The 142,728-nt window shown below is 44.3% G+C and overlaps 5 protein-coding genes and 3 long non-coding RNA genes across 13 annotated transcripts in view; 4 read left to right on the top strand and 4 right to left on the bottom strand.

The window, feature by feature from the left end:
- The first annotated feature begins 2,466 nt into the window (after positions 1–2,466).
- Positions 2,467–5,905, top strand: LOC306938833. Its single transcript, XR_013791778.1, has 4 exons — positions 2,467–2,602; positions 3,150–3,409; positions 4,117–4,234; positions 5,818–5,905. It is a non-coding gene; the product is annotated as an uncharacterized lncRNA (long non-coding RNA).
- Positions 5,906–37,657: 31,752 nt separating this feature from the next.
- LOC306938834 lies at positions 37,658–46,225 on the bottom strand. The gene is made up of 4 exons (XR_013791779.1): positions 46,145–46,225; positions 41,801–41,880; positions 38,320–38,379; positions 37,658–37,753 (listed from the first exon to the last, which is right to left on the bottom strand). It is a non-coding gene; the product is annotated as an uncharacterized lncRNA (long non-coding RNA).
- Positions 46,226–47,420: 1,195 nt separating this feature from the next.
- On the bottom strand, positions 47,421–115,209 carry pex1 (peroxisomal biogenesis factor 1). Of its 3 annotated transcripts, none has more exons than XM_079523147.1 (26): positions 115,000–115,209; positions 111,872–112,042; positions 109,454–109,537; positions 108,891–109,005; positions 108,139–108,409; positions 106,445–106,919; positions 104,272–104,400; positions 100,873–100,992; positions 99,524–99,650; positions 96,281–96,387; positions 93,246–93,346; positions 89,365–89,497; positions 87,807–87,903; positions 86,023–86,193; positions 84,905–85,059; positions 82,362–82,557; positions 80,515–80,684; positions 74,197–74,331; positions 72,390–72,454; positions 70,869–71,011; positions 63,960–64,063; positions 59,832–60,014; positions 54,420–54,662; positions 51,777–51,965; positions 50,983–51,122; positions 47,421–47,688 (listed from the first exon to the last, which is right to left on the bottom strand). In XM_079523147.1, exons 1-26 carry the CDS (start codon positions 115,120–115,122, stop codon positions 47,607–47,609), a joined length of 4,029 nt encoding a protein of 1,342 aa, XP_079379273.1. In that variant the 5' UTR covers positions 115,123–115,209; the 3' UTR covers positions 47,421–47,606. The 3 variants fall into 3 exon arrangements, with proteins under 3 accessions (XP_079379273.1, XP_079379271.1, XP_079379272.1); XM_079523145.1 differs by having other exon boundaries at positions 104,272–104,426; positions 106,459–106,919; XM_079523146.1 differs by having other exon boundaries at positions 104,272–104,426; positions 106,459–106,919; positions 111,872–112,039.
- LOC306938832 lies at positions 90,218–90,841 on the top strand. Its single transcript, XR_013791777.1, has 3 exons — positions 90,218–90,250; positions 90,560–90,604; positions 90,707–90,841. It is a non-coding gene; the product is annotated as an uncharacterized lncRNA (long non-coding RNA).
- A 414-nt stretch (positions 115,210–115,623) lies between the features above and the next one.
- Positions 115,624–122,437, top strand: rbm48 (RNA binding motif protein 48). Its single transcript, XM_079523152.1, has 5 exons — positions 115,624–115,766; positions 117,719–117,909; positions 118,314–118,459; positions 119,932–120,683; positions 121,506–122,437. Exons 1-5 carry the CDS (start codon positions 115,635–115,637, stop codon positions 121,566–121,568), a joined length of 1,284 nt encoding a protein of 427 aa, XP_079379278.1. The 5' UTR covers positions 115,624–115,634; the 3' UTR covers positions 121,569–122,437.
- On the bottom strand, positions 122,225–128,266 carry clxn (calaxin; the record flags this gene model as incomplete). Its single annotated transcript, XM_079523154.1, has 6 exons — positions 122,225–122,362; positions 122,486–122,590; positions 122,894–123,045; positions 123,966–124,070; positions 125,855–126,016; positions 128,191–128,266. 6 exons carry the CDS (start codon positions 128,264–128,266, stop codon positions 122,324–122,326), a joined length of 639 nt encoding a protein of 212 aa, XP_079379280.1. The 3' UTR covers positions 122,225–122,323.
- A 3,771-nt stretch (positions 128,267–132,037) lies between these two features.
- LOC306938692 (UDP-galactose translocator-like) lies at positions 132,038–133,066 on the top strand (the record flags this gene model as incomplete). The annotated part of the gene is made up of 1 exon (XM_079522958.1): positions 132,038–133,066. One exon carries the CDS (start codon positions 132,038–132,040, stop codon positions 133,064–133,066), a length of 1,029 nt encoding a protein of 342 aa, XP_079379084.1.
- Positions 133,067–142,216: 9,150 nt separating this feature from the next.
- The window catches only part of LOC306938828 (synaptotagmin-like protein 1), a 53,493-nt gene continuing 52,981 nt past the window's right edge, over positions 142,217–142,728 (bottom strand). For all 4 annotated transcript variants that reach the window (XR_013791776.1, XM_079523149.1, XM_079523150.1 and 1 more), the window contains one exon: positions 142,217–142,728. This exon is cut by the window's right edge. The gene's annotated coding sequence lies outside the window, so the exon portion shown is untranslated.

The raw sequence follows: 142,728 nt of genomic DNA, 5'->3' as shown, positions 1-142,728 counted from the left end.
CCCCCCATAATAATCATATTTGAATTGAGGACCCCCAAAATAATCATATTTGAACTGAGGACACACACACACACACACACGTGCATGCGCACGTGCACACGCACGTGCACGTGCACACGCACACGCACACACAAAACTCTGTTTAGCATTATGTCACTCAAAGTTAACGTTGGAATCTATTATTGATTGTGTGTGTGTGTGTTGTGTGTGTGTGTGTGTGTGTGTGTGTGTGTGTGTGTGTGTGTGTGTGTCTCTCTAGACTCCACTCTGATGAGCTCCATCATTCCAACATGGACATAGTGAGTACAGAACCCTCTAGACTCCATCATTCCAACATGGACATAGTGAGTACAGAACCCTCTAGACTCCATCATTCCAACATGGACATAGTGAGTACAGAACCCTCTAGACTCCATCATTCCAACATGGACATAGTGAGTACAGAACCCTCTAGACTCCATCATTCCAACATGGACATAGTGAGTACAGAACCCTCTAGACTCCATCATTCCAACATGGACATAGTGAGTACAGAACCCTCTAGTGGACATAGTGAGTACAGAACCCTCTAGACTCCATCATTCCAACCTGGACATAGTGAGTACAGAACCCTCTAGACTCCATCATTCCAACATGGACATAGTGAGTACAGAACCCTCTAGACTCTATCATTCCAACATGGACATAGTGAGTACAGAACCCTCTAGACTCCATCATTCCAACATGGACATAGTGAGTACAGAACCCTCTAGACTCCATCATTCCAACATGGACATAGTGAGTACAGAACCCTCTAGACTCCATCATTCCAACATGGACATAGTGAGTACAGAACCCTCTAGACTCTATCATTCCAACATGGACATAGTGAGTACAGAACCCTCTAGACTCCATCATTCCAACATGGACATAGTGAGTACAGAACCCTCTAGACTCCATCATTCCAACATGGACATAGTGAGTACAGAACCCTCTAGACTCCATCATCCCAACATGGACATAGTGAGTACAGAACCCTCTAGACTCCATCATTCCAACATGGACATAGTGAGTACAGAACCCTCTAGACTCCATCATTCCAACATGGACATAGTGAGTACAGAACCCTCTAGACTCCATCATTCCAACATGGACATAGTGAGTACAGAACCCTCTAGACTCCATCATTCCAACATGGACATAGTGAGTACAGAACCCTCTAGACTCCATCATTCCAACATGGACATAGTGAGTACAGAACCCTCTAGACTCCATCATTCCAACATGGACATAGTGAGTACAGAACCCTCTAGACTCCATCATTCCAACATGGACATAGTGAGTACAGAACCCTCTAGACTCCATCATCCCAACATGGACATAGTGAGTACAGAACCCTCTAGACTCCATCATTCCAACATGGACATAGTGAGTACAGAACCCTCTAGACTCTATCATTCCAACATGGACATAGTGAGTACAGAACCCTCTAGACTCCATCATTCCAACATGGACATAGTGAGTACAGAACCCTCTAGACTCCATCATTCCAACATGGACATAGTGAGTACAGAACCCTCTAGTGGACATAGTGAGTACAGAACCCTCTGCTCTGCACAATAATCACACTGACTGAACACCAGGAAAGACACTGATTGTTTCCTGTCTGCTTTGTTGTGTCTTTCAGAGCCATTTTGAACCCAGTGTGCACACAGAGCAGTCGACCAATCAGTACAGGTGAGTTATCCTAGTCAACCAATCACTACAAGTGAGTTATCCTAGTCAACCAATCACTACAGGTGAGTTATCCTAGTCAACCAATCACTACAGGTGAGTTATCCTAGTCAACCAATCACTACAAGTGAGTTATCCTAGTCAACCAATCACTACAGGTGAGTTATCCTAGTCAACCAATCAGTACAGGTCAGTTATCCTAGTCAACCAATCAGTACAGGTGAGTTATCCTAGTCAACCAATCAGTACAGGTGAGTTATCCTAAACACAGGACAGTCAACTAGTTTTAGTCGACTAAATGTCATAAGATTTCAGTCGACTAAAGTGTATTTTGGCGGGCCTTCATGCTGTCGTAATGACAGTTTTTACACTTGCTGAAAATAGCCGATCTACAAGCTCACAATGCGTTGCGATGCGACGCATTGTGAGCTTGTAGATCGGCTATTTTCACAAGATTTTGTACACATTTTGAACTTGTGAAATGTGACATTCTGCCATACGAGTACTTTTACTTTTAGTACTTTAAGTACATTTGTATGCCAATACTTTTGTACTTTCACTCGAGTACATTTTGAATACAGGACTTTACTTCTAACGGAGTATGTCTACGTTGCAGTATTGATACTTTTACTTAGGTAAAACATTTGAGTACTTTTTTCCACCACTGGTCACAGGTTCAAGTTCACCAGGTCCGGACTGTTCCAGTGCAGCGAGACAGCGTTGGTGTTTAAAACGACAGGTGAAGGAGAGGTCCTCTACAGGACTGTTCAGTGGGAGGAGAGATGGTTCCAGCCAACAGGAAGGACTCCTGCAGGTCCTCTGTTTGACATCCAGTGTCCTCAGAAGTCTGTCTGCCAGCTACACCTGCCACACTGTGACGTCACACCTGGTGAGTCACTGTTGAGACTTGGATGGTTAGAGCGGCGTGATTACATACAAAGTCAATGCAAAGACGAGAAGTTGCGCGGACGGGCATGGCGCGAACAAAGCTAACAGCCACCTGGTGTCTATATCTATACATAGATTTAAATGTTCCAGTTCATAGCCTACTGCAGTCCTGGTTGACTATATACTTAAATGTTCCAGTTCATAGCCTACTGCAGGCCTGGTTGACTATAGATTTAAATGTTCCAGTTCATAGCCTACTGCAGGCCTGGTTGACTATAGATTTAAATGTTCCAGTTCATAGCCTACTGCAGGCCTTGTTGACTAGATTTAGAAGACATTTTGAAGCTCTTAATTGCTACTAAAATGATATATTGTTCATTTGGAGAAATCCATCATATAACAAGTAAGTCAATGAGTGAGAAGCAGTGGAGTGGGTGGGGCTTAGCGATACTGTAAGATAGATAAGATACTGTACAATCTATTGTGTTTCTCTTAAGATGTTGTTTACATGGAATGGAATCTATAACGTTATGTTCTTTTCCCCACAGGTGATGATCTGTCCGTGGCCCACATCACAGAGGAGGGTCTGGAACTCTTACAACCACAGAGAGTGACCCAGACTCATGTGGTTGTAAATGTGAACCATCTGTCTCTCTTTGGGATCCTGGAAAGAATCTTGAGCTACTTTCAACAACCCAAACCAAAACGTGCTCAGGTGTTGCTGTTCCGTCAAGAGTCACGGATACGGAGGACGCTGAGTGTGTTACTGCTGCCCAGTAATGTGACTTACAGAGAGGTAAATATATCTGTTAAGTAATGTGTCTTACAGAGAGGTAAATATATCTGTTAAGTAATGTGTCTTACGGAGAGGTAAATATATCTGTTAAGTAATGTGTCTTACGGAGAGGTAAATATATCTGTTAAGTAATGTGCCTTACAGAGAGGTAAATATATCTGTTAAGTAATGTGACTTACAGAGAGGTAAATATATCTGTTAAGTAATGTGTCTTACAGAGAGGTAAATATATCTGTTAAGTCATGTGTCTTACAGAGAGGTAAATATATCTGTTAAGTCATGTGCCTTACGGAGAGGTAAATATATCTGTTAGGTAATGGAATGGTAATGGAACCATTAGTTCCATTAGTGCACTCTCAGAGTTACAGAGCCATGAGGGTCCATTTGGTTCCTAACTATCATATAGCTGGGGGGCCCCTGGAACTCCCTCAAGGACCCCTTGGGGTCCCCGGACCCCACTTTGGGAACCACTGGCCTAGGGGGGTCATTTAATTTGGCTCCTGAGAAATGTCAGCTCTGCCTACATACCAGCTCTGCCTACATACCAGCTCTGCCTACATACCAGCTCTGCCTACATACCAGCTCTGCCTACATACCAGCTCTGCCTACATACCAGCCACTATGAATGAACCATCTGATCAAACTGTGTTGGTGTGATTATAGGTGAAGGTATGAATGAACCATCTGATCAAACTGTGTTGGTGTCATTATAGGTGAAGGAAGCTCATGAAGACAATCAAAGCATCAAGGTCACCTCCGACTGTGTTCTCATCCCAGACCAACGCTACAGTCTGTCAGTGCTGCAGTGTCCTTCACAGGATGTACAACCTGAGGTACGTTTTAAACCTACAATATCTGTTTATTGTATGGTAAAGCAGTGTGAGTCAAGGAAACTGTTATTTTCACTCCTCCGCCACTACTACTGCTACTACTGCTGCTGCTACTACTACTGCTACTGCTACTACTACTGCTGCTGCTACTACTACTACTGCTGCTGCTACTGCTACTGCTACTACTACTACTGCTGCTGCTACTACTGCTGCTGCTGCTACTGCTACTGCTACTACTACTACTGCTGCTGCTGCTGCTGCTGCTGCTGCTGCTGCTGCTACTACTACTACTACTGCTACTACTACTACTACTACAGGTGGCTGCGTTACTACTTGCCTATCGGGCCATGGCTCTTTAGCCGAATGGTAACATACGCGGCTTACTGATACGAGGTTCCGGGTTCGCCTCCCGGCCGGCGCTACACTACTACTAACTAACTAACATTATTACTAGTATAACCACTACACCTCTACTACCAATACTAATGTTATTACTGCTGCTACAATCACTACTGTAGCACTACTACCATTAGTATACAACTGTAATCACTACTGTATCACTACTACCATTAGTATACAACTATAATCACTACTGTAGCACTACTACCATTAGTATACAACTGTAATCACTACTGTATCACTACTACCATTAGTATACAACTATAATCACTACTGTAGCACTACTACCATTAGTATACAACTATAATCACTACTGTATCACTACTACCATTAGTATACAACTATAATCACTACTGTAGCACTACTACCATTAGTATACAACTATAATCACTACTGTATCACTACTACCATTAGTATACAACTATAATCACTACTGTAGCACTACTACCATTAGTATACAACTGTAATCACTACTGTATCAATACTACCATTAGTATACAACTATAATCACTACTGTATCACTACTACCATTAGTATACAACTATAATCACTACTGTAGCACTACTACCATTAGTATACAACTATAATCACTACTGTATCACTACTACCATTAGTATACAACTATAATCACTACTGTAGCACTACTACCATTAGTATACAACTATAATCACTACTGTATCACTACTACCATTAGTATACAACTATAATCACTACTGTATCACTACTACCATTAGTATACAACTATAATCACTACTGTATCACTACTACCATTAGTATACAACTATAATCACTACTGTAGCACTACTACCATTAGTATACAACTGTAATCACTACTGTATCAATACTACCATTAGTATACAACTATAATCACTACTGTATCACTACTACCATTAGTATACAACTATAATCACTACTGTAGCACTACTACCATTAGTATACAACTATAATCACTACTGTATCACTACTACCATTAGTATACAACTATAATCACTACTGTAGCACTACTACCATTAGTATACAACTATAATCACTACTGTATCACTACTACCATTAGTATACAACTATAATCACTACTGTAGCACTACTACCATTAGTATACAACTGTAATCACTACTGTAGCACTACTACCATTAGTATACAACTATAATCACTACTGTAGCACTAAAAAAGTCTCTGTTTTTCAGGCTGCAGTCCCTTATTTTGAAGACTATGGACCAAATTACCATGCAAAGTTCCTGGTGACTATGGATGTCAATGCAGGACGCTTCTCAATGGAATTGAGAAGGGAACTGAGCCCCGACTCTGGACCGGTCTGGCAGCAAGGCATTACCCTGGAAGGTAAAGTTATGGGCTTTCATTCAACCTTGGGATGCAGCAAGGCATTACCCTGGAAGGTAAAGTTATGGGCTTTCATTCAACCTTGGGATGTAGCAAGGCATTACCCTGGAAGGTAAAGTTATGGACTTTCATTCAACCTTGGGATGTAGCAAGGCATTACCCTGGAAGGTAAAGTTATGGACTTTCATTCAACCTTGGGATGTAGCAAGGCATTACCCTGGAAGGTAAAGTTATGGACTTTCATTCAACCTTGGGATGCAGCAAGGCATTACCCTGGAAGGTAAAGTTATGGGCTTTCATTCAACCTTGGGATGTAGCAAGACATTACCCTGGAAGGTAAAGTTATGGGCTTTCATTCAACCTTGGGATGTAGCAAGCCGGTCTCACCCAAATACGGTGAAATAGCACAGATTGGCAATTCAAATACACACCTAGAAAACCCCCAAATCCGTACATATTACACTGAAACTGAAATGCTCCACATAGGGGCCCCTATCTCCACATAGGGGCCCCTATCTCCTGAACGTCACGTCCACTTCCATGGAACGTGCTGCAGTTCCACTTTTCGCCAGTAGGTAGTGGCAGCGTCAATGTTGGATTAGCCTTACTGGGGGCTTGGGGACACCACCGAGCACGCTGAAGCGCGCCAGTTGTAGCGTTGAACCTTGTGAAGTTCGGTAGAGCCGACTCAGCCCCGGTCGAGTTGCAACCGAATCGTAAATCATGTCAAACACGATCTCACTCCCCTCACGCGGTGCAATAGCAATACGTTCACGGTCAAAACAGTAGTAGTGTAATATGTAGGGATTGTGGGGGTTTATGTAGGGACTTGCCAGTCCGTGCTATTTCACCATGCTTGGGTGAGATGGGCCTCGATGTAGAGACTCTCTGGTTAGTTTCTGTTCATAATTTGTACACTTTTATTTCTTGCAGCACAATCTACAGGACCAGCTGCTTCTGCACCAGGTGAGTTTCTAGCTTGTAGATCTGTTAAAATACATAATTTAAATAAAAACTAAAACTATTTTTGTCATCTCCCACTTGAATTAAAGTGACTTCACTTGATTAATTTGATTAATAGACGAAAAGGGAAGCTCAAACCCAAAATGCAATAGCCTACTTTGTTTTCAAGAGAGTTTCGCACAAACGTCAGTATTACAAAGTTATTTACACACAAAAAAATCAATGCTCTTTGGCCACTCAGAATAGCCAAATTAGTACAGTCACTGGAAGGGGGTATCATGCACCCCCCGGAATTATACTTCTAATCAGTGTTTTCTTATTGGAAAAAATGTGCTGAAAATGATGAGCTATGATAAAAAGTTGTCAAAATGTCCCACCTACCTCAAAACCCCCTTTTTGGTATATGGCTCTGGCGAAATTGTGTAAAGGCAAATATTAATTCACTAAAATTACATAAATAGACATGGTGGTCTGAAATTGGTCATGGAGTATCTTGACACATAGGGGTAAGTAGCAGAACAGGATTTGGTTGGTTGCTACCATTATATTCTTAACTCTTTGAGAGTTTCATGGATTTCTATATAGTTTTTAGACTTCTCTATGGCAGAATGGCGTTTTTGAATGATTTATTGAAAATTCTCTGTTGTGAATGTGTGACAACGAAAGACCTTCAGAGAAAGCTTGGCTTGTCTGCTTCCAGGAAAAAAATGAACTGAGTTGATAAAATGTTTAGTTGTGGTGTTGGAAGCCATTTAAAAGAGCCTGCATTTACACTGGGTAGTGTTTCTAGGACAACAAAAAAAGTTATGACCGGTTGAAGTTTTATTTTCTAAATAACTTTTTTTCTGCTGGGCGTACATAGCCATGCAATATCTCATTTTAAAGGGTGAGTTGTCTAGTTCAATTAAAATAAAATAAAAAGTTTCTCACATGTACCACTGTAGATATTTTGCCATCTATAAATAGCATGGTCAGTCATGATCAATCTGACCTATCCAGCTAAAAGTCCCCCTAGCTCTGAAATGGAACATCATATAAACTCAATTCTTTTTTGGGGTAAAATTAGACATTCTAACGCACATTTTGATATATACCATGTTTACATAGTCTTACCAGTACCGTGTCTATTCATGCATGTATCTCAAAAACCTGTTGTGAAGAAACAGTTTTGATAAAAAACTCATCCAAGGACATTGTTTTGATATGACTTTGTGCCCATGATATGTATCAAAATATAGACTTGAATGTATACTGTATTATAACAAAAAAAAATTGGTTCTTACCATCTACCGTTACAGAGTAAATCACAGTTGAAACTCGCTTAGTCAAACCATAAACCTCAGACTAGTGAACAAAATAGCCATGACAGGTCTAACTCATTGTAAAAGCTTGTCTTTTATTTTTTATGACTACTAACATAATACAATTATAATAAATATTACAGAAAATAAATAGGCCTACATACAAAACAGTTGTCCCCAAACTCCCCAGTGTCCCCAAACCACTGCATTCCAGTTGTTCTTGACGGTGTGTGTGTGTGTAGGCTAAATTTAAAAAAAAAACAACAACTGAAATGAATGAATGCATCCGGTTCAGTGTCGGAGAACTCCATCGCAGTCTTGACTCTTCGTCTTCATCATCATCATCATCATCATCATCCTCCTCCTCCGATGCCAGTTCTAAATATATAAAAATAAACATTTAGCTGTAGTCAGCCCGGCCAATAGCCAGTTGGGGGGGGGGGGGGACGTAGGCTATCTGACATCATCGTCATCATCATCATCACACGGAGACACACTAAACAATGTACAATCATGATTGTATACAATATACAATGAATGCAATTATCATGCAAGCTCAGACGTCAATGAAACGTCATACAGATCTTATATAATACGCTACTGTTAGCTTCACTCCCCGTCCCCCCTCCGATCCTTGTAGCAACGTCATCATAACCACGCGTTGCTTCAGTAAACGATGCATGTTTGTTCTCCGTCTTTGTAGACAGTAAATAAAAGGAGCGAACATTACTCTAAAGATCAGATCGCCTATAAGGCACGCTACAATATAAAATACTTGTACTGCCATGCGTGCATGCCTGCTACGATACATTTGTACTGCACCAACCAACCCCCCCCCTCCAGCCCTTAGCCAGCACCAATGCACCGACCAACACCATTAGCCAGCACCTTCGGTGCTGGCTAATGGCTGGGGGCCATCGTGGTGAGTCATTCTGGCGTCATGATCTGACTAGTAGTAGTAATTATCCAAGCATCTATTTGTAGCGATCATCTTATGATTTCTGATCACTATAGAAGGGCATTTTCTACAATAAGATTACCTCAAAACATTCCGGGTTGATCGTCTTCTTCAATGGTTTCCCGGTATAGCTCATCGGACGACGATGGGGAGACAATGAAAAAAGGAGGGAGGGAGCAGCGAGTCTCGCTGTAAGCACTGGACCAGGGCTACTCCGCCTGGAGAAGGCGACTGGGACGCGTATGGATCAATACTACTACCACAAAACTCGCTCAAATAAATAGTACTGCTTTCAACTTTTTCTGCTAGAAAATCGCTCGGGCGAGACGGCAAACAGGCAAAACAATGAAAACTATGAAGACTCCCTCTGCCCCCACTGTTTACAGGGGGTGGGACCAGCTTCCAATGGCAACACGTACACGTGTGTCACGTGACACGGGTTTTCTGGGTAATGTAGTTGGAATATAAGCTCAGGAATTTAAACAGCGCTTCGGAGCATATTAATATGTTTAGATTCATCAAAAACTGTGAAGACGCCAATTGGCGTCATTGATCATTTACGGAATTCTGATGAAGACGCCAATTGGCGTCTTTCATCTTCTAAGGGTTAAATATGACCCACATCATCCTCAGAAACACCAAAAAATATGGTGTCCGCTTGACTAATAACAACAAAGATGGTTATTTTCCAACACATTATGGTGAGTATCACTGCCTCACTTGTATATAGAAAACTTCTCATATCCCCAAGCTTCAATTTGAGCCCAAGATAACCTTTCTATCTTGTAAATTACTCTTTCTGTCGCCAAAATTATGAACTATACCTCAAATCGGTGAAAATTGTATATTCAGTCAGTATCAGCTATACATTTGGAATAAATGAATGAATGACTGAGTTTTAACTCACTCCACATCATGGAATATTTCTTACTTGAATAAGCTATGTTAAAAAGTTTGCAAAGTGTCCCATCTACCATTTTTATGCAAATGAGTGCCTCCATTATCAAATTAATCGATTTTCACTATATCTCAGCCAATATTGCACTTAAATGAACAAATAAGGTGTCTAGACCTATGTTTTGAGGGTCGAGGATCTCAGTGAAACTATTCCTAAAGTGACCACATGTGCCCGTGGCATGCTGGTGTACAAATCAGTGCCGATTAAATCAATTCCTCTATCTCGTCGGCTTCTTGTCCATGCTCTCCAGACAGTGTCAAGGAGATCAACCAGTGAGGTTGGTAGGACTGCACCGCAGGACACACTGGATTAAAAAACTCTTTAGTTTCAACCCCCCCTGCCCTTCATCATAGGGTTTTGGTTTTTCCAAAAAAGCTTCATCAGCTCGCTTGTATAAGACACAATGGTTCTCTTCAGAGCAGAGTAGCATGGAGGAAGACGAGCCAGGTCAACTTTAGATTTAGAAATTAGTTTGTCATCTGCTCCCACCACTGTTTCACTGAAGACTCACAATTCAAATAGCTCTATAGCTCAAGCCAAGCCATGTGGCCCATAGGGCAGGAGCCTAACAAGTACACTCCCTGGCATGACTAGTATGTCGCAGGGACTTACCCCAATCCAACCCTTTGGTATTACCCAGCTGGGGATCGAACCCCTGACCATCCAGTCTCAGGGCGGACGCTCTAACTACAAGGCCACTGAGCTGTTGATGATATCCAGGGCCTCTTACGGGTGTGTAACTTTACAGTGTGTACAGAATGGAACCAAATGGACCTGTAAGCCTTGCAGAGCCATGAGGCCCATAGGGCAGGAGCCTATCTCCTGTTTCTGTAGTAGGAGGCAGCTTGATGTACAAGTACACCCCCTGGACATGACGCTAGTATGTATCAGGGACTTACCCCAATCCAACCCTTGATGCTGAGTGCCAAGCAGGGACAAGCAGGGATGTACTGGGTTCCATTTTTCGGAGTCTTTGGTATGACCCGGCCGGGGATCGAACCCCGACCTCCCAGTCTCAAGGCAAACGCTCTGACCACAAGGCCACTGAGCTGTTGATATGCAGGGCCCCTTACGGGTGTGAAACTCTGAATGTACAAATGGAACCAAATGGACCTGTAAGGGTTATGGGGGTCCTTCAAATGTGCCTTGTGCTACACTATATGGAACAGATCCTTAATTAGTATAGTTGGAGCAATTCATCTGTCTGCTGTATGGACAGAGTTGCGAGTCTTCAGTATGGTAAATGGTGCATTTATAAAGCGCCTTTATCCAAGGCGCTTTACATAGACACACACATTCACACACACATTCATACACTGATGGCAGCGGAAACCATGCAAAGCACCAACCTGCACATCGGGAGCTGTTAGGGGTTCAGTGTCTTGCTCAAGGATACTTCGACACTAACTCTGGGGGAGCCCGGGTTTGAACTGGCAACCTTGCGGTTGCCATCCAGCCACTCTACCCCTGAGCCACCGCCGCCCCAGTGGACGTCACCCGTGCCAAGTTGCTGCGGACAATGGTGGGGGCAAATGACAAACTCACTTCTTAAATCTAAAGTTGACCTGGCTCGTCTTCCTCCATGCTACTCTGCTCTGAAGAGAACCATCGCCTTATACAAGCGAGCTGATGAAGCTATTGTGGTAAAACAAAACCATATGAAGGGCAGAGATGGTTGAAAATCCTTGTCATTGGAGACCATGGACAAGAAGACAAAGAAGACTGATGAGTTCTATGAACACGATGACTGATTAATGTGACGTTTGTGCATTTTGTTCTTTATGGTGCAGGCTAGGGTGGTCACTGTTTGTACACTGTTTACATTTTTGCCTTTGAGTGTGTATAGTAATAGGATGGAATACTGTTACAGGATTGTGTGACTGTTTGAATTTTGTACTGCATATTGCAGGCCATTCTATAGCGTGTATACTGCCGTATACTATTGTTCATACTAAGAATGTTTTTAGTTTTTGATGTTATGCTACAGTATATTCTAAATTATAAAGCTTGCTTAAATGCACAGCACCTGTCTAGATACCTTATTTGTAAAAGTTATATGCAATATTGGTATCTCTTACTTGGTATAAATGTGACTTTATTGTAATGGCAGCACTGATTTGTACACCAGCATGCCACGGGCACATGTGGTCACTTTAAGAATAGTTTCACTGAGATCCTTGACCGGTTGACCCTCAAAACATAGGTCTAGACACCTTATTTGTTCATTTAAGTGCAATATTGGCTGAGATATAGTGAAAATCGATTGTTTCATAACTCATTTGCATAACAATGGTAGATTGGACACTTTGCCAACTTTTTAACATGGCTTATTCAAGAAATATTCCATAATGTGGAGTCAGTTCAAACTCGGTTATTCAATCATTCATTCCAAATGTATAGCTGAAACTGACTGAATATACAATTTTCACCGATTTGAGGTATAGTTCAGAATTTTGGCGACAGAAAGAGTAATTTACAAGATAGAAAGGTTATCTTGGGCTCAAATTGAAGCTTAGGGATATGGGAAGTTTTCTATATACAAGTGAGGCAGTGATACTCACCATAATGTGTTGGAAAATAACCATCTTTGTTGTTATTAGTCAAGCGGACACCATATTTTTGTGTGTTTCTGAGGATGATGTGGGTCATATTTAAGAATATAATGGTAGCAACCAACCAAATCCTGTTCTGCTACTTACCCCTATGTGTCAAGATACTCCATGACCAATTTCAGACCACCATGTCTATTTATGTAATTTTAGTGAATTAATATTTGCCTTTACACAATTTCGCCAGAGCCATATACCTAAAAGGGGGTTTTGAGGTAGGTGGGACATTTTGACAACTTTTTATCATAACTCATCATTTTCAGCACATTTTTTCCAATAAGAAAACACTGATTAGAAGTATAATTCCGGGGGGTGCATGATACCCCCTTCCAGTGACTAGACTAAATGGCATTGATCACGCCTCCAGGTCTTAAGTTAAGTAATAAGACCTAGTATTTAAGACATGCAAAATACAGCCCCAAGTGTTTTAGTGTTTAGACACTGTAGTGAGATCAGGTGTTTTAGTGTTTAGACACTGTAGTGAGACTAAGGGCAGTATTATGCGTGTCTTAAGTACCAGGTCTTATTACTTAACTTAAGACCTGGAGGCGTGATCAATGCCATTTGGCTATTCTGAGTGGCCAAAGAGCATTGACCACGCCTCCAGGTCTTAAGTTAAGTAATAAGACTTGGTACTTAAGACACGCATAATACTGCCCCAAGTGTTTTAATGTTTAGACACTGTAGTGAGATCAAGTGTTTTAGTGTTTAGACACTGTAGTGAGATCAAGTGTTTTAGTGTTTAGACACTGTAGTGAGATCAGGTGTTTTAGTGTTTAGACACTGTAGTGAGATAGTGTTTTAGTGTTTAGACACTGTAGTGAGATCAAGGGCAGTATTATGCGTGTCTTAAGTACCAGGTCTTATTACCTAAATTAAGACCTGGAGGCGTGATCAATGCCATTTGGCTATTCTGAGTGGCCAAACAGCATTGACCACGCCTCCAGGTCTTAAGTTAAGTAATAAGACCTGGTACTTAAGACATGCATAATAGGGCCCCAAGTGTTTTAGTGTTTAGACACTGTAGTGAGATCAGGTGTTTTAGTGTTTAGACACTGTAGTGAGACCAAGTGTTTTAGTGCTTAGACACTGTAGTGAGATCAAGTGTTTTAGTGTTTAGACACTGTAGTGAGATCAAGTGTTTTAGTGCTTAGACACTGTAGTGAGATAGTGTTTAGACACTGTAGTGATATCAAGTGTTTTAGTGTTTAGACACTGTAGTGATATCAAGTGTTTTAGTGTTTAGACACTGTAGTGAGATCAAGTGTTTTAGTGTTTAGACACTGTAGTGAGATAGTGTTTAGACACTGTAGTGATATCAAGTGTTTTAGTGTTTAGACACTGTAGTGATATCAAGTGTTTTAGTGTTTAGACACTGTAGTGAGATCAAGTGTTTTAGTGTTTAGACACTGTAGTGAGATCAAGTGTTTTAGTGTTTAGACACTGTAGTGAGATCAAGTGTTTTAGTGTGACACTGTATCAAGTAGGGCAATTATTTTTAATAAGAATTGTTTTCTCCTATATGGCATTCCATTTTAAAACAATGTCAACTGAAAGTTTAAACATGTTTCACTCACACATAGTTTCACCAACAACTCAATGTTCAATCCTCCTTAACTTCAGAGAAACACTTTGTGGACCAACATCGGCGTTTCCTGATTGAAAACGTGAGGAATGTGGGTCCCATCCTAGATGTACTGTTTGAGAAGGATATCATCGACGGTGAGAGCTACAGAAATGTGAGGTCCAAGCCCACCCCTCAGGAGATGATGAGGGCACTCTATGAACTCCTGACCTCCAGCAGAGCCAGAGACACTTTCCACAAAGCTCTCCAGGAATACGAGAATTCTCTCCTTGAAGATCTGTAAGTCATTTGCATTTATTTATTTTTTACAAGTTACAAGAGAACGGAGCTTTTCAGGCAGTGCTATATGAATCATTATAATTCATCCTCTTGATTCCCAAGAGCCCCACACTTTCATTCCAATGTTAATCTACAGATTGATGTAGCCCTAGCCTACTTTTTCTTTGTGAACCTGTAAATATTTAGTAATGTAATGTAGCCACTTGATGCTAACTGGTTAGAAAACCTACCACGTTGTTTGACCAAAACGTTGTCCTGGTCCCACGACCACGACAACATAATCATGGCAACCTGAAGTCTTGACACCTGATCTGTAGTGAGTCTTTCCATGGTGTTATCCTGATCTGTAGTGAGTCTTTCCATGGTGTTATCCTGATCTGTAGTGAGTCTTTCCATGGTGTTATCCTGATATGTAGTGAGTCTTTCCATGGTGTTATCCTGATCTGTAGTGAGTCTTTCCATAGTGTTATCCTGATCTGTAGTGAGTCTTTCCATGGTGTTATCCTGATCTGTAGTGAGTCTTTCCATGGTGTTATCCTGATATGTAGTGAGTCTTTCCATGGTGTTATCCTGATCTGTAGTGAGTCCTTCCATGGTGTTATCCTGATCTGTAGTGAGTCTTTCCATGGTGTTATCCTAATCTGTAGTGAGTCTTTCCATGGTGTTATCCTGATCTGTAGTGAGTCTTTCCATGGTGTTATCCTGATCTGTAGTGAGTCCTTCCATGGTGTTATCCTGATCTGTAGTGAGTCCTTCCATGGTGTTATCCTGATCTGTAGTGAGTCTTTCCATGGTGTTATCCTGATCTGTAGTGAGTCTTTCCATGGTGTTATCCTGATCTGTAGTGAGTCTTTCCATGGTGTTATCGACTCCAAATGTAGATTAAAATGCCAGCAGTTTGGCTCAGCTGATGAACAGTTAGTAGATGGCTTTGCTTTGTATCTCTCTCAATAGATCCTCATCATCAATATTGTTCATGTGAATATTTCTTTTTCCCTGCACAGATATTGTTATTCACAGCAGCGTTGTTGTTTCTGCACAGATATTGTTATTCACAGCAGCGTTGTTGTTTCTGCACAGATATTGTTATTCACAGCAGCGTTGTTGTTTCTGCACAGATATTGTTATTCACAGCAGCGTTGTTGTTTCTGCACAGATATTGTTATTCACAGCAGCGTTGTTGTTTCTGCACAGATATTGTTATTCACAGCAGCGTTGTTGTTGTTTCTGCACAGATATTGTTATTCACAGCAGCGTTGTCGTTTCTGCACAGATATTGTTATTCACAGCAGCGTTGTTGTTTCTGCACAGATATTGTTATTCACAGCGTTGTTGTTGTTGTTGTTCTTTTCCTGTTAGGAAGTAAGTGATGCTGTTGATGGACCAGGAGTGTTGTTGTCCCGGCTGTGCTTCCCTGCTTGTCCACCAGATGTCCCCCTTCGTCGTCGTGTCCATTTGCGTGTCTCAGTCTTTGTCCCGTGCTTGTTCATGGGATTTTATTTTATTATTATTATTATTAAAAAAATGTATGTTCGTCATGACGCATATTGTGATTGGCCGGAATGAGACGGTGTACAGTATGACGACGAGGGCGCCCCTCACTTCACACAGGTGTGATTTGTATTGCTCTGTAAAGCTCTTTGAGCTGAGATGTCATGAAAGGTGCTACAAATAAAAGGTATGTAAATGTGATGTAGATTATTATTAAATGTCAGTGTCAGATGTATTCATGTATGTTTGATTTGTGACATTTCACACAAACTGGGAACACTGTATATTTATTTACCTTTGTACATAAACCTTGAATATAGACTTTTATACTTGATTCACATTTTATATACATCTTTATATTTGATGATATATTTTTAGATAAACGTATATCTAATGCATTTGATTCATATTTTCATATAAACCTTTATATTTGATGATTTGCATTAAACCATGAATTAAACTGTAAAAGTCCTTTTATATATGATTGTATTCAACTTTATCACTGTCAATACTTTGTTTCTTTTAAAAAAAACAGTTGTTCACGTTATGATCAACTTTATGTCAATAAACGTTCTGTGCAAACATTTATTTAATGAGTTGTTGGAGTTTGGAAGCATTCTTAAATCACTCAATGTCCTGTTTACACCAACACCACCCATTTAAAACATGATGTGAGCTTGTAGATCTGCTATATATACGACGCAGAGATTTAATTAAAATAAATAAACATGGACAGATCATTATAATAATAAATAGGTGATGTCACAATTTCCCATTGACGCCCATGAAAAAAAAAAAAAAAGTATATATATATATTTACCATGAATACGGTACTTTTACTTTGTAACAGAGTATGGCTACATTACAGTATTGATAAACATATGAGTAATTCTTCCATCACTGGTAAACAGGACCCGAGTTGTCTCTGTACTTGGGACTGCTTTTTTCTGTCTACACCAATGTTGCCAAAATATACTCCTACAGCTTGTAGATCTGCTATTTTGTCTACTATTCCCCCCAGAATATGGGTGCTGGGGTTCAAGTGGTTAGAGTCCACTGTCAAAGAAATTAGAGAAACGGCTGGATGGCACTTTTACACCCGACTTGTAACGCAGTGGTTCCCAAAGTGGGGTCCGGGGACCCCTAGGGGTACTTGAGGGAGTTCCAGGGGGTCCCTAGCTCAATTAGAGATAGTTGGGAACCAAATGGACCCTTATGGGTCTGTAAATCACAGAGTGTACACTCTCAGAGTTAAATTAACAGTGGTTTTACAATATAAATTGGGGTACCAGACATAGAAATGCCATTAAATCGGGGGTAGCATAATGTGTGTTAAACTGGGGGTCCATGAAATTAATATGTTTCGGAATCACTGCTAGAGCCGTAAAAATGGGGGGTCCGTGGCCTAAATAAATGTTGATTTGGGGGTCTTTGAAATGAAAAGGTTTGGGCACCACTGTTGTAATGAGAGGATGGCACTTACACCCGCCTTCTAACGAGAGCAACATCTGGCGAGAGAGCCACCCATCGACTTCTCTAATATACGGCAACCTTCCCCGTGTTTCCTCACTAGTCCACCCATCGACTTCTCTAATATACGGCAACCTTCCCCGTGTTTCCTCACTAGTCCACCCATCGACTTCTCTAATATACGGCAACCTTCCCCGTGTTTCCTCACTAGTCCACCCATCGACTTCTCTAATATACGGCAACCTTCCCCGTGTTTCCTCACTAGTCCACCCATCGACTTCTCTAATATACGGCAACCTTCCCCGTGTTTCTTCACTAGTCCACCCATCGACTTCTCTAATATACGGCAACCTTCCCCGTGTTTCCTCACTAGTCCACCCATCGACTTCTCTAATATACGGCAACCTTCCCCGTGTTTCCTCACTAGTCCACCCATCGACTTCTCTAATATACGGCAACCTTCCCCGTGTTTCCTCACTAGTCCACCCATCGACTTCTCTAATATACGGCAACCTTCCCCGTGTTTCTACACTAGTCCACCCATCGACTTCTCTAATATACGGCAACCTTCCCCGTGTTTCCTCACTAGTCCACCCATCGACTTCTCTAATATACGGCAACCTTCCCCGTGTTTCTTCACTAGTCCACCCATCGACTTCTCTAATATGCGGCAACCTTCCCCGTGTTTCTTCACTAGTCCACCCATCGACTTCTCTAATATACGGCAACCTTCCCCGTGTTTCTTCACTAGTCCACCCATCGACTTCTCTAATATACGGCAACCTTCCCCGTGTTTCCTCACTAGTCCACCCATCGACTAATCTAATATACGGCAACCTTCCCCGTGTTTCTTCACTAGTCCACCCATCGACTTCTCTAATATACGGCAACCTTCCCCGTGTTTCTTCACTAGTCCACCCATCGACTTCTCTAATATACGGCAACCTTCCCCGTGTTTCCTCACTAGTCCACCCATCGACTTCTCTAATATACGGCAACCTTCCCCTTGTTTCTTCACTAGTCCACCCATCGACTTCTCTAATATACGGCAACCTTCCCCGTGTTTCCTCACTAGTCCACCCATCGACTAATCTAATATACGGCAACCTTCCCCGTGTTTCTTCACTAGTCCGATCCAGAAGAACACAGTTTGCCGGCCACTGCTACAGAGCTGACAATGAGGTTATATCTTCCCTTCTTATCTGGAATCCTGCCTCAAAGGCAAAGCAGACCAGAGGTAGAAAACTGTCGCTCCCTGATGTCATCGCTAGGGACACATGCATCAGTAAGCAGGACGTGATGTCATCGCTAGGGACACATGCATCAGTAAGCATTAAGCAAGGACGAGACGTGAAGACCGTAGGGGCGACGTCATGTTGCTCCATGGTGCTCCATGGAAGGAAAGAAACATGCGCAGTTGAGACCAGGAAGTTGTACATGCCCAAATTTGTTCATGTACAACTTCCTGGTCTCAACCAAGGAAGCTCTGAGAAGGAAGTGAAGTGGTCACGTGACTGGGCTGCACCATGACACTTTCATGGACACTTTCATGGGAGCCAAACAACCCGGAAGTTTGGCAGAATGCACTGGAGTCAATGAGAGCTCAGTGACCAGCTCATGAACAAACACTATTTATGAACAATTGAGACCTTTTGTAAAGTAATCACTTCTGGAAAATAACAGAAGACATGTAACACATTATTGTCTGCTGTGTTGTTATTCGATGTGTACACTGTGTAATTGTTATAGAGGTAATGAGGTATGGTATCTAAAGAGCACAAAGTACCTTTCTGAACACACCAAGTATCGCAAGACTTCCCACCGTTTCCTGTCTGGCAGCCAAATCTCGCGATACTTCGGAGCCAGAAACGATACCTGCTGCTGTTTAGATCCTCAGATAAAATTATATACTGTGCACTCTGTGCACATCGAAAAGTAAGTGATTAGAAAACAACCTGTGATATGTCTTTTGTTATTTTCCAGAAGTGATTACTTTACAAAAGGTCTCAATTGTTCATGAATAATGTTTGTTATGAGCTGGTCCAGCCGGCTCCATTCACTGCCATGTATTCATTGCACTTCCGGTGTGAGTTTGGCTCCTATGAAAGTGTCCATGAAAGTGTCATGGCGCAGCCCAGTCACGTGACCACTTCCCTTCCTTCTCAGAGCTTCCTTGGGCCTGGCGTCGTCATGAAAGGGGGCGGGACTGCAACGCTCTATACAGAGATACAGGAGCACGTCTCATACGTACATCCATGTACAATGTACAATCACAGGGTTTCTCGCATACGTACGTACATCCATGGCGTCCGTCATGAACTCCAGGGGGCGTGTCCACCTCGCGGTGAGAGGACAGCGTGAGCACGATGACAGGCCCCGCCTCCTTCTCCTTCTGCTCCGCCTCCTTCACAGCTGAGGAGCCAATGAGGAGAGAGGATCAGAGCAGGTACGAGCCAATGAGGAGAGAGGATCAGAGCAGGGTATACAGCAACTCGGCGTTCATATTAAAAGGACCACTTCACCACTTTTCAACCTATCTTCATATAATTGGTCCTCACTAATGCTCATGATAAAATACCATACTGAACCTATCTTCATATAATTGGTCCTCACTAATGCTCATGATAAAATACCATACTGAACCTATCTTCATATCATTGGTCCTCACTAATGCTCATGATAAAATACCATACTCGGACTGTGTCTCATGGGAGGGCTGGGGGCTTAAGCCACCTCTGGGGACGCTTATCCCCCTCTGGCAACCTTGCGGTTACCATCCGGCCTGTGTGTGTGTGTGCGTGCGTGCGTGCGTGCGTGCGTGCGTGCGTGCGTGCGTTCATAACTCACCGTCAACAGAGTCAGTGTATGCTTCCTCCTCCACCACCACCTCCACCTTCTGCTCCACTTGATGGATGTAGTCTCTCAGGTCCTGAGAGGGGCAGAATTTACATGAGTTAATGTGCGTGCGTGCGTGCGTGCGTGAAATGGAAACTGGGGGGGGAGTTGGTTTAACCACGACGTTTGGCCTTCATCAGGTGACAGTAGTGTCACCTGATGAAGGCCGCTCACGGCCCTCATCAGGTGACAGTAGTGTCACCTGATGAAGGCCGCTCACGGCCCTCATCAGGTGACAGTAGTGTCACCTGATGAAGGCCGCTCACGGCCCACATCAGGTGACAGTAGTGTCACCTGATGGAGGCCGCTCACGGCCCTCATCAGGTGACAGTAGTGTCACCTGATGAAGGCCACTCACGGCCCAAACGTCGTGTCCTGAATAATGTCGGTGTTTTGACAGAATAAACACTGTTGGCGCAAAGACTTCTCCCTCTCTGTATGTACATTTAAGACTTCTCCCTCTCTGTATGTACATTTAAGACTTCTCCCTCTCTGTATGTACATTTAAGACTTCTCCCTCTCTGTATGTACATTTAAGACTTCTCCCTCTCTGTATGTACATTTAAGACTTCTCCCTCTCTGTATGTACATTTAAGACTTCTCCCTCTCTGTATGTACATTTAAGACTTCTCCCTCTCTGTATGTACATTTAAGACTTCTCCCTCTCTGTATGTACATTTAAGACTTCTCCCTCTCTGTATGTACATTTAAGTCTGGCAATAATGACTGCCTGGTTCTCATAATGCTAGAGGAGTCATAGTTAGTTAGTTATAATACAGTCTCTGGTTCTCATAATGCTAGAGGAGTCATAGTTAGTTAGTTATAATACAGTCTCTGGTTCTCATAATGCTAGAGGAGTCATAGTTAGTTAGTTATAATACAGTCTCTGGTTCTCATAATGCTAGAGGAGTCATAGTTACAGTTAGTTATAATACAGTCTCTGGTTCTCATAATGCTAGAGGAGTCATAGTTAGTTAGTTATAATACAGTCTCTGGTTCTCATAATGCTAGAGGAGTCATAGTTACAGTTAGTTATAATACAGTCTCTGGTTCTCATAATGCTAGAGGAGTCATAGTTAGTTAGTTATAATACAGTCTCTGGTTCTCATAATGCTAGAGGAGTCATAGTTACAGTTAGTTATAATACAGTCTCTGGTTCTCATAATGCTAGAGGAGTCATAGTTACAGTTATAACTCACCTGGTTCTCATAATGCTAGAGGAGTCATAGTTACAGTTATAACTCACCTGGTTCTCATAATGCTAGAGGAGTCATAGTTACAGTTATAACTCACCTGGTTCTCATAATGCTAGAGGAGTCATAGTTACAGTTATAACTCACCTGGTTCTCATAATGCTAGAGGAGTCATAGTTACAGTTATAACTCACCTGGTTCTCATAATGCTAGAGGAGTCATAGTTAGTTATAACTCACCTGGTTCTCATAATGCTGGGACACTGGGATTTTGGTAACAGTTTGAAGTGAACTCTGTAATCCACTTGAATTAAAACCATTTTCAAAACTATATTTTTATAGTTCAGTATACTGTGGCTTTAGGCTTAGGCGGCATAAAATCGACTAAATATGGAGTCTATAATGAATTATGCAAACAATTGAAATGTACATTCTTCATGATTGTGTCTTTGGTTCACGAGAGTCACGACTCACCTCACCACATTGTGAAATTATATAGTACAGATTAATAATATCTACTGTACTGTACAGTAGATATTATTAATGAGTACATATTTTAATCTCCATACATGGTTTTATTGATCAGTATAAACTCACCTGTGCAGGTATAAGTCTATTGATCAGTATAAACTCACCTGTGCAGGTATAAGTCTATTGATCAGTATAAACTCACCTGTGCAGGTATAAGTCTATTGATCAGTATAAACTCACCTGTGCAGGTATAAGTCTATTGATCAGTATAAACTCACCTGTGCAGGTATAAGTCTATTGATCAGTATAAACTCACCTGTGCAGGTATAAGTCTATTGAGGAGAGAAGAGATCAGTGACAACATCAGGAAGGAGCGGTTTTCTATTTCTGACCACACCCTGCCTGTCTCTCACACACACACACACACACGCACACGCACACGCACACACACACACCCTGCCTGTCTCACACACACACCCTGCCTGTCTCACACACACACACACACACACCCTGCCTGTGTCTCACACACACACACACACACACACACACACACACACACACACACACACACACACACACACACACACACACACACACACACACACACACACACACACACACACACACACACACACCCTGCCTGTGGCACGCGCACACGCACACACAGTAACTAAAGTAACTTATTACAAATAGTATTACCTTTTTCCAGTAACTAGTAGTAATATAAGTTATTACTTTACATTTTGAGTAATATTAGTAATATGTTACTATTAGTATTTTCCAAAAGTAACTCATTACTATTTTCACAAGTGTTTTATTGTAGACTGGGTTGGGATGGAGTTGCTTTGCAGGCTGCTGATCCAGTCTAGATCTAGACTCTAGAGCGGATACGGAAACGATGCAGGCTGCTGATCCAGTCTAGATCTAGACTCTAGAGCGGATACGGAAGCCATGCAGGCTGCTGATCCAGTCTAGATCTAGACTCTAGAGCGGATACGGAAACGATGCAGGCTGCTGATCCAGTCTAGATCTAGACTCTAGAGCGGATACAGAAACCATACAGGCTGCTGATCCAGTCTAGATCTAGACTCTAGAGCGGATACAGAAACCATACAGGCTGCTGATCCAGTCTAGATCTAGACTCTAGAGCGGGTACAGAAACGATGCAGGCTGCTGATCCAGTCTAGATCTAGACTCTAGAGCGGATACAGAAACCATGCAGGCTGCTGATCCAGTCTAGATCTAGACTCTAGAGCGGATACGGAAGCCATGCAGGCTGCTGATCCAGTCTAGATCTAGACTCTAGAGCGGATACGGAAGCCATGCAGGCTGCTGATCCAGTCTAGATCTAGACTCTAGAGCGGATACAGAAACGATGCAGGCTGCTGATCCAGTCTAGATCTAGACTCTAGAGCGGATACGGAAGCCATGCAGGCTGCTGATCCAGTCTAGATCTAGACTCTAGAGCGGATACAGAAACGATGCAGGCTGCTGATCCAGTCTAGATCTAGGGCTCCATCTTGCACCCAGGGCCGGCCCTAAGCAATTTGGCGCCCTAGGCCGGATTTTTCGGAAGCGGAAGGGCAGGCCTTAAACCGTCTGGAACAAACTGGGCGACAAAAGATGAAATTACTGCAGATGAGGGGAAAAAGGTAAAGTAATAACTTTACTGACAAATCCTTGTGTATTTCTGAAAGTCTGCTGGAGCAGCCATTCCCAAATGTGGTACTTTGACAGACAAACATTGACAAATATGTCAGAAGAAATGACACATATAGAGCCTACAGACTACCAAGATAATATAACCTGTTTGGTGAGGTTAGACTATAATCACCCACACAGTCAGCTGCTCAACCCTAGCTAGGTATGTTCCACAAATAAATACATAAATCACATGTGTATGTTTTATTGTGCCTGTGTGCCTGTGTTCTCTTTGACACATTTGCTACCTTTCATGATCTGAATTCACGAGATGAATGAGTATACTAAGGCACCAATACTTGTATCAGATGTTAGGTATACTGTATGTGTAGTGAGATAATAGGCATATTTATGATGTCAATTAGCCAGAAATCAAATGTAACCCCGACTCGCCAGCGAATCAAATACACATTTAATTCCTATCTACTTGCATCTCATTAACGTCCAATGAAGACGTGAGTCACTTAGCCTGTCAATATACACATAGTTTCCACTCGGAATGAAGCGATTTGAAACTATGTACATACTGTGTATCTTATCATAAAAACGTCTATCTGAAGACGTGAGTTACGAATACAGGTATGAATAAATACTGTGTTATTATTCCCCTCAATATAAAACAAATCAAATACACACAGACGGAATCAAAGAATAGTCCGGAGATTTGTTTAGATTGTACCAGCAAAATGAGATATTTATTATATCGAAATACTGGTTACAACATACTTGTTGTAACCAACATACTTGTTGTAACCAGTACCACTCAAATAAAAACATAGCAAGAACGGGCGCGTCAGGGTTAATCCAATTTGGACATTAGCCATTAAGACTTAACCATGCGCATTGAAAATATATTATTTGGTAGACTGTGGTATAGTTGCTTCTGACTAGTTCGCACATGAGTTGTGCAAAATAGCCAAGGGCAAACGTTATAAAGTCCAGTCTTACTCAAATAACAATTTCAACTATAGGTCCGTTCAGTTTACAAGCACAATGCAAACATAGAAGATAGTTTTAGAAAGAAGACAGAGGGAAAAAGAAATGATCTTCTCGCAAGGAGAGGCTCTATGGTTGGCGTCACTTTAAGATTTAAATGACAAAATTAAATCAAAAGGGTAGCTCACCCTATCATTAGTTCTGAACACTATTTGTATCAAACGAATGTCGTTCTGGGAGCTCGAATGTCTCAAAACATCTTTGACCAACCTTTTTGATGATGAGACCTCAACGGCGCTCGGAAACTGGATACCAGGGTAAAGTTGACAAATTAGTTTCCAGCGCAGCACGCGAGTGTATCTTTACTCGTCCTTCTTTAGTTAAAGTATAAAGTATAAAAGTCGATCAAATCGTTTCATATGGAAACCCACAAGTTGTTAGCAAACGGGACTCGCTCTAAGTCCTGATGTGGTTTCCCGGCGGGGCAGCCCACCGGCTGCCTGTAAGAGAGCGCACCGGCTGATGTGAGGCAGCCAGCGTCTCCACCAAAATGAGCCACGTGTCTTGTTTGACACTTCGTTATATTGTAAGGGGTCTCAAACTAAATTAGGCGTTTTCCTTTGTCTAACTCCAAATCTAGTTTGAACCAGTTTTTGTTGGGAATTTAGCAGAATTGCTTTTAACAGCTTTCATGGCCCACAGGAAGAGGGAAAAACGCTGTCCTGTGCACCTATCACTCTTTCCTTATCGCTGGCCTAATCTCTAAGCCATCTCCTCTCTCAAGCGTTAGTACACAGATGTGTGCGCACACGCGCGCGCACACACACACACACACACACACACACACACACACACACACACACACACACACACGTGCGCACCAACGCACACACATTTCCTCTCATTGTTCACTCTGGTCTCAACGCAGTGGTTAGAACATGGATAAAACAAAGAGGAGAAACAGTAATAATAACATTTGAGGACAGGTGTCCTACACATTCATTTATAGCGTTGCGTGGGTGTTTGCAGCCCAGAATCGTTTAAGGCAGGCGCATATCAGTGGTGCGTGCGTGTGTTGTAATGTAACGAGGTAGAAAACCCCATCTTGGTCCATCCTGTGAGAGTTCATCTCTCGGTCAGACCTGGATCTGACCCTGGGTCGTGTCCTGATAGCCACCTCTCTCTCTCTCTTATTCGGTCTGTGGTCTCTCAAAAAAACCCCTTTGCTGTCAGGTTAATCCAGGGGTGGTCGATTGTTAATTCAGTTTGTAGACAAACGGGCGCATCTGGCAATTTAGCAAGCCAGTGTAAGGGAGGAATGTTACTCCTTTTCACCTCACCATTGGTGCGTCTCTCTGATCTTACTTGCTCAGAGCGACACCGGTACTTGGGGGGAGGGAATCTGGTCCTCTTCCATTGTTCTGGACAAGACCGAGCTGATGTTCCTCCCGGGGAAGGGCTGTCCGCACCGAGACATGGCCATCACCATTGATAATGCTGTGGTGACCTCAACTCGGACTGCGAAGAATCTGGGTGTGACCCTGGACGATCAACTGACGTTCTCGGCAAACATCGCATCAGTGACAAGGTCCTGCAGATTCCTCCTCTACAACATCAGGAGGATTCGCCCCTTCCTCACGGAGAAGGCAGCCCAGGTGCTCATCCAGGCTCTCGTCATCTCCCGCCTGGACTACTGCAACTCCCTCCTTGCTGGTGCTCCGGCATCTGCCATCAGACCTCTGGAGCTTGTTCAGAAAGCTGCGGCTCGTCTGGTGTTCAACCGCCCCAAGTTCTCCCACACAACCATCCTTCTCCGTTCTCTACACTGGCTCCCCGTAGCGGCTCGCATCCAGTTCAAAACCCTGGTGTTAGCCTATAGGGCAGTGAAAGGAACAGCTCCTTCCTACCTCCGGGCTATGGTCGATGCCTACACCCCTGCCCGACCACTTCGGTCTGCCACCTCGGGGCGACTGATTGCCTCGTCACTCAAGGGTCCTTCTGGCCGATCCACACGGTCACGAGTCACGACTCTTTTCTGTTCTGGCCCCACAGTGGTGGAATGAACTTCCCACTGATGTTAGGACAGCAGAGTCACTGCCCATATTTCGCCGCAGGTTGAAAACCCACCTCTTCAGGAAACACTACCCTTCCTCTCTGCCTGACCTACTTGTTGTTAACTAGTTGTACGAACGCTTGTTTTCTATTGTTGTATTGTTTATTGGATCTTGTTTAGTCGATACACTTAATTGTTTTAGCTCATGCTCATTTGATTTAGCTATTTTGTCTCATCTGTTTAAGGAAATAGGTAGCTGATATATTGCACTTTTACCTTAGCGCTAGGTATACTCTTGGTTGCTTGTTTTTGCAGAAAATGCACTAAAGACTTCTGGTGATTAGTAGTTTTTGTTCCCTACCTATGTTGAATACACTTATTGTAAGTCGCTTTGGATAAAAGCGTCTGCTAAATGACTGTAATGTAATGTAATGTAATGTAATGTTCAGCCCAACTTGCATAATTGTCAATTACAAACCCTCCCAATGTCAGGCTACAGTATGTAAGGTTTGGGACAGTTAGAGACAGATTTTGCGTTACCGAGAGAGATACACAAAGATTATTGTTGCCAAAATGAATATAACTACATTTTCAAGCAAAAACAGCAACACGAGATTATTTTTTTTCCCACTTTTATATACATTTCTGGCTTGTGACAAAAAAAACCTGCAGGATTTTGTGGTGAGAACTTTAAATCCAAAGTCCAGAAGGGTATATATATTTTTTCATTTAAAAGTAGTGCCCAGACATGGGAACGATATTCATTTTCTAGGAACCACACAGCCTATAGTGATAGGAAATGTTTAATGGTGGCATGTGGCATGTAATTAAAACATTTCCTTTATAGGTCTAATTTTGATCTTTAATAAAAAAATGAATACATTTTAAAATAAATGAATACATTCACTTCAGGTCTAATTTAATCTCTGTTTCCGTTAATGATTAAACTGTAAAGTGGCAATACAAAGGCAATGGTGGCTTTTTTGTTGTTGCTATTTTAAAGGTGTGTGTGTGGGGGGGGGGGGGGGATTATACAATGTATATACAATGTATCAAAACATATCAAAGGAACAGCTGGATTATACAATGTATCAAAACATATCAAAGGAACAGCTGGATTGTAAAATGTATCAAAACATATCAAAGGAACAGCTGGATTGTAAAATGTATCAAAACATATCAAAGGAACAGCTGGATTGTAAAATGAAAGGAACAGCTGGATTGTAAAATGTATCAAAACATATCAAAGGAACAGCTGGATTGTAAAATGTATCAAAACATATCAAAGGAACAGCTGGATTGTAAAATGTATCAAAACATATCAAAGGAACAGCTGGATTGTAAAATGTATCAAAACATCAAAGGAACAGCTGGATTGTAAAATGTATCAGCTAAAAAGTAAAGAAACGTCAGAAATAAACAGCAGTCTCTGGAATAATATAGTCTTATCAAAAGATAATACATATGAGGACATTCTATTCTTAGTTCCAGAAAAACCCGAGGTGGAGTAGAGGTGGAATAGGACAGAAAAACCCGAGGTGGAGTAGATGGTGGAATAGGACAGAAAAACCCTAGGTGGAGTAGATGGTGGAATAGGACAGAAAAACCCTAGGTGGAGTAGATGGTGGAATAGGACAGAAAAACCCTAGGTGGAGTAGATGGTGGAATAGGACAGAAAAACCCTAGGTGGAGTAGATGGTGGAATAGGACAGAAAAACCCTAGGTGGAGTAGATGGTGGAATAGGACAGAAAAACCCTAGGTGGAGTAGATGGTGGAATAGGACAGAAAAACCCTAGGTGGAGTAGATGGTGGAATAGGACAGAAAAACCCTAGGTGGAGTAGATGGTGGAATAGGACAGAAAAACCCTAGGTGGAGTAGATGGTGGAATAGGACAGAAAAACCCTAGGTGGAGTAGATGGTGGAATAGGACAGAAAAACCCTAGGTGGAGTAGATGGTGGAATAGGACAGAAAAACCCTAGGTGGAGTAGATGGTGGAATAGGACAGAAAAACCCTAGGTGGAGTAGATGGTGGAATAGGACAGAAAAACCCTAGGTGGAGTAGATGGTGGAATAGGACAGAAAAACCCGAGGTGGAGTAGATGGTGGAATAGGACAGAAAAACCCGAGGTGGAGTAGATGGTGGAATAGGACAGAAAAACCTGAGGTGGAGTAGATGGTGGAATAGGACAGAAAAACCCGAGGTGGAGTAGATGGTGGAATAGGACAGAAAAACCCGAGGTGGAGTAGATGGTGGAATAGGACAGAAAAACCTGAGGTGGAGTAGATGGTGGAATAGGACAGAAAAACCCGAGGTGGAGTAGATGGTGGAATAGGACAGAAAAACCCGAGGTGGAGTAGATGGTGGAATAGGACAGAAAAACCTGAGGTGGAGTAGATGGTGGAATAGGACAGTGGTTCTCAAAACCCGAGGTGGAGTAGATGGTGGAATAGGACAGTGGTTCTCAAAACCCGAGGTAGAGTAGAGGTGGAATAGGACAGTGGTTCTCAAACTGTGGACCTGGAGCCAAATGAAAAACCCGAGGTGGAGTAGATGGTGGAATAGGACAGTGGTTCTCAAAACCTGAGGTGGAGTAGATGGTGGAATAGGACAGTGGTTCTCAAAACCCGAGGTGGAGTAGATGGTGGAATAGGACAGTGGTTCTCAAAACCCGAGGTGGAGTAGATGGTGGAATAGGACAGTGGTTCTCAAACTGTGGACCTGGAGCTAAATGATTTTAGGAGGATGAGATGCTTAACCCATTTAGGCCTGATCTCGAAATTTAAAAAAAATCTTCTAAATCCTCCAGTTTTCTGAAATAAATATTTTCACGATTTTTCAAAAATAGCAGATCTACAAGCTCATAGCTCGCCACTCGGTGGCGCGCTATGAGCTTGTAGATCTGCTATTTTTCAATAGCTACATTATAACATAATGTTTAAAACACCAATGTTTTCTCACTGAACAGAACACAAACCAACATACAGTATAAGTGGTATTAAAGGACATTTCTAAAGTGACAATTTAAGGCCCTTTAAGATCTTTTTAATACATCTAAAATGAGAATAAACCATTACTGCTTCAAAGGTAATCATCAAAATATACAATAAAACAATGGTCAAACATTGGCAGAATTGTAAAAATATTGCCAGAGAAAGAGGCACAAATTGTGCAAATTATAGCCTGCACTCTACAAGCTCACAACGCCTTGTGATCTCCCAATGAAAATACAATCAAAATGACGTATATATTATTTCGGCGTGTTGAGACCTCTGCACCGGAATAGGCATATCAAGGCACATTAACACAATCAGCACTGGGATTTCTTTCAAAATAGAAGCTCGAGGTGCCGGGCAGATATGGCAGCTTTTACTCTGAAAGCCGGGGGCTTCCGTTCCGTACAAAAACCGGGAGTCATAATGTTGCTTTCTTACCTTCCGATCATTACGATAAAGTCTCTCTAGAAGCGTTAATATTCCGGGCGAGAGGCATGTTGAAGTCAGAAATTAAGACAGAAGTTTAGCCATCTGGTCAAAACCACGGAGAGCTCCCTAGATTACGCACGGCGAGCCTTTATTTCTGAGCCGTAAACAGGGAAGTGAATGGCAGCTCATGCGCGAAAAGCAAGGAATACATTGCAGAAAGATAGGCCAACCCAAAAACAAAAGAAAAAAAAAAATCTGAATATATTTTTTCCGTTTGATATCAATGAAAAAGCGCTATAGGACGTGTGTACACATCGTCGCAATCCGTCGGTTGGATTAGCTATGACGTTTCCACACATCGTACGGACGGAATGTGTTAACAACCGATGCAATACAACCAAGTTCGTACTCTATAGCGGGGGTGCGGTGCTCGTTCAGGACTCGAGCCCAGCGTTCATGAATACAATTCTTGCTTGTTTTGTTTTACTCTTTTGTTTTGTTTTTTGTTGTTTTTTTTGTTTTGTTTTGTTTAGATGTGTATGCGCCAATCAATAAAGTAAACTAAACTTTTAAGTGAAAAGGGGGCAGGTATTTATAAGAATTTATTCTTCTTCCTGCTCCTTTTCGTCATAGGTGTATCAGATACTGTATGAAAGACAAATTAATTATGAAAGATATTAATTGTTATCTATTATGATTTGTACTGTATTGTGTTACACTATGTGCGAAATAAAATGAAAATGAAATGAAAAATGAAATGTGAAGAGGACTCAAATAGGCCACACCCATCACATTTCCAACCCGGATAAGGGGTGAAAAGGGACTATGCGCTGGGTGAGCAACTCCATGCAAGTGGATGGGAGGGGATTTCCGGTGGGGTGCCTTCTATTACCATATTGTGCCGAATTTAAGATGACTCTGATTGTAAGACGACCCCCATTTTTTCAAGACTCATTTGTGGAAAAAGAACATTGAAGACCAAATAGTCTAGTCCCCGATTATAATACGACCACGTTATTTAGGATATTTCCATTGGAGAAAAAAAACGGTCTTATTCAGCACAATAGGGTATTTGTGTCTACCCTGAGACTGGGAGGACCCACCCAATGTCTCGCTGCTTGGCACTCAGCATCAAGGGTTGGAATGGGGACATACTAGGGTCATGTCCATGTCCACTTGTACATAAAGCTGCATCCTGCTGCATGAACAGGAGATAGGCTCCCCGGCAGAGCTCATTTTATGAATGCATTGCAATAAAAGTATATACATTTATATAGATTAAAAAGGGCACTTTGAGTAATTTAGTCCTGATTCTTACACCGGTGGAATGGAACATGACTCTCAATGGCTTGTGGACTAGGCAGCACTGGTGCTGATATCTTCTACTTCAGGAAGTAAACGCACATCTGGGACAGAACTCAAACATGTCCCTCAGGGCGGGCCTGGAGTTCCAGTCTGGTTCTTGTTCTTTGGCAAACTTGTAAACGTACCCAAACAGAGCAGGAAACATCTCCATCAGGTTGATACGAGCTGCAGCCTCTGCACTGTGAACACAAAGCAGTGAGCATTCAACACCATTCACAACTATAGTGATATCACAATCAATTAAATTAAAATCATATCACGCATTGAGGTTGTGTTTGTGTTGATGTGCATGGAGGTTGCGTTGATGTAATTAACTTACTAGTGTGCATGGAGGTTGCGTTGATGTAATTAACTTACTAGTGTGCATGGAGGTTGCGTTGATGTAATTAACTTACTAGTGTGCATGGAGGTTGCGTTGATGTAATTAACTTACTGGTGTGCATGGAGGTTGCGTATGAAGCGCAGCAGTCCAAATGAGTTGTCAGAGTAGAACTTCTTCTTCTTGCCATCAGGGCCTTTCTTCATGTTATGTTCATCCATTGCCTCAAACAACTTCCTGGTCTCATCGACTTCTCTGAACTGGAATAAAACCACACTTGTTTGAAGCAATGTTTGTTTAAAGTGCTCTAAAACACATTAAAAGTCCATAGACGTGGATGCCACTTTGTTTAACCCATTTTGGGTTACAAGCTACAAGCTCATAGCGCGCCACCGAGTGGCGCGCTATGAGCTTGTAGGTCTGCTATTTTTGAAAAATCGAAGAACCACCGACATAGAAACATAGCTTTTTCAGAAAACTGTCAGGATGTAGAAGACATTTTTAGAATCTGATCTCAGGTCAAAATGGGTTAAAGAGCTCTACACAAACATTACCAGGGTAAAAGAGCTCAAAACCAACATTAAAAAGTCCATAGACTTGGGTGCCATATGATGTAATTTCCCGAAAGCCAGATGTTGGAGGGGCTAGCACCCCTCAAAAACACACAGTACAATCACATGGACTTGAGAACAAAGATGGACGTGAGCCTGGAATTATTCTGTAGTGCCTTTGTAAAGGCCTATTTGTATGTCACAAACAAATAGAGATCAAATAAAGAGAAACAAAGGTGTAGTTTTACTGCTTTTTCATATTATCAATAACTAACCTTTTGTTTCCATGCGTTGAACTGTCCCTGCTCAGCATACTGGTCTAATGCAGGGATGAGGACTCTCAATGACCTGATGAGTGCCTTCTCCTCCTCATTCTTGGCCTTGTTCTCGTCCTTTTCAGCTTTTAGGTATTTCTCAACTTCCTTTTCATTTCCAATCCTTCTCAAGTACTCCGTTCTCCTGGGAAGAAAATAGTGAAAACATGAATCTACTCCATAAGTTGATATGTTCCTCTGTGTGCAAACTTTACTTTCCCTGTGGATGTGGATAATTTTTTTCCCTGTGCAGTTTCTGACCTGTGTTATTATGTCAAAGTACCAATGAAAAAAGATGTAGCTTACACAAAATCTAATTTTGAATGAGCTACATCTTTACACATGTAAGCCCGCAATGTGACGATAAAGTAAATTCTCATTTTCTTCAAACAAATTGTATATATATAGTACTGATCATACAGATTAACAATGTGCTGAAATAGTGTTTATAGACCAATGAATGAATAGCGTGTGGAACAAACAAAAACCTTTCTATCGTACCATGTGTTTGGCCAAAAGAAAGGATGAGCCAAGCATTTATTCACGCTAGGTCTTTCCTTTGGTTCTCCCTTGATCATACACTCAACCAGATCCTCGGCAACCATATCATCATCAAGTTCAACATGTTTCAGATAGTAGTTGCATTTGGAAATGTTTTGTTGACATTCCATTTTTCCATTCCAGGTTTCTCCATTCTTGGTGTCCTTTAGAAATGGATGGTGTCCTCCAGAAAGGATGTAATATGTCAACATCCCAGCCACCTTAGGAATGAGCATGAAAATGAGTACGAACATTTTGATCTGGTTGATCTTTGTTCTCATTATATAAATTGTTCTCACTCACTCAGATTAAAAAACTAACCTGGATATCGGTGCTTCTTTTATAACCATGACGATTTGTCACTCCACTTTTATTCAAAGTCTCCTTTGCCATCCAGCATGGTGTTCCTCCAACTCCGGTGTGACAGGTTGTTTGGCCTTCGTCTATTCGTCGGCTTATTCCAAAATCTGCCAATCTTGCCTTTCCTTGAATATCTGCGGGGAAAGTCGGTATATCAATGTGATTAGATTAGGCCAAATAAATTAAACATAGTTGCTTATATTTCTGATATTCGCTTGTTTCCTTACCAATCAAGACATTTTGAGGCTTGATGTCCCGGTGGAGAATTATACTATCCTGACCATGAAGAATTCTTAAGCTATTGAGGAACTGTTTTGCAATCGGTTTCCTCCCCTGTTCTGGAAGTTCAGTGATGTATTCGGCCAGTGTGCGTTCACATAACTGAAGAGCAAGGTACCCATAGTCCTCATCCTCTACAAAGTCAACATATCGTACAATCGAAGGATCATCAAGAAGAAGACGTAGATATAGTTCATCATTCTTCAGGTCGTTGTACAGGTTCTGGGTTTTAGACATTCTCTTAACTGCAACTTCAGTGCCATCATTTCTTAACCCCAAGAAGACCTCAACTCCATGACTTCCCTCTCCTATGCGGAACTTCCCAAACACAAGACTCTCAACTTCTTTAACTTGACCGTCATCCATGTTTACAAGCTTCTCTAACTGAGGCCTCCATCTTTTACTGACTGGGAACCATTTCCGTGGTGTTGTTGATGTACTAGCACCAGGGTCATGTGGTGTTGTTGATGTACTAGCACCAGGGTCATGTGGTGTTGTTGATGTACTAGCACCAGGGTCATGTGGTGTTGTTGATGTACTAGCACCAAGGTCATCTCTCAGCCCCTCTTGTTTTATTTTCCTTTTCTTCTCTTTGGGTCCTGTTGATGGTAGTCATGGAAATTCTGAATTTGGCAGTTACACGCACGCACACACGCAGTATATTTTATATATATATATATATATATATATAGTAGTAAAGTGTGCCGCTTGGGATACTATTTACATTATGAAGAGAGGATATATACATTTTTATTTATTTTTGCACGATGGAAATAAGGGAATTAGCACAACACCCCAATGCCCCATTCTATTCAATTCAATTCATTGAGGGCTTATGGTAGGGGAAATAGCCAATAATGCGCTTCTGCACAAAATAACACCTGGACCTCTTTGGTGGGGACGTAACAACTACAAATAAAGGTAAGAAAGCCTTCTAGCATGGAATTCTCCTTTAATTTCCTGACAAATGAACATTTTGGAGTTATGAGGTTTCCTCCCGACAGCAGAGAAATATATAGTCTAGTCCCCGATTATAATATGACCGCGTTATTAATGATAAACCCCCCTCCCCCACTTCAGAAGATTTCTGTTTTGTCATGTTATGTCCCACTTGACATGTTTGAATTTCCCACAGGAGAGGTAATAGCATTATTGTTTAAATAGCATTAATTCTCCAATGTCCCCTCAAACATCACCACTCTGGATCAAGTATCCATTGAATGGGTTGATTTGTATAAATATCTTGTGATAAACTTCAATGTTTAATTTCTCACAGGTTGCTACATTGGTATGCTCTCACTTACAACGCCATTCTCGGGAATTTCCCACCTTACATTTTATCGTTTTAAAACTCCCTCAACCTCAGATCAAAAGCTTGGCGTATATATATATATATATATATATATATATATATCGTGCCCACAACTAAATCTGAGGCTGGAGGGGGGGGGGGGGGGGGGGGTGGGGTGGGGAAGCCATGCGTTTTTTGGACCCCGGTCATGGAATGATCTACAGACCAGAGTCACCAGACTCAACCTGGCTTCTGTGATTCCCCTAGTGAGTTTTAAAAGGATTGCCATGGGCACACTTTACAGACACTGCTCCTGCTTTGACATATAGCAAATGTTGTTTCTCTAGTTTGTTTTTATTAGTTTATTAGCTAATTGTGTTGCTTAGTTTTTATATTAGCCTTTTATTGGTCACTATTAGACATTCCCGTTTCTCTTTGAGCTTCTTCGGCAGAGGGTACTGTGTTTACGAATGTTATATGTCTGTCCCTGTTATTGTCTTTTCACACTTGCAATGTGGATTTTACTGGTTAAATAAAATGTAAAATAATTGCCTACCTTCGAGTTCGTCTAGACAGCCGTCCAGTGGCCAGTGGATCTGCCGACAAAGCTTCTTCATAAACTGCTCTGCTCCCTCTGCTGTGTATGCGTCTATTATCACTTCGGCAGTGCCTATCCTGATTGCTTTATCCAGCTCTCTCCATGGCAATCCAATGGTGCGACGGCAAATGTTGTTGAACTCAACAAACTTTGTGATTGTCATCTTAAGCAGGGTATTCAAGATACGTTCCTCTGATGTGTCTGTGTTTGGATTCTGGAATAAATGCATCTTAACAGCTCAGCTTCATTATCTTAAAAGGAACAATGGCTAATAAGATAAATATGCTTCAAAACATTATACTTGTCCTCTATGATTTAAAAAAATAAACACTATAAATATTTTATTTATTTCTTAAATAGAGAATCTTTCACTCAATAGGAGTTGCTCGCGTCGCAAGTTGATGATGTCATATGTCCATGTGTGGTCCAGCCCTATGGAATTTATGGAATGCACGTGCTAATAAAAAAAGGATTTAAAATATTGCTTAGATGTTCATATTAACCTCAGGAAGTATTAAGTTGTTTTTATTAGCATATGCATTCCATACATTCCATAGGGCTAGACCATATGGGCATATGACATCATCAACTTGTGACGGCAGCAGTTACTATTGAGTGAAGGATTCTCTTTTTATGAAAGAAATAAAATAATTAAGATGTTTTTATTTTAGTTGTAGAGGGCAAGTATAATGTTTTAAGGCATATTTGTCTTATTAGCCAGGGTTCCTTTTAAAGGGATTGTGACATAAAAAAAAGAGTAGTTTGTAAAAAAAAAAAAAAGGTTTTCTGAGCTCAATTGCACCCAAAAAACCTGAACTTTTAACATTCAGTAGATTTCCTGTGATCTGGGGTTTTCTGGCTCAAACAAGTGCTCTGATTTGTGATGTCACAGCCTGCAAATCCCATATATGTCAATGGGATTTGCCAGCAGATGGCACTGTTTTGCCTGTTTTCATTGCAGCTCAAAAGGCTTCCAAACCCCAGAGAAAACTCCAGACCACAGAAAATCTACTGAATGTTCAAAGTTCAGTTTTTTGGGGGTGTAATTGAGGTCATACAACTTTTTAAAAAAAGAAAAAAGAAGAAAAATTATATGAGAGTATTAATTTATACATGTATGGTTCTAAAGTATTTATATTAATTGAATGTATGTACATATAGAGTAGACCAACAGGTCAGTGAAAACAAAGCCATATAGAGCGTCGCAGTCCCATTTTTCCCATAGACGTTTCAGAAAGTATTTATTTAAAGACCTTTAAGCCTCAGACAAAGCCAACTCTGCTCCTGACAAATCATGGCAATAAACACAATTTTTTGGGCCGAACAAATACTACGACGCTCTAAACACATATTCATGTAGGCCTATGTTTATTATTTTTTAACTTGTGAATAATATGCGAATGTATTTGAAGATCTGTTGAAAGTATGTACAATAAAGGGGTATTTACTCGCGACCCATATATGGGTCCCAAGTTAACCCAGTTTGGGAAACAGTGACTTAAATCATTGTCATCAAGTGTCTGTGTATGAAACCATGTGCATGTACATCAATGTGTGTGTTTACTGAACTAGTAACAGCCATCGTGTGTCATCACATACCTGATAGATGTTGGGTATTTTTAAAAACCTCTCCAGTAGATCCTTCCTGTTCATCTTCTGCAGAACATTCACCATGATCTGATCTGCATTATCACCGTAACATTTGTTGATCATACCGCCGATCACATGCAAGTCCGTTGTCTGCAGACTGCTCCTTGGTATCGGATCGAGGCCTTCAAGAATAGGTTCGCATCGCAGAAACAACTTGAAAGTCCTGAGCTCGTCTATATCCAACTCCTTCAGAGTTTGATACACATGAGGTTTATATGCGGCCATGGTTGATTCCTGGTACAAACAGAGCAGGGTGTCAACATCTCAGCTTCATTCTCTTAAACTAAGCGTTGGGTGTGAAGAGACTGAACACAAGCTTTTTCATGGAATACACAATAACCTCTTAAATAGGCTATGACATTTAACCTCATAAACCTCTGTGAGATTGTACATCAGCTAGGTATGAGTGAGTGAGCTCACTCACACCTATACATCTAGCATACAACAATGTTGCATGGTAGATGTAAACAAGTTGTAAGTGTCATGGCCGCCCCAATGCATTTCCAATGGAAGTCACATGGTTTGACACAACATTTTTGTTTGATGCTGTTGTATGGTTTTCGGCTGTGTTTCGACTGCCCCCCCTCCCCCTCATACAACACGTTTGTCTCTTCAAACCACGTGACTCCTATTGGAAATGAATTGCGAGCTTGCAACAGTCAACAAGTCTCATGCATCAGATATATAACAACCTGTTGTGCAGGTGTGAGTGAAGCCTTAGCCAACAACAACATGCTCAACACGGGTCTTCAGTTATATTAGCTTGGTTTGATCACTGTTGTAAATAAACATAGGCCTACCTGTTGTTTTTACAGTTTGAGATTCCACAAATTGTCCACTAGATGGCGAACTTTAAACACCTAAGAGAAGAGGGGGGAGGAAGACAAAGTTGAAACTGTACTGTACAGAAATACAAAGGGCTTGACATTAACCTTTTGAGGCACTGAAGTAAATCTCCCATTCACTTGTCCGGGCAAAAAAGTAACTTGTCCGGAGCATGAGTACACACAAATACATTTTAAATCAACTTACTGTAAGTAGGTTTTGGTAAATACATTTTTGAATATTGGATGAATATCCAAGTTAATAGCCCTGTCTGTGATCTGTCGCAAGCCTGATCAATTTGTATGAGTCGGGACTATTCAAAGTATATAGGCCTCAATAGGAATTAGGCCTACAGTGTTTTGTTCTTTGTCACAATCTGTACATTTAAGGTTTACAAAAAGGACATGAGACAGTGAAAGTGATCAAGACACTATGACAACATTTAACAATAATAAGCAAGACTTTCAAATTCAAATACTGTAGACACAAAAATCAAGTCAAATCAAAAAGACGAGACAAGACAAAAAATAATGGAAACAAAAAAAATAAAATGATAGTAGGAAACAAAAAAATTATAATAAAATAATATTAAAATAAATTATTGGTAGAATATTAGTCGATCCGCCACCTGACATGCCACCACATTATAAATGACTGACTGGACAATTAGTCCTGAATATGCGGGAGTCTTAGCGCATTCAATGTTTTTTTAAAAGGGTCCCACATCTTACTGAATTCTTTCAGGGAGCCACCCAGCAAGCATCTGATTCTTTCCAATTTGACATAGTTAAGTATATCCTTTATCCTATGTAGGAGAGACAGACAGTAGGACAGCTGAGGGAGACAGTGTAGGAGAGACAGACAGTAGGACAGCTGAGGGAGACAGTGTAGGAGAGACAGACAGTAGGACAGCTGAGGGAGACAGTGTAGGAGAGACAGACAGTAGGACAGCTGAGAGACAGACAGTGTAGGAGAGACAGACAGTAGGACAGCTGAGAGGGAGACAGTGCAGGAGAGACAGACAGTAGGACAGCTGAGAGGGAGACAGTGTAGGAGAGACAGACAGTAGGACAGCTGAGAGGGAGACAGTGTAGGAGAGACAGACAGTAGGACAGCTGAGAGGGAGACAGTGTAGGAGAGACAGACAGTAGGACAGCTGAGAGGGAGACAGTGTAGGAGAGACAGACAGTAGGACAGCTGAGAGGGAGACAGTGTAGGAGAGACAGACAGTAGGACAGCTGAGAGGGAGACAGTGTAGGAGACAGACAGTAGGACAGCTGAGAGGGAGACAGTGTAGGAGAGACAGACAGTAGGACAGCTGAGATGGAGACAGTGTAGGAGAGACAGACAGCAGGACAGCTGAGAGGGAGACAGTGTAGGAGAGACAGACAGTAGGACAGCTGAGAGGGAGACAGTGTAGGAGAGACAGACAGTAGGACAGCTGAGAGGGAGACAGTGTAGGAGAGACAGACAGACAGTAGGAAAGCTGAGAGGGAGACAGTGTAGGAGAGACAGACAGGACAGCTGAGAGGGAGACAGTGTAGGAGAGACAGACAGTAGGACAGCTGAGAGGGAGACAGTGTAGGAGAGACAGACAGCAGGACAGCTGAGAGGGAGACAGTGTAGGAGAGACAGACAGTAGGACAGCTGAGAGGGAGACAGTGTAGGAGAGACAGACAGCAGGACAGCTGAGAGGGAGACAGTGTAGGAGAGACAGACAGCAGGACAGCTGAGAGGGAGACAGTGTAGGAGAGACAGACAGTAGGACAGCTGAGAGGGAGACAGTGTAGGAGAGACAGACAGCAGGACAGCTGAGAGGGAGACAGTGTAGGAGAGACAGACAGTAGGACAGCTGAGAGGGAGACAGTGTAGGAGAGACAGACAGCAGGACAGCTGAGAGGGAGACCGTGTAGGAGAGACAGACAGGACAGCTGAGAGGGAGACAGTGTAGGAGAGACAGACAGTAGGACAGCTGATAGGGAGACTGTGTAGGAGAGACAGACAGTAGGACAGCTGAGAGACAGACAGTGTAGGAGAGACACAAGTCTATCCAAATGTTGAGCCCATCATAACATTTCCAAGAACTACATTTTGAAATTGAATTGAAATATAGATAGATAGATAGATAGATAGATAGATAGATAGATAGATAGATAGATAGATAGATAGATAGATAGATAGATAGAAATAATTAACACTGAGGTTTTGATACATTTTGATTTCCACTAAACTAATGGTGCCTTAGGCTATAGAATGTGGTACAGTAGTTACTGTACTAGAATAGAACGATTTCAAATAGTACAGTAGATATTGGGCGTCTTACTGGTTATTAATGAGTAAATATTTTAAGCATAACATTAATAACGCTGGTTAACAAACTGCCCTCCCACTCTGGGCGTTTGTTGTACATCAAAGCCTTCTACAAAAACCTAGGTGTTTGTAAAGATGATTTTAAACTGGCAGTGGTAACAACTGAGGAGGTACTTAAAAGGCCGAGTGCCCTTCAACCCCACAAGGCCACTGGCCATGACAATATTCCCTCCACATTTCCCAGAGACTCAGCCATCTCTATAGCTCCAATCATCACATAAACCTCCATCAAACAGGGACAGCTCCCCCAAGATTTCAAATTGGCCAAAGTAACCCCCCTGCACAAGAAAGGGAGCAAATTAGACTCTGGCAACTACCGCCCTATTTCTATTCTTAGCTCCATCTCGAAAGTGATATAAATAATAATACAAATAGTCTATGAACAGGATGAAAAGTAATTTGTACAAAAATAATGTACAAATTCCAATCTGGCTTCAGAACATCCCACACCACTGACACATGCCTCCTCTATTTGAGTGAACATATCAAACACGAGGTGGATGCTGGCAAATACTGCGGCATGGTCATGCTGGACCTCCAAAAGGCTTTTGACACCGTGAACCACTCTATACTGGTTACCAAGCTAAAAGCAATTGGTTTTGATAGCACATCAGTGGGCTGCATGCAATCCTACCCAGTGAGCCATGGCGTTCCACAAGGAAGCATACTAGGGCCTTTACTGTTCCTAATATATGTAAACGACATGACATCAGCTTGTGACTGCAACTTGTTCCTGTTCGCAGATGACTCGGCACTGCTAGTCTCGGACAGAAACAAACTGCAGGTTGAAAAGGCCCTCAGCTCTGAACTCGGTAGTATCTGAACCTGGCTCGCTGATAAAAAACTATCTTTACACCTGGGAAAAACTGAATCCATTCTCTTTGGATTGAATAATAATCTCAGCCAGGCAGATGGCTTCTTTGTTAGAGTGGGTGACAATATTATCACACGAAAAGATGAGGTACGTATTTCCTGTAGGCGGAGACGACAAATATGCGGTGTAAACTCGCAGGTCTTCTACTACATTGAATGGTAGAGTGACTGATTAGGTAGGTAGGTTAGTCTGCTCAAACGTTACTATTTTACCTGCTTTTTTCAAGATTCCCAGAACATCGGTATGGACCTGTGTAGTTTGTGGCTGCTCCAACAGTAGTGGCAACATTCAACTTTGGAGAAAAACAGTCACATGTCAAAAAATACACCGTGGTGGCTGAGACCAGAGACATTAGTCTGGTAGGAAGGAGGGGGTCCCATGCACCCGAAAGATATATTTTTAACCTACCTTTTTATAATCCTTAAGGTGTCTATGAATTTTGATGTTATCCGAGCTAATTATTGTCCCAAATATGTTTTTTTAACCATATGTTGTGTCCGTCCTGGATTTTAGGCTGTGAAAAATAAAAACTTTAAACCAACATAGCTCCTGAACTATACATCTGACAGAAACCATTCACCCCATTTCATGTTTGTCTTTGCATGATGAAACAAAATAATAATTAACCTAAACTGGATCACAACAACTCCTCCCCCATGCACCCTATTGATATATTTTTTCTAACATTTAAATTTGTACAATCTTCAAGATGTATAGTACACAAATGCTGATGTTCCCCACTTGAAATATTTAGTTGGGTTGTTTATAGCAGTTCCTTGACCGCGGAGAGCAAAGGTCCATTTCTCAATGGATGTCATCTAGGGGGTTTATTAACCCATTTTGGGCGGGTACCCCTTTTGGTGTTTTAAACATTGTTATAATTTAGCTATTGAAAAATAGCAGATCTACAAGCTCATAGCGCACCACCGAGTGGCGCGCTACGAGCTTGTAGGTATGCTATTTTTGAACAATCGTGAACATATTTATTTCAGAAAACTGGAGGATTTAGAGCTCATACAGCTATAGATAAAGTACAGTGGTCTCATGCAGCTATAGATAAAGTACAGTGGTCTCATGCAGCTATAGATAAAGTACAGTGGTCTCATACAGCTATAGATACAGTACAGTGGTCTCATGCAGCTATAGATAAAGTACAGTGGTCTCATGCAGCTATAGATAAAGTACAGTGGTCTCATGCAGCTATAGATAAAGTACAGTGGTCTCATACAGCTATAGATACAGTACAGTGGTCTCATGCAGCTATAGATAAAGTACAGTGGTCTCATGCAGCTATAGATAAAGTACAGAGGTCTCATGCAGCTATAGATACAGTACAGTGGTCTCATGCAGCTATAGATAAAGTACAGTGGTCTCATGCAGCTATAGATAAAGTACAGTGGTCTCATACAGCTATAGATAAAGTACAGTGGTCTCATGCAGCTATAGATAAAGTACAGTGGTCTCATGCAGCTATAGATAAAGTACAGTGGTCTCATACAGCTATAGATAAAGTACAGTGGTCTCATACAGCTATAGATAAAGTACAGTGGTCTCATACAGCTATAGATAAAGTACAGTGGTCTCATGCAGCTATAGATACAGTAAAGTGGTCTCATTTTTACAATAGGCGGAAATTACACGTGTATTGCATGTATAAAACGGCATGGTTCTTGCCCCAAACTGCATGAGATTGGCATAAATTTGGCATAACTGTACATGGGAGGCTTGTAGATATCCATGTAACCTATTTCCATTCACATTATATTGAAGTGACGGCTAAAGGGACTTTTTGGAAAATGTCTATGGCCATTTTTCCCTTTGCCAAAATGTAGTCAAACCTTGAATCAATGATGTATTTACACCCCTTCCCGACAACGTGGTATGACAAGGTTGGTTCCATTGGATACATGAGGTTGTCTAGAATCTAAATTTGAGCATGCCACAGTCTCCGAAAGACAATTCCACAGGTCTCATAGCATAATAAAACATTGAAAAAACACACTTTGGACCACATTTTTGTTCTTGGGATCATCAAAATCTGTATATTAGAGGGCCTTATGGATGCCAAACGGGGAAAAAAAGAAAAAAAAGAGAAACGTAGGGTTGTGCGCGTGTTTGCGTTCCCAATTTCACCTAGCATATTGATTTGCCTACTTTTAGCATTTAATTGAGCATTAAAGGAGCATTCAGTGATTTGGGTGATTCGGAAAACCTCCCGGTCCGTCTCGGTAACACGATGTGCACATGCACGCACTACAGTGGGGACATGCGACAGGCCAACAGCACGCACACCAAGGCCCACCCCTGCTCGATCATGATTGGTGGAAGGCCCCTGTCTATCCTGATTGGATGAAGGCTGGGCCACCTAGCCAAAAACGAAACCTAAGGGTTTTTTTTACCCCCAGGGGTTAACTGGGGACAAGGAGGAACTCCTTATATGGTCAGCACACTCTATAGTAGGGAGGATTATCACAACAAAACAAAACATAAGTGATATTTGAATTAAGTGAAATCACTGAATATACCTTTAATGTTCCATAAATGTTCTTGTTATGTCACTATAGCCATCTCCCTCAATGCCTCATGAAAAAATGAAACAGAAAAACTGTACATTTGTCTCAGAATTAGGTAGTTAAGACCTTATGTAGATTTTACATTCTCTTTTTTGTATTTGTGGAAATTCACTATGGCAACCAATATGCCAGATTAAACATGTGCCAATATTTCAAGTGGGGAACATCAACATTTGTTTACTATACATCTTGAAGATTGTAAAAATGTAAATGTAAAGAAAAGATATATCAATAGGGTCCATGGGTGAGGAGGAGTTGTGATCCAGTTTAGGTGAATTTTTACATGTGTGTTTATTTGGATTTTTATGCACTACACATGATGGAACTATGGCCAATTGTCATATCAATCAATTCATCGTGCAAAGACAAACATAAAATGGGGTGAATGGTTTCTGTCGGATTTATAGTTCAGGAGCTATGTTGGTTTAAAGTTTATATACAGCCGGAAATCCAGGACGGACACAACATATGGTTAAAAAAACATATAGGCTATGGGACAATAATTAACTCGGGGAACATCAACATGCATTAACTAGAAACCTTAAGGATTATAAAAAGGTAGGTTAGAAAAATATATCTTTCGGGTGCATGGGACCCCTCCTTCCTACCAGACTAGAGTAATGGTTGAGAAGAAGCAGTGAAAGGTCCTGAAAGATACATAACAATTTAGGCATTTAGCAGACGTTCTTAAGCGATTTACATTAAGCAAGAACAAAAATCATGGCAATACATCGCATATATAAAAAGTAGTTATCATGAAACGTGCGTAAGTTAAGAACGTAACAGTGGAATATCGATATAATGAAACTATAGGATCCCGATCGTGCTTTGAGCGGTCGGGCACCCCACGAGCGTCAAAAATGCCCGATTATCGGCTAGTGTAAGGCCACCTTAAGGGGCTAGGGTAGTGCTACGGGCCATGGTGCTGGTGGAGTCTGAAAAGATGGTTTTTCAGACTACGGCGGAATATTGGGAGTGAGGCTGCAGTTCTGATTGTAATGGGAAGTGCATTCCATAGTTTTGGAGCCAGAAGGGAGAAGAGTTTGGGTGGAACATAACGTCAGTCTTACCCAATCTTTCTGTTGTATGAACACAAGGCTGCTGTACTTTATACCTCATACTAAGCATTTAAAGTATAGGCTACTATTGATCAGTATAAACTCACCTGTGCAGTAGAAGTCTCTATGGTTGAGGAGAGAAGAGAAACAATCGGGAAGGAGCTGCTTTATATTTCTCACTCACACACACACACACACACACACACACACACACACACACACAGTTGAAGAAAGGTTAAAAATGCAAATTTCAACAAGGCAGTTCAAAGTGCTTTACATAAAAATGAACACATTGTGAAACGACATTTGAAAATAATAAAACATATTTTCACAGTACAGAAGAATCTTCTTTCAGTTAATTCCTGCACCGGGGTCGCCACAGCGGTTAATCTGTTTCCATCTCTCTCCATTTTCCTTGGTCACTCCAGCTTTAGCTTAGGTTGGTTAATGGTTTTAAATGCAAGTAGCCTAAAACTAAATAAATGTTGTTCACTAGGGCTATAGGCCCACCGACTTTAGCAACATATCCATAACCTCTGCTCCATCTGGCTTGATGAGAAACTGTCTTTTAAATTTCACATTGATAACCTGTTTGGCAAGGTTAGACTACAATAGACTACATGAAGCTTCCGTGAACAAATTAATGAAGCTGATAGTGACCCCGATAAGGGAGGATTTCCTCGTTTTAAATCACTTCTGAAGACCCATTTCTACAAAGCTGCTTTTAATCCTTTATCGTTGTGATCTCTTTGTACTTTCTGATGTATTTTTTTTCCCTTCACCTTTTTGTTTTTGATGTATGATATTTTCTATATGCTCTTGTTGTTCAGCACTTTGTGACCTTGTTCTTGAAAGGTGCTATATAAATAAAGCTTTATTATTATTACTTTATACCTCATACTAAGCATTTAAAGTATAAACTCACCTGTGCAAGTAGAAGTCTCTATGGTTGAGGAGAGAAGAGAAACAATCGGGAAGGAGCTGCTTTATATTTCTGACCACACCCAGCCTGCTTGCACGCACGCACACTGAACTTTGGACGGTGGTAATAAACCTATAGGGTCCCTTCCAGGTTATATTCCACTCTCCATAGGAATGATAGGACGCAAAGCAAAGTTCTTTGTTTACCCAGGGAAGTGGACTAAGCTCGAGATGCTTGTTTACAGCCACACCCTGCTCATAGAACATTTCATGGTAGGGATTCAATGCCTTGCTCAAGGGCACTTCAGCGGTGGTAATTTTAACGTGCCGGTCTGGGGATTCGAACTGGCGACCTTCCGGTATCAAGACCGCTCCGCAAACCGTTCGGCCACCGCTGCCACATGTGGAGAGTGAGACTCGCATGGTCGCTTGAGAGTTGATGAGATGTTTCAAAGATGCATAAAGTTGCCGTAGGAGACCGCGGAAACGTGTGCGAAGCAGCGTTTCCGTTAAGTATTTGTAATCTTTTTTTTTAAAGTTTTGGCTTCTCTGACATTTTTGTCTCTTCCTTGACTTCCCATGTCCCGCCTGGCCGCCTCCCGAACCGCGACTGGCTAGCTGGCCTGCACGTCTATAGTTACTGCCGCTGATTGGCCGACCTCGTACGTGCTGGATGTTTTTAATGCTGTTGTGTCGTGGGTCTATTTAATAACTCCGGTTATGGCCCGATCTTAGCTTTGTTAATTAATTTCAAAATAAGAAAGAGGACGACATGTTTCCTCTTTAAAACTGTGTTCCTCCTAAAAATGTAGATAGACTACAGCAGATACAGAGGTGTTAGCCATTTCCACAACAAATTCATCATTAAAGGGGAATACCACTCATTTTCAACATTTTACTATGTCATTAATAATACCTTAGTGCTGTGATTCACCACATCTTGATCAAGATGTGATTCACCATGTTAATGATTGTTTTCAGAGGGTGAATTAAACTGTGGCTGGTGAACAGTTTAAATGCCAAAGCAAAAGAGGATTTCTATAAGGGACGACGTTTAAGACACGCTCCATAGCGTGTACGCATACTTACTGTAATTTACAATAGGCCCACAATGGAGCTACGCTCTCTGGCTTTGTATGTTACATGTGTAATTGTCTTCATCAATCAATCATTCAGCTCCCGATTTCAATACAGTAATACATTCAAGTCCATAGTAGTAGGTGCATTATAAAGAGAACAAATAATAAAACGGTTGAATGAATCTTGATGAATCTTCACCAAAAAGTAGATTAGATTTTATTTTACATAATTATGTACATTTTATTACAAGATACATTCAAGTGAATTCAATTCATAATCATTTAAAAAAACAATAGGAAACATTAAATTAAATATTAAGATCTTTGATTTACATTGTTAAGTTGTAATCCAACAAAGCTAACGCCAACAGACAGGCTAGCGTGTCATTAGGCTAGTGTGACGCGCTGTCCAGGTTGAAAGGCGACTGAGGTCTGCACATCTTCTCCTGTACCACCGAATGCTTCGTACCTAGAGAAAGATACACAAATAAATAAATGTAAACATGTTGGTTTCTCCTGTATCACTGAATGCTTCGTACCTAGAGAAAGATACACAAATAAATGTAAACATGTTGGTTTCTGCTGTACCACCGAATGTTTCGTACCTAGAGAAAGATACACAAATAAATGTAAACATGTTGGTTTCTCCTGTACCACCGAATGCTTCGTACCTAGAGAAAGATACACAAAAAAATAAATGTAAACATGTTGGTTTCTCCTGTACCACCGAATGCTTCGTACCTAGAGAAAGATACACAAATAAATAAATGTAAACATGTTGGTTTCTCCTGTACCACCGAATGCTTCGTACCTAGAGAAAGATACACAAATAAATGTAAACATGTTGGTTTCTCCTGTACCACCGAATGCTTCGTACCTAGAGAAAGATACACAAATAAATGTAAACATGTTGGTTTCTGCTGTACCACCGAATGCTTCGTACCTAAACTAAACAAAATACATACATACATGGATGCACCTGGGACGTATCCTCAGTGATGTATCCTAAGGTCATCGGGGTTTCGGGTCTCCCAACATCATACCCCTCACTCAGGTGACCCAGCCGGGGTGATCAAGTCCCGACTTACGTCCCAGTAGCTACCCTCGATCAGTCCCATTAGGGAAAAACCAGGGCCACACAATCCGTTCTTCCTGAACTACTCTGCCGGGACTGGGAGGTACCATTCTGGCGCGTGGAAGGACTAGGCTCTGTGGGTTGACTCCTGTCCGGGCCCCTCCTACGTCTCACCAGGTCCACTCCTGCTCTCACCAGGTCAGGCCCTGTGCGTTGCACCAGACTCCCAGCACCAGGCACTTTATTCAGGAATGGTGGATTCTCGAGCCGCAACAGTTCCGCAGGCTCCACCTTGCCCTTGGTGGTGCCGCAGGCTCCGCTTGAGGCTTGAATGGCCCTCCTAAAGGCCTCACCGTGGGTTTGTTGGGCTTCTTCCTCACGGAAGACACAGGCTGGGGCGCCAACCCATACTGCTCCCGGGTGCCGTCTAATTTCCGGCTGCCACCCGTCTCTCCGGTGGTCACCAGACTATTCCTGGTTGTCACGTAGTCTATTCCTATGAGTCACTATAAATAGAATAACTAAACAAAATACATACATACATGGATGCACCTGGGACATATCCTCAGTGATGTATCCTAAGGTCATCGGGGTTTCGGGTCACCCAACATCATACCCCTCACTCAGGTGACCCAGCCGGGGTGATCAAGTCCCGACTTACGTCCCAGTAGCTACCCTCGATCAGTCCCATTAGGGAAAAACCAGGGCCACACAATCCGTTCTTCCTGAACTACTCTGCCGGGACTGGGAGGTACCATTCTGGCGCGTGGAAGGACTAGGCTCTGTGGGTTGACTCCTGTCCGGGCCCCTCCTACGTCTCACCAGGTCCACTCCTGCTCTCACCAGGTCAGGCCCTGTGCGTTGCACCAGACTCCCAGCACCAGGCACTTTATTCAGGAATGGTGGATTCTCGAGCCGCAACAGTTCCGCAGGCTCCACCTTGCCCTTGGTGGTGCCGCAGGCTCCGCTTGAGGCTTGAATGGCCCTCCTAAAGGCCTCACCGTGGGTTTGTTGGGCTTCTTCCTCACGGAAGACACAGGCTGGGGCGCCAACCCATACTGCTCCCGGGTGCCGTCTAATTTCCGGGTGGTCACCAGACTATTCCTGGTTGTCACGTAGTCTATTCCTATGAGTCACTATAAATAGAATAACTAAACAAAATACATACATACATGGATGCACCTGGGACGTATCCTCAGTGATGTATCCTAAGGTCATCTAGAGAAAGATACACAAATAAATGTAAACATGTTGGTTTCTCCTGTACCACCGAATGCTTCGTACCTAGAGAAAGATACACAAATAAATGTAAACATGTTGGTTTCTCCTGTACCACCGAATGCTTCGTAACTAGAGAAAGATACAAATAAATGTAAACATGTTGGTTTCTCCTGTATCACCGAATGCTTCGTACCTAGAGAAAGATACACAAATAAATAAATGTAAACATGTTGGTTTCTCCTGTACCACCGAATGCTTCGTACCTAGAGAAAGATACACAAATAAATAAATGTAAACATGTTGGTTTCTCCTGTATCACCGAATGCTTCGTACCTAGAGAAAGATACACAAATAAATGTAAACATGTTGGTTTCTCCTGTACCACCGAATGCTTCGTAACTAGAGAAAGATACACAAATAAATGTAAACACGTTGGTTTCTCCTGTATCACCGAATGCTTCGTAACTAGAGAAAGATACACAAATAAATGTAAACACGTTGGTTTCTCCTGTACCACAGATTACCGAATGCTTCATATTACGATACAATATTACTTTTTTATCAGCTCCCACAGACATTTGTCTTGCGTCCCAGCAGCTATGTATGCAACACATATACTGTAATACACACATTTGACTTAACACACAGAAACAAAACTAAACTAAATACATGCATAAACACATGAAAGACGAGAGCCGTGTCCGTGGCTCGGCGTAACCCTGGCCAGACTCCCTCCTAAAGCTAGCAAAATAAACTAGACTAAAACAGTACAGTAGTGCATCCCGTGGATGCAGAGGCCGTTGTTTTATTGCGCCCCTTAAGGATGCTAATATACAGCTTCGTTACAAAATGTAAACAGCTCGTGTTCATATTTGGAAGCCTCGGTAATGTCCATAAGTCAGTCGTGAGAGGCCTGCAGATTGCAGGAATGCCCAATAAGCCAAGAGCTAAGGCATTGGCAAAAGTCTGTTCAGTGTCTGTGATAATTTTGCAGTCGCAACATATGGATTTATTTTGTATGTAAACACTGCATTTGTTAATATTGGTCGTTGTTGTCTCCGTTAAATGCAGAGCGACTTCACTGTTTCAGCTGAGAACTAGATCTTGTCCGTTTTAAATTTCAATGATCTGTTTTTATTGTATACATTTTTGTGTGGACCCCAGGAAGACTAGCGACCACTTTGTGGTCTAATAAAGAATAAAGACAGAATAAAGGCAATGCTTCCTGACTGTACCCGTGATCTGTATCCTGAAACACTTGTCGTCGAGTTTCCCAAATTTGGTGCGTCTACTACCGATTGTGTTCAAGAATGTCTTCTTAAATGTGAACACAAATAAAGATGTTAAATGTGTGCGTGTCCCGTTTATACACATGTGTTATTGTACGCAATAACTTTGCACATTCTCAGAGTTATGGAAGTCCTTGAAATACATTCAAAAAAATGTGTTTGTTTTTTGGGTACTCACAGGTTGCTGTACGAGGTCCAGTCAGCCTTGCTGAGCGAGGGTCTGGTGGTCAGCAGGGCTGAGGTCAGATGAGACTGACTGAGCAGCAGGCCTGATCCACTGGACACTGGAGTCACCTGATGACCACTGTCCTGCAGACCCTGCCACACACACACACACACACACACACACACACACACACACACACACACACACACACACACACACACACACACACACACACACACACACACACACACACACACACACACACACACACACACACACACACACACACACACACACACACACACACACACACACACTGGTTATATGGACTTCGAACAAAGTAGAACATAAAAATAGGGTTTACATTTTGCCACTTGTCTGAGCACGGCAACCACCCCTGTAGACCAGAAATCACACAGGCTGGCTATTATTTTTTAAATCGTGAAAATGTGTGCAAAATTCATTGATATATATTCTAATGTTTTGAACTCATATCTTTGCTTCTAGGGGGTCCCTGGAACAAGATATTTTCAGATGGGGGGGGGGGGGGGGGGGGGGGGGTCGGCTGCCAATTACATTAATATTTGGGGTCCTTGACTTAAAAAAGATTGAGCACCACCGATAAAGAAACATTTTTCAAAAATAGCAGACCTACACATAGCACATCTACAAGCTCATAGCACGGCACCAAGCTTTTTATGAGCTTGTAGATCTGCTATTTTTCAACAGCTAAAGTATAACATAATGCTTTAAAACATCAAAAGGGGTTCCCGCCCCAAAATGGGTTAATTAAAGTGTTAACTCACATGGTCTCTCCTGTGGCTGATCTTGATGGTTCTGATCTCCTGCTGCAGTCTCTCCATCTGCTCCGGGCTGAGCTCCTCGAAGCCCCTCTGGACCGAGGGCATGTAGGCCGGGGGGAGTCGCACCGGCAACCCTGCTGCTGTGAGCTCCTGGCTCGTGGAGTTTGGACCAGAGACGCCGCACTGAGAGTTCTGTTTTCAAAAGAAAGATGTCTCACAACCGCCATCTAGTGGCTGTCTTGTGTATGTGTGGTGCCCTCTAGTAATCATGTATTTTTAGGCCTGACGTCGAAATAAAAAAAAAGGTTCGCTCTGAAAGAATATATATTCAAAGATCTGTGCCGCATTTTCACGATTTTTCAAAAATAGCAGACCTACAAGCTCGTAGCGCGCCACCCTGAGCTTGTAGATCTGCTATTTTTCAATAGCTAAAGTATAACATAATGCTTAGTTAAAACACCAAAAGGGGTTCCCGCCCAGAATGGGTTAAAAGGAAAATACATTTTGATGATCAGTAATACTTGCAGTGGTGGAAGAAGTACTACTTTTAATGAAGTAAAAGTGTCAGTACTACAATATACTGTGAAAAGCAACATGCCTGTATTCAAAATCTCACTTGAGTAAAAGTATTAAGGCATGGTGTACTAAATGGCCTAAATTGTGGTATTGGTATCAAAATATGCTTAGTTTTATTAGAGATTCTGAACATACAGCTAATTTGACCCATTCTAATTATTTTTAATCGTACAATCTTCGTTATAGGCAGATTTCTCTTAAACAATGTTAAAAAAAAACATATTTAGATTTGTATTATCGTGAGAAGAACAATGGCTTCCATTATTGCATTGCAACTTTTCAGGAATAGAAAGCCTGCAGTTACTAGTATTAGCTTGGATTCCCCATCGATGATGTCACTGGTGGACGCGTTTCTGAACTGCCCACAGCCCTTCCATATGAGACACAGACTGAGTAGAAAACAATTGTGGCATTTTATCATGAACATTAACCCATTTTGGGCGAACATTAACCCATTTTGGGCGGGAACCCCTTTTGGTGTTTTAACTATTGAAAAATAGCAGATCTACAAGCTCATAGCGCGGCACCGAGTGCCGCACTATGAACTTGTAGGTCTGCTATTTTTGAACATTTGTGAAAATGTGCCTCAAATCTTTGAATATATATTATTACAGACTTACAGAGTGAACATTTTAACTCATATCTTTGCTTCTGTGGGGTCACTGGAAGAACATATTTTCAGATGGGGGGTCGGAGGCATATTACATATAATTTTTGGGGTTCTTGACATGAAATATTGAGCACCACTGATACAGAAACATAAGGTTTTTCAGAAAACTGTCAGGATTTTGAAGACATTTTTTAAATTTCGACGTCAGGCCTAAACGGGTTAATGAGGACCAATAAAGGGTAGCATGTATAAAGTGAATGATAAACCGAGTGGCAAAGTGAGTTTAATGTCGTTTAACGTTGTTTAATGCAATCGGATAGGACTTTTCTGTGTGGACATCCACACAGAAAAGTAAAACTACTTTTCTACTACTTTTCTGTCAAGGCCAGAAAAGTAGTTTTTTTGCCACTCAGTAGGCGTTCCTGCATAACTGGTGTGCCCGCACTTTTTTGACTCGAGAACTACTTTTAACAGTTTGACGCCATACCCCACGGAACCCGCCTTTTAATCAAATGTGACAAAATTTGACTGAGGGACTGCCATTGGATTTTTTTGAATTTTCGGTTCACTTCTGTGGTCTCTAACATTACACCTAGCTACATGTTTGGGCATTTATTTCATATTTACATGTCGATTTCAGCTCTGACACTTATTTCAGACATGCTTTAGTATCTGCCTGTGATATTAACTCATTTTGAAAAAAAAGAAGAAAAAAAAAGGTTTTTCTCCTCTGGTGAAAAGCTGTAATTTGCGCGATGGCAGGCTCTAGGTCAAATCTGGTCACAAATATCCAACGCTGCCGACATTGTTTTATTACCTTTGGAGCATACGCTGAAGTATTTGCAGCTTTCAACCACGAAAATCCGGTAAAAAATGGTCGTTCGTCTTGTTATGATCATGACAATGCGAAAGAAACCAAAGTGCAGAGCAAGTTGTAGTCCAAACAAACCCCCCGTCCACTTGCATTGGGCTCAATTTAAGCCTTAGCAGCCCAGATGATGACTTGATTTCCGGTTTCGTCATCATAACGCGACGGCCTCGTCATCAGGTCCCGGATAAATGCGCTGTTTATTTTTAATTATTTTAAAACAGAGAATTAAACGCATTAAACAAATAGCGGGAATAGCGTATTATGCAGCAGCGGAACACTGGATCAAACAATTAGCGGCACTAGGACTGTTAAACTGACCAGCTCAACAAGATCTACCCACCCACAAACATATTATCCCATTGCTGTTTAATAGTTTTAAACAGTTACCTGAGGCGTTAGATATAAGACAAACACTTAACATGGGAAATAGAAGGGCAACATGGAATTGGCATAGGTTTTTTTAACTTTGTAATGTTTGTCTGCAACACTCTTGAAAACAATGTATTGCTTTGTGGGTTTGAGCTGACGGGTCCTTTTTATGTCATGTATCAATCAAGTCACCTTAATGAGTTCCCAAACATGGTCTCACCCGTCCAGACAGCGATACAGCGGCGTTGTTGTTGTTGTTCCCCCCCGGCTCCGACTCGTAGGAGCTTCCGAAGTAGAGCCTCCACAGGTTGCTGCGCTGGAGCTCCGCCTCCGGATGCCGCTGGTCCGCCCCTGGCCCCGCCCCCGACTCCGCCTCCCCGGCAGAGTCGTCCGATCCGCTGCTGTGGTTCAGGAAGACCATGGAGCCCAGGCTCATGTCGCTGTCTGACCCCGACGTCAACTCCTGGACGCCCCAAAACGGAGAACAAAGATGACATGTGGGTACCTTGTGGGTACCATGTGTACGGAGCAGTAGTTATCGTGGATTTAACCCATTTTGACCTGAGATCAGATTCTAAAAATGTCTTCTACATCCTGACAGTTTTCTGAAAAAGCTATGTTTCTATGTCAGTCGTTCTTCGATTTTTCAAAAAATAGCAGACCTACAAGCTCGTAGCACGCCACTCGGTGGCGCGCTACGAGCTTGTAGGTCTGCTATTTTTTTATGTGAGATGTGTGTGATGCGAAATGTGATGAAAAATGATAGTCACTTTCAGTAGTAGAGCACTGTAGAGGGGAGCTGTGTGTGTCTGTGACTGTGCCCAGGTGATGATGGTCGTTGATACTCATCAAGGAAGGCAATTATGTTTCTGCACTGTCAAAAGTAATGCTACTTTTTTGCAACGTAGTAGGAAGATAAATTATATAAAATTAAAAAAACGTTTATATCGTGAAAAATCGTATCGAGAATCCTCATATCGTACTACGAATCGTATCGTGAGTTGAGTGAATCGTTACATGCCTAGTCAAGACCAAATGAGTGATTTGTGAAAGTGCGAACGAACGCCAGAGCGCACAACCAAACATAAAATGCTCTCTTCTCCACAGAGTGGGCTACTCACACCACTCATGTGGTAAAAAAGGCACAACAACGCCTGTACTGCCTACGACGCTTGAAAAAGTTCAAGGTCAGCCCCCGTATCTTGAGGTCATTCTATAACTGCACCATTGAGAGCATCCTAACGGGTGGAACCATTGTGTGGTACGGGAGCTGCACTGTCCGCCAGCAGAAGGCACTACAGAGGGTAGTGAAAGCAGCCCAGCGTATCATTGGAGGTGAGCTTCCCTCCCTCCAGGGAATATACGAAAGCCGATGCGTGGCCAAGGCGAAACGGATTGTTAAAGATGTGCATCATCCCAGCAACAGCCTGGTTGAGCCATCTAGGCGGCCACGGCCAGGCAACCGGTTCCTCAGCCTCGCCAGCCGCACACAGAGACTATGGAACAGGTTCTTCTTCTCCGCCATCAGACTCATGAACAGACACTGAACACTACAAGGCCCGGACTATATGGCAATATGCCTAAGGCCTTCTGCATTTTTGCAACTGTGATCTTGCACTTTCAGTAGTTGTGTACTTTAGAGATGTTAGTTTTAACCTGCACTTAGTTCTTTATACAGATTATTTGACACTAGACTGTAGCTGTTGTATGGTCTTTTAACGCACAATGAATTTCACGTGCCTTTTACCCTGTAACTGGTATTGTTGACAATAAAGTTGAACCTTGAACCTTGAACCTTGAGACTCCACTAGCATCTTCTCCACAGACTCCACTAGAGTCCCTCCCTAACATCTTCTCCACAGACTCCACTAGTCCCTCCCTAACATCTTCTCCACAGACTCCACTAGAGTCCCTCCCTAACATCTTCTCCACAGACTCCACTAGTCCCTCCCTAACATCTTCTCCACAGACTCCACTAGAGTCCCTCCCTAACATCTTCTCCACAGACTCCACTAGAGTCCCTCCCTAACATCTTCTCCACAGACTCCACTAGAGTCCCTCCCTAACATCTTCTCCACAGACTCCACTAGTCCCTCCCTAACATCTTCTCCACAGACTCCACTAGAGTCCCTCCCTAACATCTTCTCCACAGACTCCACTAGAGTCCCTCCCTAACATCTTCTCCACAGACTCCACTAGTCCCTCCCTAACATCTTCTCCACAGACTCCACTAGAGTCCCTCCCTAACATCTTCTCCACAGACTCCACTAGTCCCTCCCTAACATCTTCTCCACAGACTCCACTAGAGTCCCTCCCTAACATCTTCTCCACAGACTCCACTAGTCCCTCCCTAACATCTTCTCCACAGACTCCACTAGAGTCCCTCCCTAACATCTTCTCCACAGACTCCACTAGTCCCTCCCTAACATCTTCTCCACAGACTCCACTAGTCCCTCCCTAACATCTTCTCCACAGACTCCACTAGAGTCCCTCCCTAACATCTTCTCCACAGACTCCACTAGAGTCCCTCCCTAACATCTTCTCCACAGACTCCACTAGTCCCTCCCTAACATCTTCTCCACAGACTCCACTAGAGTCCCTCCCTAACATCTTCTCCACAGACTCCACTAGAGTCCCTCCCTAACATCTTCTCCACAGACTCCACTAGAGTCCCTCCCTAACATCTTCTCCACAGACTCCACTAGAGTCCCTCCCTAACATCTTCTCCACAGACTCCACTAGAGTCCCTCCCTAACATCTTCTCCACAGACTCCACTAGTCCCTCCCTAACATCTTCTCCACAGACTCCACTAGAGTCCCTCCCTAACATCTTCTCCACAGACTCCACTAGTCCCTCCCTAACATCTTCTCCACAGACTCCACTAGAGTCCCTCCCTAACATCTTCTCCACAGACTCCACTAGTCCCTCCCTAACATCTTCTCCACAGACTCCACTAGAGTCCCTCCCTAACATCTTCTCCACAGACTCCACTAGAGTCCCTCCCTAACATCTTCTCCACAGACTCCACTAGTCCCTCCCTAACATCTTCTCCACAGACTCCACTAGAGTCCCTCCCTAACATCTTCTCCACAGACTCCACTAGTCCCTCCCTAACATCTTCTCCACAGACTCCACTAGAGTCCCTCCCTAACATCTTCTCCACAGACTCCACTAGTCCCTCCCTAACATCTTCTCCACAGACTCCACTAGAGTCCCTCCCTAACATCTTCTCCACAGACTCCACTAGAGTCCCTCCCTAACATCTTCTCCACAGACTCCACTAGTCCCTCCCTAACATCTTCTCCACAGACTCCACTAGAGTCCCTCCCTAACATCTTCTCCACAGACTCCACTAGAGTCCCTCCCTAACATCTTCTCCACAGACTCCACTAGAGTCCCTCCCTAACATCTTCTCCACAGACTCCACTAGAGTCCCTCCCTAACATCTTCTCCACAGACTCCACTAGAGTCCCTCCCTAACATCTTCTCCACAGACTCCACTAGAGTCCCTCCCTAACATCTTCTCCACAGACTCCACTAGAGTCCCTCCCTAACATCTTCTCCACAGACTCCACTAGAGTCCCTCCCTAACATCTTCTCCACAGACTCCACTAGAGTCCCTCCCTAACATCTTCTCCACAGACTCCACTAGAGTCCCTCCCTAACATCTTCTCCACAGACTCCACTAGAGTCCCTCCCTAACATCTTCTCTACAGACTCCACTAGAGTCCCTCCCTAACATCTTCTCTACAGACTCCACTAGTCCCTCCCTAACATCTTCTCCACAGACTCCACTAGAGTCCCTCCCTAACATCTTCTCTACAGACTCCACTAGAGTCCCTCCCTAACATCTTCTCCACAGACTCCACTAGAGTCCCTCCCTAACATCTTCTCCACAGACTCCACTAGTCCCTCCCTAACATCTTCTCCACAGACTGCACTAGAGTCCCTCCCTAACATCTTCTCCACAGACTCCACTAGAGTCCCTCCCTAACATCTTCTCCACAGACTCCACTAGAGTCCCTCCCTAACATCTTCTCCACAGACTCCACTAGAGTCCCTCCCTAACATCTTCTCCACAGACTCCACTAGAGTCCCTCCCTAACATCTTCTCCACAGACTCCACTAGTCCCTCCCTAACATCTTCTCCACAGACTCCACTAGAGTCCCTCCCTAACATCTTCTCCACAGACTCCACTAGTCCCTCCCTAACATCTTCTCCACAGACTCCACTAGAGTCCCTCCCTAACATCTTCTCCACAGACTCCACTAGAGTCCCTCCCTAACATCTTCTCCACAGACTCCACTAGTCCCTCCCTAACATCTTCTCCACAGACTCCACTAGAGTCCCTCCCTAACATCTTCTCCACAGACTCCACTAGAGTCCCTCCCTAACATCTTCTCCACAGACTCCACTAGAGTCCCTCCCTAACATCTTCTCCACAGACTCCACTAGAGTCCCTCCCTAACATCTTCTCCACAGACTCCACTAGAGTCCCTCCCTAACATTTTAGTCTAGTTTCTATTTGTTGACGACATTGTCAGTATATTTAGTCACAGCTTTAGTCATCATGGCAAAATTTATTTTCTTCGTTTTTGTCAGTGAAAAAAGGTAGTCGACGGACATTATTCGTCATGGAATTCGTCGACGGAATCAACACTGCCGTTCTGTACTGACCTGTGTGTTGTTGCTGACCGCTGCCAGGCTGCAGTGTGCTGTACTGACCTGTGTGTTGTTGCTGACCGCTGCCAGGCTGCAGGGTGCTGTACTGACCTGTGTGTTGCTGCTGACCGCTGCCAGGCTGCAGGGTGTTGTACTGACCTGTGTGTTGCTGCTGACCGCTGCCAGGCTGCAGGGTGCTGTACTGACCTGTGTGTTGCTGCTGACCACTGCCAGGCTGCAGGGTGCTGTACTGACCTGTGTGTTGTTGCTGACCGCTGCCAGGCTGCAGGGTGCTGTACTGACCTGTGTGTTGTTGCTGACCGCTGCCAGGCTGCAGGGTGCTGTACTGACCTGTGTGTTGTTGCTGACCGCTGCCAGGCTGCCGTGTGCTGTACTGACCTGTGTGTTGCTGCTGACCGCTGCCAGCCTGCAGGGTGCTGTACTGACCTGTGTGTTGTTGCTGACCGCTGCCAGCCTGCAGTGTGTTGTACTGACCTGTGTGTTGTTGCTGACCACTGCCAGGCTGCAGGGTGCTGTACTGACCTGTGTGTTGCTGTTGACCGCTGCCAGGCTGCAGGGTGCTGTACTGACCTGTGTGTTGTTGCTGACCGCTGCCAGGCTGCAGGGTGTTGTACTGACCTGTGTGTTGCTGCTGACCGCTGCCAGGCTGCAGGGTGCTGTACTGACCTGTGTGTTGTTGCTGACCGCTGCCAGGCTGCAGGGTGTTGTACTGACCTGTGTGTTGCTGCTGACCGCTGCCAGGCTGCAGTACTGACCTGTGTGTTGCTGCTGATCGCTGCCAGGCTGCAGGGTGCTGTACTGACCTGTGTGTTGTTGCTGACCACTGCCAGGCTGCAGGGTGCTGTACTGACCTGTGTGTTGTTGCTGACCGCTGCCAGGCTGCAGGGTGCTGTACTGACCTGTGTGTTGTTGCTGACCGCTGCCAGGCTGCCGTGTGCTGTACTGACCTGTGTGTTGCTGCTGACCGCTGCCAGGCTGCAGTGTGCCGCCTCCAGCTGTGCGTTGTACAGCAGGGCTCTCAGGTCGGCTCCGGTGAACAGCTCCGTGGCGGCGGCCAGACGCCCCAGGTCCACGTCGTCGGCCAGGGGCAGACCCAAGCTCAGAGCCCTGAGGATCTCCACACGATCCTCCTGGACACGCCCGCCCCGCCAGAGGAGAGAGAGACACCCCCCAGACGGTTTTGAGGCGGTTAGATAGATCCACACCAAAAGACAGTTCGGATCGAACCCTAGCTAGCGTCCTTTTATGGAGGGGGAACATTTGCCGAAACTAAGCCGATCTGAAAGCTCACAACGTGTCGCGAACGTTGTGAGCTTATAGATGGAGATAAGGGGCCCTATCTTGAGCGCCACCCCTTATATGCCTTAAAGGAGAATTCCATGCTAGAAGGCTTTCTTACCTTTCTTACCATTCTTTGTAGTTGTTACGTCCCCACCAAAGAGGTCCAGGTGTTCTTGTGTGCAAAAACTCCTTATTGGCTATTTCCCCTACCATAAGCCCTCAATGAATTGCATTGCATTGCATGGGAATTGAATGGGGCTATGGGGTGTTATGCTAATTCGCTTATTTCCATCGAAATAAGTAGTAAAGTTTGCCGCTTTAGGATATTATTTACATTATGAAGAGAGCATATATACAAAAAAAATAATAATTTTGAGCGATGGAAATAAGCAAATTAGCACAACACCCCATTCAATTCCCATTCAATTCAATGCAATTCATTCAGGGCTTATGGTAGGGGAAATAGCCAAAAAGGAGGTTTTGCACAAAAAAACACCTGGACCTCTTTGGTGGGGACGTAACAACTACAAATACAGGTAAGAAAGCCTTCTAGCATGGAATTCTCTTTTAAATTCTTGGACATATTTTACCGTTTTTAAAATAATTTTAAAATAGTTCAAATAGCCAATCTACCACCTCACAGTGTGTTGATGTAGCTCGACTAGTTGAACTACTTGTAAATGTATTTAAAATGTTTAAATGTATTAAGAAATAGTCAAATATGGCTAATATGTTTAGGGATAAGGGGCAAATAGGGCCCACGGTGTACAGGGGACGTCCTAGGAGACAACTACTAGAAATTATATAGAGTTTGTTATGTTTTAAGTTGGCCTACTTTGTGTGTTTTACTGTATCACCTTTTTGTCTTTGTAAATCACTGCGTAAACTTAAATAGTTTCTGTTTTTCTAATGCAATACAATATTATGCGATACCATTATATCGTCTGTCAGGTGGAAACCTCATATGTCTGTTACTTTATACCATACTATGTTATTATATGGTCTGTCAGGTGGAAACCTCATATGTCTGTTACTTTATACCATACTATGTTATTATATGGTCTGTCAGGTGGAAACCTCATATGTCTGTTACTTTATACCATACTATGTTATTATATGGTCTGTCAGGTGGAAACCTCATATGTCTGTTACTTTATACCATACTATGTTATTATATGGTCTGTCAGGTGGAAACCTCATATGTCTGTTACTTTATACCATACTATGTTATTATATGGTCTGTCAGGTGGAAACCTCATATGTCTGTTACTTTATACCATACTATGTTATTATATCGTCTGTCAGGTGGAAACCTCATATGTCTGTTACTTTAATACCATACTATGTTATTATATGGTCTGTCAGGTGGAAACCTCATATGTCTGTTACTTTATACCATACTATGTTATTATATGGTCTGTCAGGTGGAAACCTCATATGTCTGTTACTTTAAACCTCATATGTCTGTTACTTTAAACCTCATATGTCTGTTACTTTAAACCTCATATGTCTGTTACTTTAAACCTCATATGTCTGTTACTTTAAACCTCATATGTCTGTTACTTTAAACCTCATATGTCTGTTACTTTAAACCTCATATGTCTGTTACTTTAAACCTCATATGTCTGTTACTTTTCGGCGTTCAAATTCAAAAGCATCAAAAGTAGCAGATCTGCTCCGTTTGATGCTTGTGTGAGACGCTGTACTATGATCAAGTACGCCAGTAGATTTAATCATTTACAAAAAAAAACAAACAAACACACAAAATGTTAAAATATATAAGATAAGAGGTTCCTGTCTGACAACAATGATATATTGTAAATATATTAAATGGTTGAAATATAGCCGGGAATGTGCTCCGTTTCTTGTGTGTGTGCTGGGCAGTCACGTCACGAGTGTGGCTTATTTATGAACGACCAGTTAAACCATGGACCAAGGTAAACGATGAAACACTTGACCGGTGATGTACTAAATGCTTGCCTTGCTAGCTTAGCTTTCGCCCCCCGGGGAGCGCTCGAGACACCGCAGTGACGCACTCACACAGGACAACCCCAGCCTCTGAGTGGGGTCGGTCAGTGACGCACTCACACAGGACAACCCCAGCCTCTGAGTGGGGTCGGTCAGTGACGCACTCACACAGGACAACCCCAGCCTCTGAGTGGGGTCGGTCAGTGACGCACTCACATAAGGACAACCCCAACCTCTGAGTGGGGTCGGTCAGTGACGCACTCACACAGGACAACCCCAGCCTCTGAGTGGGGTCGGTCAGTGACGCACTCACACAGGACAACCCCAGCCTCTGAGTGGGGTCGGTCAGTGACTCACTCACATTAGGACAACCCCAGCCTCTGAGTGGGGTCGGTCAGTGACTCACTCACATTAGGACAACCCCAACCTCTGAGTGGGGTCGGTCAGTGACGCACTCACACAGGACAACCCCAGCCTCTGAGTGGGGTCGGTCAGTGACGCACTCACACAGGACACCGCAGTGACGCACTCACACAGGACAACCCCAGCCTCTGCGTGGGGTCGGTCAGTGACTCACTCACATTAGGACAACCCCAGCCTCTGAGTGGGGTCGGTCAGTGACGCACTCACATAAGGACAACCCCAGCCTCTGAGTGGGGTCGGTCAGTGACGCACTCACATTAGGACAACCCCAGCCTCTGAGTGGGGTCGGTCAGTGACGCACTCACATTAGGACAACCCCAGCCTCTGAGTGGGGTCGGTCAGTGACTCACTCACATTAGGACAACCCCAGCCTCTGCGTGGGGTCGGTCAGTGACGCACTCACACAGGACAACCCCAGCCTCTGAGTGGGGTCGGTCAGTGACGCACTCACATAAGGACAACCCCAGCCTCTGAGTGGGGTCGGTCAGTGACGCACTCACATAAGGACAACCCCAGCCTCTGAGTGGGGTCGGTCAGTGACGCACTCACATAAGGACAACCCCAGCCTCTGAGTGGGGTCGGTCAGTGACGCACTCACATCAGGACAACCCCAGCCTCTGAGTGGGGTCGGTCAGTGACGCACTCACACAGGACAACCCCAGCCTCTGAGTGGGGTCGGTCAGTGACTCACTCACATTAGGACAACCCCAGCCTCTGCGTGGGGTCGGTCAGTGACTCACTCACATTAGGACAACCCCAGCCTCTGAGTGGGGTCGGTCAGTGACGCACTCACATAAGGACAACCCCAGCCTCTGAGTGGGGTCGGTCAGTGACGCACTCACATAAGGACAACCCCAGCCTCTGAGTGGGGTCGGTCAGTGACGCACTCACATAAGGACAACCCCAGCCTCTGAGTGGGGTCGGTCAGTGACGCACTCACATAAGGACAACCCCAGCCTCTGAGTGGGGTCGGTCAGTGACGCACTCACATCAGGACAACCCCAGCCTCTGCGTGGGGTCGGTCAGTGCGAGCAATCGTCAGCACACCCAGGACGCAGCGCACCAGATTTCCGAACGACAACGCACAGAGTTCAATGAATTAACGAATGAGAAGAGGGCACACCAGTGCGCTCTGTGCGAATTTCCGAACGCACCCATCGTGTGCTAAAACAGTGATCATTCTGAGCGAGTGTATGATGTTAGACGGACCAGGTCAGGGGGAGGGCAGTAGAATACAGTGAACGTATGATGTTAAACAGTACAGTACAGTACAGTACAGTACAGTACAGTACAGTACAGTACAGTACAGTACAGTACAGTACAGTACAGTACAGTACAGACCAGGTCAGGGGGAGGGCAGTAGAATACAGTGAATGTATGATGTTAAACAGTACAGTACAGACCAGGTCAGGGGGAGGGCAGTACAGGGACTTGTCCAGTCTGCCAGGTCTCAGCAGGGCCGGGTCTATCAGGTCCGGTCGACTGCTGGCCGCCAGCACATACACACCTGATAGCAAAACACACACACACACAAAAAACAATATGTTCACTCTTAATGCTATGTATTACTGGGGTTGCCTGGTGGCTCAGCCACTTACAGTATGTATTACTGGGGTTGCCTGGTGGCTCAGCCACTTACAGTATGTATTACTGGGGTTGCCTGGTGGCTCAGCCACTTACAGTATGTATTACTGGGGTTGCCTGGTGGCTCAGCCACTTACAGTATGTATTACTGGGGTTGCCTGGTGGCTCAGCCACTTACAGTATGTATTACTGGGGTTGCCTGGTGGCTCAGCCACTTACAGTATGTATTACTGGGGTTGCCTGGTGGCTCAGCCACTTACAGTATGTATTACTGGGGTTGCCTGGTGGCTCAGCCACTTACAGTATGTATTACTGGGGTTGCCTGGTGGCTCAGCCACTTACAGTATGTATTACTGGGGTTGCCTGGTGGCTCAGCCACTTACAGTATGTATTACTGGGATTGCCTGGTGGCTCAGCCACTTACAGTATGTATTACTGGGGTTGCCTGGTGGCTCAGCCACTTACAGTATGTATTACTGGGGTTGCCTGGTGGCTCAGCCACTTACAGTATGTATTACTGGGGTTGCCTGGTGGCTCAGCCACTTACAGTATGTATTACTGGGGTTGCCTGGTGGCTCAGCCACTTACAGTATGTATTACTGGGGTTGCCTGGTGGCTCAGCCACTTACAGTATGTATTACTGGGGTTGCCTGGTGGCTCAGCCACTTACAGTATGTATTACTGGGGTTGCCTGGTGGCTCAGCCACTTACAGTATGTATTACTGGGGTTGCCTGGTGGCTCAGCCACTTACAGTATGTATTACTGGGGTTGCCTGGTGGCTCAGCCACTTACAGTATGTATTACTGGGGTTGCCTGGTGGCTCAGCCACTTACAGTATGTATTACTGGGGTTGCCTGGTGGCTCAGCCACTTACAGTATGTATTACTGGGGTTGCCTGGTGGCTCAGCCACTTACAGTACACCGATTTACAAACCATGAGTCGGGACCCATTATTGGGTCATGGACCCACTTTTATCGTAATCTTTTTTTTTTTTTTTTTACTTTTTTTAACATTAAAATTATGTTTATCTACGTGGTCATTTCTGCCATGTTGCGCAATAAACGTATTTTTTGTGTTGTCCATTGTGTTTCTCCTATGTTTGCTTTGGGCCAATAGCTGACATGATTACTAAAACTACAACATCAGTCAACCTGTCGTGACCCCAAACAGTAACAGCAGGACGCATGCTGCAGAAACAACAAAAAGACTCGGGACACTTGAAAGGTTTCTGCGGCCGCTTCAGATGAGGGGGTACCTGGAGAAATGTCTACCACAAAAGGGGTACCTGGTCCAAAAAAGTTTGGGAACCCCTAGTGTACAGTACCTTGCAGGCTGTGGTAAACAGTACATGGTGCAGTGTGAAGTGTACAGTACCTTGCAGGCTGTGGTAAACAGTACATGGTGCAGTGTGAAGTGTACAGTACCTTGCAGGCTGTGGTAAACAGTACATGTTGCAGTGTGAAGTGTACAGTACCTTGCAGGCCGTGGTAAACAGTACATGGTGCAGTGTGAAGTGTACAGTACCTTGCAGGCTGTGGTAAACAGTACATGTTGCAGTGTGAAGTGTACAGTACCTTGCAGGCTGTGGCCAGCGGTACATGTTGCAGTGTGAAGTGTACAGTACCTTGCAGGCTGTGGTAAACAGTACATGTTGCAGTGTGAAGTGTACAGTACCTTGCAGGCCGTGGCCAGCGGTACATGTTGCAGTGTGAAGTGTACAGTACCTTGCAGGCTGTGGTAAACAGTACATGTTGCAGTGTGAAGTGTACAGTACCTTGCAGGCTGTGGTAAACAGTACATGTTGCAGTGTGAAGTGTACAGTACCTTGCAGGCTGTGGTAAACAGTACATGTTGCAGTGTGAAGTGTACAGTACCTTGCAGGCTGTGGTAAACAGTACATGTTGCAGTGTGAAGTGTACAGTACCTTGCAGGCTGTGGTAAACAGTACATGGTGCAGTGTGAAGTGTACAGTACCTTGCAGGCTGTGGTAAACAGTACATGTTGCAGTGTGAAGTGTACAGTACCTTGCAGGCTGTGGTAAACAGTACATGGTGTAGTGTGAAGTGTACAGTACCTTGCAGGCTGTGGTAAACAGTACATGGTGCAGTGTGAAGTGTACAGTACCTTGCAGGCTGTGGTAAACAGTACATGTTGCAGTGTGAAGTGTACAGTACCTTGCAGGCTGTGGTAAACAGTACATGTTGTAGTGTGAAGTGTACAGTACCTTGCAGGCTGTGGTAAACAGTACATGTTGCAGTGTGAAGTGTACAGTACCTTGCAGGCTGTGGCCAGCGGTACATGTTGCAGTGTGAAGTGTACAGTACCTTGCAGGCTGTGGTAAACAGTACATGGTTCAGTGTGAAGTGTACAGTACCTTGCAGGCTGTGGCCAGCGGTACATGTTGCAGTGTGAAGTGTACAGTACCTTGCAGGCTGTGGTAAACAGTACATGGTTCAGTGTGAAGTGTACAGTACCTTGCAGGCTGTGGTAAACAGTACATGTTGCAGTGTGAAGTGTACAGTACCTTGCAGGCTGTGGCCAGCGGTACATGTTGCAGTGTGAAGTGTACAGTACCTTGCAGGCTGTGGTAAACAGTATGTACTAAATTGCCGGCTTCTCCGGGTATTTTTGACATTAACAGGGTTAAGAACTTCTATGAGAACCAGGGGGTGACCTCTAACTCATTTTCCCTGCAGAAGGTGGAAGTGGAGGCGGTCTCAGGAATGCTTTCTGAGATAAATTGTGCAAAGGCCACAGGTCTGGATGGTATATCTCCTCTCTTTTTAAGGGATGCAGCAGCACATATAGCTCCATATATCACTCACATCTTCAACCTATCCATAGAACAGGGTGTCTTCCCACAAGATCTAAAAAAGGCTAAAATACTCCCCCTGTATAAAAAAGGAGCCAAAAATGACCCCGGTAACTACCGACCGGTGTCAATTTTGAGCTCTTTATCAAAAATCTTCGAGAAGATAATTAACGAGCAACTAAATGAATACCTAAATAGGAATAACCTAATGTATAAACTCCAATCTGGCTTTAGAAAATCGTATTCAACTGACACATGTTTATTATATTTAACGGAACAAATTAGGAAAGAAGTTGACAATGGAAAACTTTGTGGAATGGTGCTGCTGGACTTACGGCGAGCATTCGACACAGTGAACCACTGTAGGTTACTGAGCAAGCTTGAGGCCCTGGGGGCAGACAGGGCAACATGTAAATGGTTCAAATCATATCTGACGGGGCGCGAACAAAGGGTAGAGGTGAATGGCGTTTTATCTGACCCAAACACCATGGAATGTGGAGTTCCACAAGGAAGCATTCTAGGTCCAGCCCTATTTTCGGTGTATGTGAATGATATGACAGATGCTTGTAACTGTGATTTATTCCTGTACGCTGATGATTCTGCACTGCTAATGTCCCACAAGGATCAAACCACATTAGAAAGCTCCCTGGGTGAGGAAGTAGCCAATGTTAGTTCCTGGCTTATAGATAATAAGTTATCTTTACACTCAGGGAAGACAGAATCAATTCTGTTTGGTTCGAAAATCAAATTAGGAAGAAGCACAGACTTCAAGATCAAAATAAATTCGGAATACATAGCAGCAAAGTCATCAGTGAAATACCTGGGTTGTATTTTGGAGGGTAACTTAGACGGCCGAAGTATGGCCAGCAAGGTGCTAAACAAAGTCTCCGGACTGACTAAGTTTCTAGCTCGAACAGCAAGATACATGGATAGGGAGACAAAATTAGTGGTGGCCAACTCCCTTATCCTGTGCCACTTTGATTTTGCGTGTACATCGTGGTTCGAGGGCTTGATTAAGTCTTTTAAAACAAAGCTACAGTCAGCCCAAAATAGACTGATCAGGGTTATACTAGGGATGGAACCCAGAACCCATATAGGAAGGAACCAGTTCAGAGAGCTGAACTGGCTCCCAGTAGAATCCAAGGTAACAATGGCTAGACTAAACATGGTCCATAAAATTAAATACGGAGAGGTCCCAGCAGTTTTAAGAACATGTTTCAGGCAAGTAAACGAGGTACACAACCATTTCACCAGAGCCAGTATTGCAGATGTGGTGCTCCCTGCTTTTAAAAGTAAAGTGGGCAAAGGCTCATTCATTTACATAGGAGCCACACAGTGGAACAGCCTGGAAACCAGTGTTAAACTGACCTCCAATTTGAGGACATTTAAACAGAAGACTAAACAATGGCTGCTGGAAAAGGTTCCCCTATAAAGGGTCATCTTAGAGGGATGGATAGGGCCGTACTTGTTGTGTTGTGTATGTAATGTATATGTACTGTTATGTATTTGTGATGTATTTTAAAGTATTGTTCCGTTCAGTGTGAGAGGACCCCAGTGGAAATAAGTCTTTGGACTTTTCTGTGTAATCCTTGAATCGCTGATTATAATGTTGTATTATGATTGCTTTTCTAAATAAATCAAATCAAATCAAAAAAAATATGTGTTGCAGTGTGAAGTGTACAGTACCTTGCAGGCTGTGGTAAACAGTACATGTTGCAGTGTGAAGTGTACAGTACCTTGCAGGCTGTGGTAAACAGTACATGTTGCAGTGTGAAGTGTACAGTACCTTGCAGGCTGTGGTAAACAGTACATGTTGCAGTGTGAAGTGTACAGTACCTTGCAGGCTGTGGTAAACAGTATGTGTTGCAGTGTGAAGTGTACAGTACCTTGCAGGCTGTGGTAAACAGTACATGTTGCAGTGTGAAGTGTACAGTACCTTGCAGGCTGTGGTAAACAGTACATGTTGCAGTGTGAAGTGTACAGTACCTTGCAGGCTGTGGTAAACAGTATGTGTTGCAGTGTGAAGTGTACAGTACCTTGCAGGCCGTGGCCAGTGGTACATGTTGCAGTGTGAAGTGTACAGTACCTTGCAGGCTGTGGTAAACAGTACATGGTGCAGTGTGAAGTGTACAGTACCTTGCAGGCTGTGGTAAACAGTACATGTTGCAGTGTGAAGTGTACAGTACCTTGCAGGCTGTGGTAAACAGTACATGGTGCAGTGTGAAGTGTACAGTACCTTGCAGGCTGTGGTAAACAGTACATGGTGCAGTGTGAAGTGTACAGTACCTTGCAGGCTGTGGTAAACAGTACATGTTGCAGTGTGAAGTGTACAGTACCTTGCAGCCTGTGGTAAACAGTACATGTTGCAGTGTGAAGTGTACAGTACCTTGCAGGCTGTGGTAAACAGTACATGTTGCAGTGTGAAGTGTACAGTACCTTGCAGGCTGTGGTAAACAGTACATGTTGCAGTGTGAAGTGTACAGTAGAGCTGCCAACGAATATTCCATATTCGAACGAATTTTCGAATCAAAACAATAAATGAATAACTGAATATATAAAATTAAGATTCGAATAAAAAAAAAATGCTGTGCAAGTTTTCGCGAGACGGTTCCGTGGGTAAGCGTTGTGAGCTTGTAGATTAGTTATATTTGCCACGCGACACGCCGACACCGGCATACATTGAAGAATAAATCAGCTGCCTCGCACTCTTCCTAAACGCAGACTACGCAGGCTGCGTAGTTCCGATTCACAAAAGGCCCCCGCCCGCCCTGCGCAAAGTCGGCAAAGAGCGCACTACGTTATTTGCGTACGGACGGTGCGCAAATAACGGTGAGCACAGGGCGGGCGGGGCCTTTTACGTTATTTGCGCAGTGAGTGTACGCTGCTCAGAAGGGTGAAATCTTCCGTCAACAGCGTACCTAGTGATCAGAATCAGAGACAGGCCTGGCCTACACCAAAACTTATTTTGCTGTGCTGTGTTGTGTTGTGTTGTTTCGGACGGACGGGAGAGTATATTTTTAGACAACAACACACAGATCTATCACTCATCAATCTTCAATCATGAAGCGACTTTATCCTTCAGGAAATTATACAAAGATAAATAAAATGCGTAAGGATGAACTGCGGCGCCGGTCCGGCAGCAGCAGCAGCAATGCCGTGTTCTGTTCTGTGAATTAATACTGCCTCCGTGCCGTGAAGTTTTATGGGAGAAGGGAGAATGCATGCGTTGTGTTCCAACTCGGTTTTCAGCAGCGCCAATGCGCGGAGAGAGAGTTGCGCCAGCAATGCGATCTTAAATGTTATGTCTCAGGTTGTATTGGTGTAAATATAATTATTAAAAAATCCGAATGGCCCCGAATGGCTCCGAATGGCTCCGAATCGGAATCCGAATGGGTCGAATTGGTCGAATCCACGTGGGTTTTTAAAACGAATATCCAAATGTAATTTTTGGACAATTCCGGCAGCACTAGTGTACAGTACCTTGCAGGCTGTGGTAAACAGTACATGTTGCAGTGTGAAGTGTACAGTACCTTGCAGGCTGTGGTAAACAGTACATGTTGCAGTGTGAAGTGTACAGTACCTTGCAGGCTGTGGTAAACAGTACATGTTGCAGTGTGAAGTGTACAGTACCTTGCAGGCTGTGGTAAACAGTACATGTTGCAGTGTGAAGTGTACAGTACCTTGCAGGCTGTGGTAAACAGTACATGGTGCAGTGTGAAGTGTACAGTACCTTGCAGGCTGTGGTAAACAGTACATGTTGCAGTGTGAAGTGTACAGTACCTTGCAGGCCGTGGTAAACAGTACATGGTGCAGTGTGAAGTGTACAGTACCTTTCAGGCCGTGGTAAACAGTACATGGTGCAGTGTGAAGAGTACAGTACCTTGCAGGCCGTGAAGTGTACAGTTACAGTATACCTTGCAGGCCCTCCACGCCGTCCAGCTGTGTGAGCAGCTGGTTGACCACGCGGTCCGTCACCCCCGTGCTGTCGTGACCCCTCCGGGGGGCCAGCGAGTCAAACTCGTCAAAGAACAGGATGCAGGGCCTGGCTGCCTGGGCTCTGGGGGGACGAGACATGACAGAGCACAGGGGGCAGCGTCGTCACTGAGGCCCCCCAGGGCCTGGCTGCCTGGGCCCTGGGGGGACGAGACATGACAGAGCACAGGGGGCAGCGTCGTCACTGAGGCCCCGCAGGGCCTGGCTGCCTGGGCCCTCGGGGGACGATACATGACAGAGCACAGGGGGCAGCGTCGTCACTGAGGCCCCGCAGGGCCTGGCTGCCTGGGCCCTGGGGGGGACGAGACATGACAGAGCACAGGGGGCAGCGTCGTCACTGAGGCCCCCCAGGGCCTGGCTGCCTGGGCCCTGGGGGGGACGAGACATGACAGAGCACAGGGGGCAGCGTCGTCACTGAGTCCCCCCAGGGCCTGGCTGCCTGGGCCATCGGGGGACGAGACATGACAGAGCACAGGGGGCAGCGTCGTCACTGAGTCCCCCCAGGGCCTGGCTGCCTGGGCCCTGGGGGGACGAGACATGACAGAGCACAGGGGGCAGCGTCGTCACTGAGTCCCCCCAGGGCCTGGCTGCCTGGGCCCTGGGGGGACGAGACATGACAGAGCACAGGGGGCAGCGTCGTCACTGAGTCCCCCCAGGGCCTGGCTGCCTGGGCCATCGGGGGACGAGACATGACAGAGCACAGGGGGCAGCGTCGTCACTGAGGCCCCCCAGGGCCTGGCTGCCTGGGCCCTGGGGGGACGAGACATGACAGAGCACAGGGGGCAGCGTCGTCACCCCAGGGCCTGGCTGCCTGGGCCCTGGGGGGACGAGACATGACAGAGCACAGGGGGCAGCCTCGTCACTGAGGCCCCCCAGGGCCTGGCTGCCTGGGCCCTGGGGGGACGAGACATGACAGAGCACAGGGGGCAGCGTCGTCACTGAGGCCTCCAACAATAGAAGTACCACAGACGAAAAACAGTCTAAGTCCAAATGTCATTCTGACCCCTTCCCTCCACGAAAAGGCCATGTTGTCCTGACCCCTTATCTATCATTTATACATTATGGATAAATAGTGTGGACTGTTTTTCGTCTGTGGCATTCATTTATTAATACATGATAATTGCAATTATTTGAGATAATCACAATTATATTTGCAGAATGGTCATACTCGTTTCCATGTTGGAAGATGTTCGCACACAATTTAAAACATTTTCCAAAGATATGAGAAATTGCAGATCTATAAGCTTACACCACGTCACTTTGTGACAAGTTGTGAGATTGTAGATCAGCTACTTCCGCAATTTTTTAACCTTTTATTATTATTTTATTAAATGTGTCAGTAATTTGTTCCAATGGTCAATGCCAGTGTACAGTTACAGGCACTAAAATAAAGCCCTGTTGTAGCTAGAATAGCTTAATTCTGAGCGGAGCAGAGAACTGACCTCTGAAAGACGTCCCGGACTGCCTGTTCACTGGCTCCGATGTACTTACTGAGAAGCTCCGGTCCCTGGAGAGGAGAGGAGAGGAGAGGAGAGGAGAGGGGAGGGGGGTGGACAGATAAAATGAGTACCCTCCATACATCAATTCGTTTTTATTTATGGAGCATAAAAACTAAACCTCGTGTCTCACAGGTTTATCTAACAAAATTAGATGAAATCAATGCATCGACCAGAAGTTATGAAGAGATCAAGTTCCTGCCACTGTCCTTGGGTTTGAAGTATTATAATATAAATATACCTTGATAGAGATAAAGTTCATGCCACAGTCCTTGGGTTTGAAGTACTATTATAATATAAATATACCTTGATAGAGATAAAGTTCATGCCACTGTCCTTGGGTTTGAAGTACTATTATAATATAAATATACCTTGATAGAGATCAAGTTCATGCCACTGTCCTTGGGTTTGAAGTATTATAATATAAATATACCTTGATAGAGATCAAGTTCATGCCACTGTCCTTGGGTTTGAAGTATTATAATATAAATATACCTTGATAGAGATCAAGTTCATGCCACTGTCCTTGGGTTTGATGTATTATAATATAAATATACCTTGATAGAGATAAAGTTCATGCCACTGTCCTTGGGTTTGAAGTATTATAATATAAATATACCTTGATAGAGATAAAGTTCATGCCACTGTCCTTGGGTTTGAAGTACTATTATAATATAAATATACCTTGATAGAGATAAAGTTCATGCCACTGTCCTTGGGTTTGAAGTACTATTATAATATAAATATACCTTGATAGAGATAAAGTTCATGCCACTGTCCTTGGGTTTGAAGTATTATAATATAAATATACCTTGATAGAGATAAAGTTCATGCCACTGTCCTTGGGTTTGAAGTATTATAATATAAATATACCTTGATAGAGATAAAGTTCATGCCACTGTCCTTGGGTTTGAAGTATTATAATATAAATATACCTTGATAGAGATAAAGTTCATGCCCCTGTCCTTGGGTTTGAAGTATTATAATATAAATATACCTTGATAGAGATAAAGTTCATGCCCCTGTCCTTGGGTTTGAAGTATTATAATATAAATATACCTTGATAGAGATAAAGTTCATGCCACTGTCCTTGGGTTTGAAGTATTATAATATAAATATACCTTGATAGAGATAAAGTTCATGCCACTGTCCTTGGGTTTGAAGTACTATTATAATATAAATATACCTTGATAGAGATAAAGTTCATGCCACTGTCCTTGGGTTTGAAGTATTATAATATAAATATACCTTGATAGAGATAAAGTTCATGCCACTGTCCTTGGGTTTGAAGTATTATAATATAAATATACCTTGATAGAGATAAAGTTCATGCCACTGTCCTTGGGTTTGAAGTATTATAATATAAATATACCTTGATAGAGATAAAGTTCATGCCACTGTCCTTGGGTTTGAAGTACTATTATAATATAAATATACCTTGATAGAGATAAAGTTCATGCCACTGTCCTTGGGTTTGAAGTACTATTATAATATAAATATACCTTGATAGAGATAAAGTTCATGCCACTGTCCTTGGGTTTGAAGTATTATAATATAAATATACCTTGATAGAGATAAAGTTCATGCCCCTGTCCTTGGGTTTGAAGTATTATAATATAAATATACCTTGATAGAGATAAAGTTCATGCCCCTGTCCTTGGGTTTGAAGTATTATAATATAAATATACCTTGATAGAGATAAGGTTCATGCCACTGTCCTTGGGTTTGAAGTACTATTATAATATAAATATACCTTGATAGAGATAAAGTTCATGCCACTGTCCTTGGCCACGGCCCCTGCCAGCATGGTCTTGCCCGTGCCAGGCGCTCCGTACAGCAGCAGTCCGGAGCAGTGCCGGATCGGCAGCTTGGAGAACAGGACGGGGTACTGCAACGTACAGGAGACACATTGGAGAACAGGACGGGGTACTGCAACGTACAGGAGACACATTGGAGAACAGGACGGGGTACTGCAGCGTACAGGAGACACATTGGAGAACAGGACGGGGTACGGCAACGTACAGGAGACACATTGGAGAACAGGACGGGGTACTGCAACGTACAGGAGACACATTGGAGAACAGGACGGGGTACTGCAACGTACAGGAGACACATTGGAGAACAGGACGGGGTACTGCAGCGTACAGGAGACACATTGGAGAACAGGACGGGGTACGGCAACGTACAGGAGACACATTGGAGAACAGGACGGGGTACTGCAACGTACAGGAGACACATTGGAGAACAGGACGGGGTACTGCAACGTACAGGAGACACATTGGAGAACAGGACGGGGTACGGCAACGTACAGGAGACACATTGGAGAACAGGACGGGGTACTGCAACGTACAGGAGACACATTGGAGAACAGGACGGGGTACTGCAACGTACAGGAGACACATTGGAGAACAGGACGGGGTACTGCAACGTACAGGAGACACATTGGAGAACAGGACGGGGTACTGCAGCGTACAGGAGACACATTGGAGAACAGGACGGGGTACTGCAACGTACAGGAGACACATTGGAGAACAGGACGGGGTACTGCAACGTACAGGAGACACATTGGAGAACAGGACGGGGTACTGCAACGTACAGGAGACACATTGGAGAACAGGACGGGGTACTGCAACGTACAGGAGACACATTGGAGAACAGGACGGGGTACTGCAGCGTACGGGAGACACATTGGAGAACAGGACGGGGTACTGCAACGTACAGGAGACACATTGGAGAACAGGACGGGGTACTGCAGCGTACGGGAGACACATTGGAGAACAGGACGGGGTACTGCAGCGTACGGGAGACACATTGGAGAACAGGACGGGGTACTGCAACGTACAGGAGACACATTGGAGAACAGGACGGGGTACTGCAACGTACAGGAGACACATTGGAGAACAGGACGGGGTACTGCAGCGTACGGGAGACACATTGGAGAACAGGACGGGGTACTGCAGCGTACAGGAGACACATTGGAGAACAGGACGGGGTACTGCAACGTACTGGAGACACATTGGAGAACAGGACGGGGTACTGCAACGTACAGGAGACACATTGGAGAACAGGACGGGGTACTGCAACGTACAGGAGACACATTGGAGAACAGGACGGGGTACTGCAACGTACAGGAGACACATTGGAGAACAGGACGGGGTACTGCAACATACAGGAGACACATTGGAGAACAGGACGGGGTACTGCAGCGTACGGGAGACACATTGGAGAACAGGACGGGGTACTGCAGCGTACGGGAGACACATTGGAGAACAGGACGGGGTACTGCAACGTACAGGAGACACATTGGAGAACAGGACGGGGTACTGCAGCGTACGGGAGACACATTGGAGAACAGGACGGGGTACTGCAGCGTACGGGAGACACATTGGAGAACAGGACGGGGTACTGCAACGTACAGGAGACACATTGGAGAACAGGACGGGGTACTGCAACGTACAGGAGACACATTGGAGAACAGGACGGGGTACTGCAGCGTACAGGAGACACATTGGAGAACAGGACGGGGTACTGCAACGTACAGGAGACACATTGGAGAACAGGACGGGGTACTGCAACATACAGGAGACACATTGGAGAACAGGACGGGGTACTGCAGCGTACAGGAGACACATTGGAGAACAGGACGGGGTACTGCAACGTACAGGAGACACATTGGAGAACAGGACGGGGTACTGCAACGTACAGGAGACACATTGGAGAACAGGACGGGGTACTGCAGCGTACAGGAGACACATTGGAGAACAGGACGGGGTACTGCAACGTACAGGAGACACATTGGAGAACAGGACGGGGTACTGCAGCGTACAGGAGACACATTGGAGAACAGGACGGGGTACTGCAGCGTACAGGAGACACATTGGAGAACAGGACGGGGTACTGCAGCGTACGGGAGACACATTGGAGAACAGGACGGGGTACTGCAGCGTACAGGAGACACATTGGAGAACAGGACGGGGTACTGCAACGTACAGGAGACACATTGGAGAACAGGACGGGGTACTGCAACGTACAGGAGACACATTGGAGAACAGGACGGGGTACTGCAACGTACAGGAGACACATTGGAGAACAGGACGGGGTACTGCAACGTACAGGAGACACATTGGAGAACAGGACGGGGTACTGCAACGTACAGGAGACACATTGGAGAACAGGACGGGGTACTGCAACGTACAGGAGACACATTGGAGAACAGGACGGGGTACTGCAACGTACAGGAGACACATTGGAGAACAGGACGGGGTACTGCAGCGTACAGGAGACACATTGGAGAACAGGACGGGGTACTGCAACGTACAGGAGACACATTGGAGAACAGGACGGGGTACTGCAACGTACAGGAGACACATTGGAGAACAGGACGGGGTACTGCAACGTACAGGAGACACATTGGAGAACAGGACGGGGTACTGCAACGTACAGGAGACACATTGGAGAACAGGACGGGGTACTGCAACGTACAGGAGACACATTGGAGAACAGGACGGGGTACTGCAACGTACAGGAGACACATTGGAGAACAGGACGGGGTACTGCAGCGTACAGGAGACACATTTCAGCCTCGTCTGGTGTTTCATGTACAGTAGATCAGTGGTTCTTCCCAGTAACCAAACTTCTGATCTGACATTTTCATTACTTCTAAAAAGTTGTTTTAAAAAGTATTAGTTTTTGACTAATATTGCCATTGTGAACTTTTCTGGAAATGCCTTTAACCCATTTTGACCTGAGATCAGATTCTAAAAATGTCTTCTACATCCTGACAGTTTTCCGTCAGGATGTTGTTTCTATGTCAGTCGTACAAGTCAGTCGTACAAGCTCGTAGCGTGCCACTCGGTGCCGCGCTATGAGCTTGTAGATCTGCTATTTTTCAATAGCTAAAGCATAACATAATGCTAACACCAAAAGGGGTTCTCGCCCAAAATGGGTTAAGAAAGAATTACAACATTGTTTTGGAAGAAATGAAGCAAGAAGAAACAAATCACACCCGTGTGAACTGAGTGGTGTAAGGTCTTATATAGCCTGTCTGACGTAATGAAATCATGTCTGACGTAATGAAATCACACCCGGGTGAACTGGGTGAACATAGCAACCATGCTCATTTTTGAGCACAGACTAACAAAGCCAGTTGTAGGAGTGGTTTACACCACTCAAAAACGGGCGAATTACTCGCGAGTCGCGACCCATAAAAGTCCACAAATGGGTCTCCCTCCCGACCCAGTGTTTTGGAAACAGTGATATAGATAGAACAGACCGACAGACAGACCGACAGACAGACAGACAGACAGACACTTTTCATTGTTACAATGAAAAGTGTAGAGAAATTGTCCAACTAATCTACTTATTGTGTAACTCATAGGAAGCAGAGAAATTAACTTTCTAAAGTTTCACACAATTGAAAAAAGACAACGGGATATATCTTTAAAAAGACAACGGGATATATCTTTAAAAAGACAACGGGATATATCTTTAAAAAGACAACGAGATATATCTTTAAAAAGACAACGAGATATATCTTTAAAAAGACAACGGGATATATCTTTAAAAAGACAACGGGATATATCTTTAAAAAGACAACGGGATATATCTTTAAAAAGACAACGGGATATATCTTTAAAAAGACAACGGGATATATCTTTAAAAAGACAACGGGATATATCTTTAAAAAGACAACGGGATATATCTTTAAAAAGACAACGGGATATATCTTTAAAAAGACAACGGGATATATCTTTAAAAAGACAACGGGATATATCTTTAAAAAGACAACGGGATATATCTTTAAAAAGACAACGGGATATATCTTTAAAAAGACAACGGGATATATCTTTAAAAAGACAACGGGATATATCTTTAAAAAGACAACGGGATATATCTTTAAAAAGACAACGGGATATATCTTTAAAAAGACAACGGGATATATCTTTAAAAAGACAACGGGATATATCTTTAAAAAGACAACGGGATATATCTTTAAAAAGACAACGGGATATATCTTTAAAAAGACAACGGGATATATCTTTAAAAAGACAACGGGATATATCTTTAAAAAGACAACGGGATATATCTTTAAAAAGACAACGGGATATATCTTTAAAAAGACAACGGGATATATCTTTAAAAAGACAACGGGATATATCTTTAAAAAGACAACGGGATATATCTTTAAAAAGACAACGGGATATATCTTTAAAAAGACAACGGGATATATCTTTAAAAAGACAACGGGATATAGCTTTAAAAAGACAACGGGATATATCTTTAAAAAGACAACGGGATATATCTTTAAAAAGACAACGGGATATATCTTTAAAAAGACAACGGGATATATCTTTAAAAAGACAACGGGATATATCTTTAAAAAGACAACGGGATATATCTTTAAAAAGACAACGGGATATATCTTTAAAAAGACAACGGGATATATCTTTAAAAAGACAACGGGATATATCTTTAAAAAGACAACGGGATATATCTTTAAAAAGACAACGGGATATATCTTTAAAAAGACAACGGGATATATCTTTAAAAAGACAACGGGATATATCTTTAAAAAGACAACGGGATATATCTTTAAAAAGACAACGGGATATATCTTTAAAAAGACAACGGGATATATCTTTAAAAAGACAACGGGATATATCTTTAAAAAGACAACGGGATATATCTTTAAAAAGACAACGGGATATATCTTTAAAAAGACAACGGGATATATCTTTAAAAAGACAACGGGATATATCTTTAAAAAGACAACGGGATATATCTTTAAAAAGACAACGAGATATATCTTTTCCGGGCCTAAAAATACCAAGAGTTCCCAAAATCTGCCCTCGGGACAGTTTTTGTGCAGAAATATAAAACCTGGATAAGAGGGGCAGAGTGTTCTCATGAGTATTTTTACTGAAATGAAAATGAGATGGTCAAAGAAAAGAAAAAGAGTAATTTTCCCCTTTACATAAGATATATTTTGATATCTTAGTATTTAAAATGCTCATATCGTCCAACCCCTTTAGACCTGGAACACCACATGGTACCCAGAGCCATAGAGTAAGACAGAGTTACGACATTGAGGGGGCAGAAAACTGAGTGCTCGAGCGCTGTTCATGCAGCCTGAACTGGGACAAGCTGGAGTTTGAAATTAAATACATTCATTGTTTTCAACGAGGGTGGCGCAAATATCAGCCATTTTAGGCATGTGTGCAACAATTGACAACTGTTTTTAAGTATTGTACAGTGACAACTAAAGTCTCTGCAATGTTTATGTTGTACTATTACTAAAAAAACGATCTAAAATAAAGGGATTTAAGATCATTAAAACAGTTTAAGTGCCAGGGACGTTAAGACGAGCTCGCCCCTACTTTGTCCGCGGTGCCAGAGACGTAAAGACAGATATTGTTTAATGCGCATTAATCCCCACTTGAATAGCACCACGCTAGCATGTTGCAACATTTTTAGCTATCTCCGACCGATTTTCAAGTAAAAACGGCCAACTCGAGCACGCGGTGCGTGCTCGAGCATTATGGCTCATAATATGCAAAAAATGCGATATTCGGCGCTTGATTACACCTCAGATTGACTTAGTTATGATAATAACACGGATCCGCATCTTACTACGGCCCCTTTGGACCTCAGTAAGATGGCCGACTTTCACATCCGGTTCATGCTGTGTTTACATCAACTAGCGATCTCGTGACCTTTTTCCAAATGCAGCTGGCACTGGCTACGACCCCATCTCGTGGCCACCGGCGGTATGGCACTTGCCTGCCCTGAGTCCAGTGTCACTCTTCGCTATGCTCTTCGCCAATAGTAGTCTATGTAGACGAGCCGCCATTGGACTGAAGCCCCATGAAGTGAACAGAGTTGTCGTAACTCTGTCTTACTCTATGGCTCTGGTGGTACCTAGTTTACCGTCTCTGCATTTCATCTACACATGCATTTACCGTGCTTGAGTCGCTCTGGATAAGAGCGTCTGCTAAATGCCTAAATTGTAAATGGTAAAGCACACTCTACACTCTCGATCCCACGTGGTTTGACCGTAGTCAGTGAAGCTGACCTTGGCAGGGAGCAAGATGGCGTCCATTAACTGTCGTCGCACGTCCTTCAGGCCCCCCACGCTGTCGAGCCCCACCCCGCCGGGAGGGGTGTGGAGGTCCATGGCCAGCAGCGACGGAGGGGTGAAGCCCTGCAGAGCCCGATGGAAGTCCTCCTGGGACACACACACACCTGAGGGACGGACACGACACACAGCGTGTTGGTCGATTCTGTAATCATACCGTAGGTCAGGGGTTGGGCAACGTTGACGATGGAGAGAGGGCCAATGTATTTCCACACTCATTCCAGAGGGGCCACAGTGCATATTACTGTCGTAGTAAAAATAGCTCTACAAGCTCAAAACGCGTCGCAGTGCGACGCGTTTTGAGCTTGTAGATAAGCTATTTTTGCTATATTTGAATTGAAAACCTGAATAATTTTTTTTGCTATTTTTGAATTGGAATCCTGAAAAGTAACCTTTTTATTGAATTTCAAATGCATTTAGTTATAGTTATGTTAACTCTATGAACATTGGACACAAAACAACAATAACATTTTAATACTAGTCATTACAATTCCAAACCCGCTTTAATTACTTCATGACTAGTATTAAAATGACTAGCTGAAATCAACACTATATCAGTATTCTGATATTAACCTGAGGGCCCACATTAGGTGAAGGTGGGGGCCGCATGTGGCCCCCGGGCCGCCAGTTGCCCACCCCTGCCGTAGGTCATACATGGGCCCCCACCTTCACCTAATGTGGGCCCTCAGGTTAATATCGCAATACTGATATATTATTGATTTCAGCTGTTACAATTTCAAACATGACCCGCTTTAATTACTTCTGTCTAAATTAGTAGTATTCAAATGTTGTTGTTTTTATGTCCAATGTATTAGAATTTAGTTCATAAAGTTGTTATGTTACTCTTTCAGCATTACAATTCAAAAATTGAAAATAATATTCAGGATTTCAATTAAAATATAGCAAAAATAGCTGATCTACTGCGACGCGTTATGAGCTTGCAGATCGGCTATTTTTGCTCCGACCTGTATGCAACGTGGCCCTCTGGAGTGAGTGTGGAACTATAGTGGCCCTCTGGAGTGAGTGTGGAACTATAGTGGCCCTCTGGAGTGAGTGTGGAACTATAGTGGCCCTCTGGAGTGAGTGTGGAACTATAGTGGCCCTCTGGAGTGAGTGTGGAACTATAGTGGCCCTCTGGAGTGAGTGTGGAACTATAGTGGCCCTCTCCATCGTCAAAGTTGCCCAACCCTGCTGTAGGTTATATCAAAATAAAATATCATGACTGGAAAAAGATATTTGTTAGTCTAAGTCCAGGTGAAGAGGTCGCACACACACCAAGAATACATTTTCAACAGGTTTATTTCTCTACGTCAGGACAAAGGTTTCGGCTATACAGCCTTCATCCAGCCTTCATTAGGCCAAGTTCTAACATGCTAGTAAGAAAGAGGCAAACATTGTGAAAATAGCCGAGCGTTGGAGCTTGTAGTTCGGCTGCCCCAGTTCAAATATGTGGCCAAATTTGACTGAGGGACTGCCATTGGACTGCCACATGTCACGTGAAAGCAGGGAATCATAGCTTCCAATTGACATATTGGTTGTTCAGTTTGACCCACCAGTTTTGGAGATAGGGCTTATAGCGTAATGTCTTGCAGAGAAACAGGATTGAAAGGTTCACTTCTGTGGTCTTTAACATTACACCTAGCTACATGTTTAAATTCAGTTTTTGTCCTCTGGTGAAAAGCTGGAGGTTGCACGATGGCAGGCTCTCAGTCGAATCTGGTCACATATGATCATTTTGTGGGGGGGGGGGGGGGAACCCTTGCAGTAGCACAGTGGTTCGTTACCGTCTCCAGTGTGTCCGGCGTGTGCGGTGCGTACCACACTGGCGTGCACGCTCCTCTCCAGCAGCAGCGCCAGGTCGCGGGGCGCGTAACCCTCCGTCTCCTTGGCGACCGTCCCCAGGTCCAGAGTGTGTAAGGTCTCCTCTGATAGGCCGGTCCTCCCCAGCACCAGGCAGCGCAGGATCTCTGCTCTCTGCGTCTGAGGGAAGATGTACAGTATATACTGTTGTCGCTGTTGTCGGGCAGAAACCTCTCGTCTCCCAATTTACATTTTTAGTTTTTTCGCGAATAACAGCCCTTCTTGAACACACTACGGCATCACACAGAATAACAGCCCTTCTTGATCACACTACGGCGTCACACAGAAGAATAACAGCCCTTCTTGATCACACTACAGCGTCACACAGAAGCATCAAAAGTCGAAGCGCGAAGTGACACGTTTTGGGCTTGTAGATCTGCTACTTTTGTTGCTTTTGAATCCTTTAACCGTTTCCGTCCGTAGGACGTCGCCACACGTCCTAGGGGTCCCAATCGACGCGTACATACGACGTCCTCAGACGTCCTAGCGCATCCTCAATGATACGGGGCGAGATAATAATATTCTGATTTTTTTCATTTCGGCTACCGTATGCTACACTCTCGGCTCGTGTTAGCTTACCGTTGACTTAGCTGTTAGCGCAGCAGAAAGAATGACTCGTCTCTCCTAATCCAGGGCGCTCTCCGTGGTGTTGAACGGATCGATATACTGGCGCTTAATATCTGCTCCTCATCCGTCTCTCCCGCAAAATATGAACGCTTTTTGGATCATATATCGTATCAATTAAAACTATAGGAATGTAAGCTAGCTATGTAAAGCAAACTTTTTTGAGCGGATTGTTTCCGGGTCATGGGTTTCAGAGTCAAAACGGCCATATCTTTCCGGCACCCCAGAGCTCCTATTTTGAAGGACTTCCGGCACTGATTGTGTTAAAGCAACAGTTTTGGACGTGAGGTTTCCACCCGACAGGGACGATATACTGTAGGTACTGATTTACACGTACAAATTAGTTCGGTTTTATGATAGAATGGACTATATGGATTAGTTAGGTTTTATGATAGAATGGACTATATGGATTAGTTAGGTTTTATGATAGAATGGACTATATGGATTAGTTAGGTTTTATGATAGAATGGACTATATGGATTAGTTAGGTTTTATGATAGAATGGACTATATGGATTAGTTAGGTTTTATGATAGAATGGACTATATGGATTAGTTAGGTTTTATGATAGAATGGACTATATGGATTAGTTAGGTTTTATGATAGAATGGACTATATGGATTAGTTAGGTTTTATGATAGAATGGACTATATGGATTAGTTAGGTTTTATAATAGAATGGACTATATGGATTAGTTAGGTTTTATGATAGAATTGGCTATATGGATTAGTTAGGTTTTATGATAGAATGGACTATATGGATTAGTTAGGTTTTATGATAGAATGGACTATATGGATTAGTTAGGTTTTATGATAGAATGGACTATATGGATTAGTTAGGTTTTATGATAGAATGGACTATATGGATTAGTTAGGTTTTATAATAGAATGGACTATATGGATTAGTTAGGTTTTATGATAGAATGGACTATATGGATTAGTTAGGTTTTATGATAGAATGGACTATATGGATTAGTTAGGTTTTATAATAGAATGGACTATATGGATTAGTTAGGTTTTATGATAGAATGGACTATATGGATTAGTTAGGTTTTATGATAGAATGGACTTTATGGATTAGTTAGGTTTTATGATAGAATGGACTTTATGGATTAGTCTGACCAACAACTATATGGATTAGTCTGACCAACAACTATATGGATTAGTCTGACCAACAACTATATGGATTAGTCTGACCAACAACTATATGGATTAGTCTGACCAACAACTATATGGATTAGTCTGACCAACAACTATATGGATTAGTCTGACCAACAACTATATGGATTAGTCTGACCAACAACTATATGGATTAGTCTGACCAACAACTATATGGATTAGTCTGACCAACAACTATATGGATTAGTCTGACCAACAACTATGTGGATTAGTCTGACCAACAACTATATGGATTAGGGCTGGGCGATATGACAAAATCTCATATCACGATATAGATTTTTTTTTATCACGATAACGATATACACACGATATAGCACCTGGGTCAGTGAGGTGTGTGTACCTGGTCAGGGTGCTGTATGGGGAGGGTCCTCTGGATGAAGTGGGTGCCCTGCAGGTTCACCTGGGTCAGTGAGGGGTGTGTGTGTGTGCGTGTGTGTGCGTGTGTGTGTGTACGTGTGTGTGTGTGTGTGTGTGTGTGTGCGCGTGCGTGTGTGTGTGTGTGTACCTGGTCAGGGTGCTGTATGTAGAGGGTCCTCTGTATGAAGTGGGTGCCCTGCAGGTTCACCTGGGTCAGTGAGGGGTGTTTGTGTGTGCGTGTGTGTGTGTGTGTGTGTGTGTGTGTGTGTGTGTGTGTGTGTGTGTGTGTGTGTGTGTGTGTGTGTGTACCTGGTCAGGGTGCTGTATGTAGAGGGTCCTCTGTATGAAGTGGGTGCCCTGCACCTGGGTCAGTGAGGGGTGCAGGGAGTGTTGACTCTGACTGGTCAGGAGGAGACACACCAGGCTGGATCGCTGCACCAACTCATCCACTATGTCTAGGAGACCTGGAGGGAGGCGCACGCACGCACGCACGCACGCGCACACACCACACACACACACACACACACACTTAACCCAATTTGACCTGAGATCAGATTCTAAAAATGTCTTCTACATCCTGACAGTTTTCTGAAAAAGCTATGTTTCTATGTCAGTCGTTCTTTGATTTTTCAAAAATAGCAGACGTACAAGCTCGTAGCGCGCCACTCGGTGGCGCGCTATGAGCTTGTAGATCTGCTATTTTTCAATAGCTAAAGCGGAACATAATGCCAACACCAAAAGGGGTTCCCGCCCCAAAATGGGTTAAAATGCTTACACATTTTTCCATTTTTAATCATAAGCCCAAAGCCGAAAAATAGCAGATCTACAACCTCGAAGCACCGCAAGCAGCGACGTGATTTGACCTTGCAGATCTGCTGCATTTGATTATTATTATAATTTCGTTTTACTTTGAGTCAAAAACATGTACAATTCCTTGTAGAGGAAAAACAATGAATTTTAAAATCGTGAAACGTAACAGTTTTGGACGTATGAGGTTTCCAGCCGACAGAGACACATAATAGTACACATATAATTTGTATTTCGACAATAAAACAGATGTTCTATTTCATACCTACTGACCGCCAGAGGGGCGGTGTTTTCAACACCTGGATATGCATATCCAGGTGTTGAAAACACCGCCCCTCTGGCGGTCATCCGGTATTCATAGAACCTTAGTTATATACATAACCTTTGTTCTATTTCATACCTACTGACCGCCAGAGGGGCGGTGTTTTCAACACCTGGATATGCATATCCAGGTGTTGAAAACACCGCCCCTCTGGCGGTCATCCGGTATTCATAGAACCTTAGTTATATACGTAACCTTTGTTCTATTTCATACCTACTGACCGCCAGAAGGGCGGTGTTTTGGCGGTCATCCGGTATTCATAGAACCTTAGTTATATACATAACTTTGGTTTTCTTACTCTGTGCGATGTGTTTCCGCAGGACGGCCTCGGGGCCGTGCTCGTGCTCCGGCGAGGTGGGCGAGCCCGTCACGTGATCCAGGTCGTCCAGAAGGACCACCGAGGGCTGCCTCCACACCGCCTGCTCAAAAACCTCCTCCAGCGCCCGGCGCACCGTCTCCGCCCTTTTACCTGGAAATATATTGTTTTATATTTGATTCCCATGACATATGAAAACTGTTTTGAATCAATTTGTGGGAAGTTGGGAATTTCTGGCAATTATTGGATCGAAGTTTAAACGCTTTCAAACCTATATTGGGCATGTCATTGATATATTTAAAAATGTTCAACAATTTTCGAATTAGACATTTGTACAATTTACAATTTAGGCATTTAGCAGACGCTCTTAATCCAGAGCGACTTACATTAGGCAAGAACAAAAAAGCATGGGAATACATCACATATATAAAAAGCATTTATCATGAAACATGCGTAATCTAAGAACGTAACAGTGGAATATCTACATCATGACACTATACATATGTACTATACTATGACGTGCTATGACTACATACAATGCAATTATAGTGCTGTCTACATAACATGCTATATGTCTGTATCAAATGCTATCTAAGTCTACAAAAATGCTATCTAAGGGGGGCTAGGTCAAGTGCTATGGGCCATGATGGAGTCTGAAAAGGTGGGTTTTCAGACTATGGCGGAAGATTGGGAGTGATGCTGCAGTTCTGACTGCAACGGGAAGTGCATTCCACAGTTTTGGAGCCAGAAGGGAGAAGAGTTTGGGACGTGTGGAGCGTTGTCCCGGCATTTTTAGTGAGGGTACTTCCAGCTTGCCTGCGTTGGCTGATCGCGGGAGGGTTTGTAGGGTTCAATCATACTTATAGATATGTGGGAGCCATAACTTTGGTTGCTTTAAATGCCAGCATCATAGTTTTGTATTCTGTGCGGGCAGCGACCGGGAGCCAGTGGAGGGAGCGGAGCAGGGGGGAGATATGTGAGAATTTTGGCTGGTTGAAGACCAGGCGAGCTGCGGCATTTTGGATCAGTTGGAGAGGCTTAAGTGCACATGCCGGTAGGCCAGTAAGGAGGGAGTTACAACGTGGTGAGCTTGTAGATCTGCTATTTTCTCACAACCTGACTGCCAGATTGCGGCAGTATTGAGTTCACCAGTTCCCTCCTCCTCCTGCCTGCATCTGGGCTCTCTCAGGCAGAAACGATGAACCCGGAAGCAGCGGGACAAACATCTGATATCTCCATAATAATTTCTTGTTGTAGTCTTGTTATAGGTTGTGTTTACATTGGCGCTGTGGCAGCGCTTCAATATGTCATCAGTCTCATGTTGATCCCGCCTCTAGCGGCCGCATACAGCCACATATCGCTTGGTTCAGAGTGCATGGTCTGATTGGTCTCTGCCCGAGGGAGCCCAGACACTCCCTTCTGGCAGAATGCAAATGTTGTCCAGCAGGGGGAGTGGTTCCACCAGGCTAGTTTTTCTCAATCCGTTGTGCAGTAAAATCTATCTTCAACTATCTTCAACACATGCACACTACTGCACTGTAAATTTACATGTGTGTGTGCGTGCGTGCGTGCTAGGGCATTAAGCAACTAGTCGACTAGTTTACTAGTCGACTAGTTTACTAGTCGACCGTGTTGGTAAAACATTTTTTTTTTCTTTTAAACATAATAGGTGGTTAAACAACTAGTCGACTAGTAAACTAGGCAACTAGTAAAAATGACTAGAAGTGAATGCCCTAGTGCATGCGTGCGCCTACATATCCTCCTACCTTTGAGCTTCTTGCAGTCCACCACGTCCACATGTGCGTCCAGCTCTTCCCCAGCCCTCCTGCACAAGGCTTTAGCCAGAGAGCTCTTCCCACTGCCCTGTGTGAAGAAGACCACCACACAACACATGTACAGTATGTTAGCCGGCGCTAACCGGACAAATGAAGAGGTACTCGTACCCGTTATGATGTGCAGGCTCAGTCTATACCCTTTTGTAAACTGAAGCTTCTTTAGACCCACCAGTCGATGTGCGTTACCCCAGTTCCCTTCCAGCGCTAACCATGTCAGCTAAAGGACAATCTGTTGAATCAATGTCTATCAGTGTGTGATTCCGAAAATACCGACAGGGACCCAAAACCTGTACGGGTCTTTTTAACACTGACCCAGTAAGTATCGGGTCAGTGCAGCACCGACATGAATAGCTGTGGATTTAACACTGACCCAGTAAGTATCGGGTCAGTGCAGCACCGACATGAATAGCTGTGGATTTAACACTGACCCAGTAAGTATCGGGTCAGTGCAGCACCGACATGAATAGCTGTGGATTTAACACTGACCCAGTAAGTATCGGGTCAGTGCAGCACCGACATGAATAGCTGTGGATTTAACACTGACCCAGTAAGTATCGGGTCAGTGCAGCACCGACATGAATAGCTGTGGATTTAACACTGACCCAGTAAGTATCGGGTCAGTGCAGCACCGACATGAATAGCTGTGGATTTAACACTGACCCAGTAAGTATCGGGTCAGTGCAGCACCGACATGAATAGCTGTGGATTTAACACTGACCCAGTAAGTATCGGGTCAGGGCAGCACCGACATGAATAGCTGTGGATTTAACACTGACCCAGTAAGTATCGGGTCAGTGCAGCACCGACATGAATAGCTGTGGATTTAACACTGACCCAGTAAGTATCGGGTCAGGGCAGCACCGACATGAATAGCTGTGGATTTAACACTGACCCAGTAAGTATCGGGTCAGTGCAGCACCGACATGAATAGCTGTGGATTTAACACTGACCCAGTAAGTATCGGGTCAGGGCAGCACCGACATGAATAGCTGTGGATTTAACACTGACCCAGTAAGTATCGGGTCAGTGCAGCACCGACATGAATAGCTGTGGATTTAACACTGACCATTTCACAGGCCAAATTACGGTACGGATCCGTACCGTTTTTTTTTTTTTAAGTCGGAACGTCTCGGAAATCGGACGAAATTGACTCGTGTGTTTGGATTTGTTATTTGAAAATGTTTTCAGAACGGGTCGGAATTGGATAAAATATCACGGGCCAATTTTGGGTTCGGGTCTATGTTTTTGGACCCATGAAGAGCTCTAGTGGGGGAGGGGGTTACCTTGGCTCCGGTGACGATCAGCGCCCCGCCCCGGAGCCCCCGTCCCGTGGACACTAGCTCTAGTGTGTGTGTGTGTGTGTGTGTTACCTTGGCTCCGGTGACGAGCAGCGCCCCGCCCCGGAGCCCCCGTCCCGTGGACACTAGCTCTAGTGTGTGTGTGTGTGTGTGTGTGTGTGTGTGTGTGTGTGTGTGTGTGTGTGTGTTACCTTGGCTCCGGTGACGAGCAGCGCCCCGCCCCGGAGCCCCCGTCCCGTGGACACCAGCTCTCGGGACAGCGGACCGGCCTGGAGGCTGTAGTAGATGAACTCGAACCCGGTGGTGATCAGCTCCTTTATCCCCCTGTGGGGGGGGGGGGGGGGAAGACGACATGTACAGTACTATTTAGCTGTGAACATGTACTATTTAGACACTCCTATGCAAAGGGGCTTACATTTATTTGGGGGGGGATTGAATTTGTTTACAGAAATAATATAGCTCTGGCCAGCCTGATTGAGGGGAAAGGAACTGGTTGGAATAACGCGTTTCTTCCACATGCTACGTCCGGCCGGGGAAACTCTCCCCTGTCGGGTGTAAAGAAGCGGCTTGGACTCCTCATGCATAGAAGGAAGCATGAGGTCAGTCCGTTGCTCTCCTCGGGTTGGCAGAGAGAGAGACTAGCACCCAGGGTTACACTAGATAATTGACACTGGGTGAAAAAAATGGGTTGCAAAATCGTGGGATAAAAATTTGAGAGAAAAAAATAAAATAACGTAGCACCATGAAGGGTAAGTATGTATATGTATAGTTATGTGCGACGGGGTGTGTGGCAGTTCACCCTGCCACTGAGACTGAAGTTAACAAACGGGGTTTGAATTTGCAGAGAATGAGATTTGTTTGACATTATTTATTGTGTATTTGTTGATTGATAGTTGATTGTTGACTTCATTGAAGGGAGCAACTACTGTGGGGTATGGGGAACATGCCAACAGTGGGAGGGTTTGTTTAGAGAACTCTTTAATCATATTATGTGGATCATTTATAGTATTATGTGACACTAAAATGTATGTTATGAACTGTGATGCCCATTGTTCATGATGGCTTTCTTTTGGCAAGGTGCACCAAGGGGCCAGTGAGGCTATTCAACGTTGAAGCTCTGGGCCCTAGTGGTAGGAGGAGGGACTACAGGCGGACCCGTGTATTCATGACCGGGAAACCCCGTGCAGCTGGGCTTTAACATTGAGCGCTCGGTTGCACTTCCGCATTTGACCACCACAATTTGGTGGTCAAATGCGGAAGTAGACGTTCTGAGACGGTTCTTCCGGGTGCTTCAAAACGCCACTGAGCAACTTCCACTGACATGAATAGCTGGGGGGGCGGAGCTTCGCGCCAGTTCAGTCTCTATCCTTTTATATACTCTATGAGGTGCACTGGTCTTGATTCTAGCAGCTGCCATTTTAGTGAATGCAGGTAATGCTATTACAATAAAAAAATATATAGTTTACATTGTCCATTTCACTCTGTGAAGCTAAAGAAGGAAACTTTCAAGCTTTCATGTCTGATCCTTCACAGATATGACGCTGGACTGTGGCTCAGATTTTGTCTCGGTGGTATGGAGAGACACACAGTCCAGGACTGACCCTTCACTGATGCGACTAGGCAACTGTCGTCCCAACCGCTTCTCTACTCAGGATGCCCTTTTCAATGACTTGATGAGTTTACCTTCACTCTAGGACAAAGTGTGACAGGGTGCATACTTAGTTTAGACTAGTCATTGGTTAGACATGGGTTAAGGTTAGGTTTAGGTGTGCTGCCCCGTGGGAGGTTAGGTTTAGGGTGAGGGTTTGAGATAGGTTGTAGTTGTACATGGGAACTCATTTTTACAATTGGTAAATGGTGCATTTATATAGCGCCTTTATCCAAGGCGCTTTACATAGATTGTGCATTACATTCACCCATTCACACACACATTCATACACCGATTGCGGCGGAAAGCCATTAGAGTTCTCAAATTCTGCCCGAACCCGAGGGTACCCGACCCGACCCGACGGGTTCGGGCCGAGCCGGGCTGAAATATATGCTAATTGGTAGGGCCGGGTCGGGCTCTCGGGTTGGCGCTGCTAAAGGGGATTTTTTTTTTTTTTTCCCCAATAAAAATGATTCTGTTCTGTCAATCTGTCTTTGTGTATTTATTTATTAATAATGAACAGCAGTGCTGTCAGTGTGTTGTGTTGCTCCGCTGACAGTGACTGGATTGGGAATTTGGGATGTAAAACTTTTGGAGAGAGAGAGAGAACAGCACGCGTTGCGCTGCTCGCGCAGCATAAAGTCTGTCAGACTGAGTGAGGCTGAGGGGCGCCTGATTTATACTTCATTGCAATCTGGTGTTGCGCACAAAATAGACATTCAATCTACAAACCCACTGAAGTCCAGGACCACAATGCACCATGAGCTAACGCTTTTTTAACTTGTAGATCGTTTTTTTTAAAGGGCCATAAATCACACAGTGCGCAGAGAGGTATTAGTCAATAATAATGAATTAAGAAGAAGATTCAAAAGTCTATTACTAAAGAAATTGTGTAGCTGTGCCAGCCTATGTATGACTATGAATATGATTAACGACTGACTACTGCGGAGTCTGGCTGGCCTGGTCATGAGGTGGTAAACTGGTAAGTGTTGTTATAGGTGTTATAGCCTTCCCTTTGTTAGAAGAAAGAAAATAATAGCCTGAATTTACATGACTAAAGGTGTTACACTTACAGCCGCGGCACGGCGGTGCTCAGCAGCACGCAGCAGAGCAGACGCACGGATTCAAGGCAGACAGATAAAGCATTGATTGATTGACTGAATACTTTATTAGCAGTTTACATACAAGCGCAAGACAGTAGGCTACTACAGTTCAAAATACAAGGTCTGCTTGAGCTTGCCTTGTTCTCATACTAGAATATGATTTGTTTTGTACTACTGCTACTACTGCACAGCGCAAGTGCATGCATGGTCAGTGGCGTCTGTCGCTCACCGAACATAGCAGGTCTGCGACTGCAGTAGAACATGTTTTGGGTTTGTAACTTTGTTTAACTTTGTAGACTAGAAAAGATCTCTGCTCTGCTGATAAAATATAAATTACACGAGCAGCGGCAGCGCCGTCAGGGAGAGAGAGAGAGAGAGAGAGAGAATGAGAGCTACAAAGGGGATTTAACATTCTAGTGCTAAATACCTATTTCGTAGGCCTACTATAACCTATTTCGCGCAGAAGAGAACTTACTAAGTTAACATTATGTTTTCAACAACTGAACATGATTGTGATGTTTCCATTTAGAAAACTATTATAATGTCCGTTGACTCCATTCTCTCTCTCACTCGCGAGTCGCAACATGGCGCTGCCTGCGCAGTGCGCACACTAACAATCTTTTTTTTTTTTTTTTTCCTCTCGGGTTTTGTCGGGTTTTCGGGCCTAAAATGATGAGAACTGTTCGGGCCGAGCCGGGCCTCGGGCTGGCCCAGTCGGGCCCAGTTAGAGCCGGGCTTTAATTTTCAGGCCCGTTGAGAACTCTAAAAGCCATGCAAGGTACCAACCAGCACATCGGGAGCAATTTGGGGTTCAGTGTCTTGCCCAAGGACACTTTGACATGTAGACAGGAGGAGCCGGGATTCAAACCGCCGACCCATGGATCATTAGACGACCTGCTCTACCACTTGAGCCACAGTCGCCCAATTCAGACTTGAACCACATTCCTGTATACAGTCCTGTATACAGTATGTGGTTTGAAATGCTTCCATATGATACGACGCATTTCACAAACAAACCGGACACGCCAGCTCTCTGAACAACAGAGCCAATAATAATGATGTATAATATAAATAACACCACACAGGGTTCCCACACATTTTTACCAATTAATTTCCAAAACTTTTCCAGGATATTTAAACCAATTTCCAGGCAATCCATCATTCAGTGCAATAATGAGTCTCTTATTCCTACAGTATGCAATGCAGCAAAAAAAGAAAATTAAATGGAAAAAGTTATATTTTTCTAATTTCAAAATATTTCCAGGAATTTCATGACTGTGGGAACGCTGATTATAAAAGCAATAAATAGTGCCAGACATACCCGAGAGTACTGGCACAGGTCAGATCATGTAGCGTGTCGCCCGGGGATTTCACCGCTGCTGCTGGTGGTGGTGCTGGTGTGCTGACCGGCTGTCTGTCTACCTGGATGTGACCAATAATAACACAACAACTGTGATCTGTCAGAACAGAATTACAAAATTAAACCCATTTAGACCTGAGCTCGATTCTACAAAATGTCTTCTAAATCCTGACAATTTTCTTGAAAAACCATATGTTTCTAAATCAGTGGTGCTCAAACTAGTCCATGTCAAGGACCCCTAGAATTATATGCATTTGAATATATGTTGTTCCAGGGACACCCTAACCTGACTCCGCCAGATGGGGCCAATCAGCAGCAGCTAGAGGCAGGATAGCTGCTGCTGATTGGCCAGGCCGTTTTGTGGCCGGGCATCAAGTCTGCCTGAGAGTTCCCAGATGGGAGCAGGAGGGGGGAACCCAGTGTACTCTCTGCTGCCCCATCTGGCGGAGTCAGGTTAGGGACACCCCCCACCCAGAAGCAAAGATTTGAGTTAAAAACATTCGCTCTGAAAGAATATATATTCAAAGATTTGCGCCACATTTTCACGATTTTTCAAAAATAGCAGACCTACAAGTTCATAGCGCGCCACTCGGTGAGCTTGTAGATCTGCTATTTTTCAACAGCTAAAGCATAACATAATGCTTCCCGCCCAGAATGGGTTAACTTCCAATTGCATTCAAAGGGACCAATACCAGAGGTTGTCAGACTACGAGTAATGAGTAACACTGAGGTTCTGGCAACAGATATAAGCTATATACTGTATAGAAACACTTCTCTGTAGCTTTTAAAGATGGAGTGCCATGATTTTTTTCCACCCTAAAACATGATCATCAGGTATTATTATAATATAAAGAGGAAGAACTTTTTCCAAAAAGTGTACAGTATTTGTTAAAATCATGCTTTTATGTGGACAAGCCCACCAGTTCATTAAGTTTGCCTGGTGGGTGGTGATGGGTGGTGATCCACCTAAACTGAAGCCGCACCCACAGCTGTAGTTGTATGATAAAGGGGGAGGGGTTAGGGGAGGGGCTGATAGTGTGATGTCACTATATTTCTGTTTATTTCATTGGCCCGTTTCACTGTCAAGGGTTCAGCCTCCAGGAAGAAACCCTAAATACAAAGTTAATACACCATTGCACATAAAAACGACTTGAGGGTGTCTAATGAAGTACTGTCACCTCATAGACACATGAAAAACTGGAAAAATACAAAAATTGTGGCACTCCATCTTTAACCTATGTTGATATTTAAGACACTAAATCAGCATGAATCTCACCAACGTAGTGAAAGCATTTTCTAATAAATATTCCTATTCAAGTCGAACAAAAACAGCTTATGTTTTTTAACCCATTCTGGGCGGGAACCCCTTTTGGTGTTTTAAACATTATGTCATACTTTAGCTATTGAAAAATAGCAGACCTACAAGCTCATAGCGCGGCACCGAGTGCCGCGCTATGAGCTTGTAGGTCTGCTATTTTTGAAAAATCGTGAAAATGCGGCACAAATCTTTGAATATATTCTTTCAGAGCGAACGTTTTAACTCAAATCTTTGCTTCTAAGAAGAACATATTTTCAGATGGGGGTCAGTGGCCAATTACATATATTTTTTGGGGGTCCTTGACATGGAATATTGAGCACCACTGAATTGATACAGAAACATAGGCATTTCAGAAAACTGTCAGAATAAATATATAAATCAAGTGTGAGGTTTGCCAAAAGACTTGGTCCCTTAAAACGATGTCCCTAGTATATAAAAGTGTTTGAGAACCCATGGGACCCATGGTACGTAAAGTAATGGGACTGTTTGTTGAAGAAACTGTGAGAAAGATGATATATCGTTCCGCCGGGTGGAGACCTCATAGGTCCAAAACTGTTACTTTTCAGGATGCAAATTCAAAAGTATAGCAGATCTACAAGCTCAAAAGTATAGCAGATCTACAAGCTCAAAAGTATAGCAGATCTACAAGCTCAAAAGTATAGCAGATCTACAAGCTCAATAGTATAGCAGATCTACAAGCTCAATAGTATAGCAGATCTACAAGCTCAAAAGTATAGCCGATCTACAAGCTCAAAAGTATAGCAGATCTACAAGCTCAAAAGTATAGCCGATCTACAAGCTCAAAAGTATAGCAGATCTACAAGCTCAAAAGTATAGCAGATCTACAAGCTCAAAAGTATAGCAGATCTACAAGCTCAAAACACGCCGCTTTTAGAGCTTATAGGGACCTTCTACTTTTGAAGCTTTTGTGTGACGCTGTAGTTATGATCGAGTAGGACGTAGGATTTTATGGGAAAACACAAACAGTTAGGTACTTCCATTGGATATTTTTGAATTTTCGCTTTTTCCTGTAGGGAATCATAGCTTCAGGGAATCATAGCTTCAAATTGACATATTGGTTGTTCAGTTTGACCCACCAGTTTTGGAGATATGGCTTATAGAGTAATGTCTTGCAGAAAACAGCGAGTTGAGAAAACAGGCTTGAAAGGTTCACTTCTGTGAACACCTAGCTACATGTTTAAGCATTTATTTCATATTTACATGTCGATTTCAGCTCTGACACTTGCCTGTGATATTAATTCATTTGAAAAAAAAAAAAAAAAAAAAAAAAAAAGGTTTTCTCCTCTGGTGAAAAGCTGGAATTTGCACGATGGCAGGCTCTCATTCAAATCTGGTCACATATGGAGATAGGAGGTTTCTTGCCCGACAGCAACGGAATGTAACTATTCTTTTTTTTTTGTTTGTTTTTTTGTTTTGTTTTTTGTTTTTGTTTTTTTTTACATTTTTTTGCGGCTTACGCCTTTTATTGGTTTTTGAAGGGACAGACAGTAGGCTTACAGGAAACGGGAGAGAGATGGGGGAAGACATGCAGTAAAGGCCGTGTCGGGCTCGGGAGTCGAACCCGCGGCACACTGCGACTGGATTACCAGTCGGGTGCCCAGACGGTTACGCCACCGCCTGGGCCGGAATGTAACTATTCTGACAGTATGAACAATACCTGTATGTCTGCCTTGTGTAGGACGCTTGGAGCTAGCAGAAACAGCTGGTCGGGTGCATCGCTCTCTGGCTCCGGCTTAAGGACAGTCAGTGCGAGCTCCAGCTTAGCTGAAATAGTCACAAGAAAGAAGGTTTGACATTTTATTTTACCAGTACATGTACGTTATATATTTCCTCTCCAGGTGTAGTGTTTAACCCAATTTTTTTGAAAAATCGAAGAACGACTGACATAGAAACAGCTTTTTCAGGATGTAGAAGACATTTTTAGAATCTGATCTCAGGTCAAAATGGGTTAACTTGATAACTTGATTATGTTATGCTTTAGCTATTGAAAAATATCAGATCTACAAGCTCATAGCGCGCCACCGAGTGACGCGCTACGAGCTTGTAGGTCTGCTATTTTTATTTTATAGAAACATAGCTAACATAACATAGAAACATAGCTTTTTCAGAAAACTGTCAGGATGTAGAATACATTTTTCATAGAATCTGATCTCAGGTCAAAATGGGTTAACTTGATGAATGATCCTTCAAACAGGTTTCAAAAAAGAAAACTGGTTATGGAAATGTTTGGGTGTATCACCAAAGGCCTATTCAAACTAAAACAGTTTTTGGTGATAGTCTGACCACCACTGTCGGTAGAAACCAAGGGGCCAGTGAGGCGCTCCAACGTTGAAGCACTGGGCCCTAGTGGTAAGAGGAAGGACTGCAGGCGGACCCGTGGATTCATGACTAGGAAACCCAGTGCAGCTGGGCTTTAACACGTAGGACCATCACTCCCTACGTCACCCCGGACCTCAAATTTGAGGTCCGGAGGAGGTACTTCCGGCAGTCTTCCGGGTGCTTCAAAACGCCACTGAGCAACTTCATGGAAATGAATAGCTTGGGGGCGGGGCTAGTGCTCCAGTTGGGTCTCTATCCTTTATATACTCTATGGTAGAAACAGAGAGATGTGTTTGGGTGACCGTGACGTCATGTTGTAGTTTCCGGTGGTCACCTTATCACCTAAAACTGGAGTATGAAAATACTAGGCATTAACCCATTTAGGCCTGACGTCGAAATTAAAAAAAAAAGTTTTCTAAATCATGACAATTTTCGGAAAGATTTGAGGCACATTTTAACGATTTTTCAAAAATAGCAGACCTACAAGTTCATAGCGCGCCACTCGGTGGCGCGCTATGAGCTTGTAGATCTGCTATTTTTCAATAGCTAAATTATAACAATGTTTAAAACACCAAAAGGGGTTCCCGCCCCAAAATGGGTTAATGGTTAATGTGGTTAAACGCTAACGTGACATGGATGCGTTCCAGGTCTCAATGGATTAAGGTGACCATATCCCCACTTCAAACATGGTCCGTTAACCCAGTTTATAAAGCTCTCAATGGTCTCGCACCTTCCTACCTACATGACTGCCTGCCTAAATATGTCCCAAACCGCCCCCTAAGGTCTTCCACCACAAAAAAATGGCAACTAAAAAATACGGGGAAGCAGCGTTTTGCTTCTACGGGCCGACGGCGTGGAACAAACTCCCACTGTACCTTCGACAGGCAGCCTCTGTAGACATTTTTAAAGCGCAGCTCAAGACTCACTTCTACACCCTTGCTTTTAATTGATCTTTTTTTTTGTTTGTTATTCATGTATTGCATTACTGCTCTTGTTTTCTTTGAGTGGTGTAAACCACTCCTACAACTGGCTTTGTTAGTTTACGTGTCTGTCTGTCTGTCTGTTCGCAAAAAATGAGCATGGTTGCTATGGTCACCCAGTTCACACGGGTGTGATTTCATTACGTCAGACATTACGTCAGACCACAGTTGATCAGTCTATATAAGACCTCACATTACACCACTCGGTTCACACGGGTGTGATTTTTAATGTTTATGCCTTGCTTTTTTCTTTTTTTTATCCATTGCTCTGTAAAGAACTTTGAGCTGCATTTCATGTCATGAAAGGTGCTATACAAATAAAGTTGTATTATTATTATTATTAACCCATTTTGACCTGAGATCAGATTCTAAAAATGTCTGTTTGAAAATGACAGTTTTCTGAAATCTACGTCAGTCGATAGCAAAGATAGCAGATCTACAAGCTCATAGCGCGCCACTTGGTGGCGCGCTATGAGCTTGTAGATCTGCTATTTTTCAATAGCTAAAGCATAACATACTGCCAACACCAAAAGGGGTTCCCGCCCAAAATGTGTTAAATCAACACGCACGTGCGTTGTGCATGCGCAGTTGCGCACGCCGCACGCCCATTCATGCATGTTCACATTCATGCCCGTACACCAACGCCAACGACTGATTGACAAACGTCAGACGTGCGGTGCATTTTTTTATGTTGAAAGTGACACTGTGTACTGTATGTGGTTTGTTTTTAAATTAAGTTGTGATTTTTATTATTCTATTGTAAAGCACTTTGGTACAACTTTGTTGTTATTTAAATGTGCTATATAAATAAAGATGGTATGGTATGGTATGGTATTTGTTCATGTTTTCTGATTGGTTAGGTTTACAGAACATGATAAACACTGAAAACAACTATTATTATTATTTTAACCCATTTTGGGGCGGGAACCCCTTTTGGTGTTAGCATTATGTTATGCTTTAGCTATTGAAAAATAGCAGATCTACAAGCTCGTAGCGTGGCACCGAGTGGCGCGCTACGAGCTTGTAGGTCTGCTATTTTTTTTTAAATCAAAGAACGACTGAAATAGAAACATAGCTTTTTCAGAAAACTGTCAGGATTTAGAAGACATTTTTACAATCTGGGTTAATTCTGGCGAAAGTCGAACCAAAATATTGCGGTTGGTGTCTCTGTGTGTGTGTGTGGTCAGTATCACTCACCTTCATGTCCGTGTAGAGGGATGACACTGCAGCGTGCGGTCAGACAGGCCAGCGGTTGGTGTCTCTGTGTGTGTGTGTGGTCAGTATCACTCACCTTCATGTCCGTGTAGAGGGATGATGCTGCAGCGTGCGGTCAGACAGGCCAGCGGTTGGTGTCTCTGTGTGTGTGTGTGTGTGTGTGTGTGTGTGTGTGTGTGTGTGGTCAGTATCACTCACCTTCATGTCCGTGTAGAGGGATGATGCTGCAGCGTGCGGTCAGACAGGCCAGCGGTTGGTGTCTCTGTGTGTGTGTGTGTGGTCAGTATCACTCACCTTCATGTCCATGTAGAGGGATGATGCTGCAGCGTGCGGTCAGACAGGCCAGCGGTTGGTGTCTCTCTGTGTGTGTGGTCAGTATCACTCACCTTCATGTCCATGTAGAGGGATGATGCTGCAGCGTGCGGTCAGACAGGCCAGCGGTTGGTGGCTCTGTGTGTGAAGCCAATCCAAGAAGGCTGTGTGGATGTCCTCGTCACTCTCGTCTGGCTGTGACTACAACAAGACATCAGCGAAAAGGTTTCAAAACATCCAATGGCAATGAGCTTTTAATCTGCTGCTGCCAAGCTGGGCAAAGGGTTAGAAGTTTACACCGCACACGAGTAGATGGAAATGACTGACTGTGCCCATCGTTAGAGCTACATTGGGCATGACCATTAATGCCATGGTTTTTAAAGCAAAACAGAATCTCATGACTGAAAACTTTGTCCCAATATGTGATTTGTGAGTGTTTCCTAAACAAATATAACAATATGTAGAACTAGAAAAAGTGCCCCTCGGGGCACAGGTCAGGGCGCCACCAGGGCAGGGCAGGTCGTGGCCTCCTGGTGGCGCTATAACCTCGGGGCACAGGTCTCCACCAGGCCAGGTCAGGTTGTGGCCTCCTGGTGGTGCTATAATAGGCCAATGTGAAAAGGGTGCCATTTCTTCTTACGCCTTGGATGGCAATTGGATGATTTGAAGCATTTATGTCCCAAAAATGTGTTTTCCAAAAATGTGTTTTGCAAAAATCCACCTGTTCATGATTTGAGGCTCTGTGTTCAATACGGGCAAATCCTGCAAACTTTGAAAGCCAATGTTAGCCAATTAGGATGGAATATGAAATATCGGACAGGTCCGGCTTGAACACCTGACTATAGAGATAGTGTGTAACGATTTGCGGGATTTTTGGACAGAATTTGGAGGAGTAATAAAAAAAAAGGTGTTTTTCAAAAGTCAGCCTCCTGGTGGTGCTCTAACAGGTCGTTCTGGAAAATGTGGGGCAGAGGTTCATCGTTGGCATCCAGGGAGTGTGTGTGCAAGATTTGGCACCGACCGGGTTAACGGTGCCAAAGCTGTACACAGACGGACACACACACGGACTCCCACACGGACCCCCACACACACGGACGGACAGTGGCCTGGTGGAGACAATTAGGATGTTTTGTTCTGGAAAATGTGGGGCAGAGGTTCATCGTTCCAGGGAGTGTGTGACCTCGAAATTAAAAAATAATTCTTCTAAATCCTCCAGTTTTTTCTGAAATAAATATTTTAACGATTTTTCAAAAATAGCAGACCTACAAGCTCGTAGCGCGCCACTCGGTGGCGCGCTATGAGCTTGTAGATCTGCTATTTTTCAATAGCCAAATTATAACATAGTGTTTAAAACACCAAAAGGGGTTCCCGCCCCAGAATGGGTTAAAACCATGTTTATGTCATGAGAGAACCTGGAACTCACCTTTGGCTTCAAGGGCTGTAGGCGAATACTCGAGGCCACTTTACAGGTGGTCTGGACGGGCTTTATCCTGACTGTCGAGTGGGGGCCGATGTTCAGTTGTGTCACCAAGTGCTCTGGGATCTGGAAAAAAACAAAACATGTTTCTTGTAAGATTTTGCTTGATTGACCATTGATTGAACTACTGGGAAAGAGCCACGGTTACACCACTTTCAATCTGCCGGCCCCTATTTTGGGCCATGTATGTTATTATAGGCGATGACTTTCCAAAAAATGCCAAAGACAGTGGATCTCCCCGGTGTCTCACCCACCCACACTCACCCACACTCTCCCACAGTGGATCTCCCCAGTGTCTCACCCACCCACACTCACCCACACTCTCCCACAGTGGATCTCCCCGGTGTCTCACCCACCCACACTCACCCACACTCTCCCACAGTGGATCTCCCAGTGTCTCACTCTCCCACAGTGGATCTCCCCGGTGTCTCACTCTCCCACAGTGGATCTCCCCGGTGTCTCACTCTCCCACAGTGGATCTCCCCGGTGTCTCACTCTCCCACAGTGGATCTCCCCGGTGTCTCACTCTCCCACAGTGGATCTCCCCGGTGTCTCACTCTCCCACAGTGGATCTCCCCAGTGTCTCACTCTCCCACAGTGGATCTCCCCAGTGTCTCACTCTCCCACAGTGGATCTCCCCAGTGTCTCACTCTCCCACAGTGGATCTCCCCGGTGTCTCACTCTCCCACAGTGGATCTCCCCGGTGTCTCACCCACCCACACTCACCCACAGTGGATCTCCCCAGTGTCTCACTCTCCCACAGTGGATCTCCCCGGTGTCTCACTCTCCCACAGTGGATCTCCCCGGTGTCTCACCCACCCACACTCACCCACAGTGGATCTCCCCAGTGTCTCACTCACCCACAGTGGATCTCCCCTGTGTCTCACTCTCCCACAGTGGATCACCCCTGTGTCTCACTCTCCCACAGTGGATCTCCCAGTGTCTCACTCTCCCACAGTGGATCTCCCCGGTGTCTCACTCTCCCACAGTGGATCTCCCCTGTGTCTCACTCTCCCACAGTGATCTCCCCTGTGTCTCACTCTCCCACAGTGGATCTCCCAGTGTCTCACTCTCCCACAGTGGATCTCCCCGGTGTCTCACTCTCCCACAGTGGATCTCCCCTGTGTCTCACTCTCCCACAGTGGATCTCCCAGTGTCTCACTCTCCCACAGTGGATCTCCCCGGTGTCTCACTCTCCCACAGTGGATCTCCCCAGTGTCTCACTCTCCCACAGTGGATCTCCCCAGTGTCTCACTCTCCCACAGTGGATCTCCCCAGTGTCTCACTCTCCCACAGTGGATCTCCCCAGTGTCTCACTCTCCCACAGTGGATCTCCCCAGTGTCTCACTCACCCACAGTGGATCTCCCCAGTGTCTCACTCACCCACACTCACCCACACTCTCCCACAGTGGATCTCCCCTGTGTCTCACTCTCCCACAGTGGATCTCCCCGGTGTCTCACTCACCCACACTCACCCACAGTGGATCTCCCCAGTGTCTCACTCACCCACAGTGGATCTCCCCAGTGTCTCACTCTCCCACAGTGGATCTCCCCGGTGTCTCACTCTCCCACAGTGGATCTCCCCGGTGTCTCACTCACCCACAGTGGATCTCCCCTGTGTCTCACTCTCCCACAGTGGATCTCCCCGGTGTCTCACTCTCCCACAGTGGATCTCCCCTGTGTCTCACTCTCCCACAGTGGATCTCCCCGGTGTCTCACTCACCCACACTCACCCACAGTGGATCTCCCCGGTGTCTCACTCTCCCACAGTGGATCTCCCCGGTGTCTCACTCTCCCACAGTGGATCTCCCCGGTGTCTCACTCACCCACAGTGGATCTCCCCTGTGTCTCACTCTCCCACAGTGGATCTCCCCGGTGTCTCACTCTCCCACAGTGGATCTCCCCGGTGTCTCACTCTCCCACAGTGGATCTCCCCTGTGTCTCACTCTCCCACAGTGGATCTCCCCTGTGTCTCACTCTCCCACAGTGGATCTCCCCGGTGTCTCACCCACCCACAGTGGATCTCCCCAGTGTCTCACTCTCCCACAGTGGATCTCCCCAGTGTCTCACTCTCCCACAGTGGATCTCCCCAGTGTCTCACTCTCCCACAGTGGATCTCCCCAGTGTCTCACCCACCCACAGTGGATCTCCCCGGTGTCTCACCCACCCACAGTGGATCTCCCCAGTGTCTCACTCTCCCACAGTGGATCTCCCCAGTGTCTCACTCTCCCACAGTGGATCTCCCCAGTGTCTCACCCACCCACAGTGGATCTCCCCGGTGTCTCACCCACCCACAGTGGATCTCCCCGGTGTCTCACTCTCCCACAGTGGATCTCCCCAGTGTCTCACTCACCCACAGTGGATCTCCCCAGTGTCTCACTCACCCACAGTGGATCTCCCCGGTGTCTCACTCTCCCACAGTGGATCTCCCCAGTGTCTCACTCTCCCACAGTGGATCTCCCCGGTGTCTCACTCTCCCACAGTGGATCTCCCCAGTGTCTCACTCTCCCACAGTGGATCTCCCCAGTGTCTCACTCACCCACAGTGGATCTCCCCAGTGTCTCACTCACCCACAGTGGATCTCCCCAGTGTCTCACTCTCCCACAGTGGATCTCCCCAGTGTCTCACTCACCCACAGTGGATCTCCCCGGTGTCTCACTCACCCACAGTGGATCTCCCCAGTGTCTCACTCTCCCACAGTGGATCTCCCCAGTGTCTCACTCTCCCACAGTGGATCTCCCCAGTGTCTCACTCTCCCACAGTGGATCTCCCCAGTGTCTCACTCTCCCACAGTGGATCTCCCCAGTGTCTCACTCTCCCACAGTGGATCTCCCCAGTGTCTCACTCTCCCACAGTGGATCTCCCCAGTGTCTCACTCTCCCACAGTGGATCTCCCCAGTGTCTCACTCTCCCACAGTGGATCTCCCCAGTGTCTCACTCACCCACAGTGGATCTCCCCAGTGTCTCACTCACCCACAGTGGATCTCCCCAGTGTCTCACTCTCCCACAGTGGATCTCCCCGGTGTCTCACTCTCCCACAGTGGATCTCCCCGGTGTCTCACTCTCCCACAGTGGATCTCCCCTGTGTCTCACTCTCCCACAGTGGATATCCCCGGTGTCTCACTCTCCCACAGTGGATCTCCCCGGTGTCTCACTCTCCCACAGTGGATCTCCCCGGTGTCTCACTCACCCACAGTGGATCTCCCCGGTGTCTCACTCACCCACAGTGGATCTCCCCAGTGTCTCACTCACCCACAGTGGATCTCCCCGGTGTCTCACTCACCCACAGTGGATCTCCCCAGTGTCTCACTCACCCACAGTGGATCTCCCCGGTGTCTCACTCACCCACACTCTCCCACAGTGGATCTCCCCGGTGTCAGGGTACCTCTGCAGGCCTCCTGCCAGCTGCTCCGTGTGGTGACACACCACCCTGACCACCATGGTCCTCTCCTCCTCCTCCTCCTCCTCCTGCTTCTGCTCCTCTCCCACCCTGGCTGCAGCTAGGGATGTGACCATTACAACATGTCAGTTGACCATTAAGACTTTTATTTTTTTAATATTTTTTATCCCACAATTTTGTAACCCATTTTTCACCCCTGTGTCAATTATCTAATGTGATCCTGGGCTCTACACACCCTCCGCCAACCTAGTCCCCATATATGGGGGACATGGGGAGAGCAACGGACTTGAACTCATGCTTCCTTCATGCCTGAGTGTCCAAGTTGCTCCTTTACACCTGACAGGGTGGAGTTTCCCTGGTTGGACGTAGCGTGTGGAAGGAACACGTTATTCCAACCAGTTCCTTTCCCCTCCATCAGGCGCCCCGGCTGGCCAGGGGGAGGCAGTTTAGAGACCAGGATTACTGCATGTTTTTTGTGAGGGTACCTACTAGGCATGTCCCGATACCGATACTTGTATCGGAATGCCCTCCGATATGCTCTTATTTGGTCATATCGGAATCGGCAAGTACGCCCCGCACCAATCCGATACCACATTTTATTTAATCACGTGATGCGCGCAGCACGGTGAGACGGGGCCACCGGTATTGAAAACACGCATCTCCAGCCGTAGGTGTGAACGGCTTTGCCGACGTGCGAATGGGGGACAATTTAAAACAAAGGCGCCTTGCTGTAGTTTGCGACTAACAGAAATGTGCATGCACAACTTCACAAGGGCTGCCAAGTAGGCTATATTTTGTTGTTTTTCTTTCTCCCCCTCTCTTCGAAGTTAGACTGGACAAATAAGCTCTAAACTGACTGACTGGGACACGGTGGACTGACGCTCATATAGTAACTTGCTCCGTGGGTGGAACGGGTGGAAAAGTTTGGTTTATTTTAAAAGACAAGAGGGGAGCTAAATGCAATAATTAGCCTAGCATGTAATAACCTAGCTCCTTCTAAAGCTATATGGACCAGATCAATAATCATAACCATTATAAAGACCAAAGGAACTGTGGTTGTAACTTGTTGTGAACATTTAGGCTTGTATGAATTGAATGAATAACATCCCATCGTTTTTCAACCAGCTGTCCTCTCCTCCGTGCCTGTATAACTCCATTCCAAAGTAACGTAACATGCTAATGCTATGCTGCTCCGTAGAAAGGTCTTGCACAACGAAAATAGCAGATCTACAAGCTCACAAGGCGTCCATCAGTGAGGCAGTGTAGACTTGTTACTTTGACAACAGCTGTTGTGAATTTTGGCCAATCAGAACGGCAACAAAAAAATCACACCTGTGTGAAGTGAGGGACGCTAATATATTAAAGTCTAACTCATGTGTTGATTAGGTGATGTAATGGTGATTATGATGTAACATGTCTATTTGCTCAGACACTATGACATAAAATTGTCAATGAGAATTAAATTTTTGTAGGACGGAAATCTACACTAATAGCTGAATATAGGAGGGCATATATAGGGGTGCATTTCATTTTGAAAAAAATGCCTTATTGCGAGTGTGTGTGTGAGAAAGTGAGAGAGTTAAAGTTCCAGTTTTGCACAGCATGATGGTAGCATAATTGTAGCTCACATCTGTGGAAAAAATAAATCCTTATGAGGAATAAATTTGCCTCCTGTGTGATATAGCTGAATATTAACATTGTATTTTAACATTAATGCTGGACATGTTTTCTGAGGTGGTACTTGGTTAAAAAAGGTTGAGAACCACTGCTGTACAGCTGCTTAAATTGTGCTGCCTACCTACTTGTTTGAAGTGAACTTAAGTTACAGACAGTACTTTACACTTTCTAGCTGTGAGGCGACAGCACTACCAACTGTGCCACCGTGCCCCTATATTAAGACTTTTAGGTCACTAGGCTGAGGTTCTGGCCACTCTGCTACAGATCTACAAGCTTACAACGCATCACAAAGTGACACATTGTGAGCTTGTAGATCTGCTATTTCTGGAAAATGTATGAATGTTTTTTCCCAACATGGACACGATTATGACGACAATGACGATTATGCAAAAATATTTGCGCTCATCTAAAATAATCGCGATTAGACGATTATGTAATAACCGCGTCGGAGCTACCTGCACCCGCAGGATCCTTGGAGGAGGAGGAGGAGGAGGAGGAGGAGGAGGAGGAGGCACTCCCGGTCCTGACGACAACCTTCTTTTTCTCCGCGACCCGCTTGACCCTCTCCCTCCCTTCCTTGGGAGAGAGGACGGCGGAGAGCTGGCCGTAGGTGAGCGCGGAGCGCCCTCCCCCGGGCGCTCCGTCCTCCGTGCCGCCACGGCGCCACCAGGGGAACAGATGGACCACGCCGGCCGTCGCCCCCCCGCCACCGTGGGGGCTTATGGTGCACGCGTGGCCGGGAGGGACGCGGCACACTCGGTACAGAGAGTCGCCCACCAGGAGCGGGATGGCGGGGGGACAGGGGGGGGGAGGAGGAGGAGGAAGGTCATCGCGGTGGTGGTGGTAGCTGCCCGTTAGCATGTAGCGCACCAGGCTCTTTAGGTCGGCCATGCCGTGGCCGCCCCACGACGGGTGGCTGGGAGGGAACACAAATGAAAAGATAAGGCAAAGAGAAAGTAGACTGACTCTCATACGTGATCCTCCAAAATATATATAATACAAATAATACCAAAGAAAAACTGCCTTGTTGACTTCGTTTGTTTTGTTCGACTTTTTTTTTTAAGAAATACCAAAGAGTAACAAATCAACAGGGCAGTATAGTGGACAGACGGGTCATAGTAGAGGAAATCTATGGAAAATACAGGATCAACCTCAATCTAATTGCAAAAAAAACAAACTCAGCTGATTTTGCATCTTCAATATATCCTGAATAACAGAAATACAGTTGCCTGGAATTGTCTGAGGGGAAAGTGTTGAAATGGCCTGTACAGTATGACCACCATTGACATCTTATTATAAGGAAAATATTTTCTAAATGTCCTTATGCTTTGAGTAGCATGTGACATATCAAACTAGGTGGTTTTCATGATGCTGAAGCCATTCCAAGCATTAGTTTTGCACAAAAACACTCATTGGGCTAGATTTTGCCATAGCAACTTGCTCAAATGTGAGCATTATATTACTGGACTATCAGAAAAAGAACGATGATGAGCAACGTTAGTATAGTTCACGGAAACTACAATTTAAAAAAGAAAAATAGTAACTGAAAAAAAAAAAAAAAGTACAATACAAAAACTAAAGGAAAACTAACTGAAACTGTATTGTGTGTTTACGAAAGTAACTAAAATAACTGAAATGATAGATAAAATGACCTAGATAGTCTTCGTTTGTGGACAGACGGTTGGTGGTTCATCTGTAACTCAATACATTTTTAAATGTCTTTCGTCACGTTTTTATTTCACAATGCTAAATAAATAATCCAAAGAATAGGGGGAAAAAACGGGGAAAAAAACTAAAACTAACACTGAAACTAATAAAAAAACTAACTAAAACTATTAACATTTTCAAAAATAAAAACGATGTTGATGTTTTGTTCATATTTTTGCTCTACATTCCAGTTGCTTTCATGAAATATCCGAGACCATCCGAGACGTGATTCTATAAAAAACTTCTGTAAAAAATAAAGGGAAGCTCCGCACACTCAGATCTGCGCACAATCAATCAACTAAAACTATTAACATTATCAAAAATAAAAACTAGAAAATCTGCTCTAAAAACAAATTAAAACTAACCGAATTAGGAGAAAAATAAAGATAAACATCAAAAGTGAAAAATAACCTCAAAACCATTCTAACCTTGATGACGACGAGGCACTGATGGAAGAGTCAGCAGTAGAAGCGTGTCCCTGAGGATCGCTAGTTTGGAACGACGTCGTCGTCGTCTCTGACGGGCCGGCCACGGGCGCCGTCCGCTGCTGGCCGGTCGGGAGGGGGAGGAGGAGGGGGGGAGGAGGAGGGCCGGTGGCACCGCTGTAGCCCGTAGTACGTCCCGCACGGATCTTCGGAGAGACCATGAGCTCTGTGAACTGCTCCAGGCGGCCGTAGGGCACGGATGGCGAGAGAGATGCTACAGGGGGCGGGGGGGGGGGGCGGGGGGGGGGGGGGGGGGGGGCGGGGGGGGGGGGGGGGGCGGGGGGGTTATATTTACGTGCCATACAGTAACATGAATCTCGGGCAGAATACTCTTATCTCCATGTTTTAAAGGGACACTTCACCCTTTTTGCAAAAAAAATGATGTTAATGACGTTTAGAAGAATTAACAACACTTTCCTGGGGTTTTTTTATGTGTGTAATATGTGGTTTTAGATATTGTAGATTTTAGCAGTGAGCCCAGTGTCTCCGATGTCATCCCATACAGGGATACTGACCTATCCTGATGTATATGGCGGTGCGTAGGTCCACCCATACTGACCTATCATGTGCGTAGGTCCACCCATACATTAGAATACGGACCTATCCTGATGTAGATGGCGGTGCGTAGGTCCACCCATACATTAGAATACTGACCTATCCTGTGTGTAGGTCCACCCATACATTAGAATACTGACCTATCCTGATGTAGATGACGGTGCGTAGGTCCACCCAAACGGGGAACACGGCGTCCTGGAACACCACCCTGATCTGGTCCAACAGCTTCTGCTCCAGAGCGGCACTGTGGAGCTCCTGAGATGGACGGATGGATGGATTGATTGATTGATTGATTGATTGACAACAAACATATTTGCATTTGTTGATGACGTGTACTGTTGTGTCAATTTCTTATGCTCCGTTGATGAATTGAAAATAGGACAGATTTGAGTTAAAAACATACACTGTGAAACAATATATTCAAACTAAGATTTGCGCCACATTTTCACGAATAAAAAAAAAAAAACAGTGTGTGTGTGTGTGTGTGTGTCAGACTGCCACAACAGCTTCGTTCGCTTCCCGCGTTTACTCGTCTTACTTGTAAGTTAAAGTGGTTTAAAGCTATAAGGCGACACAGACGTGTCCTCAGGCCAAAATGGGGTAATGTCTTACTGTACCACGTTGCGCTTAAAATTTCTGACACATTATTGACTAAGTATCCAATCAATCAATAAAGCAATCAATCAAAACTATTGCCGCTTACCAGGATCTCCCAGTCGTCCGACGTCACTGGCTCCACGAACACCTGATGCACTGAAGAGACTTGATGACACGGCCTCAGGAAACCCTGGAGGAAATCCTCACAATTACTATCACCAATAATACCACGCACGCGCGCTCGCGCACACGTCTCCTCCTGCCAGTCAAATGATTATTACATTAAATGTGCGTGTCTCAACGGGGGACGGTGGCTGCCCTCGAGTCTAGAGCAGACATGGGCAACTGGCGGCCTGTGGTCCAGGCCGCCAGTTGCTGATGTATGCTCTAGTCTAGACTCCCATCATCACTTTATGCGGCCCGCAGGTTACTATCCAAACATTGACATATTATTGAATTTTTTGTCTTTTTATGTCCAATGTATTTGAATTTAGTTCATAAAGTTAACATAACTATAACTAAATGCATTACTTTTCAGGATTCCAATTAAAAAATAGCAAAATAATATTCAGGATTTCAATTCAAATTCGTTTTGAGCTTGTAGATCGGCCACTTTTGCCACGACAGTAATATGCAACGCGGCCCTCTGGAGTGAGTGTGGAAATATAGTGTGGAACTATAGTGGCCCTCTAGAGTGAGTGTGGAACTATAGTGGCCCTCTGGAGTGAGTGTGGAAATATAGTGGTAGTGTCCCTCTGGAGTGAGTGTGGAAATATAGTGGCCCTCTGGAGTGAGTGTGGAAATATAGTGTCCCTCTGGAGTGAGTGTGGAAATATAGTGGCCCTCTGGAGTGAGTGTGGAAATATAGTGTCCCTCTGGAGTGAGTGTGGAAATATAGTGGCCCTCTGGAGTGAGTGTGGAAATATAGTGTCCCTCTGGAGTGAGTGTGGAAATATAGTGGCCCTCTGGAGTGAGTGTGGAAATATAGTGTCCCTCTGGAGTGAGTGTGGAAATATAGTGTCCCTCTGGAGTGAGTGTGGAAATATAGTGGCCCTCTGGAGTGAGTGTGGAAATATAGTGTCCCTCTGGAGTGAGTGTGGAAATATAGTGGCCCTCTGGAGTGAGTGTGGAAATATAGTGGCCCTCTGGAGTGGTGAAATATAATTAAGTGATCTGGTCAATTAAGTGGGTCCTAAACTTATGTAGAATTTGATGAGATTGCTGTATAGGTGTTCTTCCATAGCTGGGCCCCCTGTATCTGATGGAGAACTGACACAGACCAGTACGGAACTCTGGGAGATGTAAGTTTGCCTGTCTCGTATTGAAATGGTGCACATCTCTGTTGAAATGGAAAAAGTATTTACATGGCAAAAGGAAATGAAACTGGCTGGAACAATACTTTGAAAATAAAGTTGCAGGTTTGGTAAGATTGGTAAAAAAACATATTGAGTTGTTTGAGAAGAGGGGCAGAATGAGCAGTCCAATCACTGTATGTGGCAATCCTGCAGAATCTTTTTTGCAACATGTGGAGTTTGTGAAGATGCGTATTATAAGTAGCTCCCCAAATGATATTGCAATATATAAGATATGGATAAATTAAGCTATAATAAAGAGTTGGGAGACAATTTTGATGAACCAGACTACGGAATTTGCCATTAACCCATTTTGGGCGGGAACCCCTTTTGGTGTTAGCATTACGTTATGCTTTAGCTATTGAAAAATAGCAGATCTACAAGCTCATAGCGCGCCACCGAGCTTGTAGGTCTGCTATTTTTGGAAGAACGACTGACATAGAAACATAGCTTTTTCAGAAAACTGTCAGGATGTAGAAGAACATTTTTAGAATCTGATCTCAGGTCAAAAATGGGTTAATGGGACCGACTGACCCAAAAGAAGGCTGAGAAGAACCACTGAATTAAGTTCATTTCGATTATTTTGCTTTTATCCCACCATTTTTCAACCCCATTTTTTTCCACCCAGTGTTAATTATCTAATGTAATCCTGGGCGCTACACTTCCTCTCCCAACCTGGGGAGAGCAACAGACAGACCTCATTCTTCCTTCTATGCATTATATTACAACCAGGTCCTTCCCCCTCCGTCAGGCGGCAGTTTAGAGACCAGGATTACTGCATGTTTTTTGTGAGGGTACCGTAGTACCTACCCTAAGGGACACGGGGAGAACATGCAAACTCCACACAGAGAGGCCCTTTCGCCAACCCCATCCCAGAGTATGGGCACAGTTCATTTAGATACATCAAAACATAGGAATTAAAAAAGATCCAAAAAGGTAGCACATCCAAAAATTAACGGCGGACAAAGTACTCACATTTCCATTTTGTTATTGGCACACACCAAAAAGGAACGCTTTCACGTTTCGGCTATGCAGCCTTCATCAGTGCTCTTATTTTTTTTAATTCCTATATTTTGATGTATACTGGATTTGGGTTTGGCACTCCACTGAAAACCATTGCTGATGTGCAACCTCTTTTTCTCATTTAGTTCATTTAGATACTTAACACCCACCTGTTCTCCATCTTTCAGCCCCAGCTTTTGTCCGAGGTGGCGACACAGCGCCACCCTGTGGTCCTCCTCCCCCACGCCTGGGGAGGAGGAGGAGGGGTTTCTGCTGCTTCGGGTCCAACCCAGGAAGACTGGAGGAGAGCCATGGTCCCAGGACAGCTCCACGGCCTGCTTCTAATGACACACAACACGCAGCCATGCACTGCTGTAGATCAGTGGTCCTCAAACAAACCCTGTTCGTACCTACCAACCTCAGACCGTCAGATAAAAAGAGATTGTTTTCAAAAGAATATATGTTAATGACGTTTAGAAGATGTTCCCTGGGGGTCTTTGTGTGTAATATGTGGTTTTAGATATTTTTTTTATTTTAGCAGTGAGCCCAGTGTCTCTGATGTCATCGACACTGGGCTCACTTCCTTCCTGGACTACAATTCCCATAGTGCACTGCTCCTCCTTGTGGATAGGGGGAGGGCTGTCTTACTGAGACAACATGTAGTCCAAGGACTGTCTAAAGAGGACGAGAAGACCGTACGGGCGACGCCATGTTGCTCCATGGAAGGAAAGAAACATGCACAGTTGAGACCAGGAAGTTGTACATGCCCAAATTTGTGCAAATTTGACCCCTCAAGGACCCCAACTTTGACAGGCACTTGCTTTAGAATAGATCATTTTACTTTTAAAATGTCCATATACGTTGTTATAAAGTATGGTGGCCATATCTTGAATAAGATATAAGCCTATACTGTACAAAAACAACATGCAGTCGCATGGTTTTGCTATGACCAACTTACTTACTTAGGCCTTTAAATTCCCTGAGGAACATAGGCCATTAATGAGACTCCTCCATCCCCTTGGGTCTCGTCCCTCCGCTCCAGGTGTTGCCATGACAGCCCTTGTGGCTTCATCTCCTGTTCTGTGGTTCTTCTCCAGGTGGCTCTAGGCCTTCCTCTCTTCCTCTTGCCTTGTGGGTTCCATGTTAGTGAATGTTTTGTTATTGATTTGTTATGTCTTCGCAGTGTGTGTCCTATCCATGTCCATTTCCTCCTCCTGATCTGTGCTTCTATAGTGTCTTGACTAGTGAGGTCCCACAGGTTGGCATTGGATATGGTGTTGGGCCAGTAGATTCCTAGTAGGCGTCGGAGGCAGCGGTTGAAGAATGTTTGTATTTTGTTGAGTATGTTAGTAGTTCTTTTCCAGGTTTCTGAACTGTATAGAGTAGGGTGGATTTGACATTTGAGTTGAAGATTTGCAGTTTGGTTTTGCGTGATATGTCTTTTGCTTTCCAGATTTTATTTAAGATGTTGTATGTGGTCCTTGCTTTCCCAATTCTGGCACTGACATCCTCCTCCGTTCCTCAATTATGCTTCCTAGGTATGTGAAACTGGCTACCTCCTCTAGCTGGTTTTGGTCCATGGTTATTGTAGAGTTGTTCTTATTGTTGATCCGCATTACCTTAGTTTTTGCTGCATTGATTTTGAGCCCAAGTGCAGCCGCTGTTGTCTCCAGTTTGGATGATTTGCTATGACCAACCACAGGTCTTAATTGTGTTATTATTGTTTTTGATTGATTGAATACTTTAACAGTTTGCTTGCAGGGGGGGGGGGCACAGGAAAGAACGGTTCAATACAAGGGCTGCTATAGGATTCAAAACCCCAAGAAATAACTTTTATATTAATTTACAAAAAAATAAATGGTGGCCACCACACCACACCAAAAGAAACACTAAACATTTCACAAACTACTGAGATAAAACAATTGACTATGTAAGTTACTACACTCTACAGTATGGTTTGTTTGTTATGGTCTTTTCATTGTCTCTCTGTTGTGAAGGTTTATTTAATCACCCAATGAATAAAGGGCGATTGGGAGGATAGTGGCCGATTTGCCCATATTCAGATTCGGAGTCAGATTTTACGGGGGCCAGTTTCGAATTGCAGCCATCCGTAGGTGCCCTTTGAGAGCGGTTTTGAAGGAGTCAAGGGATTCGCATGTCTTAATGACTGTTGGTAGGGCGTTCCACATTTTGGTGGCATAGGAGCAAAAATAATTTAGTCCCTTGTTTGTGCCGAATCTGGGTTGTACATGGTTCGTTGCACTCCCTCTGGTGTTGTGGGTGTGGACTTTGTTAACATTAAGGAAGTATCTAGACAGGTACATGGGTATCTTGGTGGTGTATCGAATATTGTGGACCAGATATATATATATTATATATAGATGTGGGTTCTATTGTTTTGTCCTCTGTCAAAATGAAGTCAATACAATATAGACTAGAGTAAAAAAAAAACCTATGTATGCTACACTGAAGCTCAGCACTTGTGTCAATAAACTCAACTGTAAAGTTTACATACATACATGCGTCATATGCTTATGAAATATTACAGTATGGCATTGGTAGAGCAGTGGTTCCCAAAGTGGGGTCCGGGGACCCCCAGGGGTACCTGAGGGAGTTCCAGGGGGTACCCAGCTAAATGATAGTTTGGAACCAAATGGACCCTTATGGGTCTGTAACTCTGAGAGTGTACAAATGGAACCAAATGGACCCTAACAGGTCCATTTGGTTCCATTTGTACTCTCTCAGAGTTAAATTAACATTGATTTTACCATAAATTGGGGGTCCCTGAGATAGAAATGACATTGAGCTCCTTCACTGTTTGCATGTTTAGACATTAAGAGTAGTTACACTAATTGTATACTCCTTTTGATGTGATGTGCCTTAACTGCTCATGATGTGTATGGAGAAGAAATGTGTTCTACAGTGCTGAGAACTGCCATTTTGTATATTAAGCCATGGTACTATTTACAACTAAGTTAATGTGAAATAAATGTCAACCTTGTGTAAACTCTGGTGTCTTCACTCAGCTCCTCATCCCAGTTTCTTAAGCTCTGTTTTACGAACCTGTTTTAAGCCTTAATTTGGTTGTTGGTGAAATTCCAACTGGCGTAGTCTGTAGTGTTAAATGCATTTTTAGTAACTCCTATTTCGGCCATTTGGTTACACTTACATGAAAAAAAAGTTTGGGAACCTTTTTCTCCCTGGAAATAAAAACGTCTGGGTTTCCGAGGCTATAGGGAACCACAAGCACTGCTGTAAGTAAACTACAAACATGAAGGTGCATATTTAGAGAACTTACCTCGGTCAGGGAGAGATGTGCTACGAGTTTCGAGGGGAGGTGAATGAAGCAGTCTTTAGTGTTGCTAAATACCACCGTGACAGGCTGGATACCCTGACTAACAAACATTATTATAATAATCATTCAGCACATGTTTATAAGTGCACATTGTCGTTAACAACTATAGCTAGCTGACAGTCAGCACGCAGACATGACAACATATGATCGATGTGTTCGGTGGTCAAGGCCAAAGTAGCCGATAAAGGACATATAAGTCCTTCAAAATAAGATATTTTGAATACTTGTAGTATTTTATTTCCTGGTTTTATTGTGAATACTTGTAAATGTATGTGAAGTTGTGTATGAGTGTATAATATATATTCTGTGAAAGTATGAAACAGCTGAGGTTGTGGAAAAAAAGGGGGGGGAAAGCAGTTGTAAGAAAAATGTATGCTTTTAATTCTGTGAAGTTGCCTAAACTGAAATAAAAACAAAGTTAAATAAATAAGATATTTCCCACCACCGAACATACAACGTAATCATGCGGTCATTTGCACGTAACAAAAGCTCTTACTCTGAAGTGTGAGGCGGAACTTATACAAGGTTTGTTTTTTTTCTTTTGTTTTTCTTCTTTCACAATTCACATCAAAACAAACATGGCGGCGCCCGTCAACAACATTAAGTCTAGTTGTTGGGACACTCCCGAGGTCTATAAACACCATGAACAACACAAGGTCTGCATTTCTAGACCCAAGTACCGAGAGGGGAGGAAAGACAGGGCGGTTAAGGTGAGAACTTTAGAATAAAATGACTAGTATTAATGGCCAAAACACAGTGATCTGAATCCCCCACCCACCCCTTTTCCCCCTCACTGTATATGTTTCTTTTCCCTTTTTACCTCCTCTATGATTATTTCCTGTTTTGACTATATATAGTTGTGTATATATTCGTACGTCTCTATTTGTTTTGATGAATTGAAAATGGTGGGCCCTCTTGTAAAAAAGTGTAATGCTTTATGGTGTCTGTCGTCCACCCACTTGTTGTATTGAGTTGTACTTGAAATGTACTGTAATTCTGCAAAACTGTTAATAAATCAATCAATCAAGTGTGGCAACTGGCAACACAACATGGCATTAACATGGTATACACTAAGCTTATGTCTCCATTAAAGTTATCTACTATTTTACAAATAAGTGAGAAATAATGGTGCCTTTTAGAAACGAATAATCTATAACATCTAAGTGAAATTACAGTGGAAGGCCTCCCAATAGGTTTATTTCTGTATAGTACCGTATGTTGCTACTATTGTGCAATGTCTTTGAATGCTGTGTGCCTGATAAAGATGGCTTGATGAAATAACATTCTTTAAAACACTGGTTCTTAATTAGCCCTGAAACAAATGACTGTTATAATAACCATTCTGAAGTTCTTAATGCTGCCTGTAATTATAGGGATGCTCCGATCAGGTTTTTTGGGACCGATCACCGATTGTTTTTCTCATGATTGGCCAATACCGATAGGTCCGATACTGATCTTGTGAAACTTTCTTGGGAAATTTTAATATTTCCAAAATGATTATATGTCAAAAGCCACGTGAAAACTGTCCCTGTGTGTGGGGAAGAAGGGGAGAATGTTTAGGCCTGTCACAAAAATGTAAAATTATATTATGCTCTATATCTGATTGACATTTATACCACTTAAAGCTGCTATAAGCAAAGTCAAAGTCGTACGATTAGTCACACACGTTACCGCAGTGAAATTTGTTCTCCGCATTTGACCCATCTCTTGGGCGGTGCGCCGCGCTCGGGAATCATTAGTTGATTTGACCCCCAATCCAACCCATTGATGCTAGCAGGGAGGCATTGGGTCCCATTTTTACAGTCTTTGGTATGACCCGGCCGGGGATCGAACCCACAACCTCCCAGTTTCAGGGCGGACACTCTAACCACAAGGCCACTGTCTGGCAATCATATGTCAACATTTTAATGACCTTTTTATTTTTTTGGTATTCAGACAGCCAGCAATGGGTAGAACGCTCCCAAAAAAATGTAGTCTCTGTGACACATCTAGGGGCCGCAATCTGCATTCAAAGATGTTCCTAGAAGCTTTGTCATTGGTCGATTTGACTGTCTGCTTCCTAATTGGTTAGTCACTGCGACCGGGTTTTTTTCGACCAATGACAAAGCTTCTAGGAACATCTTTGAATGCAGATTGCGGCCCCTAGATGTGCCACAGAGACTAAATTATTTTTAGTCCCTTCCTAACATTTTAGTCTAGTTCTTATTTGTTGACAAAATCGACAGTATATTTAGTCTTAGTTTTAGTCTTCATGGCTTAGTTTTTATTTAGTTTCCATTTAGTTTGTCAGTGAAAAAAAGGTAGTCAACGAACATTTTTCGTCTTAGTTTTAGTCGACGAAATCAACACTGCCGTCGGTGGTGGGGTGACCACCGCTCCGGTGGTGAGGTGACCATGCACCGCTCCGGTGGTGGGGTGGTGAGGTCACCACTGCTCAGGTGGTTAGGTGATCACCGCTCCGGTGGTGAGGTGACCACTGAAAAAAACGTTGAGCGGTGATGAGTAAAAAACAGAGAGAAGGGCGGTGGCGGTGGTTTGCTCTTCACCGCGGCTCAGTGACGTCATGTTGTAGTCTCACCACCTCACCACCGAAAATCCAGACTATGAATAACGTTTTATATCTCATGTCGTTGGTGGTCTGACTCTGCCCACCCACCCCAAGGTGTACACCATCAACCTGGAGTCACGCTACGTGATGGTGCAGGGGGTCCCGGCCATCGGCGTGATGGTGGAGCTGGTGGCGCTGTGCGCTCTGTACGGCGCCGTGGAAGAGTACCGTCCGCTGGACGAGTACCCCGCCGAGGAGTTCACCGAGGTCTACCTCGTCAAGTTCCAGAAACTCACCAGCGCCAGGTAACCCATTATATGTGACCAACTTTGACTGAGGGACTGCCATTGGACTTTTTAGAATTTTCGCGTTTTTCTGTCATGTGAAAGCAGGGAATCATAGCTTCAAATTAGCCGATCTACAAGCTCACAACGCGTCGCATTTGTGAGCTTGTATATCGGCTATTTTCAGCATGCAACCAAGTATAAAATTACTTATACTGGATCTCTTGTCCACTAGTCCCCTTCCTAGCATTTTAGTCTAGTTTTTAGCCGTTGACGAAATTGTCAATACATTTAGTTTTAGTCATCACAGCTTAGTTTTCATTTAGTTTCCATTTAGTTTTCGTCATTGAAAAAAAAGGTAGTCGACGAACATTTTCCGTCTTAGTCGACAAAAGCAACACTGGTGGGTGGTTACTGTGTTTCAGAGCAGCCAAACGGCGCATGGACGGGACCAGTTTCTACGGCGGAATTCTACACGTGTGCTACGTTCCCGAGCACGAGACGGCGGAGGACGCTCGCCTGAAGCTGCAGGACCGAAGGCGATATGTGAACAGGACTGCTCAGATGATAGGTGACTGCTCAACCACATGAACCCTAGGGCGATATGTGAACAGGACTGCTCAGATGATAGGTGACTGCTCAACCACATGAACCCTAGGGCGATATGTGAACAGGACTGCTCTGATGATAGCTGACTGCTCAACCACATGAACCCTAGGGCGATATGTGAACAGGACTGCTCAGGTGATAGGTGACTGCTCAACCACATGAACCCTAGGGCGATATGTGAACAGGACTGCTCAGGTGATAGGTGACTGCTCAACCACATGAACCCTAGGGCGATATGTGAACAGGACTGCTCAGGTGATAGGTGACTGCTCAACCACATGAACCCTAGGGCGATATGTGAACAGGACTGCTCGGGTGACTGCTCAACCACATGAACCCTAGGGCGATATGTGAACAGGACTGCTCAGATGATAGGTGACTGCTCAACCACATGAACCCTAGGGCGATATGTGAACAGGACTGCTCTGATGATAGCTGACTGCTCAACCACATGAACCCTAGGGCAGTGTTTCCCAAATTTTTTCATGTCAAGGACCCCCAAATTGACACTAATTAGCCCCGCGGACCCCCCATTTGAAAAGATATGCCAGGCATAAGAGAATATTTTTACGGCTAGCAGTGATTCGCAACCCGTTTAATTTCAAGGACCTTCAGTTTGACATGCATTAGTCTACGGACCCCCCATTTAATGGCATTTCTATCTCTGCGACCCCCCCAATTTATATTGTAAAACCAATGTTAATTTAACTCTGAGAGTGTACAAATGGAACCAAATGGACCTGTTAGGGTCCATTTGGTTCCATTTGTACACTCTCTGAGTTACAGCCCCATAAGGGTCCATTTGGTTCCAAACTATCATTTAACTGGGGACCCCCTGGAACTCCCTCAAGGACCCCTGGGGGTCCCCAAACCCCACTTTGGGAACCACTGCCCTAGGGCGTCCCTGTTCTGGGCCTGTCATGATAGGCAAACCTTCGGCTATTTTGGGCCGATTTTGGCTGTAGAGGAGGGGGTCCAAGTATAGACCCCTGGGGGATCCCTCTCAAATAAGTATATAGGGTTTCATTGGTTAAAACGCCAATGGGGTCATGAGTAAATTTAAAAACAACATTTCGTCTCCGTCTGTCGGCTGTAAATCTGGAGAGTAGCAGATCTACAATCTCAAAATGCGTCGATTTGCGCCCGTTTTGAGCTTGTAGATCTGGTACTGTCGATGCCTTTATGTGACACTGTAGTTATGATCAAGTACTGTAGTAGGGCATTGATTTCCTAAAATAAAAATACACACACACACACACACACACACACACACACACACACACACACACACACACACACACACACACACACACACACACACACACACACACACAAAGTTAGAATATGGAGATAGGTTTCTGCCCTTGCTAAATGTATGCTATGCTTGCTATTCATGAGTCACTGTCTGACTGGTGTCTCGTTTTGTTTACAAAGCAAAGGAAAAGAGAGAGCTGACAGAAGGGGACAAGGAGGCCACGGCATCGGACAACAAGACCACACCGTCACAGAGGACAACGTCCGCAGCAGCACACGACCGGAGCGACGACGACAACCGTGCGAGACGGAGTTCCAGCTCCGGCCGTTATGTAGATCCCAGCTCTCACGACAACGGTGCGAGACAGGGTTCGAGCTCAGGCCGTTTTGCAGACCGGAGCTCTGTCCGCAACAACGCAGGAGACAGTCGGACGTCGTCCAGCCATTATGCAGGAGGCTTCCCTCTGTTGCCTCTCCCACCTCGAGAAGAGTACCGCTACAGGCATAACGCAACAACAAACCCACACAGGGCCGTACCCACAGAGGACAATATGGGGACGTTGCATAACGCCGTCGTCATCGCCGCCGATCAAAAACAGCAGCCGACACAGAGCCCCGGCGTGGGTCGTAGTACGCCGGCAATCGGCGACGGAGGCCGCGGCGAAAGCAGGCCGACCCCAGAGAAAGCCCCGGCGGCGGCGGCGGTCAGTCTGGTACCGAGATTCGTACCGAGGACGACACACTTGGAGAACAGGAAACGTAAAATGGAAGAAGCAGCCAAGAAGAGCCACCTGTCGTCGTCGTGTGGTGTTACGGGAGGGGACAGCGAGGGGCCACTGGTCGGGCCGAAGCTGCCCGAACCCCCGAGGATGGACATGGAGGACACGTCGCTGAACACCACGGTCAGCCGCATCAGGAGCACCTTGCAACAGGTAGCCTTTTAGTGTCTGACGTTCTGAGCATTACTAGATAACACGGATCCAAGTAAAAATCCAGTATCTAGTAATGTCATGTGACGTACTGAAAATAGCCATCTACAAGCTTACTAGTCCCAGCAAGCCAAATTACGTCATGATAACATGATGACGTCCTCCGGTGACGCTCAGGACTAGGCCAGATCACAGCCCATATGGGGATGATCTTTACGTCATTTCCAGGACGTCTTCACCAGTTTAAATAATATAGCTTATTCTGGGCCAGATCTGACTAGTTATGATATGACTTAAGTTGATCTGGCCTCGATCGGACTCTCTGATTCATCCAGGGACGTCCGTCTTAGTGGGTAAAATTTATATTGGTTGAAATCAGGTGATATTCTGGGCCAGATCTGACTAGTCTTGGTTTGACTTGATCTCTGGCCCCAATCGAGACGTCACTGATTCGTCCAGGTCCTGACCGTGCTTGCTGGGGTGTTGATTTTGTCGACTAAAACGTTCGTCAACAAAAAAAAAAGTCTGTCACTGTTGAAAACCAAATAAAAGCTAAGCTACAGTATGATGACTAAAACTAAGACTAAGAAAATGTTACAGAGGAACTAGTGCAGAAGAGATCCAGTAGAACTAAACGACAAGTGATTTTATGTTTGGTTGTGCTCCGGTGTTGCGCTCTGAAAATAGCAGATCTACAAGCTTAAGAGCTTTTTATTGGCAGTGGCATTTGGCACCATCAAGGCCCGCCAAAATACATTTTCAGACATGCTTCGTGTGAACTTGATTGAAGATGACAACTCTTCTCTCATTGTTTTTCTTTTTTAGGTGGCGTCAGTTCCTGACATCAAGCCAGTGCCGAAAAAGATGAAACCACGTCGTCGGATCTGATAAAAAGGCTCGTTCAGGAGTGGACTCAGTGCTGGACATTTAAAAGACAACTTCAGTTGTAATGAAATCATGATCAACATTTGAAACTGTTCTTGTAGTCAAAATATTTTATTTACAAATGGGAGTGTGTCTTCACTTCAGAGGTATATATTTATATTATATACTGTCACTGAAAATAGAGGATTGTCTTCCAGTATGGAATGCGAGCTGCTCCCAATCTGCTCCCAATGCTGCCTTCAGAGCTGCTCCCAATGCTGCCTTCAGAGGTGTTTCTACTGAATATACAGCCGATTCGACTGTTATCTCTGCATTGGAACGGCGAAATCATCCGTTATCAGCACGTTTGAATGGTGCCAAAATGTTGATACTGGCATCCTCACCACATAGCCTGGTCAACGTGTCATTTTGGTGCATGGAACTAGGAGCTACTAATATATACTATTCTCTGCCTATCAGGACGTAACTCGGACGGCGCTGAGTCGGGTCTGGTGGCCTTCGCAACGCTCGGCACGGCGCCTCGCTCGGCTGGTGCCTCACGTAGCTCATGGCCACCAGACACGGCGCACCTCCGTCAGGACATCAGTGATAATGACAATGCTACAATCGCAGATAATGACATACTGAACAGTGAGGATGCCAGTATCAACATTTTGGCACCATTCAAACGTGCTGATAACGGATGATTTCGCCGATTATATACATGATACCAGTCGAATGGGGTGCAATATACTGTCGATGAAAATACACGATTGTCTTCACGTTTGGAATGCGAGCTGCTCAAATGCAAGTATATTCTGGAATAGAAAAAAAACAGAACAATGTAAGAATTATTGTCTTATTTCTTGTTGAATAAAATAATTCAGTTATTGGGTTTTTCAACATAGAGCCTTTAGTTTACTGTATGATGAGTTGATTACCTTGGCATCAGGGAGGCAGTTTCCGAACGCCTCCAGCAGCAGATTCTCCTCTCTCACCGCCTTGTCAAAGTCTGCATAAGACAGCCTGCTGTCGTGGTCGTGATCCTGTGAGAAACACAAATACAGAAAAAGGTTTTTTATGAAACATGAACAGACCCTTTCGGACCCACTGATTAGTGGTCTTGTAGATCTGCTATTTTCAATCAAATTAACATCTGAAGATTAGTACTTTAAGTACATTTTGATGCCGATACTTTTGTACTTTTACTCAAGTACATTTTCAATTCCGTACTTTTACTTGTAACGAAGTAGTTCTAAATTGCAGTATTGGTACTTTTACTTAAGTAAAACAATTGAGTACTTTTTCCACCACTCCTCGCCAGGCTGTTCTCCAGCATGTGAACTCACCATCTTCTTGAGCGTGATCTCCACCAGGTCCTTGATGCCCTCATCGGGGTCCTCCTCGGTGGGCTGTCTGATCAGGCTGTTCTTCAGCATGTGGAACATCTCCTCCCTGGAGATGTAGCCGTCTCCGTTCAAGTCGTACACCTGGAAGCAGTCTGACACACGCACGCACACACACACACAAATACCACACGTTATTAATCATGAAAAGAAAATCAGTTTTACTGGTGTGTATATGGTAGGGATGCCAGAAAGTGACCATCAGCCAAATCGAATAATCGACAGCTCTGCCGATTAATAATCGATTAATTGAACCCCCCCCCAAAAAAAACACTACTCTACAACTGCCTTCATTTCATCTGATTGTCTGCCTGGCAGGCACTTAACAAGCGATCGTTAACTGTGTCTGTTAGAGAGAGGGGCAGAGAAGAGTGGCTTTGCGCAACTTGATTTATACTTATATTCTCCACTCTGATGAAGGTACATGTTCGATATATCATGCAGCCTTACTTATTTTTTTTATTTTTTAGAGACTCCGACGATTAATCGGAAAATCGATTAATCGGCGGCATCCCTAGTATATGGCGCTTTTTCTAAGTACCCAAAGTTGCTTTGCATAAAGGAAAGGAAGGAGGCAACTTTAAAACAAAAACAAAAACAAAGAAAAACATGGGCCAGATTAAAATGGAGAAAATGTTAAGGATTGGTTGGGGAGACAACCTAGCTAAACCGCAACTCCCAGTTGGTTATATTACGGTTAAAAAAAGATGTTTTTTGTTAAAGGCTTACAATTAGGAGTATGAATCGGCCCTTAGAGTTGCAGTGCCTCATGTATAAATAGATAGTTGTACGCCAGACAGTGTCACGCACTGAAAACAGCTGATCTACAAGCTCACAACACGCTGCAGCTCGCCACGAGGTGAGCTTGTAGATCAGCGATTTATCGACTTTAACTTTTAGGGTATAAAAACTGCTTAAAATTGCTGTCCCGCGTGCGTGCCTGTGTGTGAGAGAGACAGAGAGAGAGAGAATTAAAGTAGGCGGGTGCCTTGATAAGTAAGATTAGGTTCATTACATTTTATTTTTTCATCCAACGTCCCACGCAGAAAGATGGACAGTCCTTCGATCCACTCCTTGGCACTGACAAAGCCGTCATTGTTCTTATCGAATGCGTGGAAGACTGGGAGGCAGAATAATGATAAAAACAAATTGTATTCATTAACAGTTGAGCTGTCATTTTCACATCTTCAGTGTCGGGCAGTACCTTGTACTTAATTTATTTTCTTAAAGGACCACTTCACCACTTTTCAACCTATGTTCATATAATTGGTCCTCACTAATAATCATGATAAAATGCTACCATTTTTTTCTACTCCGACTGTGTCTCATAGGAGGGCTGTGGGCAGTTCAGAAACCCGTCCACCAGTGACATCATCGATGGTGAATCCAAGCTAATAGAAACTGCAGGCTTTCTAGTCCTGAAAAGTTGCAATGCAAAAATGGAAGCCATCGTTAAACTTGTTAGAAAAAAAAAATCTGCCTAACGATGATGTCACTGGTGGACAGGTTTCTAAACTGCCCACAGCCCTCCTATGAGACACAGACTGAGTAGAAAAAAATTGTACCATTTTATCATGATTATTAGTGAGGACATATTATATGAAGATAGGTTGAAAAGTGGTGTAGTGGTCCTTTAATGTATCAGAAATAACAGATGTACAAGCTCACATCATGTCGCATGTTTGAAACTGCCTATAGTGATATGCCCAAAATTGAGACGCAAGGATGAAAGTTGTTACAAGCTTTTATACATATATTGTTTTTTTCTACAATTTTTATCCCACCATTTTGTAACCCATTTTTCACCCCTGTGTCAATTATCTAATGTGATCCTGGGCTCTACACACCCTCCGCCAACCTAGTCCCCATATATGGGGGACATGGGGAGAGCAACGGACTTGAACTCATGCTTCCTTCATGCCTGAGTGTCCAAGTTGCTCCTTTACACCTGACAGGGGGGAGTTTCCCTGGTTGGACGTAGCGCGTGGAAGGAACACGTTATTCCAACCAGTTCCTTTCCCCTCCATCAGGCGCCCCGGCTGGCCAGGGGGAGGCAGTTTAGAGACCAGGATTACTGCATGTTTTTTGTGAGGGTACCTACCCTAGGGGACACGGGGAGAACATGTGAGTGTACCTACCCTAGGGGACACGGGGAGAACATGTGAGGGTACCTACCCTAGGGGACACAGGGAGAACATGTGAGTGTACCTACCCTAGGGGACACGGGGAGAACATGTGAGTGTACCTACCCTAGGGGACACGGGGAGAACATGTGAGTGTACCTACCCTAGGGGACACAGGGAGAACATGTGAGTGTACCTACCCTAGGGGACACGGGGAGAACATGTGAGTGTACCTACCCTAGGGGACACGGGGAGAACATGCAAACTCCACACAGAAAGGCCCTTTCGCCAACCCCGCCTTCGGGTATGGGCACTGATGACGCGGAGGAGGAAACACGCCGCCAGCACCCACAGCGTCCCGAATATGCTTTTATACATATTGAACCAATGAAAAGCAGAACCTCTCTGTCGGGTGAAATCCTTATGTTACTTTTCAGGATCAAAAGTATCTAAGGATCTAATTCAAAAATGGCAAAACGCTGTAGTAGGACATAAATTAATTTACAAACAAAAACGCAATATGTAGAGATAAGAAGCGATAAAACAATTTATTTTGACAAAATAACTACATTGGATCTACTGGAAGAAATGTTCATTCATACAAATATTAGTTTTGGACATACAAGGATTCTGCCCAACAGCGACAACACTCTAAATCAGTTTAAAGACGGGACAACAGAACAGACAGCGTACTGTACCTCTGTCCATGATCATGACGGGACAACAGAACAGACGGGACAACAGATCATGACGGGACAACAGAACAGACAGCGTACTGTACCTCTGTCCATGATCATGTCGTCGGTCATTTGGAAGGTGTTGTGCAGGATGTTTCTGAACTTCCCTCTGTCCAGGCCGTGGACCGTCCTGCCAGACACACTGGGATGATCTCCCACCAGTCCATTGAACTGCCTGATGAGACCCTCTGCCTCTGTCTTATTGACTGCATTACACAGACACACAGACACAGACACACACACACACACACACACACACACAACTAGAGATGTAGACCAGTGGTTCCCAAACCTTTTCATTTCAAGGACCCCCAAAATGTTCAGTCAATCAATAGATCAATCAGTCCAACTGGCCCCTGTAAAATCTGAATCCCCACCCACCCAATTTCCCCCTCACTGTATATGTGTTTTCCCTCCTATGATGATTTCCTGTTTTTTGGCTATATAGAAGTGTATATTCTAGTCTCCAAATGTTTTGATGAATTGAAAATCGTGGGCCCTGTGTAAGTGTAATGCTTTATGCAACTCACAGTAAACTGTTTTTGTATTGAGTTGTACACTTGAAATGTATTGTATTTCTGCAAACTGTCAATAAATACTTAAATCAATCAATCAATCCACTATAAAAGCGGGCGGAGGAACGTCGGCCGAAAAGATAAAAACAATTCATCTTTTGGGCGACGTCGCCCGGCGATAGTAGGCGATTGGGCGATAGCCAATGAAATTCAAGCGACGCTCGCCGTTGGTTTCTAGGCTACTAGTGCGTTTTTCTAATCTCCTGCGTTAGCCCAAACATTTTAGACTCGTAGAGGTTTTTTTCGATTCTGACGAATCTCTCTACGAGAGTCTAAAAGGGATAGTCCCTTAAAAAAACGTCGCGTGTTTACGTTTGTGCCTCAAAATCACTCTTACCTTTTGTACAGATGCAAAATCTAAAATCTAAATCGTTTTGCCCCACATGTCCGGCGGGTGTTCGGCAAACAATTACACCCCGAGGGACCGTAGTTTTCAATCAAAAAAATATTTTAATCCACTCCGTCCATACTCCTCCATTGTAAATGCGCAACAGAACATTGGCCGCGCCCCTAGCGGCCAGGGTTCTGTTGCGCATTTACAATGGAGAGTAAACCAAGATGGCCGCCAGATTCCGAGACAGAGTATGGACAGAGTGGATTAAAATATTTGTTTTATTGAAAACTACGGTCCCTCGGGGTGTAATTGTTTGCCGAACACCCGCCGGACATGTGGGGAAAAACGATTTAGACTTTTTTTTAAGGGACTATCCCTTTTAGACTCTCGTAGAGAGATTCGTCAGAATCGAAAAAAACCTCTACGAGAGTCTAAATGTTTGGGCTACTCCTGCGTATATCTGAAGACTTTAAAAAACAAAGGTCAAATGATGCAATACTCACATGTTCCAAATCGAGCGGGGTGGGCCTTGGTGCACGTGCTGTTGGCTGTATAATGTATAATGATATATAATGATGCAATACTCACATGTTCCAAATCGAGCGGGGTGGGCCTTGGTGCACGTGCTGTTGGCCTGTTGCCTGCATACATATAGGCTACACATACATCTTGTTCACAAAATGTGAAGAGGACATATAATAATGAACATAATTAATCCATTGAGACCTGGAACGCATCCATGTCACGTTAGCGTTTAACCACATTAACCATTAACCCATTTTGGGCGGGAACCCCTTTTGGTGTTTTAAACATAGTTATAATTTAGCTATTGAAAAATAGCAGATCTACAAGCTTGTAGATCTGCTATTTTTGAAAAATCGTTAAAATGTGCCTCAAATCTTTCCGAAAATTGTCATGATTTAGAAAACGTATTTTTTTAAATTTCGACGTCAGGCCTGAATGGGTTAACACAGGTGACTAAATAAGTGGTTAATACTCAGCTGTCCATCGGGTTGCCATTTCTTAAAATGAATAGAGGTCAACCTAGAGCTGTGTGGAACTCCATATAGAGGTCAACCTAGAGCTGTGTGGAACTCCATATAGAGGTCAACCTAGAGCTGTGTGGAACTCCATATAGAGGTCAACCTAGAGCTGTGTGGAACTCCATATAGAGGTCAACCTAGAGCTGTGTGGAACTCCATATAGAGGTCAACCTAGAGCTGTGTGGAACTCCATATTAAAATGAATAGAGGTCAACCTAGAGCTGTGTGGAACTCCATATTTGGTAAAGAGTGACATATATTTTATACACACACATTTAGACTTTTTTTTAAGGGACTATCCCTTTTAGACTCTCGTAGAGAGATTCGTCAGAATCGAAAAAAACCTCTACGAGAGTCTAAATGTTTGGGCTACTCCTGCGTATATCTGAAGACTTTAAAAAACAAAGGTCAAATGATGCAATACTCACAGTGCTTCACTTGTTTCGACAGCCTTTCGGCGAGGTTCTGGATCAACTTTCTGTTCATAGCAGACATTTCTTTCATTTTACGTCCGTGCTGCAGCAGCTGAACTCTGCTGTGCTAAACTCTAGTCTGCACTCACTTGTTGACATGCAATCACCATAGCAACAACGTCGTCCTAGTCCTATATGCTACGTTAGGGACGTCGCATACATTTCTGCCCACCAGAGGGCGCTGAATACACAAAAACACCAGACAGACACCCCCAAAAGAAAAGCAACATGATTAAACTACTGCATATATTCACAGTTGCAATGTAAACAGCCCAGGGGCCCTTTCCACGAAACTTGGATTAGAGATTAAACCGGGATTTAACAGATATCCTGGTTTAATATATCCTGGATCAGCGATTAACCGGTTTCATGAAAGCTGGTTAATCTTGCCAGATTAATTTAACCAGTTAACCTGGATATGTTGAGGCTTGATTCGGTTTCATGAAAGTGATGCTACATTAGTTACCATGGAAACTAATGCTTTGGATTTAGCCTGCTCCGGATTGATTGATTGATTGATTGATTGAAGAATTTATTAACAGTTTGCAGAATTACAGTACATTTCAAGCACAAACTCAATACAAAGGCTGTTAACTGTGAGTGGACGACCCAATTAAGCATTACACTTGTTTCCAATAGGGTCCACCATGTTCAAATCATCAAAACATTTAGAGACGTACAAATAGACACTTCTATAGACAGAACAGGAATTCATCATAAAGGAGGTAAAAAGGGAAAAGAAACATATACAGTGACCAGGCTAACAGCCAGGTTTAACCTAATCCTGATGTCTTTACTGTTCATTAAGGCAGTCAATCTGATCACAAACCAAAGACTTTTGCCACACTTATTATGGGTTTATGTTGCCTTGTTTGATTCGGTCTGCATTAAAGGACTTATTTTAGCACTATATACCAAATCAAAGAACCAAACTATATAGGCTGCACAACCTCATCATGACAGTTTGTGAGCTTGTAGATCAGCTGCTTTTGGTGAATGTTCCTGTTTGCTGTGGTGCAAGTGGTAAAGAAAAAATATATTATAAAAAAATATATATTTTCTTTGTAAAGGTGAAAACATTACTATATATTACCATTACTCATTGTTTTACAACATATTACCATTGTAACATTTCACCCACTATTGTACCCATGACCCACGGTTCACCAGTCTGGCCCCTGTCTGGGCAACAACCCCCTTCCCCAAAGGTAGCTCCCTCAGAGGAGGGAGTTATGGCCAAATATCACGATGCTACAATATCATTATGCTTACAATATTAAGAATTCTATTACATTTATTTATTATGACGATTTCATTATGAAGTTTTAAGTTAAGAGTCGTGGTAAAATGTAGACTATATTTTTGGGGTAGTTAATCATTCAGTCTATCCACTATTGAGAGTGTTTTCTCTCTTTAATTACAGCAGCAGTATTTATTTTAGAAGCTTAAGTCCTTGTATCAGTAAGTCTGGAATAGACGTGTTGTCATTATTGTCACTGTGTACGTGTCTGTCACTGTGTACGTGTCTGTCACCGTGTACGTGTCTGTCACCGTGTACGTGTCTGTCACCGTGTACGTGTCTGTCACTGTGTACGTGTCTGTCACTGTGTACGTGTCTGTCAACTCGGCTAGCTGAGTTTGCCGAGGGGCGGTGGTGTTGCTGTGCCCCTCCAGTAACACAAGCGCGTATTTGCATTGTTTCATCTGACCGATGAAACAATGCAATGTTACTAGACATGGCTATGCCACCAGACGGGCTATTGGTCGTCACTTTACTCCACCTTTAATACCTAGAACAAATGCAATAGAGCAGGAACACATTGGAATGAGCTCCCGCCACCAGTGGCGTGCACAGACATTTAGAGGGGCAGGTGCTCAAGTGAAAAAAAGGGCACCTTGTGCAGCGAGTGGAACCGGCCGGTTGCCATAATAGTGTGAGATTATTATTATTTTATTTTTTTCAAAAGGGCACATTGCCAAAAGGGCAGGGGGTGCTCTAGCACCCCTAGTGTCTATCTGTGCACGCCACTGCCCGCCACATATAATAAACATAGAGAATAAATCAAGCTTTAAAAATAAATGGAAAGCACCAGTGATTAGCAGAGAACTCATGTTTAGATAGCTTGTTGAGTGTTTGATTTCAATTATTAGTAAGAGGATATACAATGTTTAGTTTGTAAATGTGTTGTAATGTAATATATTTTCTAGAATGCATGAAGACTGAAATCTTCAATTCATTTTGTTTTGTTTTGTTTTTAACTATGTAATGGCAGAATTATACATTGTATTATGTGTATTATGTTTGAATTTGATTGTATGAGTTTATTTGGACCCCAGGAAGCGTAGTCTTCACTGTAGTGAGGACTAATGGGGATCCGTAATGAACAATAAACAATAATAAAATAAGATCTGGTTGCAAAAGGGGTGAAGTGTCCCTTTAAAGGTATATTCAGTGATTTTACTTAATTCAAATATCACTTTTTTTCTGGATAATCCTCCCTACTATAGAGTGTGCTGACCATATAAGGAGTTCCTCCCTGTCCCCAGTGAGCCCCTGGGGTAAAAAAACCCTAGTTTCAGTTTTGGTGGCGGGTGGCAAAGCCTTCATCCAATCAGGATGAGAGGGGCCTTCCTCCAATCATGATCGACTGGGGTGCACATGCTGTTGGCCTGTTGCACTTCCCCCCACTGTAGAGCGTGCATGTGCACATTTTGTTACCGGGGAGGACTGGGTGGTTTTCCAAATCACCCAAATCACTGAATGCTCCTTTAACGCTAAAGACCTTCGAGCCTCACAGGCTGCACAGCCTGTCATCCTCAGGAAAAAAATCACACCCGTGTGAAGTGAGGGGCGCTCTTATCATTATACATCATCATACATCATCTCATGAACAACTGAAGTTACCTCATCTTTGGCGGACATTTGACCTAATTTCTCCTTTCATTGTCAATGGCAAAATATGAGACGTGTGGGGACTAAAGGAGGGGCTAGCGGAGCTTAAAAATCACACCCGTGTGAAGTGAGTGGTGCAACTCCGTGTGGGGGTTCCGGGGGGGTGGGGGGCGTTCCAAATCGAGCGGGGTGGGCCTTGGTGCACGTGCTGTTGGCCTGTTGCCTGCATACATATAGGCTACACATACATCTTGTTCACAAAATGTGAAGAGGACATATAATAATGAACATAATTAATCCATTGAGACCTGGAACGCATCCATGTCACGTTAGCGTTTAACCACATTAACCATTAACCCATTTTGGGCGGGAACCCCTTTTGGTGTTTTAAACATAGTTATAATTTAGCTATTGAAAAATAGCAGATCTACAAGCTTGTAGATCTGCTATTTTTGAAAAATCGTTAAAATGTGCCTCAAATCTTTCCGAAAATTGTCATGATTTAGAAAACGTATTTTTTTAAATTTCGACGTCAGGCCTGAATGGGTTAACACAGGTGACTAAATAAGTGGTTAATACTCAGCTGTCCATCGGGTTGCCATTTCTTAAAATGAATAGAGGTCAACCTAGAGCTGTGTGGAACTCCATATAGAGGTCAACCTAGAGCTGTGTGGAACTCCATATAGAGGTCAACCTAGAGCTGTGTGGAACTCCATATAGAGGTCAACCTAGAGCTGTGTGGAACTCCATATAGAGGTCAACCTAGAGCTGTGTGGAACTCCATATTAAAATGAATAGAGGTCAACCTAGAGCTGTGTGGAACTCCATATTTGGTAAAGAGTGACATATATTTTGATATTTATAATGCATAAATATTTGTTTGAGTCAACATTATTTGCGTGTCAGACGATGTCGTTGCCAGAACGTGGCGAGCCAAGAAGCCGCGACAGCTGCTTGAAATACATCAGCGTGTTGACATTGGTGGTGCAGAATGCGTTGTTCGTCCTCGGCACGCGATACGTCTGCACGCTGCCAGGCGACCGTTTCCTCGCCACCTCGGCCGTGGTCGTGACGGAGACGCTCAAGCTGCTGACCTGCGTGTTCGTCGTCCTCCTGCAGGACGGACGCGCGTCCCTGTACGACAGCGTGGTGGTCCGCTACGTCGACACGCTGAGGCTGCTCGTCCCCGCCTTCCTCTACGTGCTGCAGAACAACCTGGTGTACGTGGCCGTGTCCAACCTGCCCGCCGCCACCTTCCAGGTGACCTACCAGCTGAAGATCCTGACCACGGCGCTGTTCAGCGTGCTGATCCTGAAGAGGTCCCTGTCCCGAGGCCAGTGGGGTTCCCTGCTTCTCCTGTTCGCCGGGGTGGCCATCGTGGAGGTCCAGCAGCACGGCGGCGGACCACCCAAGGAGCCGGCCGTGGATTCGTCCGGCCAGAGCCCCAGCGTGGCGTTACTCGCCGTGCTGGCCTGCTCCGTGTCGTCGGGGTTCGCGGGCGTTTACTTCGAGAAGATCCTCAAAGGAAGCACCGCCTCCATATGGGTCCGAAACGTCCAGCTGGGACTCTTTGGCACGGCCCTCGGCATGCTGGGAGTCTGGTGGAAAGACGGCGCGATGGTCTCCGTTAATGGGTTCTTCTTCGGTTACACTCCGATGGTGTGGGTGGTCATTTTCAACAATGCGTTTGGGGGCCTCCTCGTGGCTGTGGTGGTGAGGTACGCTGACAATATCGTCAAATCGCTCGCCATGTCCTTGTCCTGTGTGATTTCCGCGGTGCTGTCGGTCTACCTGTTTGATTTCCATCTAGACCTTCCGTTTGCGTGCGGTGCTGCCATGGTTATAGTAGCCATCTGCATGTACAGTACACTACACTGTAGCGGTTTCCCAAATAAAGTTGGACACAGGAGGAGAAACCCTACAAAGGTCACTGTTTAAATACAGCAACCTACCTGTTAACTCAGGGTATATATAAAATAATAATAAATCTAATAAATATGTACACTTCAATAAACACGTATTTCAACTCAAAACACTCAATCACAGTCAATAAATGCAAAAGACACACCTAACTTCAGTTTAAGGTTTTGTATTATAAAGAAGGTAAATGCAGTTCCACTTCAGTTCAGTTCATTCATATCACAAATGTCCATTTCTGGTTTTCACAATAAGCAAAAGGAAACCAGGTGTCGTGCATCACTGTTGTAAAACCAAAAGAAAAACTCCACCTCGGGATTTCGGTTTAACCAAAGAGAATAAAAGAAAAGAAAACAAGGCAGCGTCCTGGCGCGTGCGTGTGTGTGTGTAGTGTAGGGTGTTAGCCCCGCTGCTAGCTCTTTAGCTCACCACAGCAACCCCAGTAGTTTGTTCAGCAATCAGCTCCTCTCCACAAGACAACTGGCTCTGATGCGTTCCTCTTCGAAAGACGTTGAGACGCAGCGACCTGTCGCTGTGAACCTGCCGTTCAGAACACCACGGGCTCGGTCGACACTGGGTTAAACGTCCGGTGATCCTTCGATGTGTTCTTTACTTGAACGGACTGAACCGCGGACTTAGCTCGCGTTAAAATACTACTGCTCCAAAAAGGGTAAAGGCAACACACCCGTCTTCACCTCACACCGTCTTCACACACCACCTTCACACTCCGCGCCCCTTCTTTCAAAATGACAGCTCCATAGCTGATATGGGCTGGGCTTGTGTGTTGTGGCCAACCAGCGGCACGCAACTGGTAACGTAACCGTCCGTCACCGTATGCGTTTGGGGAATAAAATGTTTATTATTATTATTGTTTTGGCGGATCGCCACACTCTCCCCCCCTTGAAGAAAAGCCGCCCGAAGGGTAAGGCGTCCCTGGATCCTGGGTGAGACTGTCAGCATCCGATCTTCTCCAATCTCCATCATCCGCCAGCGCTGCTGCTCCTCCATGTCTTGAGCTCTGGGGTAGCTAGGCTGCAGATGGATTGGAGGTGAAGCCTGAACTTTGTCCATCACCCTACGGTGCTGTTGCTCCTTCACTTCCTGAGCTGTCGGGAAGTAAGGCTTCAGGCGGGAGATGTGTACAACATGCAGGTCTCTCCGTTGTCTGTCATAGGTCCGTTTCCTCCGCTTTAGAGCTTTTGAGCGGCCACGGGACACAGACATCTGGAGGTCTTCTACAGGTTGCTGCAGCTTTCCTGTGCGTTTCTGGCTCTCCTTTTTGTGCCGTTGACACCCCTGACATTTCTGCACGTGATGGTTCACGTCCAGGCTCATCTTGGGCCAGTAGACCAGGTGTTTCATTCTCCGGTAGGTCTTGTGCTGTCCAAGATGGCCAGCCAGAGGATCCTGATGGAACAGGTCCATCAACTGGAGTCGTAGGTTGTCCGGAATGTAAAGTTGGTACAGGGTTTTGTGAGGTAGTTGAGTTTTCCGGTATATGCGGTCTTCCAATAGGGTGAAAGTTGGGCCCAGGCTCAACTGCTCCTCCAAGAGGCTTTGCAACAAAGCCTGACATTTCAGGTCCGTCTGTTGAGCGGCCCCAATTGCCTCCACAGATATGGGTAGGTCTGTGCGGAGTGTAGTGGTTGCCGACAGGATAGTAGCCCCACAGGGAGTTGGCTGGACATCTCTGGCACTCTGTGACACAGAGCAAGATACCAGCTCCACAACCCCGGTCTGTGAGGTCATTGCCGGTTGGGAGGGGTGTTGTGGGTGAAAGACCAGCTGAAGCTGAATGTTCTCCATTTGCTTGTCCAACTGTTGGGTTATTGAGTTATTGAGGTTGAGCATTAGTTTTTCCAAACGAGAAATGATGGCATTGGAGAAGTTTGTTAGCGTTCTCTCAATATCCTGGTGGTGAAGTGGTGTTATTGCGGCAGTAGAAGCATTATTGAATTGTGTGGTTTCAGATGTAGTTTGAATTGGTGGAGGAGCAAATGGATTCCTACGTGAGAATGACACTGGAGCCTCCATGTCCAATACTGATTGAGGAATTGCCTCGTTAATTGGCTGGCTGAGCAGCTCCATCATTGATTGAGGAGCAGATCCAGTTTGTTTCAGAGTACAAGTTGGGGGTATTAGTGGTTGAACCAGTTGTGTGTTCTCCAACTCCCACTCCAAGTCCAAGAGGGACACCATTTTGAAACTCTGTTTTGTTTGAGTTGATTTGTGCTTCCTTTGTGTGTGTGTGTGTGTGTTTGTGTGCGCGCGTGCACTCTGGCGTGCGTGTGTGTGTGGGTGTGTTTGTGCGTTAGCTCCGCAGCTAGCCCTCGTACTCGCTCACCCACAGCGACCCTCTCCTCTTTATACTGGACAACGGCTCCTCTTCGAAAGACAACGCCGTGACAGTGACAGTCGGGAAGTGGTGTCTCAGCGGCCGTTCTCAGCACCCGGCGCGGTCGTCCCTGAATTGATGGCAGGCGATCGTCCGTGGCGTTGTTTATAATGGCTCACGCTGTTTACTATAATATAATATATATATAAATAGTATGTTTACTGGTGGGCAAGGGCCAAAACTGCCGTCTTCACACCGCCCCACTGGTCTGCACACACACAGCTTCTCACTCCCGCGACAGACTCAAAACTGGAAGTCGTCTCCATTTTTGCCAGAGGCTGGGCGTTCAGCGAGCAGCCAACCAGTGCCATGCACAGACAACGTCACTCACAAAAGTAGCGTGGATCTGGGTGTGAGTGCTGTCATTTGCTGAACATATTATTGTGGTTTATTATTATTTTGGCGGATCGCCACACAGTGGCCTTTGTAGCGGTTTCCCAAATAAAGTTGGACACAGGAGGAGAAACCCTACAAAGGTCACTGTTTAAATACAGCAACCTACCTGTTAACTCAGGGTATATATAAAATAATAATAAATCTAATAAATATGTACACTTCAATAAACACGTATTTCAACTCAAAACACTCAATCACAGTCAATAAATGCAAAAGACACACCTAACTTCAGTTTAAGGTTTTGTATTATAAAGAAGGTAAATGCAGTTCCACTTCAGTTCAGTTCATTCATATCACAAATGTCCATTTCTGGTTTTCACAATAAGCAAAAGGAAACCAGGTGTCGTGCATCACTGTTGTAAAACCAAAAGAAAAACTCCACCTCGGGATTTCGGTTTAACCAAAGAGAATAAAAGAAAAGAAAACAAGGCAGCGTCCTGGCGCGTGCGTGTGTGTGTGTGTGTAGTGTAGGGTGTTAGCCCCGCTGCTAGCTCTTTAGCTCACCACAGCAACCCCAGTAGTTTGTTCAGCAATCAGCTCCTCTCCACAAGACAACTGGCTCTGATGTGTTCCTCTTCGAAAGACGTTGAGACGCAGCGACCTGTCGCTGTGAACCTGCCGTTCAGAACACCACGGGCTCGGTCGACACTGGGTTAAACGTCCGGTGATCCTTCGATGTGTTCTTTACTTGAACGGACTGAACCGCGGACTTAGCTCGCGTTAAAATACTACTGCTCCAAAAAGGGTAAAGGCAACACACCCGTCTTCACCTCACACCGTCTTCACACACCACCTTCACACTCCGCGCCCCTTCTTTCAAAATGACAGCTCCATAGCTGATATGGGCTGGGCTTGTGTGTTGTGGCCAACCAGCGGCACGCAACTGGTAACGTAACCGTCCGTCACCGTATGCGTTTGGGGAATAAAATGTTTATTATTATTATTGTTTTGGCGGATCGCCACACTCTCCCCCCCTTGAAGAAAAGCCGCCCGAAGGGTAAGGCGTCCCTGGATCCTGGGTGAGACTGTCAGCATCCGATCTTCTCCAATCTCCATCATCCGCCAGCGCTGCTGCTCCTCCATGTCTTGAGCTCTGGGGTAGCTAGGCTGCAGATGGATTGGAGGTGAAGCCTGAACTTTGTCCATCACCCTACGGTGTTGTTGCTCCTTCACTTCCTGAGCTGTCGGGAAGTAAGGCTTCAGGCGGGAGATGTGTACAACATGCAGGTCTCTCCGTTGTCTGTCATAGGTCCGTTTCCTCCGCTTTAGAGCTTTTGAGCGGCCACGGGACACAGACATCTGGAGGTCTTCTACAGGTTGCTGCAGCTTTCCTGTGCGTTTCTGGCTCTCCTTTTTGTGCCGTTGACACCCCTGACATTTCTGCACGTGATGGTTCACGTCCAGGCTCATCTTGGGCCAGTAGACCAGGTGTTTCATTCTCCGGTAGGTCTTGTGCTGTCCAAGATGGCCAGCCAGAGGATCCTGATGGAACAGGTCCATCAACTGGAGTCGTAGGTTGTCCGGAATGTAAAGTTGGTACAGGGTTTTGTGAGGTAGTTGTGTTTTCCGGTATATGCGGTCTTCCAATAGGGTGAAAGTTGGGCCCAGGCTCAACTGCTCCTCCAAGAGGCTTTGCAACAAAGCCTGACATTTCAGGTCCGTCTGTTGAGCGGCCCCAATTGCCTCCACAGATATGGGTAGGTCTGTGCGGAGTGTAGTGGTTGCCGACAGGATAGTAGCCCCACAGGGAGTTGGCTGGACATCTCTGGCACTCTGTGACACAGAGCAAGATACCAGCTCCACAACCCCGGTCTGTGAGGTCATTGCCGGTTGGGAGGGGTGTTGTGGGTGAAAGACCAGCTGAAGCTGAATGTTCTCCATTTGCTTGTCCAACTGTTGGGTTATTGAGTTATTGAGGTTGAGCATTAGTTTTTCCAAACGAGAAATGATGGCATTGGAGAAGTTTGTTAGCGTTCTCTCAATATCCTGGTGGTGAAGTGGTGTTATTGCGGCAGTAGAAGGATTATTGAATTGTGTGGTTTCAGATGTAGTTTGAATTGGTGGAGGAGCAAATGGATTCCTACGTGAGAATGACACTGGAGCCTCCATGTCCAATACTGATTGAGGAATTGCCTCGTTAATTGGCTGGCTGAGCAGCTCCATCATTGATTGAGGAGCAGATCCAGTTTGTTTCAGAGTACAAGTTGGGGGTATTAGTGGTTGAACCAGTTGTGTGTTCTCCAACTCCCACTCCAAGTCCAAGAGGGACACCATTTTGAAACTCTGTTTTGTTTGAGTTGATTTGTGCTTCCTTTGTGTGTGTGTGTGTGTGTGTGTGTGTGTGCACTCTGGCGTGCGTGTGTGTGTGGGTGTGTTTGTGCGTTAGCTCCGCAGCTAGCCCTCGTACTCGCTCACCCACAGCGACCCTCTCCTCTTTATACTGGACAACGGCTCCTCTTCGAAAGACAACGCCGTGACAGTGACAGTCGGGAAGTGGTGTCTCAGCGGCCGTTCTCAGCGGCCGTTCTCAGCACCCGGCGCGGTCGTCCCTGAATTGATGGCAGGCGATCGTCCGTGGCGTTGTTTATAATGGCTCACGCTGTTTACTATAATATATATATAAATAGTATGTTTACTGGTGGGCAAGGGCCAAAACTGCCGTCTTCACACCGCCCCACTGGTCTGCACACACACAGCTTCTCACTCCCGCGACAGACTCAAAACTGGAAGTCGTCTCCATTTTTGCCAGAGGCTGGGCGTTCAGCGAGCAGCCAACCAGTGCCATGCACAGACAATGTCACTCACAAAAGTAGCGTGGATCTGGGTGTGAGTGCTGTCATTTGCTGAACATATTATTGTGGTTTATTATTATTTTGGCGGATCGCCACACAGTGGCCTTTGTAGCGGTTTCCCAAATAAAGTTGGACACAGGAGGAGAAACCCTACAAAGGTCACTGTTTAAATACAGCAACCTACCTGTTAACTCAGGGTATATATAAAATAATAATAAATCTAATAAATATGTACACTTCAATAAACACGTATTTCAACTCAAAACACTCAATCACAGTCAATAAATGCAAAAGACACACCTAACTTCAGTTTAAGGTTTTGTATTATAAAGAAGGTAAATGCAGTTCCACTTCAGTTCAGTTCATTCATATCACAAATGTCCATTTCTGGTTTTCACAATAAGCAAAAGGAAACCAGGTGTCGTGCATCACTGTTGTAAAACCAAAAGAAAAACTCCACCTCGGGATTTCGGTTTAACCAAAGAGAATAAAAGAAAAGAAAACAAGGCAGCGTCCTGGCGCGTGCGCGTGTGTGTGTGTGTAGTGTAGGGTGTTAGCCCCGCTGCTAGCTCTTTAGCTCACCACAGCAACCCCAGTAGTTTGTTCAGCAATCAGCTCCTCTCCACAAGACAACTGGCTCTGATGCGTTCCTCTTCGAAAGACGTTGAGACGCAGCGACCTGTCGCTGTGAACCTGCCGTTCAGAACACCACGGGCTCGGTCGACACTGGGTTAAACGTCCGGTGATCCTTCGATGTGTTCTTTACTTGAACGGACTGAACCGCGGACTTAGCTCGCGTTAAAATACTACTGCTCCAAAAAGGGTGAAATGAAATGAAATGAAATCTATATTTACCCAGGGTATCTGGGCTAAGCTCAAGAACTTGTTTCCAGCCAGGCCCTGCTCATAGAAAGGCAACACACCCGTCTTCACCTCACACCGTCTTCACACACCACCTTCACACTCCGCGCCCCTTCTTTCAAAATGACAGCTCCATAGCTGATATGGGCTGGGCTTGTGTGTTGTGGCCAACCAGCGGCACGCAACTGGTAACGTAACCGTCCGTCACCGTATGTGTTTGGGGAATAAAATGTTTATTATTATTATTGTTTTGGCGGATCGCCACAACACTCCGTTCCTTCCAGAGAGGTACCTACGAATGTCACTGGCTCAGAGGTTGTGCAGGATGCTGCTATACGCACACCTAGTGTAAATAGTGTCTAAATAGAGGTGCCAGCTCATGGCAGAAACATCTAGAAAAATAATTCTTAAAAAAAGACAAAAGAGTGGCCGCACACACTGATGTGCAGGGACCGTGACCGTGCATTTTTTTTGCTTCGAGCATAGTGAAAGAAAGTCAGCTATACAAGGTCAACATTTTTCTTTGAAAACGATGAAAGGTAGATAATACTAGAATGTGTCTGAATAGAACAACATGTCTTATTGCTAATTTGATATTTTTTCTAAATCGTTTTGACCCGGGAGGAATTTGTTTTGGTACGAGCGTGTTTTTTTATGTCATTTGCAGACAGCTGCTTGTCAGTTTTGAATGTGAACAGGGAATGGAGACGTTTATTGTCTGATGGTACGTAGGTCTAGTACGTTCCTATGTTCATATTTTAACTTTTTGTGTTTTTGTCTTCATAAATGAATGTCCTACTTGAGCAAGTATAGTACAAAAGTAGCAGATCCACAAGCTCGTTTACTTTTGACCTGACGTGATTTGCAAGCAATGTTGTGGAACTGGAAAGCCTCCACCGCGTTTTGTTTTTCAAAAGATTGGCCCCTCCCACTAATTTTATGAGCCAATTAAATGGTCACATCACCCCTGAGATCATGTGTAAGTATTTCGGGATAGGCCTATCTCACAGCCCGTTTTTCACGCCCACTTCCGGTAAATAGTGGTGACTTTAACATGGGCATTTACACGTTTTTTTCTCTGGAGAATCTAAGTACATTTTCTAATGTAAAAATGTGACAGACCAATATTATTATGAAGCAAACAAGATGGTAAATCAGGTCGAGCAGATAGAACAAACCTTACCTTGAGAAAACAAAAGTTGTAGACTTCTTAAATAACCTCTTTTAACATGTAGCGTCTATGGAGTGACGTCACGCTATCACCACTAACCCCGAAAGGGGGCGTATTTAGGGGGGCGGGGAAATTCTGTGAGATAGGATCCCCCCAAAATATTTTTTTTCCAACAAACGGTGACATTTTTGGCATTTGCAGGCGCCCCCTATGGGTGAAAATAGCTTTTGGTGATGCGTTTATTGAACCGACACTCGACATGTGATTCAAATTTGGGGTGGATTGAACTTTCTGTTCCTTATGTGTCGCATTCTTTGTAAAATAATAATAATAATAATAATAATAAAGCTTTATTTATATAGCACCTTTTAAGAACAAGTCACAAAGTGCTTAACAGAAATATATAGAGAAAAACATGGATCAAAAAGGCATAGAATACAATAGAAGAGATTTGTCGATAGAACATAACAGAAGATAACAATAAAAAATAAATAAAAATAAAACAATGCAGCTCTGTAAAAAAGAGTCTTTAGGAGCGATTTAAAATGCGACACAGACTCGGCAAGCCTGATCTCCAGGGGCAGGGCGTTCCAGAGTGACGGTGCCCGGATCGCAAATGGCCGGTCGCCTACAGTTTTTTTGCAGCCAGATTTTATGGTCAGAAGGGCCGTTCCGGATGATCTTAGTACACGAGCTGGCTCGTAAGGGTCGAGTAGGTCAGATAAGTATGCTGGAGCAAGGCCGGATCTAGCTTTGAATGTGAATAAGAGTATTTAAAAAAATACTCTACTACACACAGTCAAATAGGCCACTCCCACTAACTTTGGAAGCCAATTGCGGCCGAACGGTACAGACTATCAAAATCTGCCTGTGGTCAATTGAACGGATAGGTCCAGAGATCATGTGTACCGATTTGTGCGAGATTTGGACAAAATCTGTAGGAGGGGGAGCAAAAAGAGTGTTTTGAAGAAAATGCATTCTAGACGGAAATGGGCGTGTATGGGGAGATGTGTCATGACCCAAGGAATCCATGGAAAAGGTCATTTTGATTTTACGGCATACGGTTCAAGAGTTATAGGCCAAAACGTAAAGTGGCCACCATGAGGTCGACTCATGGTGGTACAGTAGAGGGACTCCCACACTGTACCTATCATTTCTCAACCGTTTCGGACGCGGGGCGGCACGCCGGAACCGGCCCGCCGGAACCGGCCCGCCCCCCCTGGACACGTTCCTGGGGGTCTGGATGTTCCGGGGACCCCAGGGGACCGCCGGGGACCCCCACATGGTAACTCTGTCATTTCTCTACCGTTTCGGATGCGGGGCGGCTCGCCGGAACCGGGCCGGCACCCTGGGTGCGTTCCTGTGGATCTGGAACTTCCGCCACCCCCCCCCACACACACACAGAGTTGCACCACGCACTTCACACGGGTGTGATTTATTTAAATGGCCAGGGCTCCCTTAAAGATATTTTGTAGTGGATTTTATCTATGAAAGGTATACAAAAAAAATAGCATAATTCTCTCCCGATGTTACCGGGTGAAATAACTGCAGCAATATTACGGTTCTTCAGTCCATGTTTATTCATTTACAGTAAGATTACAAACACGTCTTCTTCAGCCTTAATTCATTCTTACACAAAGACATTGTAAATTATTACGTGAAATGCATATTGTTGCTGTCAGTCGGGCAGAAACCTTCCATACTTAAAACTTGAATCCTAGAGGGGTTTTTTATTTTTGTTTGTTTGTTTTGTTAATTGATACCCTACTTCAGCGGTCCCTAAACCTTTTTGGCCGTGCACCGTTACCTCCTCACCTGACTCATTACAAATATTTAACCAATGAAAATAACTTCAATGGAAGGGAACACAGGTTCTTTCCTCCCATTTCCCTGAAAAGTAACGGTTTTGAACAACAACCTCCCTCCTCCCGACAGTGGTTAAACCTCTCGTCACCACATTCAGCACATTCTAACTTTGTGTGTTCTTTTCGTAAAAGATCCACAAGCTCGAAGCGTTTTCAGCTCCTTGACGTGCTGCCTTTATTGTTCGAATTTGAATCCGGAAAGT

This window comes from Electrona antarctica (genome assembly GCF_951216825.1).
Source record: "Electrona antarctica genome assembly, chromosome: 15".
In the NCBI taxonomy this organism is placed as follows: domain Eukaryota; kingdom Metazoa; phylum Chordata; class Actinopteri; order Myctophiformes; family Myctophidae; genus Electrona; species Electrona antarctica.
This window is presented reverse-complemented; position numbering and strand designations above follow the sequence as displayed.

What these genes read in the sequence shown, in the direction of transcription:
- pex1 (XM_079523145.1), bottom strand. Translation starts at nt 115,122, where the DNA reads ATGATTATTATAATAATGTTTGTTAGTCAGGGTATCCAGCCTGTCACG. An exon ending in TCCACTGTGGGAGAGTGTGG is followed by an intron (nt 100,993 to 104,271) that starts GTGAGTGAGACA and finishes GTTTTTTTCCAG; the next exon opens with ATCCCAGAGCACTTGGTGAC. An exon ending in TGCTCGTCACCGGAGCCAAG is followed by an intron (nt 87,904 to 89,364) that starts GTAACACACACA and finishes TTCTTCACACAG; the next exon opens with GGCAGTGGGAAGAGCTCTCT.
- rbm48 (XM_079523152.1), top strand. Translation starts at nt 115,635, where the DNA reads ATGGCGGCGCCCGTCAACAACATTAAGTCTAGTTGTTGGGACACTCCC. An exon ending in GGAAAGACAGGGCGGTTAAG is followed by an intron (nt 115,767 to 117,718) that starts GTGAGAACTTTA and finishes ACCCACCCCAAG; the next exon opens with GTGTACACCATCAACCTGGA. An exon ending in TCAGGAGCACCTTGCAACAG is followed by an intron (nt 120,684 to 121,505) that starts GTAGCCTTTTAG and finishes TTTCTTTTTTAG; the next exon opens with GTGGCGTCAGTTCCTGACAT.